General features: G+C 35.6%; 1 protein-coding gene and 2 non-coding genes across 3 annotated transcripts; 2 read left to right on the forward strand and 1 right to left on the reverse strand.

Annotated features, from left to right (window-relative positions):
* The first annotated feature begins 32,167 nt into the window (after nt 1-32,167).
* On the forward strand, nt 32,168-99,855 carry LOC138702931 (uncharacterized). The gene is made up of 5 exons (XM_069830340.1): nt 32,168-32,251; nt 52,876-53,053; nt 79,947-81,171; nt 83,827-84,062; nt 99,299-99,855. Exons 2-4 carry the CDS (start codon nt 52,892-52,894, stop codon nt 84,024-84,026), a joined length of 1,587 nt encoding a protein of 528 aa, XP_069686441.1. The 5' UTR covers nt 32,168-32,251; nt 52,876-52,891; the 3' UTR covers nt 84,027-84,062; nt 99,299-99,855.
* Nucleotides 37,233-37,306, forward strand: TRNAS-GCU (transfer RNA serine (anticodon GCU)). The gene has a single exon. It is a non-coding gene; the product is annotated as a tRNA-Ser (tRNA).
* TRNAS-GCU (transfer RNA serine (anticodon GCU)) lies at nt 79,724-79,797 on the reverse strand. Its single transcript has one exon. It is a non-coding gene; the product is annotated as a tRNA-Ser (tRNA).
* Nucleotides 99,856-144,179: the final 44,324 nt, after the last annotated feature.

The following is a 144,179-nucleotide window of genomic DNA, read 5'->3' on the forward strand; positions in this document are numbered from 1 at the left end:
ATTTGTTAACAATATTAGACAAGTGCACCATCTAGCGGATTCTTCCGCACAGGTTGATGCGAACAGCTCGTCAAGTTGGCACAGGATACAGTACGTCTTGTGTGATATATGTGCGTATTACACACAATTATACGCATCAGCTATTTCACCGGAGATATAACTGTCCGCATTGTGAAATAAAAAATATTTTCTGTGGTCAGAAAAACATTAATATAAAATTTCTGGGAAAGTATTATTTAATGCACGAAGCATTTTCGGTTTCATCTCGATATCAACAACTCCATTTTAAATAACGTCATAAACAATACAGCGTCTTTAAATATAATATTTTAAAAGTTATATCTAGAGCCCGCACATATAGATACTTAAAACGCTAAAAAATAGGCAGTTAAAAACATCAAAATAGGTACTAAAATCCGAACTGATATAAAAAATGTACACAATCAGAGCCATCGATATACAAAGCCGGAGCATTGAGTCGGCAACAGTGTAATTAACTGTCAAGCGGAGGCCTATGGTACAAAAGCACGTGTTTGTGTTAATGTCGATTTTCAATGTAAATGTTATAACAAGTTTGTGTCGATGGAATTATGTTCGCGGTCGTACCAAACGTTAATTGTTTATGTGTTATAAACTAAATGCGTATTGGCGATAAAAGCAAGACAACAAATGAAAATAAAATGGTTGCAGTCTCTGACAATTTTTACGGTTAATGATGACAAAGTATTTTATTTTCATAATTTACATTCTAAATATTAAATTCTAGCCAAATTGTTGGGTCTCGCCTGCTATAGCCTATCAATAAAGTTAGCCGTTGATTTTCAAGTTCATTGTAAACAGCTGTTTTGTGATCCATAAATGTTGCAGTTTTGTTGAAGATTCAGAATGTCTGCTATACGTCAGAACTACCTATAATTTGTAGATGCGTACACTCGCTTTGTTGGTTTTCAAGGTTTGTTTATTATTATATTTTGTAATAAATTAGTTATAAACATGTTTCTTTTCACTTCGCATTTACAGGAGTTAAAGTTCACTGAGTTTACGCTAATTGGCACATACATAATAGATAATGTGTTTTGTTACGTATTATGTTAAAGGTATGTTCCTGCAGTTTTCATAGATCTCTATACTTGGCCTAACTGTATTTACATCCTCATACTTTGTTATGATATGCCAATAGTTTCCTCTGTTTATATTTTTATTTCAATTTCATAATTTACATTCTTAGCTCGTTTTTTGTAGTTATATTTATTTAAAATTATATTTTAAAAAGCTTATAACTAATAATTTAGGGAACAGTATTGTTATGGTGACTGGCCAGGTTCAAACTAAAACTAGCTTCATAGACATATGAAATACGAGGCGTGTTCTTAAAGTAAGTTCCGTTTTCAATTATAACCGTCACATCGCTGCAGTCGTTATTTTGCGCATGCGTATTTTCTTCTTCAATCTTCAAACAAGCTGTGCATGCAGTTTCGGAGCTTCAGTCCGTGTGTGGGGTTAGTTGTGATCAGTTGAAATGTTTAAAGTGATCGAGCACCCCGCCGACTGTGAGATGCGGTCTGTTATCCATTTCTTGAATGCGAGAAACATCAAACCAGCTGACATTCATCGTCAACTTTGTGAGGTGTGTGGTGATGATGCCATTAGTGATGGAATGGTCAGGAGATGGGTTAGGAAGTTCAAAGAGGGCCGCGTCTCTGTGCATGACGAGCAGCATACCGGTCGGCCATCTTTGGTCAATGACAATTTGGTGCGTGCTGTCGATGAAAAAAATCATGAGGACAGGAACAAATTGACCATCCCCCTACAGCCCGGATTTGGTTCCGAGTGACTTTCATCTCTTCCAGCACCTCAAGTAGTTCCTCGGTGGTCAACGTTTTGATGGTGACGATACCCAAAATCTCATCTCGAAATTTGGCTCGGAACAAATTGACCATCCCCCTACAGCCCGGATTTGGTTCCGAGTGACTTTCATCTCTTCCTGCACCTCAAGAAGTTCCTCGGTGGTCAACGTTTTGATGGCGACGACACCCAAAATCTCATCTCGAAATTTGGCTGGGAACAAATTGACCATCCCCCCTACAACCCGGATTTGGCTCCGAGTGACTTTCATCTCTTCCTGCACCTCAAGAAGTTCCTCGGTGGTCAACGTTTTGATGGCGACGACACCCAAAATCTCATCTCGAAATTTGGCTGGGAACAAATTGACCATCCCCCCTACAGCCCGGATTTGGCTCCGAGTGACTTTCATCTCTTCCCGCACCTCAAGAAGTTCCTCGGTGGTCAACGTTTTGATGGCGACGACACCCAAAATCTCATCTCGAAATTTGGCTGGGAACAAATTGACCATCCCCCCTACAGCCCGGATTTGGCTCCGAGTGACTTTCATCTCTTCCTGTACCTCAAGAAGTTCCTCTGTGGTCAACGTTTTGATGGCGACGAAGTGAAAACAGCAGTGCGGGAGTGGTTCGCATTGCAGGCGGGCGAATTCTACAATGAGGGGATAGAAAGACTTGTGCCACGACTCGATAAATGCCTCAATAATGGTGGAGATTATGTTGAGAAGTAATTGAAGTGTGGGGAATACAATTCAACAAAAATAGTTTGTAAATATCTTCCCGTTTACTTACTACACCCTTTTGGAACTTACTTTAAGAACACGCCTCGTATTTATAGAAAAGCACGACAAATAATCACATGAAATTAAAATGCATATGATATCCTAGACCTTTCACGTCAGAGGTGAAACAACATAAAGCGGCAAAACACTGTCAATTTAGGCCTACTACCCACATAATGGTTAAATGATTGGAATAGGGTACTGCGAAAGTACGTCGTTATTTTATTTATTTTTGGTACAAGTAACATTTCTTTAAGTATTTATTTATTTTCCCTTGTACCATCAATAAAAAACACGCATGCTTTTAATTTTTTTAAGTTATAAGTGGCTGTATGCAAGTACTTACGCGATATTCTGAAACTCAAATAAAATACCATTTCGGATTCCGCAATAAATTACGAACGTCAATACACTAAATCTTGATCATATGCATTTACTTTTGTATTAATTAATGTCGAAAATGTACACGTGACAACGAAACCAAAACTCTAAAACGTCAAACGGCATGCTTATTTCGTCTCCCCCCGTCTCCACTCAGCGTTGCCAAACCTACCCATGCTATGGCTTGTAACTGAAGATGGCTCTGACACAATAAATATATGTTATAATTATTTTTATGCTCGACCATGCCGAAATGTAGTAATTATACACCTGGTAGCAGACCTTTAATACATGTCATTAAAGTACACCTACTCATTAAAGGTCAGGTCTTTCAGCCAATGACGACTCCGGTTACAACTGTTCAGCCAATGACAGGTCAGCTTTCTACCGTTATAAAACCGCAAGTATCGATTATTCTCGGATATGCAATCGAAAGAGAATTAGCGAAAAGTCACGGAGGCCGGAAATCCAATACTGTCGCAGAAGGTTATGTTCTGTTACTATAATAATTAGCGTTAATTGTAAATAATATTCAAATAAATTCAATTTGTCATCTCGTTTTTCAATGTCTAATTTAATTTCAGTGTTATCTCTGTAGGTTCTTATGACCTAGCAAGGTCAATGTGGACATCTGTTTCTCGGAAAAAATCAATACTTTCGCGTCTGCGCACATCTCACAACATACGGGACATTGGTCAAGGTCAGATACAAAGAAAATTAATAATATCAAGTTAGAAATATGGTCGAGCATAAAAAGTCGTATGAAACTCGCCTATAATGGTAATTAAGAAGCTCGTATGAAAATTGTGAAACGAGCGGCATAAATATCCATACTTGCTTCTTAATTACCTTCATTATAGGCTCGTTGCATAATGTACTATTACTTATTTTACTGTGCTGCAATTTTAACATGAGCAACTGTATTTTATGATGCTTTAACTGTAATTTCTTTTAACATTTTAGCTGTGAAAAATTAAGGCCAATCTATCGGTCCAAATACTAATCTGATGCTTAATAAAAATAAAAATGATTTATGAAACCGATTTCTTAAAATAAAATAATCAATAAAGAGTTATATTAAATTTTACTTAACTGAATTTTTAAGCTATACAAATATTAAACAGGTCTCAGAGGTTACATTCCGAGACATTTCACCCAATTTGCTTTTTCGACCAGAACCCAGTATGGTCCAATTTAATTTCCACCCAACTGCTAATTATGTCCTACACTATCACACCCTTAGTCATTTCGCCCAATTTTTAATTTAGTCCGAAACATTTTTATGTCCAGATTCACATTTCGGTTAATTTTTATGTTACATTGTAATGTGCAATTTTACATTTCACCCCATTTTCAATTTAGATTATAATGACCAATTTCACATTAGATAGAACTAAGTTTCCCTGTCACCGACACCCCTCTAGGCTTCATTTTCGTCTTCATGATATAATTTCAGCTTTAAACTAAAAGCTTTCAACTTTGTTAAGCCATCAGTATCGGTTTTATACTGTTCATAGTTCTGAACAATACTCTCCAGCTGGATTTATTCATCCATAGTGTTCTGCCCAAGGGCAGGTCCTTCACTGCAAACCCAGCATTCCCCAGTAGTTCGTATTTTCTGCCTTCCTCTTTAACTCCTCATACGATCTATATATCTTAATGTCGTCTATCATCTGATGTCTTCTTCTGCCTCGAGCTCTTCTCCCGTTCACCAATCCTTCCAGTGCATCCTTCAAAAGACAGTTTCTTCTCAATCAGTGACCCAGCCAATTCCTTTTCCTCTTCCTGATCTGTTTCAGCATCATTCTTTCTTCATCCATTCTTCCTAACACAGCTTCATTTCTTATTCTGTCCACTTCACACGCTCCATTCTTCCCCATATCCACATTTGAAATGCTTCTCTTCATTTCGTCATAATCTCCATGTTTCTGCTCCATACAATGCTACACTTCACACAAAGCACTTCAATAATCTCTTCCTTAGTTCTTTTTCCAGAGGTCCGCAGATGATGCTCCTTTTTCTATTAAAAGCTTCCTTGGCCATTGCTATCCTCCTTTTGACTTCCTAGCAATAGCTCATGTTACTGCTTATAGTACACCCCAAGTATGTGAAGCTGTTCACTTGCTCTACTGCCTCATTTAGAATTCGCAAGTTTACCTTCTTTACTTTTCTTCCTATGACCATGATCTTCGTCTGCATATATTGCTCACAGCTGTCATTTAGCTCCAGTAGCATATCCCTTATTATTATCTCCTCTTCTGGTAACAACGCCATATCATCAGCAAATATTATACACTTTATTTTTCTTTCTCTTACTATCACTCCTCCCATTTTCTGAAAACAGTTCTTCACCAAATCCTCCCAATTAGACCACGCTTAACTGTCTTTAAGTCTTGTGGCTTCCGTTCAGGGTACGTTCATGAAATTTCTTTGAACCGTAGGTCCTAATCGGTGTTTTCGTTTGAGAGTACCATACCACGCACTGAGGTCTTTCTTGTGCTGTTGTCATCTTTCCTTATTGTTATTTAACATCTGCAACAAAAGACTAGTCGACCTGGTTGGCAAGTTGGTATAGCGCTTGCCTTCTATGCCCAAGGTTGCGGGTTCGATCCCGGGCCAGGTCGATGGCATTTAAGTGTGCTTAAATTTGACAGGCTCATGTCAGTAGATTTACTGGCATGTAAAAGAACTCCTGCGGGACAAAATTTCGGCACATCCGGCGACGCTGATATAACCTCTGCAGTTGCGAGCGTCGTTAAATAAAACATATATAAATAAACAAAAGACTAAAGTAGAAAATACAAAACTTTTTGAGTTGCTTTACATGACACCGCAAACAGAACATCTGTAGAGCTAACAGTTTCCTTAAAATTAGAATTTTAAAACAGGGACGTTTCTGTGGACACCCTGTATATTAGAGATAATATTAATGTATGCCAATCAATCTCAACGTTACACTCCTGTATTTCATATCTACTTAATAGCTGAATGTATAGCGTGTTAACCTACTAAGAAAACGTTTCGTGTTCGATCCCCTGCCATGACTGGCTGTTTTTTATTACGATCTATTATTACATCTTTACAATTTGAACCTGTGTTACTCGTAATGATATGTCTGTTAAATACATTTTGGAAAATATATATATAGTCCTGAAAAGGGTCGTTTTTGGCTATCCATTCACTTAGGCTTACATTGGCCCATTATGCTCCCTATAGGGCAATGATTGTTCAAGTCCGATAGTTGGCCTTCGTGAATCCGATGCTGACAAATGGACCATCCCACCTCAGTCCCTGATAGAGACAGGTTCCATTTCGCAGACGAGAAGCCTGACAACTAGCCCACTCCTTTCATAAAAATGGACATAACCGTTTTCGGATCTCGTTCTTCAACTGCAGATGACCGATAGAATGGCAGGGAGTTAGAAAGTATTGGTGAGAAGAGGGAAACCGGAGTACCTCTAGAAAACACCCCTGCAACGTTTGCACTGTCCACCACAAATTGTATTATTACTAGGAAGCGAATTTTTGTGCTAAAAAATTTAAATATATTTATTTTTTATGTCTAAAAAGTACGAAAATATTTGCTAAAAATAAAAATAATATTTCTTTTAAATATGACAAAAATACTTACTTAGCTTGGGAAAAAAATGTTACTAGGTACTCACCCACCACACTTGAGTGCTAGTAGATGGCCGAGAATTGCAGTGAACAACAAAGGTCATCTCCAAATTCTCCATTACAAATGCATGCCGATTATCTCTGAACAACGACTTATACTGTGAAAACGATCTTTCCACATCACAGGACGTCAGACGTGCATATTTAAAGAGAGGAATGTCACAAACACAAACACCGTCAATTTCACCTACAGGCACATCCTCCAATACTTGAGCAATTTTACACATTTTTTTATATCCACTGTTTTTCCCAAACACATTCTGGAATTTGTCCCTTAGTACTTGTACTTCTGAACCTGGTAGCGAGTCTAGTTTAATTTTCACGGCACGCACCTCCCTGTTTCAAACAACAGGTTTTTGGATGTTTCTAGTTTTTTTTATGGTGTCTCACAAAAAGCTTAGATTTGCTAATAGGAAAGCCAAATCGTTTTTTAAACAACCATCTTTCAGTATATCTTGAAGGATATCGATTGACGCGAGAGGCGAGAGAGTTGTTTAAATTAAATAATGTTCATACCCGACCTCTTACCTGTTGTCACAAACAAAGCGCGGAATGAAATCATCTTCAGCAACAGTAAACATTCCTAATTATGTGTTGCAGGAACTCTCCTCCTTGTCCATGTTAATTTATTCTTTAATAATAACACTGACATGCTGCCTATCAGTTCTCAGAACTTGAGGCGATACTATTACAAAAATGTATCACGGATACACCACACAGCGCTTAGAAACACGAAGCAACCAAAAATTCTTAAAAAGATAACGTACTTCTAAGTGACATAATTGATTTAGTTTTAAAATTTTTAAAAGTTCTTGTAAAAATTATTTAAGTAAAAAAACTCCAATATTTAGGCCTATGTGTTTATAATAGATTTCATTAAAATATGTATTTACATTTTTTTTTGTGAAAATATGTGTTTTTATGTGAAATAAAATTCGGGTTTTAAACTTGAAACTTCATGTTCGGAATTTTTTACTTTGTTAATTATGTTCTATAACACGCAAAAATAATATTTAATTACATAGGAATCCGCTCCTTAACTATTACCTGACCGGGGGATCGAGCCCGGGCAACCTGGATGGAAGAACAGTGCTCTAGTGCTGAGCTGCAGATACGGAGACTTATTAGGTGTACAAGGACAGATTAAGGTTAGCTGCTCTCGTAGCCACATTAATTGTGTCAGAAGTTACAATTAGTCATAAAGCACCGGTGAACAAGTTCTGAGTAAGAAAGCAAACTAAATTGTCTCATAGCGTATACTCTGGGTCACGTCACACGTGTGGCATTGATAATTAATTTCTCTTCCAAGAACATACTTCAAGCGATGCTCTCTGGCTCTGCTACCATCTCGTTTATCACATCGTCTTTTGTAGAAAATAATATCTTGAAGAAACTTGCTGGTTCCTGTTCCTAATGAATCACCACTTTGTATTTTTAAGGGCCCATCCATCGTTAAGGTACTTAACTGGCTTTTAAGGAACCCGGAGGTTCATTGTCGCCCTCACATAAGCCCGCCATCGGTCCCTATCCTGTGCAAGATTAATCCAGTCTTTATCATCATATTCCACATCTGGAGTAACGGTCAGCGCGTCTGGCTGCGAAACCAGGTGGCCCGGGTTCGAATCCCGGTCGGGGCAAGTTACCTGGTTGAGGTTTTTTCCGCGGTTGTCCCTCAATCCCATACGAGCACATGCTGGGTAACTTTCGGTTCTGGACCCCGGACTCATTTCACCGGCATTATCACCTTCATATCATTCAGACGCTAAATAACCTAGATGTTGATACAGCGTCGTAAAATAACCCAACAAAATAAAAAAAATATATTCCACTTCTCTCAAATCCATTTTAATATTATCCTCCCATCTACGTCTCGACCTCCCCAAAAGTCTTTTTCCCTCAGGTCTCCCAACGAACACTCTGTATGCATTTCTGGATTCGACTATACGTGCTACATGCCCTGCCCATCTCAAACGTCTGGATTTAATGTTCATAATTATGTCAGGTGAAGAATACAATGCGTGCAGTTCTGCGTTGTGTAACTTTCTCCATTCTCCTGTAACTTCATCCCTCTTAGCCCCAAATATTTTCCTAAGAACCTTATTCTCAAACACCCTTAATCTTTGTTCCTCTCTCAAAGTGAAAATCCAATTTTCACAACCATACAGAAAACCCGGTAATATTGTAACTGTTTTATAAATTCCAACTTTCAGATTTTTTGACAGCAGACTAGATGACAAAAGCTTCTCAACCGAATAATAACAGGCATTTCCCTTTTAACCACAGAATCAGTCCCATTCCGAGGGTTATTATATGAATTCGTAACAAGCTGTTTTTTTACGGTGATGGGTTGTTAGCCCTTCGCCCAGCCCCCAAGCTGGAGGATCACCCCTTCTCGGCTGTCACGACTGCTTATTCAATATATTCGCAGCTACCGTCCATATCTGGAGGCCGTCTCCTCTATCCGCAACCTGAGGACGCGCCATGCCGTGGTGATAGGGACCCACAATACATGGAATATTATTATTATTATTATTATTATTATTATTATTATTATTATTATTATTATTATTATTATTATAGGGACTGGGTTGTGTATGTGGGTGTTTAAGTGACGTTTCTTACGTTTTAAGCAGTGTCGTCATCATCATCATCAAGTTGTCTGCACATATGAGTGCTTGTTTTACTTCTTGTTGAGGATCTCAACCCACTCCCCATTTTGCGATCTCTATAGTAATATTCTATTATCCAAGCAGAATGTTTTAACGCGAGGCATGGAGACGAATCTGGTTCGTTTAGTTTTCATTGCTTCAGGGGAACGTAATTAGCGAAATGAAGTTAGCAGTATTGGGAACAGAAAGCAAGATACAAGATTATATTTACGTAACAGTTGACGCACGTTTTGTTTCAATTTTTTAGTTCCATCATATCAATTAACATTTTTTGTTACAAACGTTTGTTTACATCGTGAGTCATTTTTTGTAGCGTTGCAAATATTTGTCCTTCCTGTGATTACATGAGACGTAACCTCAAATTGAGGAGAACAGAATTGAATATTTGTAGAATACTGCTTTTACAAATGATAACTAGTAAACAGAGAGTCATAAATCGATAAAATACATCAAACATATTGTATTCGATGTAAGACAGCAAGTCGCTTATTTATTTATTTATTTATTTATTTATTTATTTATTTATTTATTTATTTATTTATTTATGTATTTATTTATTCACTCGCTCGCTCATTTATTTATTTATTTATTTATTTATTCGTTCGCTCACTCACTCACTCATTTATTTAGTTATTTATTTATTTATTCGCTCGCTCGCTCACTCACTCGCTCATTTATTTATGTATGTATTTATTTGTTTATTTATTTATTTATGTATTTATTCACTCGCTCGCTCACTCACTCGCTCATTTATTTATTTATTTATTATTTAATTATTTATTCACTCGCTCGCTCGCTCACTCGCTCACTCATTTATTTATGTATTTATTTATTTGTTTATTTATTTATGTATTTATTGATTTATTTATTTATTATTTATTTATTTATTATTTATCAATTATTTATTTATTCATTCATTCATTTATTCATTTATTTATTTATTTATTTATTTATTCGCTCGCTCACTCACTCACTCATTTATTTATGTATTTATTTATGTATGTATTTATTTGTTTATTTATGTATTTATTTATTTATTTACTCGCTCGCTCACTCACTCGCTCATTTATTTATGTATTTATTATTTATTTATTTATTCACTCGCTCGCTCACTCGCTTACTCATTTATTTATGTATTTATTTATTTATTTGTTTATTTATTTATGTATTTATTGATTTATTTATTATTTATTTATTTATTTATTATTTATCAATTATGTATTTATTCATTCATTTATTCATTTATTTATTTATTTATTTATGTATTTATTTATTTATTCACTCGCTCGCTCACTCACTCGCTCATTTATTTATTTATTTATTATTTATTTATTTATTTATTCGCTCGCTCGCTCGCTCACTCGCTCACTCATTTATTTATGTATTTATTTATTTGTTTATTTATTTATGTATTTATTGATTTATTATTTATTTATTTATTTATTATTTATCAATTATTTATTTATTCATTCATTTATTCATTTATTTATTTATTTATTTATTTATTCGCTCGCTCGCTCACTCACTCACTCATTTATTTATGTATTTATTTATGTATGTATTTATTTGTTTATTTATTTATTTATGTATTTATTTATTTATTCACTCGCTCGCTCACTCACTCGCTCATTTATTTATTTATTTATTTATTATTTATTTATTTATTCACTCGCTCGCTCGCTCACTCGCTCACTCATTTATTTATGTATTTATTTATTTGTTTATTTATTTATGTATTTATTGATTTATTTATTATTTATTTATTTATTTATTTATTATTTATCAATTATTTATTTATTCATTCATTTATTCATTTATTTATTTATTTATTTATTTATTCGCTTCTTAGCGCACTGCGATCTAAAGGATTATTATGCTAATTGGCGGGATTAAAATATTATCTCACGAGATGAGTCCAAGGGTTTGCCATGGTATGACCTGACATCAGTCTTACAGTTAGGGAAAACCTAGGAAAAAAGTGACATGGCATTCATCGAATCCCTATAAACGCTTGTGTTGTTCGTGATTTTCATTCTGAACATGGTTGGAATTTTAAGGATGCTCCATGTTCAATCCTCAGCAGTTCAATAGTCATTAAAGCAAAAATGAGAAGTGTTCTTGAAAAGAATTATGGGTTTAATGCTGTGTGTCATATACCAAATACACTGTAATATTCAGAAAGATGTGCTTGTTCACTTGCTGATTAGATAGTGTATCATATTTCAGATTTTATCCTGTTAGGCCTACGTCTTGTGGCGTGGTAGAAATATTTTTAGGGTACCAATATATTTTTTTAGAACGTGGAAAAGTATCTCTTTTCATAACTGAAAATGCGCATTATTATTAATTTACCTAATAAGGTTAGACATAGAATATTGTACGAAATGGAAATATAAAAATTGGAGATTTATCCTTCGAAGAGGTGGAAAAATTCAAATATCTTGGAGCAACAGTAACAAATATAAATGACACTCGGGAGGAAATTAAACGCAGAATAAATATGGGAAATGCGTGTTATTATTCGGTTGAGAAGCTCTTATCATCCAGTCTGCTGTCGAAAAATCTGAAAGTTAGAATTTATAAAACAGTTATATTACCGGTTCTTCTGTATGGTTGTGAAACTTGGACTCTCACTCTGAGAGAGGAACATAGGTTCAGGGTGTTTGAGAATAAGGTGCTAAGGAAAATATTTGGGGCTAAGCGGGATGAAGTTACAGGAGAATGGAGAAAGTTACACAACACAGAACTGCACGCATTGTATTCTTCACCTGACATAATTAGGAACATTAAATCCAGGCGTTTGAGATGGGCAGGGCATGTAGCACGTATGGGCGAATCCAGAAATGCATATAGAGTGTTAGTTGGGAGACCGGAGGGAAAAAGACCTTTAGGGAGGCCGAGACGTAGATGGGAGGATAATATTAAAATGGATTTGAGGGAGGTGGGGTATGATGATAGAGACTGGATTAATCTTGCACAGGATAGGGACCGCTGGCGGGCTTATGTGAGGGCGGCAATGAACCTTCGGGTTCCTTAAAAGCCATTTGTAAGTAAGTAAGTAATAAGGTTAGACACGTGTAATTATGTATTTTGTTTGTTATTCTTATATGTTTAAGTAAATAATTTTATTTTGAAAATTATCTTCGAATATCGTCTATTCTTGAAGCTTGAACTGCAGTTCAAAAGGCAGAGGAATGCCAATAAAGTCGACCTCAAGACTAACTAGTGGTTGAGGTTTATAGTATGTGACGAGCTGGAAAACTTTAGTCTAAACTGACGCTAAAGTTTAAACCGCTTTTATAATAGCGGATCTAAAATCAACAAGTTTCCTCTCCGCCTTGAGTTTGTAATTGTTACAGAAATGTTGCGAATAATATTTTCAGTAAGTACGAAAATATGTGCAAGACTGTTAAACTGTCAGTGTTAGCAATATAGACGTTACCGAGTATTTGAATTGAGATAAACAAAAAACTATACAGGATGTCCCAAGAGTCACCATACATAGGATATGTTGGTTGAAAGTAAAAATGTTGCATGATATACTCAATATACCCAACCCGCTCCCCTGATATCACAATCCTTGATTTTTATCTCTAGGCTCAGCTTAAGTTACAGGTCTACAATAAGAAAATCTGGGACTCGCAACATATGCAAGCCCGCATTGTCGACGCCTGTCATGTGACGACTGACATGTTGCAGCATTTACGTCGGAACTAGTAGGATCGCATTGCCTGTGCCTGACTCTCGAAAATCGCCACATTGACCACATTATGTGATATTTCTAATTTGAACTGGCATTACCTATGTATGAAGATTTTTGGGACACTCTGTACATATAATGAATGATTCATTAATAACAATATCGTTCACAATTCAGATCCACATAGCGAGCTACAGACTCTGTTAGTTGCACTTGCAGTGTACTTACTACGATAATGCTCGTCAGTTCTAGTCGTGATTTTTTACCGGGTGTTTCAGAATTCAACCGAAGAAATTTAAGGGGTTGTTGAGGGGTCCTAGATAAGTATTTTTAGGTAGGGAACTAGGTGTCTGCGAGTTCAAATTTCCATGTAATGGCGTGAAATATTTTTAGGGCCAGTACTCCACTGATTGATGTATTGAGATTAAAAAAAAACTTCCACAATGGGACTCGAACGAACTACTTTTTGATCTGAGTTCTGACGCGTTAACCGTTAGGCCACAGCTTCATGCCGATAATTCGCTTCTAAAATAGCCTACAATAACGATAATGAAGGTGAAACAAAAAGCAATGCAGTGGCGTACTGTCTCATTATTTGCCGGCAAATTTACGGATTCTGTAAAAACTCAATTTTGAAAACATAGTTGATTAATTTTTTTTAACAGATGAACTTCATCCGTTCCCTAATAAGGAACGAAAATATCCCATACCATTCCATACCCTATTTAATTTACCCTCTATAGCCAGATAAATTTGTTCGGTTGAATTCTGAAACACCCTGTGTAACTCCACTGCCTCGTTTTCTCATTTTATTATCGTAGGCTAAAACTGATAAAAAATATGTCCCAATTGTACTCCATATGTGCTACAAAGAAGTTGTGATAATCTGTCACCCTGCCGTACACCAGTGTTAATATTAAAGTTCTCTGATAATTGTCTTGACATTTTGACTTGGAATGGGGAATCGTCTCTCCACAATTTTATTAATCTGATTAATTTTTCCGGTATTCCATTTTCTCGTAAAGCATTCCATATTTTTAAAATTCTAAAAATAATAAATATTACATCTGTATTATAATCCCAATATTCTGATAATAATTGTTTGAGGACAAATATTTGGTCAGTCGTTGACATTTCTTTCAGCTTGGTGGTCTGTAATACGTTCTGCAACTTAAGGTTTTAATTTGTTTAAGAGCACGATAGAAAATACTTTGTATGTGGTATTTAACAGTTTTATAGAGATCTGCAGAAGATGCTCTTTTATCTATTAAAAGCTTCCTTTGCCATTGCTATCCTCCTTTTGACTTCCTGGCAGCAGCTCATGTTACTGCTTATAGTACATACCAAGAATTTGAAGCTGTCCACTTGCTCTTCTGCCTCATTTCGAATTCGCAAGTTTACCTTCTTTATTTTTCTTCCTATAACCGTAGTCTTCGTCTTGTTTGCATTTATCGTCATCCCATACTGCTCACAGCTGTCATTTAGCTCCAGTAGTATATCCCTTAGTATCATCTTCTCTTCTGCTAACAACGCCATATCATCAGCAAATCTTATGCACTTTATTCTTCTTCCTTCTACTATCACTCCTCCCATTTTCTGAAAACAGTTCTTCACTAAATCCTCCAAGTAGATGTTGAACAGGGTAGGTGATAAAGGACATCCTTGACGTACTTCTCTCTAAAGGGTTGTTTCCGCTCTCCAATAACGAATTTGAATGACGTCATGTGCGTCGGGAATCACACCGACAGCTGAATTGCGGCGAGAGGTGACAGGCCAGTAGTGAGTGATTTCATAATCAGAGTGCACGGTGTATTACAGTAGCAATAGCCAAGAAAATCGAGCCCTTTTGGGAGGAATACATAACAACCCTTTCCGATGCCAAGTACAGATACGTGAAAATCATAGGAGCCTGCAAAACGCGTGGTTCCGTTAATTCCAAGAAAGGCATCTTGTGTGTACCTAATAAGACTGACAAAGCTCGGATGGGTTTAATTCCAGAGTGGAGAAAGCAAGTAAATCCACCCCCCGTCACAAGTCGCCGCATCCCACGAGATGATACAAATTAATTCCATTCGAGCTTTATCAATCTTATTAAGTACACAGGAGATGCCTTTCTTGGAAATAACGAAACCTCGTTTATTGCAAGCTTCTTTTATTTTCACTTAACTGTACCCTTCCCAAAAAGACTTGATTTTCTTGGGAATTTCTGCTGTGAGTCCCCGTCCACTCTGACTATGAGATCACTCACTACTGGTCTGTCACCTCGCGCCACAGTTCAGCTGTCGTGTGACTCCTGACGCACATGACGTCATTCAAATTCGTTATCAGAGATCGGAAACAATCCTGTATTTCACTTCCTTCAGACATTCCGTCTCTTATCTTGATTTTGACTCGTTGTTTCATATAAAAGTTACTGAACAGCCTCTTCTCTTTCCAATCCACACCAATTTTCTTCAGGATCCCCATCAGTTTATTCCAATCCACTCTGTCAAACGTATTTTCTAAGTCCACAAATACTACATATACTTCTTTATTCTTCTCAAGGTATCTTCCGCCGATTGCCCGTAGCAGTCCAATTGCATCTCCCGTAGCTTTTCCCTTCCTGAAACCAAATGCTCTTCTTCCAACTGTTCTTCCATCTCAGAATATAAACGCTGTATAGATCTATAAATCCCGGTACTAGGTGGAACCTCAAGAGTGTGGGGAGGCGTGGTTTGAAGCTCCAGGGGGTGACAAATAGACACCGAGAACGTCAGCAACTAGAATTAAAGGAATATGTACAAAAACTGCGTAGTGTGTTTCCATTTCATTGTAACTTATGCAGGAATGTCACAGTTCGCACCAATAAGCGGTCACGCAAGATTGAGCCTATATGGAATAATGTGTCATGATTGGTAGATTATCTTTTGGTGTCAGAAGTAAACGTGAGCTGCTGTTTTTTACAATTCCCATACTACTGTAAAACTGCATTCTCTTATGGTCAGCCTGGAGGAAAACGGAATCACTGTCTTTCGAGTTTACTTAAAACTGGAAGCTCCAAGGAGAGAAGTGAATTTACGTGGGATATTGAACACGTTAAACGTTAGTTCAGAGAACCACGGAAATTTAAATACTGCTAACAAATATACAGTTATAATCTATACTAATAATAAATCTCTAACCAAAATTTTTCTGGTAATTTTCGATTTTTCAAAAATAATTGGTGTTAACATGTATAATTAATTTGATGTCTTTGCGTTGCGTTTTTTATGAAAGAATGAAAGCCAGAGATGGAATAATTTTACAAATATACACGCGGAAGATATAAATATATTTCAATAAACCTTTTGTTGACGTACAAAATTTTGTCGAATATCCTTTTGAGAAGATTAACTCCATATGTAGATGAAATTATTTGGGATCATCAGTGTGGTTTTAAACGTAATAGATCGACTATTGATCAGATTTTTTGTATTCGACAGATATTGGAGAAAAAATGGGAATATAAGGGTACAGTACATCAGTTATTCATAGATTTCAAAAAGGCGTATGACTCGGTTAAGAGAGAAGTTTTATATAATATTCTTATTGAATTTGGTATTCCCAAGAAACTAGTTCGATTAATTAAAATGTGTCGTAGTGAAACTTACAGCAGAGTCCGTATAGGCCAGTTTCTATCTGATGCTTTTCCAATTCACTGCGGGCTAAAGCAGGGAGATGCACTATCACCTTTACTTTATAACTTCGCTCTAGAATATGCCATTAGGAAAGTTCAGGATAACAGAGAGGGTTTGGAATTGAACGGGTTACATCAGCTTCTTGTCTATGCAGATGACGTGAATATGCTAGGAGAAAATCCACAAACGAAGCAGTTGAAGCAAGTAAAGCGATAGGTTTGGAAGTAAATCCCGAAAAGATTAAGTATATGATTATGTCTCGTGACCAGAATATTGTACGAAATGGAACTATAAAAATTGGAGATTTATCTTTCGAAGAGGTGGAAAAATTCAAATATCTTGGAGCAACAGTAACAAATATAAATGACACTAGGGAGGAAATTAAACGCAGAATAAATTTGGAAAATGCCTGTTATTATTCGGTTGAGAAGCTTTTGTCATCTAGTCTGCTGTCAAAAAATCTGAAAGTTAGAATTCATAAAACAGTTATATTACCGGTTGTTCTGTATGGTTGTGAAACTTGGACTCTCACTTTGAGAGAGGAACAGAGATTAAAGGTGTTTGAGAATAAGGTTCTTAGGAAAATATTTGGGGCTAAGAGGGATGAAGTTACAGGAGAATGGAGAAAGTTACACAACGCAGAGCTGCACGCATTATATTCTTCACCTGACATAATTAGGAACATTAAATCCAGACGTTTGAGATGGGCAGGACATGTAGCACGTATGGGCGAATCCAGAAATGCATATAGAGTGTTAGTTGGGAGGCCGGAGGGAAAAAGACCTTTAGGGAGGCCGAGACGTAGGTGGGAAGATAATATTAAAATGGATTTGAGGGAGGTGGGATATGATGGTAGAGACTGGATTAATCTTGCTCAGGATAGGGACCAATGGCGGGCTTATGTGGGGCGGCAATGAACCTCCAGGTTCCTTAAAAGCCAGTAAGTAAGTAAGTAAACCTCAAGGCATTTATTCTATATTTATTGTATTATGGTACTCTTTGTATATGACAACTGGTAGTGGTTACAGGAATAAATAAATAAAAGAGGGGCTCGGGCGTAGAACTGACATTTTGGTAAAAAATGAGATTGGTTGTGTATACATAATATAACTTACATTCTGCCTCTAATGCAGTAGTTAGTTTTCCATCATCTCAACAGATGGCGGAAGTATACAGTTTTTACTTTTCTGGTAACTATACAATCTGTTGTATATAAATTTAATGTTTATGTACCTAATAACTTCAAAACATTAAAACGCCTCTTCCATGTTTTACTCCCGAACCTCTCAAATAATAAAGAGCTGTCTTAAAGAGCAAAGTGTATTCCGTATATGAAGAAGTACACGGTGTATCCAGTTAGGGCTGTAATCGAAGAATCGACATAATTGCATTTAAAACTCCCTCTCTTGAAGGTTACATGATAGACCCAGATTCGAATCGCATGAACTTCAGCCAGAAGAAGTACACGAGGAAAGATGGAATATATATATATATATATATATATATATATATATATATATATATGAACATAAAATCAATTTTTATAAGACAAATACGATCTGGACTTTATCTTCATTACGGGACTAATGATAGGAGCCCATGGGACCATGCCCCGGTTTTTAGTCGAATTCTGTAAATATTTTGGCCTGCATAAAGATATTTTAAGATTAATACATCTAACAATTGCAACACTCAAAACATCAGTAAGCTATTTTCAGGCATCATACATATGGACCATGACCTTAATTCACATCTTCTCGACGGTTCTTCATATATTGTTATGTGTTTCAATCTATTTCAATTTGTTATTTTTCATTGTAACAACATAAATACATTTCATTAAACCTCAAGGAATTTATTCTATATTTATTGTATCATGGTACTCTTTGTCGATGGCAACCGGTAGTGTTTACAGGAATAAATAAATTAATTAATTAATTAATAAGGGACTCGGACGTAAAACTGACATTTGGTCTAAAATGAGATTGCGTATACATAATATCTTACATTCAGCGTCTAATGCAGTAGTTAGTTTTCCATCATCTCAACAGATGGCGGAAGTATACAGTTTTTACTTTCCTGGTAGCTACACAAATTTAATGTTTATGTACCTAATAACTTCAAAATATTAAAACGTCACTTCCATGTTTTACTCCCGAACCCCTCAAATAATAAATATTTAAAATCGACGATCTTCTATGTTTTAAAAGGAACAATTTATATATTCAACGCATAAGAAATTCAGATATCTTGATCCCATATTTTACATAATTAATTGAATAAAGAACACATTCTTGACAGTGCTGAATTGTTGTGTGTTTATGTGTTTGCTTTTGCGTAGTGTGACAAATGGTTATTTCTTTAATTTGGCATATGATATTTCAGCTGGATTTGTGACAGTATTTCAGTATTATCCTGTAGACCGTTGAATATTTCAAAAGGATAAAAGCTGCTCACGAAGTTTGCGACTGGCGAGAGACATTCGGAATTCCGTATAGCTTAGAAATGTTTGCAAAAGCGAAAAATGAAGTAGGCCTAATTATCATTTTCGTAAGTTTTACAATTTGTAGAGTTTTCCTGTCAATTTCATTAGCAAAATTGCACTGAGCATTCAATATTGAACTTTTTGATGCACACATTGTGTGCAGGGAACTTGTTTAAGAATTAAGAGAGATTATTATTATTATTATTATTATTATTATTATTATTATTATTATTATTATTATTATTATTATTATTATTATTATTATTATTATTATTTGTTGCTTTGTGCGCTTATTGTTGATTGTTTGTTTGTTCGTTCGTTTGTTTGTTTGTTTATTTGTTTGTTCACCTGTCTCTCTCTCTGTGTGTGTGTGTATATATATATATATATATATATATATATACAGGGTGGTTCACGGGGATTTACCGTCTCTTTCGGAGCTTATTTCGAAAGACATTCTGTGCAAAAAAAAAGTAATGTAAACATTTGTAATTTGAAGTTGTTTGTAAAATACCATTATTCTTGAGTTTTAATGGGAAAGAAATATTACAGATAAAGAATGAACTAATCAGGAGTATCATTTCTTTAATTTATCTAATATTCTGAAACTAGAAATGTATTGTGAATTACATAGTTGCTTCGTACTTTTTTTTCAACTTTTAACCACAAAATTATATTTTCTTACGCATTTATCATAACAATTGTTACAAATCACGCCACTCTTTTAAATTCATTAACACTGTAAATTAGGATGCATAATTAAACTGTAAAGAATGAAGTTCCTAAAGCCGTATGATTTGTAGCAATGTTTGTGATAAGTGCGTAAGAATGATGTAATTTTTAGTTTAAAATTGAAAAACAAAATGTGTACAAAGCAATTAACAACACATTTTTAGCTTCAGAACACTAGCCAATTAAAGAAATGACACTTCTGAATAGTTCATTCTCTATTTGTAATATTTTTTACCCTTAAAACTATAGAAAAAAGGTTTTTTAGTAACAACTTCAAATTAGTGTAACGCTGAAAATACTGAGATTAGGACAAATGTTTATATGTCATTTTTTGCTCAGAATGCCTTCGGATATAAGCGCCATAAGGGATGGTAAATGCTCGTGAATCACCCTGTGTATATTTATCTATCTATTTACCCATGTATTTACTTATGTATTTATTCACTTTTATTTAGTAACTCATGTACTTATTTTTATTCCTTTATTTATTTATTTATTTACTCACTTATTTACTTACTGATGTACAGTATTTATTTACTAACGTATTTACTTATCTATTATTCATTTATTTATTTACTCATTTATTATTTATTTATTCATTTATATATTTATTTATATATTTATGTATTTCTGTGAGTGTTTATTTTTCTTTGTTTCTTCATTCGTTTGTTTGTTTGTATGTCTGTCAGTCTATTTATTTATTTATTTATTTATTTATTTATTTATTTATTTATTTATTTATTTATAACATTAAAACACATGAAAAGATATAAATACATATAAATGGGAAGGAAAATAAAAAAGAACATGAAGAATTAAATACATACGTAAACACTACACGTAAAATATATAGACCTATATTAAAATTAAAAAATAGCAAATAGAAACAAACTATCGTAAAGAGCAAAATTTATTCCGTATATGACGAAGTACACGGTATATCCAATTAGGGCAGTACTCGAAGAATCGACGTAATTGCAATTAAACCTCCCTCTCTAGATGGTTACATCATAGACTCTACTGTGAGATTCGAATCGCATCAAATTCAGCTAAGAAGTACATGAGGAAGCAAGGAACCTACAATCAATTTTTATAAGACAAATACGACCTGGAATCCATCTTCATTACGAGATTAATTGTAGGATCCCGTGGAACCATACCCCGGTTTTTAGTTGAATTCTGTAAATCTTTTGGCCTGCATAAAGATATTTTAAGAGATCTAACAATTGCAACACTCAAAGGATCAATAGCTATCATTTTCAGGCATCATACATATGGACCATGACCTTAATTCACATCTTCTCGACGGTTCTTCATATATTGTTATGTGTTTCAATCTATTTCAATTTGTTATTTTTCATTGTAACAACATAAATACATTTCATTAAACCTCAAGGAATTTATTCTATACTTATTGTATCATGGTACTCTTTGTCGATGGCAACCGGTAGTGTTTACAGGAATAAATAAATAAATAAATAAATTAATAAGGGACTCGGACGTAAAACTGACATTTGGTCTAAAATGAGATTGCGTATACATAATATCTTACATTCAGCGTCTAATGCAGTAGTTAGTTTTCCATCATCTCAACAGATGGCGGAAGTATACAGTTTTTACTTTCCTGGTAGCTACACAAATTTAATGTTTATGTACCTAATAACTTCAAAATATTAAAACGTCACTTCCATGTTTTACTCCCGAACCCCTCAAATAATAAATATTTAAAATCGACGATCTTCTATGTTTTAAAAGGAACAATTTATATATTCAACGCATAAGAAATTCAGATATCTTGATCCCATATTTTACATAATTAATTGAATAAAGAACACATTCTTGACAGTGCTGAATTGTTGTGTGTTTATGTGTTTGCTTTTGCGTAGTGTGACAAATGGTTATTTCTTTAATTTGGCATATGATATTTCAGCTGGATTTGTGACAGTATTTCAGTATTATCCTGTAGACCGTTGAATATTTCAAAAGGATAAAAGCTGCTCACGAAGTTTGCGACTGGCGAGAGACATTCGGAATTCCGTATAGCTTAGAAATGTTTGCAAAAGCGAAAAATGAAGTAGGCCTAATTATCATTTTCGTAAATTTTACAATTTGTAGAGTTTTCCTGTCAATTTCATTAGCAAAATTGCACTGAGCATTCAATATTGAACTTTTTGATGCACACATTGTGTGCAGGGAACTTGTTTAAGAATTAAGAGAGATTATTATTATTATTATTATTATTATTATTATTATTATTATTATTATTATTATTATTATTTGTTGCTTTGTGCGCTTATTGTTGATTGTTTGTTTGTTCGTTCGTTTGTTTGTTTGTTTATTTGTTTGTTCACCTGTCTCTCTCTCTCTGTGTGTGTGTGTGTATATATATATATATATATATATATACAGGGTGGTTCACGGGGATTTACCGTCTCTTTCGGAGCTTATTTCGAAAGACATTCTGTGCAAAAAAAAAGTAATGTAAACATTTGTAATTTGAAGTTGTTTGTAAAATACCATTATTCTTGAGTTTTAATGGGAAAGAAATATTACAGATAAAGAATGAACTAATCAGGAGTATCATTTCTTTAATTTATCTAATATTCTGAAACTAGAAATGTATTGTGAATTACATAGTTGCTTCGTACTTTTTTTTCAACTTTTAACCACAAAATTATATTTTCTTACGCATTTATCATAACAATTGTTACAAATCACGCCACTCTTTTAAATTCATTAACACTGTAAATTAGGATGCATAATTAAACTGTAAAGAATGAAGTTCCTAAAGCCGTATGATTTGTAGCAATGTTTGTGATAAGTGCGTAAGAATGATGTAATTTTTAGTTTAAAATTGAAAAACAAAATGTGTACAAAGCAATTAACAACACATTTTTAGCTTCAGAACACTAGCCAATTAAAGAAATGACACTTCTGAATAGTTCATTCTCTATTTGTAATATTTTTTACCCTTAAAACTATAGAAAAAAGGTTTTTTAGTAACAACTTCAAATTAGTGTAACGCTGAAAATACTGAGATTAGGACAAATGTTTATATGTCATTTTTTGCTCAGAATGCCTTCGGATATAAGCGCCATAAGGGATGGTAAATGCTCGTGAATCACCCTGTGTATATTTATCTATCTATTTACCCATGTATTTACTTATGTATTTATTCACTTTTATTTAGTAACTCATGTACTTATTTTTATTCCTTTATTTATTTATTTATTTACTCACTTATTTACTTACTGATGTACAGTATTTATTTACTAACGTATTTACTTATCTATTATTCATTTATTTATTTACTCATTTATTATTTATTTATTCATTTATATATTTATTTATATATTTATGTATTTCTGTGAGTGTTTATTTTTCTTTGTTTCTTCATTCGTTTGTTTGTTTGTATGTCTGTCAGTCTATTTATTTATTTATTTATTTATTTATTTATTTATTTATTTATTTATTTATAACATTAAAACACATGAAAAGATAAAAATACATATAAATGGGAAGGAAAATAAAAAAGAACATGAAGAATTAAATACATACGTAAACACTACACGTAAAATATATAGACCTATATTAAAATTAAAAAATAGCAAATAGAAACAAACTATCGTAAAGAGCAAAATTTATTCCGTATATGACGAAGTACACGGTATATCCAATTAGGGCAGTACTCGAAGAATCGACGTAATTGCAATTAAACCTCCCTCTCTAGATGGTTACATCATAGACTCTACTGTGAGATTCGAATCGCATCAAATTCAGCTAAGAAGTACATGAGGAAGCAAGGAACCTACAATCAATTTTTATAAGACAAATACGACCTGGAATCCATCTTCATTACGAGATTAATTGTAGGATCCCGTGGAACCATACCCCGGTTTTTAGTTGAATTCTGTAAATCTTTTGGCCTGCATAAAGATATTTTAAGAGATCTAACAATTGCAACACTCAAAGGATCAATAGCTATCATTTTCAGGCATCATACATATGGACCATGACCTTAATTCACATCTTCTCGACGGTTCTTCATATATTGTTATGTGTTTCAATCTATTTCAATTTGTTATTTTTCATTGTAACAACATAAATACATTTCATTAAACCTCAAGGAATTTATTCTATACTTATTGTATCATGGTACTCTTTGTCGATGGCAACCGGTAGTGTTTACAGGAATAAATAAATAAATTAATTAATTAATAAGGGACTCGGACGTAAAACTGACATTTGGTCTAAAATGAGATTGCGTATACATAATATCTTACATTCAGCGTCTAATGCAGTAGTTAGTTTTCCATCATCTCAACAGATGGCGGAAGTATACAGTTTTTACTTTCCTGGTAGCTACACAAATTTAATGTTTATGTACCTAATAACTTCAAAATATTAAAACGTCACTTCCATGTTTTACTCCCGAACCCCTCAAATAATAAATATTTAAAATCGACGATCTTCTATGTTTTAAAAGGAACAATTTATATATTCAACGCATAAGAAATTCAGATATCTTGATCCCATATTTTACATAATTAATTGAATAAAGAACACATTCTTAACAGTGCTGAATTGTTGTGTGTTTATGTGTTTGCTTTTGCGTAGTGTGACAAATGGTTATTTCTTTAATTTGGCATATGATATTTCAGCTGGATTTGTGACAGTATTTCAGTATTATCCTGTAGACCGTTGAATATTTCAAAAGGATAAAAGCTGCTCACGAAGTTTGCGACTGGCGAGAGACATTCGGAATTCCGTATAGCTTAGAAATGTTTGCAAAAGCGAAAAATGAAGTAGGCCTAATTATCATTTTCGTAAATTTTACAATTTGTAGAGTTTTCCTGTCAATTTCATTAGCAAAATTGCACTGAGCATTCAATATTGAACTTTTTGATGCACACATTGTGTGCAGGGAACTTGTTTAAGAATTAAGAGAGATTATTATTATTATTATTATTATTATTATTATTATTATTATTATTATTATTTGTTGCTTTGTGCGCTTATTGTTGATTGTTTGTTTGTTCGTTCGTTTGTTTGTTTGTTTATTTGTTTGTTCACCTGTCTCTCTCTCTGTGTGTGTGTGTGTGTATATATATATATATATATATATATATATATATACATATATAGTGGTTCACGGGGATTTACCGTCTCTTTCGGAGCTTATTTCGAAAGACATTCTGTGCAAAAAAAAGTAATGTAAACATTTGTAATTTGAAGTTGTTTGTAAAATACCATTATTCTTGAGTTTTAATGGGAAAGAAATATTACAGATAAAGAATGAACTAATCAGGAGTATCATTTCTTTAATTTATCTAATATTCTGAAACTAGAAATGTATTGTGAATTACATAGTTGCTTCGTACTTTTTTTTCAACTTTTAACCACAAAATTATATTTTCTTACGCATTTATCATAACAATTGTTACAAATCACGCCACTCTTTTAAATTCATTAACACTGTAAATTAGGATGCATAATTAAACTGTAAAGAATGAAGTTCCTAAAGCCGTATGATTTGTAGCAATGTTTGTGATAAGTGCGTAAGAATGATGTAATTTTTAGTTTAAAATTGAAAAACAAAATGTGTACAAAGCAATTAACAACACATTTTTAGCTTCAGAACACTAGCCAATTAAAGAAATGACACTTCTGAATAGTTCATTCTCTATTTGTAATATTTTTTACCCTTAAAACTATAGAAAAAAGGTTTTTTAGTAACAACTTCAAATTAGTGTAACGCTGAAAATACTGAGATTAGGACAAATGTTTATATGTCATTTTTTGCTCAGAATGCCTTCGGATATAAGCGCCATAAGGGATGGTAAATGCTCGTGAATCACCCTGTGTATATTTATCTATCTATTTACCCATGTATTTACTTATGTATTTATTCACTTTTATTTAGTAACTCATGTACTTATTTTTATTCCTTTATTTATTTATTTATTTACTCACTTATTTACTTACTGATGTACAGTATTTATTTACTAACGTATTTACTTATCTATTATTCATTTATTTATTTACTCATTTATTATTTATTTATTCATTTATATATTTATTTATATATTTATGTATTTCTGTGAGTGTTTATTTTTCTTTGTTTCTTCATTCGTTTGTTTGTTTGTATGTCTGTCAGTCTATTTATTTATTTATTTATTTATTTATTTATTTATTTATTTATTTATTTATTTATTTATTTATTTATTTATTTATTTATAACATTAAAACACATGAAAAGATATAAATACATATAAATGGGAAGGAAAATAAAAAAGAACATGAAGAATTAAATACATACGTAAACACTACACGTAAAATATATAGACCTATATTAAAATTAAAAAATAGCAAATAGAAACAAACTATCGTAAAGAGCAAAATTTATTCCGTATATGACGAAGTACACGGTATATCCAATTAGGGCAGTACTCGAAGAATCGACGTAATTGCAATTAAACCTCCCTCTCTATATGGTTACATCATAGACTCTACTGTGAGATTCGAATCGCATGAAATTCAGCTAAGAAGTACATGAGGAAGCAAGGAACCTACAATCAATTTTTATAAGACAAATACGACCTGGAATCCATCTTCATTACGAGATTAATTGTAGGATCCCGTGGAACCATACCCCGGTTTTTAGTTGAATTCTGTAAATCTTTTGGCCTGCATAAAGATATTTTAAGAGATCTAACAATTGCAACACTCAAAGGATCAATAGCTATCATTTTCAGGCATCATACATATGGACCATGACCTTAATTCACATCTTCTCGACGTTACTTCGTATATTGTTATGTGTTTCAATCTATTTCAATTTGTTATTTTTCACTGTAACAACATAAATATATTTCATTAAGCCTCAAGACATATACTCTATATTTATTTATCATGGTATTCTTTGTCTATGGCAAGCTGTAGTGGATACAGGAAGAAATAAGTAAATAAATAAACAAACAAATAAATGAGGGCTCAAGCGTGATACTGATATTTTGGTCAAAAATGAGATTAGTTGAGTATACATAGGCCTAATATATCTTACATTCTGCGTCTAATGCAGTACTTTTCCAACATCTCAACAGATGGCGGAAGTATACAGTTTTTACTTTCCTGGTAACTATACAATCTGTTGCATATATAAATTTAATGTTTATGTACCTAATAACTTCAAAACATTGAAACGTCTCTTCCATGTTTTACTCCCGAACGCCTCAAATAATATATATTTAAAATCGACGATCTTCTATATTTTAAAAGGAACAATTTATCTATTCAATATAAGAAATCCAGATATCTAGATCCCATATTTTACATAATTAATTGAATAAAGAACACGTTCGGTGTTTGCTTAAGTGTAGTGTATCATTTGGCTATTTCCTAAATTTGGCATATGATATTTCAGGTGAATTTGTGACAATATTTCATTATTATTCTGTAGACCGTTGAATATTTCATAAGGATAAAAGCTGCTCACGAAGTTTGCGACTGGCGAGAGACATTCGGAATTCCATATAGCTTAGAAATGTTTTCAAAAGCGAAAAAGAAGTAGGCCTAATTATCATTTTCGTAAATTTTTCAATTTGTAGAGTTCTCCTGTGAATTTCATTATCAAAATTGCACTGAGCATTCAATATTGAACTTTTTGATACACACATTGTATGCAGGGAAGTTGTTTAAGAATTAAGAGAGTTATTATTATTATTATTATTATTATTATTATTATTATTATTATTATTATTATTATTATTATCATTATTATTATTATTATTATTATTGTTATTATTATTATTATTATTATTATTATTATTATTTACTTAGTTACTAATGGCTTTTAGAGAACCCGGACGTTCATTGCCGCCCTCACATAAACCCTCAATCTGTCCGTATCATGAGCAAAACTAATCCTGTCTCTACAATCATATCCCACCTCCCTCATATCCATTTTAATATTATCCTTCCATTCACGTTTCTGCCTCCCCAAAGATCTTTTTCCCTCCTGCCTCTCAACTAACACTCTAATTTTGTGAAGGACACAATGCGTGCAGTTCTGTGTTGTGTAACTTTCTCCATTCTCCTGTAACTTCATCCCTCTCAGCCTCAAATATTTTCCTAAGTACCTTATTCTCAAACACCCTTAGTCTCTGTTCCTCTCTCAAGGTGAGAGTCCAAGTTTCACAACCATACAGAACAACCGTAATATAACTGTTTTACAAATTCTAACTTTCAGCTTTTTCGAGAGCAGAGTGGATGACAAAAGTTTCTCAGGTGAATAATAACAGGCATTTCCCATATTTATTCTGCGTTTGATTTCCTCCCGAGTGTCATTTATATTTGTTGCTGTTGCTCCAAGATATTTGAATTTTTTAGCTTTTCAAACATGAATTTATTATTATTATTATTATTATTATTATTATTATTATTATTATTATTATTATTATTATTATATATTCATATGGATTGTGTATGTACAAGAATATGAAATAAAACACTCATACACTACAGTGCTAAAGAAAGTGTGTATTACTTTAGTGTGGCCGTACACTTTTCATGCAGTGTTTGGGATTTCCTTAAATCTCCTGCCACTTTTTGTAGATTAAGCCTGTAGGACAACGGCCTGTCATTCAGGATCACTCCATTATGATATGGGTTGAGATAGGAAACTACAGTGAAAGGCAGTATGTGTACCAGTTTGTAAAAAATGATTTCGGGTGCCTCAACCGTATGTTTTATAAAGTTCCGGATCTTCTCATCTTGATATGAGGCGGTCCACTTGGTCTGGTCCTCATTTCACGGCACACTTCGTCCTGGCGTGACCATCTTGCAAACTTCCTGCGGAACTTCTGTCAGACTGTTCCACTTTCCATTCTGTGTCATTTGTGCCTGTGGAATGTACGTATAGATACACATTAAAGACTTGGGCTTCATATCCCTTTTTAAAATCAGTGCAAACGTCTGCGTTGCAGTCTTCATCCCCCCTTTTATCCATTCCTTGAACAAAGTTCATTATGTAACTCTTGGCTAATGTTATGTGCTAAGTAGACAAGATGATGATTATTACGCTGCTTTTCTAATTACGATGATGGTGAGATTATTGTACCAGTGGTAATTATGAGTTGCGATAGAGGTGGTGATGAAGGTCCATTACTATGGCTCAGTGGATAATGCGTGCGCTTCCAAACCTCTGTGGGACTGGAGTTTGTCCCTTGTATTTACCCTGTAACATCTTCGTGGTGGCCCCGCGTCTTGATTACGGTAAGATCCGGTAAGCAGGCAAAGAGGAAGACTAGTGTTGACCTAAAGAAAGACAAAAACATCTGGTTGCTGCAGCACATAAAAAAGAAGGGGCTATTGACGAACAGCACCAAAAACAAGGAGAATACAAAGGGAACAAGGGGAAGATGAGGGCAACATAGAGGTTAAAAAGAGACAAGGGGAATACAAGGAGAACAAGGGGAATATAAAGAGGAGAAGGGGAGCACAAGGAGAACAGGGAAAATACAAAGAGAACAAGGGAATGCAAAGAGGATAAGGGGATACCAGGATACCAAATGGAGTACAAGGAGAACAGAGAAAATATAAAGAGAATGAGGGAAATATAGGGAGAGCAATGGAATACAGAAAATCAAGGGAATGCAGAGAGAACAAGGGGAATAGAATGGGAAGAAGGGAATATCAGGATAACGAAGTTAATACAAGGATAAGAAGGGGAGTACAAGGAGAAGACGGGAAACACGAAGTGCACAAGGTAACATAAGGAAAAGAAGGGGAAAACGGTGAATACAAGGAGAATAAGGGGAATAGAAAGAGAGCAAGGAGAATACAGGGAGAACAAGGGAATACCAGGATAACAATGGGAATACAAAAACAACAAGCGAAGTACAAGGAAAACAAAGGAATTATAAGGAGGACGAGGGAGTGTAAAGAGAACAAGGGGATTACAAGGAGGACGAGGGGAATACAAGGAGAACAAGGGAAATACAAGAACAAGAGGAATATAAGGAGAACAAGGGATTTACAAGGAGAACGAGGGAAATACAAAGAAAACAAGGGGAATACAAGGAAAACAAGGGGAATACAAGTAGAAGAAGAGGAATATAAGGAGAACGAAGAGAATACAAGGGGAATACAAGGAAAACAAGGGGAATACAAGTAGAAGAAGAGGAATATAAGGAGAACGAAGAGAATATAAGGGGAATACAAGGAAAACAAGGGGAATACAAGTAGAAGAAGAGGAATATAAGGAGAACGAAGAGAATACAAGGGGAATACAAGGAAAACAAGGGGAATACAAGTAGAAGAAGTGGAATATAAGGAGAACGAAGAGAATACAAGGGGAATACAAGGAAAACAAGGGGAATACAAGTAGAAGAAGAGGAATATAAGGAGAACGAAGAGAATACAAGGGGAATACAAGGAAAACAAGGGGAATACAAGTAGAAGAAGAGGAATATAAGGAGAACGAAGAGAATACAAGGGGAATACAAGGAAAACAAGGGGAATACAAGTAGAAGAAGAGGAATATAAGGAGAACGAAGAGAATATAAGGGGAATACAAGGAAAACAAGGGGAATACAAGGAAAACAAGGGGAATACAAGTATAAGAAGAGGAATATAAGGAGAACGAAGAGAATACAAGGAAAACAAGGGGAATACAAGGAAAACAAGGACAATACAAGTAGAAGAAGAGGAATATAAGGAGAACGATGAGCATACAAGGGGAATAGACGGAAAGCAAGGGGAATACAAGGAAAACAAGAGGAATACAAGGAGAATAAAGGGGGCTGTATTTTTATGTGTTGGTGAATTTTCAAATAATTATACCTCTCCATACCTAGCGAGAAGAAAAGAGGTACTGTTGCGTTAAAGATAAAAGACGTTGGTAGTACTTATTGGCGAGATGAGACGGTGATGAATCTGATGATAGTAATGGTATTGATAGTAATGATGATTTCAGTTGCGATGTTGGTAGTGGTAATAAGATGGCGGTAATTTGGCATTGCTAATGTAGATGGGTAGATAGGCCTATTGATTGTGATAGTGAGAGGGTAATTGGTGATAATGATGATGGGATAGAATGTTGACAATGAGAATGAATTTGGTCAAGTGGTAATATTCTTGTTATTTATGGCGTTGTGAAGGTTAATGAAGATAGCGATGAAGATGGTGATTATAATGATAGTTCCAGTTGTGTTGGCGGTGATGGTGGTGATGATTTAATTGATTGTCTGATAACGCTGTGTCAACTACTAGGTTATTTAGCGTCTTTGGATTTGGTGATAGCGAGATGGTATTAGTGACATGAGTTTGAGGATTCGGCATGGGATCAATTGACGTTTGCCTAGAATAACAACTTAACGTACTGTACGTCGTTTTTTCGTTTCTCCTTCGTGACAATATTATTTACCTACAACAAACACAGCGCCCTCTAGAAACATTTGAGTGTTGTTATAGGTAAAGGTAAAGGTAGCCACTTCACATGCCGTGAAGACACATGTTTGATTCGCTGTATCTCAAATTCAAAATTTTATAGTTAAGTTCTTGTTCAGAGGATGTCTCAATTAGAGAACACGTAAAAAAAAAAAAAAAAAAAAAAAAAAAAAAAAAAAAAAAAAAAAAAAACCAACGAGGTAATCATCCCAAGCGGGAATCATACCCATGCAGCCACAGTCTAGTATATACAGTCACGAAGCTTGAGTTGTGAGGGTGCTAGGAACAATAGACTGTGCTGGTACTATTACGCATTGTCTGTAATGAGGCGATATTAGTGATCCTAGTCGTGAGTAACTATCTGTGGATGCATATTTACTACGTATTGAGCTTCGTGACTGTATATACTAGACTGTGGTGCAGCCTCAGACCAGTAGGTACACACGCCTACCTGCTGATCTACGCCAGTGGCCAATCCTGATGGTCGTAGTGCCGTTGACGAGGGCGATGTGTATGATTCTTGTGGCGGTGGTAGTGAAGTTCCTCACCTGAATCTGACAGTTCCTGTCGGCTCACAGACAGGTCCCTCGCTGCACCCGATAATCCGTCTGATTTCGACCAGCTCGTGTTAGTAGATGTGTATCTGCAAGCATTGAACGCGCCTCGCGTAATGGTCCATGAGATGAATTTTTCGCTCCGGTTGGCCACGACACAGTTCGCTTCGCTCCCCTCCAACCTGCCTGTCTGAGTCTCAGCCTGGTGCCTATGCGTCTCGCGGGCCATATCGCATCCAGCCCGCGAGCAGTGAGCTGCACACCAAGCTGAGGACCTGGTTCGACACCCGGCGACGTCACCGGTCCGCACACCTGTGAGCAACAGGTGAGGCAGCAAGTAACGATCCTTCAAACGCACGATGTAGTGTCGGAGTCACCACTGAGAATCAAACCCATTCTTCTTGAGAGAGACGGACGGATGAGTCTCAGTGAGTGAGTGAGTGTGTGTGAGTGAACTAGTGTTTGAGTGTATGAGTGAGTGTGTGAATGAGCGAGTGTTTGAGTGAGTGTGTGAGTGTTTGAGTGAGTATGTGAGTGAGCGAGTGTTTGAGTGGGTGAGTGTGTGTGTGAGTGTTTGAGTGAGTGTGTGAGTGAGTTAGTGTGAGTGAGTGTTTGAGCGAGTGAGTGAGTGGGTGTTTAAGTGAGTGTGTGAGTGAGTGTTTAAGTGAGTGTTTGAGCGAGTGTGTGAGTGTTTGAGTGAGTGTTTAAGTGAGTGTGTGAGTGAGTGTTTGAGCGAGTGTGTGAGTGTTTGAGTGAGTGTGTGAGTGAGTGTTTAAGTGAGTGTTTGAGCGAGTGTGTGAGTGTTTGAGTGAGTGCGTGTGAGTGAGTGAGTGAGTGAGTGGGTGTGTGAGTGAGTGTTTAAGTGAGTGTGTGAGTGAGTGTTTAAGTGAGTGTTTGAGCGAGTGTGTGAGTGTTTGAGTGAGTTAGTGTGAGTGAGTGTTTGAGTGAGTGAGTGGGTGGGTGGGTGAGTGAGTGTTTAAGTGAGTGTGTGAGTGAGTGTTTGAGCGAGTGTGTGAGTGTTTGAGTGAGTTAGTGTGAGTGAGTGTTTGAGTGAGTGGGTGGGTGTGTGAGTGAGTGTTTAAGTGAGCGTGTGAGTGAGTGTTTAAGTGAGTGTGTGAGTGAGTGAGTGAGTTAGTATGAGTGAGTGTTTGAGTGAGTGGGTGTGTGAGTGAGTGTTTAAGTGAGTGTGTGAGTGTGTGTGAGTGTGTGAGTGAGTGAGTGAGTGAGTGAGATTTTCAGCAAGCGTACTAATGCATCTAAGTGTATGTAAATAAATGTCACTGAAACATAGTAAGTGTGAGTGTAAATGAATGAATGAGTACGTATGTGAGTATAAGACAGTCCACCGCTGTGGAGTAACGGTTAGCATGTCTGACCGTGAAACGTGCGGGCCCAAGTTCAAATTCTGGTTAGGGCAAGTTACCTGGTTGATGTTTCTTAGGTTTTTCTTCACCCAATTTTATTGAATTGCTGGGTAACTTTCAGCGTTGGACCTCAGGCTCATTTTACCATCATAATTACGCTTTCTTCCTTTAATCGTCATCATCATCATCATCATCATCAACATCATCATCTCCGTTTCTTTGTCATATTTCGGGCTTGCTCAGATGTAGACTCGGCTGCCAGACGCCGCCAAACTTGGACCCCGTGATATATGGTCTTTAATTGCTGGTGGTAGTGCTAAGTACTGTGGGGTCTTCTCTGGGTCTAACGGTATTTCATGGTAGCGGTGTTGCCTTCGTGGAAATAAAGAAATGTTGTAGGCTATAGGGGAGTTTCAGGGCGGCGTGCAGGGGAATCTGTACTGCAGAGAGCCTTAGGACATGCACACCATTCCATTCCGGGTAGTGAAATGGCCCGCGCAAGCGGCCTGCGTGTGAGGACAGCCCCTATCCTGTGCCCCTCGTGGGGACTAATATATAGCTAGAGCACCTATGTGAGTATAAGCCTAGACCATATATGTAACAGATAGGTCGGCCTTATAGGCTTTGACGTTAAACACTTTTGTCAGGTTTACTATGCTGCCATCTAGTTGTTACATAAGGAGTCACGTCATAATTCCCATTTGAATTGCATTAGCGACTGTACTGCCATCTCGTGTTCGTTTACGGCGGACGGGTGGCGATCCTGGCGGTTGTTCTCTTCAAAGTGCTTCCGATTTTAACATAGCTATGAGTTGTCTGTTACATATATGATCTAGGGTATAAGCCAATCCATGCAGATGTAAGTGTAAGCGAGTGGGTGAATGTTTGTAGGTACAATCATGAATTACTGAATATGTGAGTGTACGAAAATTTGTGTAGGCTAAGTGTGAATGCAAACGAAGAGTGAACGATCGCGAGTGAAGATGCATAAGCCTAAGGAAATATAAGCCGATTTGAGTGTAAATGTAATTGAGGCGTTCCCTGGAATAATAACTTAACATACGTTACGTCGTTTTTCCGTTTCCAGTAAATATTGAATTCTTAATGACACATCTCCCTTCTGGCAAAATACCGAGTGTGTAGAAACTTACACCCGATACTGAATGCAAGAAGTATTACCGATTATTAGTTATTACTCTTCCTCTCTTTCATTTATGTATTTATTTATTTTTATTTATTTGTTTGCTTATTTTCGAATTTATTTATTTATTTATTCGTTATTTATTTATTTATTTATTTATTTATTTATTTATTTATTTATTTATTTATTTATTTATTTATCTATTTACTCCAACGCAATGGTTACCCGAAATGTACCATAACCATAACCATGACATTAATTCTAATCACACACATCAACAGCTTCAGAAAATAATAAGAATAATACTAATAATAGTAATCCTTATACAAACGGGCATACCTTTGTACACACCTGGCATTATTTATCTCCAAAAAACATAGCGCTCTCTAGAAACATTTGAATATCGTTCTCCACAATGATGTTGTACCAGATCTAAAATGTTTGATGTTCTGTATCTCAAATTCAAGATTTCGGAGTTAAGTTCTTGTTCCCGAGAACGCCTTAATTGCAATTCTGAGTCATTGAATTTGTGAATGTAGACCAGCGGTGACCAAAACTCGAGCTGCAGTGATTACATGCGACAGACAGCCTATGAAGTAAGGAGACGGAGGGAAGGTACTTGGCATGAAAACTACAACCAGTGGTGGTTCCTGCACTAACATCTTGATCAATCCCGCGGATAAAAATCTCAAGCTTTGCTGTATCTGTAATGTCAGTGCTGCCATCAAGAGCCAGTGAATAATATACGATGTTTCTTGTTTCTTTTTTTAACCTTCCTCTTGAATAAAATCAGGAATTTTCTAAATTCTTCTCTCGATACTTGGTCGAGAAATTCGTAGTTTTTGAAAATAAAAAACTTCTTATGGACAAGTTATTTAAGCTATTTTAATCATTACTATTTTGAGAAATTCTGTTCTATTAAAAGGCTTTAGAGCACGAGCTATTTCACAGCCCATTAGATAGCTGGCTTCCTTACATTTATTTAGGTCATCTTTCTCTTCCTGGCTATGATTTAAGACATGTCAATTCCTGGCGTTTAACAGTTCGTTGGCACATAATATTCAATCACTTTTTCTACAAAATTATTATTAAATGAATAACTAATAAATAGTTACCCTCATCTAAAGATTAAGAAGATTAAAACTGAGATAAAACCTAATAATTTTATCCTTCTAGGGAGAAGATCTAAAATATCAGTATTCATGCACGTACAGAAGAATTATTGAAACACATACTTAGAGGTTAGTAATAATAATAATAATAATAATAATAATAATAATAATAATAATAATAATAATACATTATACAGCGTGGCAATGTTTCTATATAGTCCTAATTGAACCGTTGAGCAAAGTAAACATATTACATTTTGTCCAATAGAATAACAAAGAAGTTCTCCTTCTCATTCTTTACGAAACCACCTCTTACTGCTTGTAGACACAGAGTTTGTAGAGCGACATGATACCGCCACTGCTTGCCTTCAGTACGTGAATGAAACACACAGCAATGTACAGGAAACTCCTCGTACCCGTTTGAATGTCTGTGATTACACGATGTAATCACGACACCCACTTTGGTCACCCCTGATGTAGTCGAAAACATACGAACGTGGGTATAAGAGCATGAGTGAATATTGCACGTAGTACGATTGCACTTTGAAAAGTTAGAGAAGTCATGTATTGAATAGTGGCCGTACTTTGTAGTTACCGCACTAGTATCAGTTTGTACACTCCTGCACTCGGAAGTGTTCCCGCTCAGGTTCACCGTTAGGGTCACGGACTGCACTCCCGATAATGGCGGTCAGGAAGTTGAAAGACACTTGATCTAGTTGACGCAGCATACTGTCGATTTCAAGATTTCCAGAATCGTGGTTTGTGACAGTTCCTCCTGAACCATTATGTGACTACAAAGACTTTGTTGTCATCTTGACTGCATGAGGTTTCCGCCACTGTCATCCTCTGAGATGTTACTACAGGCCTACTTCCGTTCGCAGCTAAAGATCACTATAAATTTATACTTGAATTTAACCTAGCGTTATTGCCTGACAGAAACTGTTGTACGCTGGACTGCAGAAGAAATGCAGATACGAAATTATATCGTTTTCCGAGGACTTCAGCAAACATGGCGAGGTGGAAAGCTATTTTCCTGAGATTAGCTTTTTAAAACATGTAAGTACGACTTTTATAACAAATTTACGTTATTATTTAATATGAATTGATTTTAAATTATTCATATACTTTTATTTTATAACATTAATAAGAATACTGTCCCGCGCCGTGGCGTCGCCGTCTAAGGCATCCTGCCTAGGACTCGCGTTACGGAATGCGCGCTGGTTCGAGTCCTCATGGGGGAAGAAATTTTCTCACGAAATTTCGGCCGGTGCCCACCCAGCAGCGTGATGCACTTGGGGAGCTACGATAGGTAGCGAAATCCGGTTGCGAATGCCAGCTATAACGGATGGGGGGGGGGGGTGCTAACCACACGATACCTCCATTCTGATTGGATGATCGTCCACCTCTGCTTCGACATGTGGGCGTGAGGCCAGCAGCCGGCTGGTCGGTCTTGGCCCTTCACGGGCTGTAGCGCCACGGATTATTATTATTAATAAGAATACTACACGAAAATAGTGAAACTGACGTTTATAAGGTATTCGACAGCCTTCCTTATTATCCACGGATGCTGCCATTATTACAATCGATAGGCTATATACGGCCAGTTACGTTTCATATTGTATTAACAAAGCCTTCTGTGTAACTCTATTTCTATTGAATAATTGTGACGGTGACGGTGTCGTGTATAGTTCCTGGGGTAGCTCAGTCGGTAGAGCGTTCGCGCGCTAAGCGAAGGGTCCCGGGATCGATACCCGGCCTCGGAACAATTTTTCCTTGGAATTATTCAAACCTCCCTTACAGGGAGCTACTACCTGAAAGCCAGATTTGTATAAGTCTATTTCCATTGTTTCCTAAGCGAAATCTTCGTATTACCACAGTCTAGCATATACAGTCACGAAGCTCAATACGTAGCAAATATGCATCCATAGATAGTTGCTAACCACTAGGATCGCTACTATCGTCTCATTACAGACAATATGAAATAGTACCAGCACAGTCTATTGTTCCTAGTACCCTCGACAACTCAAGCTTCGTGACTGTATATACTATACTGTGGTAATACGATAATATTTCAAATCGATAGCGACATTTCCAATAATAATAATAATAATAATAATAATAATAATAATAATAATAATAATAATAATAGTAATAATAATAATAATAATAATAATAATAATAATAATGAAAGAAGATAACAAAATTATGTCGTTAACAAAATACGTATTTAAGTTGCTAACTTAATACATTAATTAACTAGCCGTACCCGTGCGCTCCGCTGCACATGTTAGAAATAAATATAAAGTAATTCCATAATTAAAATAGGACGTTTGTTCCAGGGAACATTTGTGTTTGTTAGAAGGATAAATCGTTTAATATGGTACTTGATTGAAATTGTATTTAAATAATTAAAATGTGATCATTTTGGTCCAGAGAGCACTCATTTGGTGCAATGACAATTCCTTTAACATGTTTCTTATTTGTTATTACATGCAACCGTAGTTTAATGAAGATTGACGTATCATTTAGTTATAATGTGTAAACTTTATATTACTTGCTATATGTTTCCGTTGAATTATGGCAATAACTTAATTTTAACCATTGTGTTCTACGTCTTCAGTAAATGGCGCTTGGCCCACTATGGTTCTGAACCCTTCAAATAACTTAAATAGTGATACAGCATAAACAGTGATATGTAATTATATTTCGTTCTTTTGAAAATGTAAGAATTCACGATCTCCTATGTACTGTACCATTGCCATGGAACGAATAAATGTGTTTTTTCTTCCTACTCAAAAATCTTATATTATGCACATAGGAATTACTGCAGGAATAACAACGCTACAATCTGAGGCGGCGGTGAAAACGTATTGTATTGTTATTTTAAAAGTCTATCAGACCTACCAAATTTTGCATAGAATAAAACTTATCGGAAATCATTTTTAAAGAAACTTTTGTTATGTAACATTTTTCACAAAAAAAAACAATAATAAGCGAGATATTTCGATTTAATTCAGGCCCCGTTAAATGGAGTATTTTGAATTCCATATAGCCTAAAATCTAAATTACAACGAACTTAATTTATATTTCAATTTTCATCGAAATCCGTTCAGCCATTATCGCGTGAAAAGGTAACAAACTTCCAGACAGACAGACATACAAACAAAAATGTCAAAAAAAGCTATTTTCGATCTCTGGATGAATAATTATACATGTTAACACCAATTATTTTTGGAAAAGCGAAAATTACCAGAAAAATTTCGGCTACAGATTTTTATTAGTATAGATTGGCCAGCATGGCTATGGCCTCCTGTATTATGAAATTCCCGCGTAAACATTTGACAGTAGCTGTAGGAATTATGATTAGTGAAACAGCAAAAGTAAAGAAATACCTATTTGTGATTATAAAATTTGATATTAATAAATAAACTTAACAAAAAGATCAACAGTTGCTTGCGGAAAAATATTACACTTCGTTCTTCAATACACCTACGTTAGTGACTACCGGAAGAAAAATTTTAATAATTTCAGCAAAGACACGAAAGTTTAGGCAGATTGTAACGTCTATGTAGATTGTAGATACAGAGAGAATCTTGTGTCCTGGACAGAACATTCTCCAGCGACAGGCGTGAAAGTTTCATCGAGGAAAATTGCTAACTACTATATCAATCGTAGTAAATATTTATGGATCCTTGTATGAATATTTAAGTATTTGTACAGATATCCAGTCATCACAAACATTATTTACTTTTTTCCATGGTAAATATTGCTGGTATAATTTATTTATCTCCGTGTTTGCGTGAACGCTGAAATTTAATGCTTTTTGTATCATTTTGTAAATGTTTAAAGTTAATTTTCATTGTGACTGGGAACCAAATGTTGGAATAAGAAGATTATTGGTCGCGAATAATAAAATGAACGTGGCGTAGCTCAGTGTAACGAAACAGTGAATGCGTGATGGAGGCCTGCTAACGCGGATCCCTTGCAAATCCTCTCTGTAAGCCTTTTTTGTTGTCCGTGATTTTCACATCAATGCAGATGCAAGCTGCTTTGAAGATAAATAGAAACAGGAGAATATGAATGCCGGTAAATCGCTCATACCGTCTCATTAACGAAATTGCTGAGACGACATATGCGAAATGTTTGTACCTTTTAAAATTGTCTGCTCTGAAGGAAACGCTTTTGAGAATAATGCGGTCCACGCCACATGATTTCATTTTAAGAATTTTCCTGTTGGAGACGTAATTATTTGAATAAGGACTGTTGTTCTGAGTCATAAAAATTTAAATATCTGGTATTTATTTATTTATTTATTTATCCATTTATTCATTTATTTGTCTATATATTTATTTATTTACTCACTCACGTATCTATTTATTTATTTATTTATTTCCTCACTCACTCACTCACTGACGTATTTATTTATTTATTCACTCATTCACTCACATATTTATTCATTTATTTATTTATTCATTCATTCATTTATTTATTCACTCACGTATTTATTCATTTATTTATTTATTTATTCATTCATTTATTTATTCACTCACGTATTTATTTATTTATTTACTTACTCACTCACTCACTCACTCACTCACTCACTCACTCAACGTATTTATTTATTTACTTACTCACTCAACGTATTTATTTATTCACTCACGTATTTATTTATTTATTTATTTATTTACTTACTCACTCACTCACTCACTCAACGTATTTATTTATTTAATTACTCACTCACTCAACGTATTTATTTATTTACTCACGTATTTATTTATTTATTTACTTTATCTATCTATCTATCTATCTATCTATCTATCTATCTATCTATCTATCTATCTATCTATCTATCTATCTATCTATCTATCTATCTATCTATCTATCTATCTATCTATCTATCTATCTATCTATCTATCTATCTATCTATCTATCTATCTATCTATCTATCTATCTATCTATCTATCTATCTATCTATCTATCTATCTATCTATCTATCTATCTATTTAATTATTTATTCATTCATGATTCATTTATTTATTTATTTATTTATTTTGTGTGTTTATTTATTTATCTATTTATTTATTTATTTATTTATTTATTTACAGTCTACGAACACATAATGCGCAAAAGACATTGTCTTAACATTACATGACAAAAATGCATAACATTAAGATTCAACATTTGTAACATCACAATAGAATTCACTAAAATTATAGTAGGACTTACTTACCAACCATTCCAATAGGTTTTTCTTAACAAGTTTCTGTTAAAACCAAAAATAAAATGAGGAAATTTATTCGACACTTTCATTGCCATCATTAAAAAATTCTATTTTGTTTTAGACAATTTTGTCATGGGAAAATGTATCTTTTTGTGCTGCCTTATGTCATAATTTTGAATATGTTCTCTTACAATAAAATCATTAAAATTATCCTTTACAAATAATAATAATAAATATAAAATATACAAACAAGTAACTGTTAACATCCTTTCATTTGAAGAGAGTGGTCGACAATGTTCATTATTAGAAGAATTAGTGATTATTCTAATTGGCCTTTTTTTTTTTTTTTTGTAATTTAAATACTTTGTCAATATGAGGACTATCTCCCCACAAAATAATCCCATACTTTAAAAAACTATAAAAATAGGCATAGTATGCAGTTTTAATACGTTTAAGGGAACAAAATTCTTAAAGCTTTTTAGCAAATACAATATTCTGGACAATTGGATACATAAATGATCAACATGGTATTCCCAGGTTAATTTAGAATCAACAACAATACCCAACATGTTAAAATTATTGGTGTTACTAGTACTATTGCTATTAGATAAGGTAAATGAAATAGTTTCTGTTTCAGATTCATTCAAAATTAAATCGTTTGCAATGAGCCAAGTATTATCTTCAGAAAGATATGTCTTCGTTTCATTCTCTAATGCATTAATGTTCCTGTTGCAATTGAAAATAGTGGTATCATCAGCATATTGCACTATAATAGTATGGATGTGAAAACCAATGTAATTAATTGTAATTAAAAAAATATAGGACCAAGTACTGATCCCTGTGGAACACCATGTTGAATAAATCTAATAGTAGATCTTTCATTGTTAATATCAATACATTGTTTACGTAAGGTTAGATAGAAAGTAAATAATTTCAATTCATTACCAATAATACTGCAAAATTTTAGTTTATCCAATAACATATTATGTTCAGTAAAATCAAAGGCCTTAGTTAAACCACAGAAAGTGAAACTCAGAGATTTACCGTCTTCAAAAGCTGCTAACTCTTTCTTGATTAAATTGGATACTGCATTGGCTGTATTAAAACCACCCTTAAAGCCATATTGGTTATAATGAAAGATATTACTGAGTTCAAAATAATCGCATTGTTTCATTTCATACTATGTCTTCTGTAAAAAAAAGTGTCATGAAGAGACACATCCTGCGTCATTATATGTTAGTGCATTCCGAAACAATATTTAGTTTCTCATGTTATCAGATAGCCTACATTCCTCTCTACGCGACATACCTATCCACATTCCTGCATTATACGTTACATTCCAACTACGTCATCATCTCGCTCCGCAAACACATACATAATGATACACATACAAACACAAACTGGAAAATTCACATGGAACAACTATGCATAGGTTTATGAGAAAAGAAATAAAGAAGGAAAGAAGGGGGAAAGGATATAAGAAACAAAGAAATAAATACTGAAAGAAAAAGGGAATAATTAATAATTGTCACATAATTATATGCACTGTAAAGATCAAAGTACTGGGCATAGGGATTTAATATGGAAAATAAAATCACTTGTAAATACTCCCTCCCTCTTTGTTCCACAGGAAAATATTGTAAGGAAAAATGTTAAGAGACTGAAAATACATCTAAATGCACTAAAAACTATTTTGTTTTCTAATAAGTTCAGAGAATGGCCTGGGTAGCGCAGTCGATATAGCCCTGGCCTTCTGTGCTCGAGGTTGCTGGTTCGATCCTGGCCCAGGTCGATGGCATTTAAGTGAGCTTAAATGCGACAGGCTCATGTCAATAGATTTATAGGCATGTAAAAGAACTCCTGCGGGACAATATTTCGTCACATCGGCGACGCTGATACGTATAACTTCGGCAGTTGCGAGCGTCGTTAAATAAACTATAATTTAGTAATAACTAATAAGTTCAGAGGACTTAATTAAATAAAATTCTAAACATTTATAGTCAACTGGCAAATTCAAAATGTGAAATCGGTAAACTGTTGTGTACGAAACTTCAAACAATGTTGGATAAAAATGTTGATTTTACACTGTAATTAAATTGGTGGATATTTTTACAAATACCTTAATACAGTCAATTTGGCTGTCAGAATGTCAATTAGGCCTATTTCAGATATGCTCCTGTCGTTTCAGCGGATGTAGAACGTACTTTCTCTAGGTATAAGACATATCTGACGGATAATAGAAAGTATTTTACTTTTTTGTACGATCGTGTTTTTGTTGTAATTACAGCTATTGTAGTTAGGCCTTGAAAGTTAGAAATCCCACACAGAAATAATAATAATAATAATAATAATAATAATAATAATAATAATAATAATAATAATAATAATGTTTTATTTTCGCTGGCAGAGTTAAGGCCATAAGGCCTTCTCTTCCACTCAACCAGCCTTAATCAATACAATACATAAATTTAAATTACAAATATTTACACTACACTTAAAAGGTTCTCCAGCAATATTCTTCACTACACATTTATTTAAATTTAGATAAATCTATAAGGTAAAGTAGTAACTTAATTTATGAGCTAATTTAATTAAATGAATTATAATTAATTTAATATTTGTGGTTTTCTGTTAACGAACAGTGACGTGCATTATGCAAACCAAGATTTCAGGTATAACTCCCTGTAAAGTTGATTTGAATAATTTCGAGGGAAAACCACAATTTAAGTCACACGGAGTTAGTGTGCACTCGAAGTTGGTTGCTTGACGGTTGTCAGCCCACTTTGAGGTCTGTGGATATAGAGGGAAAAATTGGATCGGTGTCGGTTAGAGTTCCCGAGTAGCTCAGTGGTAGAGCGTTGGTACGTTAAACCAAAGGTCTCGGGTTCGATACCCGGCTCCGGAACAATTTTTCCCTCGAAATTATTCAAATCAACTTTACAAGGAGTTATGCCTAAATCTTGGTTTGCATAGCAAATTGTTGGCTCATGCTATTCTGAAATACAATTAACACTTTCTGAAATAATTGATAACTTCTGAAATAAAAATCACTAATCTGAAATACAAATGGCGCTTTCTGAAATACAATTCACGAATCTGAAATACTGATTATGCTTTCTGAAATATAATTGATTATCCATCTTGAATCTTACGTACACTACTTTTAACACTTAAATATAAATTACTGGTTGCTTGGCAAATTTACTCGTGTTAAATTACATAAACAACTGTGACTTACAGCTGTTTCGGTGATTCTTCACACCATCAACACGCAAATGCATCCCCACAACAGGCAGCGAAGTTCGAGATGACGCCGAGATCTAGTAGGCTCTGAGGATGGTGTGAAGAAGCACCGAAACAGCTGTAAGCCACAGTTGCTTATGTAATTTAACCCTCCAATTAATTTTTCAAATTCTTCTAAAATTGATATTAATTATTATTTCATTACAGATAATTCACATAAAACACAGGATGGTTATAGTGATCCATACAGTTGTTAACTATGCAGTTGTCATATTTTAAACGACGTGAGTACTTTTAAATATCCAATCCGATTACAATTTACATTTGATAATTCCCATCTCTATTCGTATTTTTTATATATTTCAGATACATTCACCACTCATTGGACTGAACAAGTGTTCCACATATTATGAAGTTTAATTACTACATGGTTTTTAACATTATTTAAGTTTATTACCTGTAATATTACATTTTAATAATGGAGATGTCCTATACATAATTAATTTTAAATAGTACTCACCACCAATAGCTACGTATATGACATTGAGATATTATATAACTCTGCCTGAGGATGCCTGAATAGGCGAAAACGTTCGCAATTTTGTAATTCATGTATATAAACTTAATGACTATAAACTAAGTCATTATTTTACTTTGATTTGTCATTGACTGAGTAATAAAATATTATATTGTATTCATTTATAGAAATTGACAATCTGAATATTCCATCATGCTTTCTAAGTTAACGAGTAAGTTTGCCAGTCAACCAATCATTTACAATTGATTAATCTAAAATACAAATGACGCTTTTTGAAATTAAATTGACCAGTTCTGAAATACATGTGGAAAAGGTGTTGTCGAGCGTGCGCACAAGCATTTTGTAAACACAACTCTAATTCGATCCAGCGTAGCCTATAACCAATACTTTTTTCAGCCCTTGTGATCAGTTGCTAGCGCAGATGAAGTGATAATTCCATTCATCTTACAACAGAGACTACGCTACAATTCGCAGTGAGTCTATGTTTTCAATATTATCGAGTTGTGGCACTTAGCCCTTTAGCAATTCGCTTCCTCCTCCTGTTAAACGTATAACTAGCGCTTTAACGTATGGAATTGTTATATCGAGAGCTTGGATGTGAATTACTTACCAGCAAGTTGTCGCAGTGGCATCACGCACTGCTGGAGCTTTGATGCTCCTGTTTTGGTTCGCAGAAGATTCAGTACAGTCACTTGCAAATGTGAGTAAGCACTGTCAGTATGTGTCACATTCATACATAAATTTATTGTGCTGGATATGCGATTATTAGCAAAAAGGAATCGAAAGTAATAAAAATTAGCCACCCTCCCCCACATGTTTTACCTACTGCAACGACATTATTATCGTTTTTCATTTCCATGTCAGTGAAAATAGGTCAGGCAATTATTTCGTTGAAAGCGTATATTCAAGTTAAAGAAACGATAAGAAAAATCTGTTCCTCCTTTCACTCTTTGAGTCGCTTGAGAAACTTCTTGCCCCAGCAACTAAAACTTACCCTAGTACAAACCCTAGTAATGCCGCACTTCGATTATTGTGACGTTTTGTTAAGTGATCTAAGTTCTGAACTGTCAGTCAAGTTACAGCGAGCTCAGAATATGTGCATCAGATACGTGTGCAACATCCGACGATATGATCACATATCACCGTCCTTCGCAAGTCTCTCGTGGCTCCGACTTAAAGAACGCAGAACTTTACACTCTTTGTCTTTACTCTTTCGAATTCTGCACACCTCAACACCAAATTACCTTTCGTCTCGTTTCTCTTATCTATATTCTAACCACGACGTAAATACCAGATCACTTATCTGTGGCACGCTAAATATACCTCTTCATAGAACATCTTGTTATTCCTCATCTTTTACAATATCCACCTCGCGTCAATGGAATTCCTTGTCACAAAGTATTAGGGGCTGCAAGACAATAAACACCTTTAAGAACAGCTTAAAAGATAACCTTATTAGCATTTCACTCCAATCATACTGATTTAAAATATTACAGACTACACTGTTGCTTTTTTTCTTTAGACATCATCCTGATTGTGCTGCATTTTCAAAATTGTCTCATAATAATCTCTTTCTATTATCTAATATAATTTGAAATATATTAACATTCTATGTATTTTAGTTTAATTCTGCTACACAGTTTATTTCAGTGTTTAATTAATAGTTCATAGTATTTTGTTGTTTAATTCGTAAATAACTCTTGTATACATGTAACTCTCATCTAAATCAAATTGTTGAATTCTTTGTAAGTTCATGCATATGTATATACACTTTTTGCTGGTTGTGTGGAAGAGAAGGCCTTACGGCCTTAACTCTGCCAGCTAAAATAAATCATTATTATTATTATTATTATTATTATTATTATTATTATTATTATTATTATATTAAGGTTTTCAACAAGAACGCCTCTGTTAGTCTTTTTTTTTTTTTTTTTTTTTCGTTTAAATCCAAGACACTTGATGAACCTTCTCAAGACTGAAGAAAGTACACTTGAAAAAGTTGTTTTTCTTTCAGTTGTCCTAACAATCTCTTCTTGGCTGGCACAGAACTTTCTTGAACTTGCAAGTTGTAGATTATAATGAGTGTTCCGACTAAATCAGTTTTTACAATTTTCCTAGGGAATGTTATGTTAGAATAATTTGCATTGTTTCGAATTTGTACTTATATGTGCAATCGCTACTTTACATTACAGGGTCGTGTTGCTGCGAGGTTGCGGCTAGGTCGATGTTTCCCACAAAAATGTTTGATGACTTTACCTCTAATGCACCGTACAACACGCAATAACACGAACGAGTTACGTAATACAGTATGTTCAACCAGCAGAATGTACTTCATGATTGCACACTATGGAAGATTATCAACAGTAATCTCACTAGACGTTTTGATTTATCTAGAGAAAATCAAAACTCGAGTGGGATTTAATTGACTATTACACGATTAGAAGAAAGTATATAAAGATTAGAAGTAACGAAGTACTCCAATACAATAAAATATTAATTGACTTACGAAAATACAACTGTCTTCAAATCTATTATTGTACCATCTCAACATTGCAAATATTACGCTAGATGCATGCTAGATGGCAGTAGTAAGCAATGCCTTCTCGTCGAGAAGTTCTCGATCTATTATACACGACGGCAATGTTACTAGTCAAGAAGACTTTGTTGATTCAGTTTCATTTTTATTAAAATGCAACATTCCATTTCACTTATCCGAATCCCAGTAATCAACGTCACTTGACAGATGATTTTCAATAAATCTTAATATTAAACAATCTCTGATACGTGACTATCCATAATACCATATAGCAGAAGCTATAACATAACCTAACTAATATACACAAGTGTTAGAAAAGTTTTAATTAACGACGATGACATAAAAAATAAACATGAATAATTTTAAAAGGAATAATTATTGAATGTACAATTTTCAAATTTGAATGTGGTTGGTGGTTCAATTGATGTTATATTGGACGTGTGCGTAATAGAAGTGAACTCGTTGATTTAGGCCTACATGGTGTATTCAACTTATTCAGAATTTCCGAATGAATAATTTTAAAAGGAATAATTATTGAATGTACAATTTTCAAATTTGAATGTGGTTGGTGGTTCAATTGATGTTATATTGGACGTGTGCGTAATAGAAGTGGAACTCGTTGGTTTAGGCCTACATGGTGTATTCAATTTATTCAAGATTTCCGAATGGTGCTCTTCATTTATTTGTAAATCGGATTTCAGAAGATGCATAGGTGTGATCAGTGATTTTTATTAATTCTTGTTCTTGAATGCCAATGCGAGTCATATTTGAAACTGCTGTGCATCGACTGGAGTGGTTTGTAATTTTATATATATATTTTTTTGACGTCCAGACCAGCGCAGTTTCAAATATTGGCAAACAAAGAAACAAATGCTAGGGACGCGATAAAATTAAACAAATGCTAGGGACGCGATAAAATTGTGCGATAAGCAGCCATGATTGGTTGAAATACGTCCTTTCGTACCGTTTTATTGGTCAAAAGTAGTATGACGTAGTAAGAGTGTAATAGTCAAGATAACTACATTACACACTGTGTACTCTACTGCTAAGTAATTACACAGGGACATCATTTTATTTTTACTTCAATTTTCATTGTACCTGAGTTTTTTAATGTACTTCACTCCCACCCCTTCTACTAATGAAGTTCCAACTGTCCTCCACACAGAACCAAGGTCGCATATAGTAAACAGCAGTGAGTTAGTATAGTTCTTTCCAGAAATATGTTCGCGTTTTCCAGTGATGAAAGAGTTTTCAATATTGAATCATGTTTTCGCACAGGTAGTGTCGTCCGTTTGCTTACGTCGCACGATTTCTCCCACCTGCTACTGCTCACCCCTCTGTAAAGGCTAGTGGTTGGGCTGTCTTAGCTCTTTTCTGAAAACATTAATTTCTGTTAGGAATTGGACGTCTACGTAATGTTATACAACTGTTTAAAATAACTTAAATAAAAGGTCCTCGTTAAGTAATTAACTGTCACGTGATTTCCCCCCTTTCTACGATCCTGCGACATAACCACTTGGACGGACAGTAGATAGCATGTCTGAGTAATTTTATCTGTACGGGTCGGGCAGAAGTGGAAGTAGAGTAGGTACAGAATTATTTCAACATGAGTTACTAGTACGAAGGACGAAACTGGTAATTGGAATTAGATGCAATAGTCTATAGTGCGATAATAGGCACAAAAGAACCGAAGCCTGTATCGAAACGAACGGCCACCATTTTCAAAATTGTATTTAAATATCCATATTATGATTATTTTTCAATTTAACTTCATTTTCTAAATTGTACGCTAATGTGCTGTAGACAGTATAATATACACTGCATAATGAATACTTTCGTATGATAGCTCAGTTCATGAGTAAAAACACTCATTGTTAATACTGTACTGTATTTTGATTAAACAAAAACCTAATGATAATTATCTAACTCAAAATCGCGATATTTCTTAGTTTACGTAAATGGATGAACTACTTTTCCCTCCTATACCTAGTAAAGTGATTTGTTTGTAGTTTACGCCAGTATCATCGAACTCCAGTCATGGAACGGGGTAGCAACGGCGTTTCCGGTTCTCAACCGTTAATCCAAATGTATAGCCAGGTTAATATTAATATTAAAAATGTTAGTAAAAATAAAATGATGTCCCTGTATACTCTGTTACTACTTCAACATCCTTTACTGGTTTCTATACGTAACCATGTTATTACAGTTTATAATATAGATTCGCTTATTACATCCAAATTCTACTGATGTTACATACAGTTTGTAACCTACATTTTTAATAACCGTACATGTTATATTTTATCAACATTTTAGTATGTTTTGTTAATCTTCGTTTAAATGCATGTTTAAGGGTAGAATGTTAAATTAACCAGATTTATAAAGTGTTCATTGTGTGTTATGCACTGTTACTAGAACTGATGATGCCATTTTGTGGAAAAAACGTTCGTCTCTTGTAAGTTCTATAATATATTCCATTTTTATGTCATAATTTAATGGCTTGATGGTTTATAACAAGCGATAAGTAATTTGACGAAAATAAACGTATATAGATATATTCAGTTTGCATTGACCCTGAAGATAGACGCATTCCCAAACCCACACCGGTTGACTACACTAAGATTTGCTGCATACCCAGGTTTCGAACAGACAAACCCCACTCGTCCCTAGGCCAGCCCCCTCCTTGCGTCGCCAGCCGCGTTCGGAAATTCTATGGAATGATGACGAAATGGAGAAATGTTGACCGAATGATGTAAATGCCTAATATGGGGAAACAGGAGAACATAAAAAAAACCAAACTTGGACCTTGTCCGCCACAAGTGTCACTATGGATGTTTCATGAAAAATCTCAAGCCTGACTGGGACTTGAACCAGGGCCGCCTACGCAGGGGTAAAATGTATAATTTGATAATTTTGAATATAGAATTGTTATACAATATTACTTATATTGAAAGTAATCAATATTGTACAGTCCGCGTCACCGTTTTTGGCGTGTAAAATAAGTAATGGAAACGTTAAATACGAGTGTTTTACATTTATCGCAATCAGTCTGACAACCGTGTTTGACAAATGGCTGATGTGACGTGTGTAGGAAGTATACCATTCTTAACTACACTAGCAACATGCTCACAAACTGGGCAATGTATATCTAGGACATACGCCAAAAACGCTGGCCCCAGCTATAATTCAATAATTTACACTATAGAGGCGGGGACAAAAATCCTAAATGAATAATTTACTGAAACGTTTAACATTAGTTCTACGATTTTAAAGAAATTTGAAATCGTCATGTTGCGTTTCATTCTGTAGTTCAGGAGAAATCGGTATAGGTACACAAGCTGGCTGAAGAATGACTCATCTGATATCAGGGTCCGAATTCTCGAAATACAATGCCGTAGCTGTGCATAGCTGAATGAGGCAGTAAACATCGGGCCCGACTGGTATTCAAACGACCGCGTTGTTCCGTTTTCTAGCGCTGGCTTCAATTAAAATATCGCTCTCCGCATTAAAAGCCCCGGACCGGATGGTGTACAGTATTGAATGCGTGCATGTCTGTCGGGAATGTCTTGCTTAGCTCACTGCGGTCAGCCAGGCAATGTTTACAGTACGCTCGTTCCGTGTTACACTTCGCATAACAATCTGCTACCCACAGCTCTGAAATCTCGTTCAAGTTCTCTATGGTTTTATCCATCGTAGGTAGTATTATTTTGTCGTGTGTTACTAGAGAAAAAAATCGTTTCTGTTAATCCATTGATGTAAGGAATACTAATAATTAACTGATAATCAAAATAACATACGTTTCACGTATTTATTTATTTATTTGCTTGTTTATTTATTTATTTGTTTCCTTGTGTATTTACTTATTTATTTATATACTTATTTATTTTATTCGTTTATTTGTTTGTTAATTTATTTGGTTATGTACTTAGTTATTTGTCTATTTATTTATTTGTTTAATTAATTTTTATTTATTTTATTTATTTGTTTATTTATTTAGTTATTTACTTATTTATTTGTACGTTTATTTATTTATTTAATTAATTAATTTGTTTATTTATTTAGTTATTTGTTTATTTGTTGTTTTTTCTTTATTTATTTTATTTATTTTTATTTATTTATTCTTTTACTTACTTATTTAATTATTTATTTGTTTATTTTATTTATTTATTTTTTCTTTATTTATTTAATATTATTTATTTATTTTTATTTGTTTATTCTTTTACTTACTTATTTAATTATTTATTTGCTTATTTTATTTATTTATTTTTTCTTTATTTATTTAATATTATTTATTTATTTTTATTTGTTTATTCTTTTACTTACTTATTTAATTATTTATTTGTTTATTTTATTTATTTATTTTTTCTTTATTTATTTAATATTATTTATTTATTTTTATTTGTTTATTCTTTTACTTACTTATTTAATTATTTATTTGTTTATTTTATTTATTTATTTTTTCTTTATTTATTTAATATTATTTATTTATTTTTTATTTGTTTAATTAATACTTTTGTTTGTTTCTTTATTTAGTTATACTTGTTTGTTTATTTATTTATTTTATTTATTTACTTTTTATTTCTTCATTTATTTATTTTATTTATTTATTCGTTTGTTTGTTTATTTGTTTAATTAATTATTTATTTATGTATTCATTTTATTTATTTGATTATTTACGTGTTTATTTCTTTATTTATTTTCTAATTTATTTCTCTTTTTTTTTGGTCTCTTATTTTATTTATGTCTTATCTAATTTTTTGTTTGTTTGTTTAAAAACACTCAATCATACTAGATTTAATGTAGTGAAACCTGGTGTCTCGATTTCACCAGTGATTTCTTTTGTCCACTGTTGCTAAACCACTGAACCGAAACAAATGTCAATGGTGGGGTTATGCAGCAAAAGGACTAAAGTTTGTTATGCATCACTACCTTCCCTTAGTTCTACAACTAAAGAACCCTGCCCCACACCACATCTACACAGGTAACAGTGACAGACCATGTAGGGGGAGACGTCAAGGTGGTAATCCCATTCTTGTCAAACCCTATCAAGGTTGTCTTGTGTGACGTACCTGATTGCTGTGATAGTGCACCTTCTCAATTCGGCCAACGTTGTTGGAAGTGAAGGTGTGTAAACATTGCCCTTGACAAAACTCCACAGAAAGAAATATGTGAAATCCGGTGAACGGGGTGGCCATGTGCAGAAGCTGTTGCACGACCAATCCATCGACCTCGTGGGTGTTGATTTAGGAAAATTGGCTAATGCCACAACTCACGGACGCGGAAGAACGCAGAGGTTCATTTTCTAACAAGACGGAGCCTCTTCACATTAGCATACGGAGGTCCAGAGGTATCTACAGTAAATCAACATCTATCAGGTCGACGGATTGGTCGTGCAACGTAGGCAGACAGCACTTTCTGTACATGGCCTCTCCGTTCACCGGATTTTACAGTGTGTGATTTCTTTCTATGGGGTTTGTGAAGGACAATGTTTACATGCCTTTACTTCCAGCGCGTTGGCTGAATTGAGAAGGCGCATTAACACAGCAATCAGAAACGTCACACAAAACATGCTTGATAGGGTTTGGCAAGACTGGGATCACCGCCTGGACGTCTGCTGTAGTACATCGAGTGCATCTAATGTCAGTATATAAAACTTCTAACTTCCCACTTTGAAATGATGGTAAGATCATGTATTTATGTTCAATATTGTTGAAAATATAGCCTTCTGAAATCGTCCAATAATTTGTATGATAAATTTTGCGATTCGTCCTGAACCAAGTTTTTGTATGTTCCGCAGGTTCTTCGTTCTGCAAATGGTCCAGACTTCGCATCCCGTGTGGGGCAATAGGAGCTGCCTTCGTTTCGGCATCTACAGCGACACCTTGGACGAGGACGCGACGGGCGGGGTTCGAGCGAGGGACCGGCGCCTGCGCGTCGGGATCGTGGCAGGCATGCTACTCGTCACCACACTCCTGGTGAGTTGATCTTACTTTAAACTCAAAATGGCGGGTGTTTGGTTACAACAGCTGTCGTCCGCATAGTTGTGAGATATCAGATCGTGGTAGAACAATTGAAGGACTGTCTGCAAAAAGGGAGGGGCACCACTTTTTGGTGAAATTAATGTTTTGTTTGTTTAATGAGCTATCTGCAGAGTGAACCGTAAGTATTGTCGTTAATTTCAAGGGGTTATTCTGTGAGATACTTCAAACAAAAAAAGTTTAATATTTTTCTCGTTTTTGCTTCCTTTTGAGATAAAAATTATTTCATATTAAACATAACATAGCGTATTTTGGGAAAGCCATTGATTTAATTCTTTCTCATGAAATTTCGGCCAGTGTATGAGACCGGTGCCCACCCAGCATCGTGATGCACTTGGGTAGCGAAATCCGGTTACGCAAACCAGCTATAACGGCTGGGGGGATCATCGAGCTAACCACACGATACCTCCATTCTGATTGGATGATCGTCCACCTCTGCTTCGGCATGTGGCCGTGAGGCCAGCGGCCGGCTGGTCGGTCTTGGCCCTTTGTGGGTTGTAGCGCCACGGATTATTATTATTATTAAAATTTTTATTATTATTATTGTTATTATTATTATTATTATTAGTATTATTATTATTATTGTGAATTTCTTTCAAATCAACAATAGGATTTTATTCTTCCAACAATAATTCCTTTCTACAATTCACCTTAAATTCTCTCGTCAACAATTGGATTTTCACTCAACACAATATTCGTTATAGCACTCCACCGATGACAATGACAATTTACTTGGACTATTACGAACAACAATGAACTGTTAATCTTAACTAATATTTACAAAGCACTATTTACAAATCAGAACTATCAGTTCTCAGTTCACAGGTCTTCTAGCTCAGTCACTCGAGTTCACAGTATCTCGAACCACAGACCTTCAGAGACAGTTCACTGTACTCGAACTCAGGTCCCTCCAACTGCGGTCCACTGCACTCGAACTCAGGTCCCTCCAACTGCGGTCCACTGCACTCGAACTCAGGCCCTCGGATGCTGACACAGTCGCGGACGCACACTCGAGTCGAACTCCGGTACACAAGACGGGCTTGCTCTGTTCACTGGCTTACTGACTGAACTAATCATGAATGACTGCTCTCGTTCCCTCGCGTCCTTAATTTATAACCACAGCGACGTAGCCTCGAAAGTTCCACGCGTCTCTAGAGATGGCACTCCAGAAAAATCCAGAGCCCTCTCCTCTCTACCAGTACCAGATGCGCGCGCACTCTCTCTCCACTCTCTCGCCGCGTAGGCCCTTTCCCCTTACTTCTCTCCGCCGCGCGCCGTCCCCGCGCGATCTGCTTTCTTGCGGGACGCTGGTCGTGAGTTCGAATCTCACGTCGCTGTCACATTATTATTATTATTATTATTATTATTATTATTATTATTATTATTATTATTATTATTATTATTATTGATTTAATTCTATACCTAAGTCATCTGGACGATTCCCTGTCTCATATAACTCTACATATTTCGTCCATCTGTTCAGTATCCCTGGTTTGTCTGTTATTTAATTTCCGATTTCGTCCTCTATCAACCACATGGATTTGCTTTACATTTCTGTTTCATTCAGTCTTCCTTCGCCTTCTCAGTTTCTCTTCTTAGTTCGTTATAGAATGGAAATGTAACTGAGAGTTATGGTTACTATAATATTCATAGCGATTAATAAAAGAAAACACATTCAATTTGGTTTTCAACAATGCATTCCTGTTTATACAAGCAGTTAAATATAAGCAGTTTCATATTATTAATAACGTGATACCGGTATTACAATATATACAGCTGCACACTTTCCTTTTACTCTCACCGCGACCGCGACAGTGCGACTTCCGACTTCCACAAGGTGTTCAAGAATAAACTTCAGAAAAAATTTACGAACAAGTGTTTTAAAAACAAATTTCATTGTAAAATGAAAATGGAAAAAAAGGAAGAGTGAGAGAAAGCAAAAATGCCGGCCCCTGGAAATTTCCGCCCTAGGCAACTGCCTAGGCTGCCTAGGCCTAAATCTGGCACTGATAGTTAGGTCCCGGGTGGGTAGATGGGCTACACTAGTTGGTCCTAGACTATGCAGGCTTAGGGCTGCCGAAAGGTATGCTTAAAATTTTGTCTCAATTCTGTCAAAAATGTATGCAAGAGAATGCACAGGCACATTACTAAATTACAATTTTCTGTTTACTATTATTAGGCACTTTGGGGGGGGGCATGCTTTCTTGACCTCGGTACGAGAATGAGTTGATGTGGTCGGCACCACGCTCCCACCGACTTTAACCACCGGGAAAGACCCGTTATTGGATTTGATAGGAGGCCGAGTGAACCTCTGGACCGTTCTGGAAGATTGGCAACGAGAAAATCCCGTCACTACTCGATATCGAACCCAGAACCTTCCATTCCGTAGTCAGTTCCGCGAGCTATGCCGCCATTTTTAGGAGTAATGCAGCCAATATTTTAACGTCAACGAGGAAGTCAATAAACAAAACAGGAGTCATTGGTCATCAGAAAACATTACTGGATTCAGGAGTCGAATGATATGCCAACTGTGTTATGATCTGATGCGACATATAGAATTACGAATCATTGATTTATTCACGAAACATACCTGATAATGTCACAAGAGGTACCTTTTTCCTTTACCTTGGATCCTGAAGGTTATTTCCTTGATGGTTTCAACACGACGATGCCCACCGTGTTATAATTGATAGGTCCCCAGGTGGCAGCACTTGTAATTTCCTGGATATTGGATAGGCTGTCGATGACCAGTTGAGTGATCACTTGAAGACTAAACCGATTACAGAGAAAATTCGAAGCCTGGCTCATTGGAAGGGACATATGAGATGATTCAAGATATTACACAGTCTAGTGTATACAGTCACGAAGCTCAATACTTAATAAATATGCATCCATAGATAGTTGCTAACCACTAGGATCGCTAATATCGCCTCATTACAGACAATGCGAAATAGTACCTCCACAGTCTATTGTTCCCAGCACCCTTACAACTCAAGTTTCGTGACTGTATATACTAGACTGTGGTATTACTATTTGTCGTGACATATAGCTCTACTTAAAAATCTCTTCCTTATTATTGACTTCTATTATCTTTCTTTAATTCACAAATTTATTTTATTTATTATCTCTTCTCTCTATTCGTCTTTGAGTGTTTACATATCCGTATTTCTCTCATATCGTATTTCAAACGTTTATGCGCTTGATATTCGAGAAAATGGTCACAATTTTTGTTAATACGGTGACGTTATTTATTACAATAGGCCTTAAATGACTGAAATTATAGTGCGTTGAAAACAAAATACTTTCAAATCCAGACAGCTGTGACAAAAAATAAATGAGAAATGAATAAATGTGATGTCCAGTGTTGCCAATTCAGCGGTTTTACCGGTAGATCTAGCTAGCGGGTAAAATTTATTAAATTTGTATTGCTCAAATAGGGATTTAGCGATTTTTAACACTCACAGCGGTAAAATAATTTTATTTTTATATTGCCAATATAACAATTTAGCGGTTTCTGCACTGTATCTTAGCGGATTTTTAAGAATCGAGTTGGCAACACTGTGTATATAATGAATTCGTTATTGTTCGTACCAATTCCAAGTGATTAGTAAATATGGAGAGTATAAAAACGGGAATAGTTCATTTAACACATTTTAATTCTAAAAAATACTTAACTATGGTATTAATTTCCAAATGAATCCAATTCTCGTAATGGCATATTATTATTCATTACAATTTCAAACGACTCTTTGGCGTCATATAGATGTGTGAATCGTTTCGACTATCATTTGCATTGTTGTCTCGAGACTAGGCCTCATGGCATGAGGAAGCTGTTATGAAATAGATAACGAAAAGACTCCTCCTTGTTAAATTTAAATGCGGGGAATACAAAGACAGAAATAGTTAATGTAGCACAGTCTAATTCTAAAGTGCCGGTACTTAACTGTGGTATTAATTTCCAAATGAATCCAGTTCTCTGAAATGACATATTATTTCAAACAACTCATTGGCGTCATACTGATGTGTGAATCGTTTCGACTATCGATTGCATTGTTGTCTGGAGACTAGGCCTCATGGAATGAGGAAGCGATTATGAAGTAGTTAACGAGAAGGCTTCGTCTTATTAAATTTAAATACGGAGAATATGAAAACGAATGATAAGAAATACCAACATTTTATTTCAAACCCAAATATCCTTACAATCCCAAACATGCTCACAATAATAATCACGAACGAACAACATTAACGTTTCACGCAATTATGGAGATTCGATAAATTCCCTGTCACTTTTTTTATTTCATCTTGTAAATTAGTAGACCTATAATATGTTTTTTGCACGATAGTGTGTTTTCTCATCGTTACAGCAAACGGCCGCCACGATTGATTTTACTGAATTCGGAGTTGCCATCCTAGATAAATATGTCGAAATATTACAAATAGCTGCTCTAGTGTTGTAATGAAAACCACTGCCTTCTATGTATGCTACAATGCATGTAAAATTCATACGCAAAAGGCAGTGTTAATTAATATACATTATACGAAACAAATCACTGCGTTTGAAATGTACTGAACTTTATTTAAACAAGCCAAACTTCACTTAACAAAATAAATAAAAATTATTCCAATTGAGCACGAAATATTACAAGTACATGAATCTTTTTACTCCTTAATATTGAAGTTGATGGTGAAGTTTGTACATTGGCCAGACTGTTAACATCAGTCAGCTGTTCATAATGCAACGTACGTACTGTATATTAAGATTTTTAAAAATATTATTTCGAAAATATACTATCGTGCAAAAAATACTCTACAATACACGTTTGTGAAGTGCATTACAAAATCTCAGAAACTGAAAAAATTGCTCTGCTCGTTTTTAAAACTTTTCCTCGATTTTATAAAAAGCACTTTCCAACCTTGGATCGCTATATGCTATTTCTAGTCCTGCAATAAAATTTAATCCATATACTTCCAACAGTTTTGTTAAATTTATATGGCCTCTACAATTTTATTTTTCTTATACAGTCTGAACGGCGAATCGTCGAAGAACTGACATCAGATTATTTTTGTAAGAGTAGAAAATGTTACATAGAAAAATGTAGATGCAGTAACACAAGCCACTGGAATTTATGTATGGGAAAATATTTTAGTAATGTTTTACGAACTACTTTTTATAAACAAACACGTCCACTTGCAGTGGCGTACATCCGAACACAGATTTTATTCTATCTGTCGTTATTTTATCTTAGTAGAGAATATAACATTCAAAACTATTTGCTTTTACTGCCTATATTTTTCATATTAACGAAGAATTTTTGTCATTCTGTTATGGCAAGTCACGACTTAAAAATACGCATTTTTGTGTCACGCCTTCCATTCAGTCAATGAAATACAGACATACATACATACAAACATTACAAATTATACTCCTGCCAGTGTTACGAGTAAAACATTCGTTACTAAACGTGACCTTACGGCATTGTAAGGCCACAGACTTGTTCTGTAATCTTTATTATTTTAAATCTATATATATATATATATATATATATATATATATATATATAATTTGAACTGGTAATGGAAATTACGGGAAAACGGCTGAACGGATTTCAATAAATGACCCCTCATTTTGAAGCTTGGAACTCAAAGTTTTTCAGAAAAATAGTAGTTTTCAGTGAAATGTCAATTTTTCAACATAATTTTCCTATTTTCCAAAATCCATCTGTCATCAGTTTTGAGAACTAGCTAATTACATTTCAGAATAAAACAAAACACACACTACAATAAACAATATTACACGAAGGCCATGATCTGCAAGAATGCTGACATATTTAGAGCTCAAATTAAATTGGTTATTAAAAACTTAACTTACTAAAAATAATTTGCAGGTTCGATTCTGTGGTGTGTAATTTTCTGGGTACAGCTGTGTATTGGATATTAAAAGCTACAAAACTTGAGGTGGTTTGATGACATTATTACCATTAAGAATGAAATATTATTGTAGTTAATGCCATGATGTGACTATTTTTCATTAATTATACATATTAATGTTATATTGATGATATGAAAGTGAAACGTTTTGGGGTTATATAAGTGGATGTAGAGAATAACTTAAATTAGGTTTTGATTTCTATATTTTACTGAGTGGCGGCTATATAGTAGGCCTATATATAGTATATGTTACTGAAAGCTATAAAACTTACGTAAGATAATATTATTAAAAATAAAAAAATTAATAAAAGAAGAGGAAGAAGATCTCTAAGCCAAAGAGTTTTGAAATTAATATTCTCACAAAAAGTAAAGATTTGTGATTTCTATACTCATAAATATCAAGCAACATGAATACAATACGTAACTGCAAATATTTTTATAGTTATTACTCAAGTGGGATTGGGTCTTTTTCATATATTTAATGGCGGTGTGGTGTAGATATTTATATGCGTGATTCTGTTCAGTATTGGCTCGAGAGAGTGTATCTTTCATTATTATGGAAGCAAATAACTTTCAGAATGTCTGGTATTCTTCATTGAAAATAAATCTGAAAAATGTTTATTTGAACGTCTAATGAACTTAGTTTGCAGCATTTGCAGCACAAGCCACTAGTCTATATATAAAACGACAATTTTGCATCACTTTAATTTAGAACAACACTTTCTACTTATTCAGAAAGCTGACGTGAGATGAAGTCAGAAGTGTTCTACTGTAGCTTAGATTTTGCGAAGTGATACCCAAAAATTACGAGCAAATTAATTAAATTTTCTAACAAGAATGCTGAATATTATGATTTGATCGGGTTTGTTTAGTTGATACTGACTTCCATATAATGCGGCATTTTCCAAGTGGGCTCGGTGTATAAACTCATCTCATTCCTAAACGTATTACTTGATTCTGCATAGCAAACCCTCTGCATACAACACGAATCGCTTTTATCGTATGACTTCATAAACCCTGGATATAAACTAATTCGCTTGCAATTTCCAGCGTTTAAAGCAGCGAAACAACATTAGCCTTCATCTGTTTCAGAGCATCTAGAAGGTTTACACAATACCCGTTACCATAGCAACTCTGGATGGTCTCTGAAAAGCATGAGCGTCCGTAATATTGAAAAGGACTTAAAAGGCTCGGAATAAATCATGGCCCCCGCAAAGTTTCGCAAGTTTGTGTCTACTGGTGATTCTATGCGCGCCACAAGGAAGCGGAGCGCTCCCGTGGCGCTGAATGAAACTAATTAAAACTTGTTTCGCAGTTGTGAATGTCACCAAGGCTTCCTTCAGAGTTCATCTTGCATACTGCAATCTCCGACACGGCTTGTGTCATTAATGCTGTCTACATACGGAATGGCTCCTAGGCCACCAAATCCAGCACTGCTGGTCATCGCACTGTTCAGGGGTAATGAATACAGCTTGCAGAGGCTTCCATTCAGAAATAGAATTCTTTACACGACCGAACTAATGAAAGTCATGCATAATAGAACCACAGTGCTTGGTCCACACGTCATCAATAGTAGTCGAATTATAAAACCTGGTTCACAGTGTTGCATATTATCCAGGGGCCATACACTTCGAGGATCACCGCTTTGTTTCTTCTGTCTCGGATGAAGGTTAATGACGTAACACGAAAGCTGCAGAGCTAAAAGCGAGATTATGCTCTTCGATCTAATTCCGGGAAGAAAATTCGGTAGAGTAGAGCTTAACACTGGACGGCTAAGGGAAGATCTCGTATTGAAAACGCATCTCGTAGGCGATATTGTTTCTTCTCTTGACGTCACAAGAATCGATAATTCGCTAACGTGTTACGTGAGTCAGTTATCCAAAGAGTTGTGAACTTGCGTGATATTTTATTAAGATTCTTTGATGAATAATGATAATAAATAAATAAATAACAAAAAGGGCCCACATCTGTGGAGTAACGGTTAGCGCGTCTGGCCGCGAAACCAGGTGGCCCGGGTTCGATTCTCGGTCGGGGCAAGTTACCTGATTGAGGTTTTTTCCGGGGTTTTCCCTCAACCTAGTATGAGCAAATGCTGGATAACTTTCGGTGCTGGACCCCGGACTCATTTCACCGGCATTATCACCTTCATCTCATTCAGACGCTAAATAACCTGAGATGTTGATAAAGCGTCGTAAAATAACCTACTAAAAAAAAAACAAAAATAAGATAACATTTATACAGAGTGGACAGCTCGAAAGTACCTAATTTCAATTGTATGTGACTGGTGAACGGTTGAAGATAGAACCTTACGGTAACGTTTATATGAAAGGGAAACTCAACACGTTTCGAATCCTGTCAGTAGATGGCACGCAGACACGGTTTCCTTTCGTAGATTGTGTCGATTGTCAAAATGGCGACACCGCAGATGAAAGCGCACTCTGTACTGAGGTATGCGGAGTTTAAATAATTGTTACAGTTCAAAGGGAGTATCGGCGAGTGTGTAACCATGATGCTCCAACTGCTAAAAGCATTAAGAAGTAGCACCATACATTTTTAGCTACAGGATCGGTGTTGAAGAAGCATGGTGGTGGTCGTAGAACATCCGACGAAATGGTTGCAAATGTTCAAGCCGCGTATGAGCGAAGCCCGCGGAAGTCATTAAGAAGAGCTTCACGGGAACTTCAAGTACCAGAGTCAACATTGCAACGAATTGTCCACAAACGTCTCAAACTGTACGCAGTTTTTTTCCACAAATTGAACACCTGCAGCCTAACATCCTTTTCCAACAAGATGGCGCTTCTCATACTGGTTCAATGACGTTCGTACGACTTTAGACAACGAGTTCCCTGGCCGTTGGATTGGTAGGGGAGGACCGATCGCTTGACCCCCCGAGATCTCCGGATTTAACACCGCTCGATTTCGTTCTCTGGGACTACGTCAAAAATAAAGTGTACGCCACCCCAGTCAGAGACCTTCGTGATCTTGGAAGCGCATCATAGAGGCTATTGAGAGCATTCCAGAAGACATGCTCCAACGTGCTTGGCAAGAAATCGTTCATCGCCTCGACAAATAACAGACAGTCGATGAGCTCTTAAACCTACGGACCAACCCCTCAAGGGAAAAATTTCACTTTTGGTATATTACGCAATCTGACGTAAAGAAAGCCCTGAAACGAATCACAACTAAAGCAGAAGGACCAGACCACGTCAATATTTCGTCATTAAATAAAATCATAGACGTAATACTACCGACTGTGACCCACATTTTCAATGCCTCAATTATGACTTCGACTTACCTACAGCAATGGAAACTCGCTTTTGTCCACCCAATTCCCAAGACCAAAACACCGACATCTTATAACGACTACAGACAGCATCCTACCTGCCCTATCCAAAGCATTGGAACGCATTGTACACAAGCAACTGACAGAATACTTAAACAAATACAAACTTCTCGACTCTTATCAATCAGGTTTCAGGGCCGGACATAACACAAGTACAGCATTACTTAAAATCACGGAAGATCTAGGCGAGGCCCGGGACGAACGTAAATTGACAATAATGACTTTACTTGACTTCAGCAAAGCCTTCGATTCTGTAGACATTGACTTGTTAATATGTCAACTCAGAAGACTACACCTACAAGAGCACGTTGTCCTGTGGTTTGCCTCTTACCTTAATGGCCGCCAACAAAGTGTGATAGCTGGAAATCGTTCTTCCCCTTGGCAGGCCGTGAGGTCAGGGATCCCACAGGGATCAGTTCTTGGCCCTTTACTATTTACAATTTATATCAACGACATATCAGAATCTCTAAAGTACTGCCGACACCATCTCTATGCAGACGACCTTCAAATATACATAAAATTCCACACTGACGAAATAAATGATGCAATAACTAAAATTAATGACGATCTGGACTCAATCTGGACATGGACACGGAAATTCCGACTTAAACTAAATCCAGAAAAATTACAGTCAATCATTGTGGGTCATTCACGTTTGTTAAGCACTATTACCATACCAAATTTGTCCCCGATTAAAATACATGGCACCGAAATTCCGTTCAGTGAATCAGTAAAGAATCTAGGTATTTATATGGCTAAAAGTTTAAATTGGAACATTCAAGTTGCAGAAACCTGCAAAATAGTAATATACGTTACAAGAGCGGTATGTTGACGTTTTCATGGTCGAGGAAAAGATTGAAAAAGCGAAACGTAGTTGAGCTTTTTTAATTTCCGATAACATGAAAACAAACATACCGCTCGTGTATCGTACATTATTTTTTGCGAAGATCGTTTATTGCATACCTGAAAGACGAATTTCTAATTAGTTGCAATGAAATCTCCATGTTGGTTTCTGTTTAATGACACCAACTTCGGAACACCAAAATATCTTTCTTCAACATTGTTGCTGTAAAATGTTTTCTGTGTTTACTATACTCCAGCAGGCCGTGATATACGTCTGTCTTTTTTTCCCCCAGTCTATAAATGCGAACTTAAAACAAACGGTAAAGTTATGTAATGATTTATTTTTCATTTTAATATTTTAACAATATTATTTATATAACATATTGCAGTAATAACATCGGCACCTGGAATCTCGTTGATTTTTTCACGGCTTCCTTAATGTTACTTGTATCAGGAATGCAATAAGTTTCGTGGAGTAGTAGACTTTACTTAATTTTTGCAAATATTTAAAAACAATAATTAACAGTGCAATTTAGGTGAAATTGCAGTGGTAAGTTTCCAATTTATAATTATTACTATGTTAAACATCTCTAAAAATAATATATTAAAAGCCTAAAGCAGTAAAATGAATGTCGCGCTTAAGCGGTAAGAAGAGGGAAATTGTTATGTGTGTTACGTTGGGAATACTGAATGTGGTATTTCACACTTACCGCGTATTCGTTCTGTGCGGAAAACAAGCAAATACGCACGATCTCGCACAAAAGTATTCTCATTAATCCACTCGTTTAGACGATTGAAGAATGTTCTACCCTTTTCCATGAAAAAAATATTAGTGCAAACACTCGTGACGCCCCACTTCGATTACTGTGATATTCTGTTTACTGACCTAAGCGTTACTTCGACGCAAAGACTACAACGTGTTCATAATATGTGCGTCCGTTTCGTCTGCAATATTCGCCGGGCTGATCACGTAACACCATCCCTCGAAATGTTGTCCTGGCTCCGTCTAGAAGATCGTAGGAAAATCCACTGTCTTTCCCTTCTCTTTCACATATTGCATTTCTCCACTCCTGTCTATCTTGCGTCTCGTTTCCAAAATTTATCCACCCATCATAACCTACTGTAGACACACGATCACAACACTCCTCAATATTATCCATTCCCTCCCTACGAACATCCTCGTATTCATCTTCTTTCACTGTGGCTGTTCCTCGACTTTGGAATTCCCTACCGAGTAATGTCAGGGACTGTCAGACATCAAACCAATTTAAGAATAGGCTAACTAGATATTTTTCTAACAATTCTTGTTAACAGTAATAGCTGTTTCAAGTTTCTCAATGTTTAATTGCTATATATATCACAGATAAATATCTAAATTATCTCATGATTATTATTATTATTATTATTATTATTATTATTATTATTATTATTATTACTATTATTTTTACTATTATTATTATTATTATAACAACTATTTCTTATCCATGTTTATTATTGTCACACTAACATTAGTTATCCAATTTTCATTATTTACTTTCATGTTGTTTTATGATCTAGATATTAATGTAATAACTATGTAAGCAAATGTATTTAATTAGAATTAGAGTCTGGCTGGGCGGAAGAGAAGGCCTACTGGCCTTAGCTCTGCCAGATTAAATAAATAAATTATTATTATTATTATTATTATTATTATTATTATTATTATTATTATATCGTCACAGTGACAGCTGGAGCTCACGTAGAGAGATGGTGATGTGCATATCGAACCTTTGTTGAGTTTTCCTTTCATATAAACGTTACTGTAGGGTTCTATCTTCAACCAATCACATACAATTGAAATTAGGTACATTCGAGCGGTCCACCCTGTATTATATACAACTGCTACGATCATTATTCGGAAAAGTATTGAAGAAATTAGGAGGTAGAAGCAAGAAAAAAATTGGTAAAATCCTACAAATCTGGTCCCTAGTTATTAGTGTAGGATTGACTTTTATTCATAGCTTATTTCATTCCGTTCACTAAACACACTTAAATCTTCCAGCAAATTGTATTTATTTATCCTAATTCCATTGCCCTACTTCTTGGATAGACGTTAACTAGCAATCATAGAGATTTCCTCAAATCTCCAGTCAATTTTTTTCATGGTCCTCATCGTTCCTTGATGGAATTCGAAACCTACACCTATAGGCCTCTGTAGGGATATCTTACGCGAAGTTTTACCGTTAGATGGCAGGAGCGTTCCGAACGGCACAACTTGTAGGGCAATATTATGTCATATGCTACAGTTGATTATGTTCTCCCGCTTGTTGATTTTCTGTGCGTGTCAAAATTATAATTATAATTATTTTGTATAACCTAGTATAATTTAATATAATTCAGTATTTTCTTACCTCATAATTTAATTTAATTTACAATAAATGATAGCGTAAACTTGTAGAATACTGAGCGATTCCCCATAAGAGATGGATGAGGAAATCTGCAGTATGCAGAATATAGATATGAGTAGATTGAATGTTCGTGAACCTAAACGAGAACTTGGGAACGAATAAAAAATTAGGAACTTCGTCGAAGGTGAATATTGCCTCTTTAATCATTAGTACTGTAAGTACCGTACGAGAAAACAGGATATGCAGCCACCAATGTGTTTTTTTTTATAGGGAAGGGACTATAGGGCTTGAATATCTCGTATTTTTTTCTTTAGCTGCAGAAAGATCAAATGCAGTTTTTAATAGGACGATATAATGTGATCGCAGTAGTATCACGATTATTCCTGTGTTTTGTACGTTAAGGACATGCAGTTTTGAATACTATGTAGGATGATTTTGAAAATCGGAAGTGAAAACCTGGTTTTAATAATTAGTCTACAGCAGGCGTCGTCAACCGATCGCACAGTCGTGCTGGCTGGAGCTGCACAGAGCACAAGTCTACACATGAATCAGTCGCTGTGCGGGAGAGGGGAGGGGATGATAGTTGAAACCGGGTCAGTGGCGGTCTACCAGTACAGTCATTCAAGCGTTGTCCGGCATCTCTTATACTCTTACAGCCTATTGGTTATGCATTATTCCATGTGTTTCTATTTGAAATATATGTAATAAAATTTATCCTATAACTTAAAGAATTTGATACATGCAATCATTAATTTCTTCTGGCAAATTAGTAAACAAACAGAGCACATTAAATATGCTGAAATCAGCCAAATAATACACTGAGTTTAACGACCCATTTTGTTCCTAAAGCTAGAAACAATTTCTTCAATTTTATGTTTAACATAAATTATTCCTTTTTTCAACAACCGTAAACTAAATTATTACATGAAAATAAAGACCACAAATATGTACAACTATTAAAAATTAATAAACTATATTCAATACTTATTCTCCATCAAACTACAGCGTATATAAGAGAATTGTTTTCCTGTACAGTATATCTAACAAACATTTTTCGCTTCTATTAACATAGTAAATGCCAAATGAGCTTATTAAACTTACTTTAAGATAACGAATTGCAAAAATTAGTTTATGTTCGACCATGCCGAAATGTAGTAATTATATACCTGGTAGCAGCCCTTTAATGGACCTCATTAAAGTACACCTATTCATTAAAGTTCAGGTGTTCCACCAATCAGAAAACACCATTGTAGCAATATGAAAGCGCAAGTATCGATTATTCTCGGATATGCAATCGAAAGACAACTAGCGAAACGTCACGGAGGCTGGAAATGCAATACTGTCGCGGAAGGTTATGTTCTGTTACTATAATAATTAGCGTTAATTGTAAATAATATTCAAATAAATTCAATTTGTCATCTCGTTTTTCAATGTCTAAATCAATTTCAAGGTTATATCAAGATTAATGTTTATTTTACTCTCTAGATTATATAAAGGTCAATGACATTTGTTTCTCGAAAAAAAAAATCAATACTTTCGCGTCTGCGCACATCTCACAATTTACGAGATATTGCACAAGGTCAATTCCGCTCCCCAGTCAGATAAGAATAACATGAATACTTATGAATAATTTCAAGTTAGAAATATGGTCGAGCATAAAAAGTCGTATGAAACTTGCCTATAATGTTAATTAAGACGCTCGTATGAAAATTATGAAACTCGCTTGCGCTCGTTTCATAAACATACTCGTGTCTTAATTACTACCTTTATAGGCTCGTTGCATAATGTACTGTACTTTTGTACTGATGGAGTTAGAAAAAGAATGTGTAATGTTTGTTATTATTATTACTATTACTAGTATTATTATTATTACTATTACTAGTATTATTATTATTATTATTATTATTATTATTATTATTATTATTATTATTATACACATTAGTAATTAGCAGAGAGAGCATTTCGTGTACGTAAACCGTTAAGTTAACTGCTACATGCACTATATCGCGATGTATTAGAGAGCAAGGAAGGGAGGGGGTGAATGTCATCGTGTCGCTACAATAACAACGACTGGAGTACAGTTCCTGCAGCAAATTATCTTTACTATTCAGTAATTTCACTTTGTAATATTAAATAACCTATTGTTTATATTATGCATTTAATTACAACATACATAGTTCTGTGTTACATGATATTAATGTAGCTACATAAGAACAATATATTGTATATAAATACAACATAGAAAACATAGTATTCTGTTTTGTACTACTTTGCTCTTCATGACTACATTTGTTACAGTGCACGTCAATATACTTCATTAAGCTTTTCTGCTTTCATTTCGTCAGACCACAATATTCGCATTGATTTTTCAAACAGAGCTGCAATGGTAACACGATTTACTTTCTCTACCTCTTCGAATGTCAATAGAAACTTTTTGCCCATACCTTCACTTTGAAGTGCCCCAACAATAACATTAGCAACAGATCTGTTTGCAATATTTGTCGTTTCGTCTGTAGATATCCACAATTTTTCATCTTCTAAGGTTTCTCTAATTTCACGTAAGACATCTTCATAACATTTTGCTAAATAACCCGTAAGCAGAGTAAATTGTTGGGGTAGTGTTCTACCTGTATATTTGAGCAAAAATGATCTGACACATGGGTGTTCCAGTTTTTTAAATGGAATATTTGCCCTAACGAACATGTGGCACAAGTATTGGTAAAAATCACATTCCACATTTGAACTCGTGGGAATAGCTTCGACTTTTTTCGAATTCAATAACTTAAAATATTCCTTGTGTCTTTTAGAGTTGTAGTGTTTTTGTACATGGTGTCTCTTGTTCCCCAGTAGATCGACTTTACACACCATGCATGTAAGTTTTTCACCATCTGTAGGAAAGTGCTGCGATCCGAACTCCTCAACAAATCGCTGCAATTGTACATGCCGAGGCTTCTTTTCTTTCGGCATATCGTAAACTATGTTGTAATGTAAAAGCAAACAAATGCTTTACGGTAAACACAAATAGAACTAATTAGGACTGCGATAGGAAAAAAGTGAATACAGGAAATACTGGGTGTTCAGTTCAAAGTGTGTCATGGCTCGCTGTATGCCGTCATGTGGCTAGCCGATGAGCCTAGAGAATTCAATATTCGTACACTTCCGCAAAGGTGTATTACCTAGGAGGCAGAGAAGTTGCCTAGCAAGTACGGCGTTCATTCTGAAGAGTACGTACCGATGCGTACGATAACGCTGGTAGTGGCAGGAATGTGAACTGTTTGGAAATACGTACTGTCGGGATATGGGGAGAGGGTTAAGACGATTACTTACGTATTTGTTGACATTAACTTCGACGGTCAACATGGACACGGAGCATTTGATTTGTGTTGTGGAATGTTACCGTACGCAACCGATGATAACAAATACCCTGCGTACGACTTGCCGGCGCAAAACACAGTTCGAAAGAGGTTATGGTAGCACACAGACAGTACAGACCGCCATCTGTTGCTACGACGCGACGTTCAAGTTATACCGTACACGTTCTCAAGTTCAGATTGAAGAACGCCTTGAATAATAGGCAACTTCTCTGACATATAAGCTGAAACTCGCTTCAAATCGGTGACTCAACAGTGACGTCATGACACACTTTGAAATGAACACCCAGTAGTGTAGAAGGACCAATAAAGTAGACTATGCAGAAGACAGGAAATTCAAATACCCCAGGAAATGCACAGGTATTGAAAACTATCTAAGATAGCACGTGTAACATCAGAGAGCTCTGCGCATACAAGGACTGTACCTTGTAGGTAAGACCCCTTCCCCCACCTCGTGACGTAATCAAAGCTCTCGGTATAGTAAACTTGTGTCCACTGATAACGTACCCCATCTGCTGTCTTTGGTAATTAGTAATTTTTGGATGGGAGTGGTTCGTTCTTCTCCCCTATATTTTTCATAATCATTTGAGTGATAGGACGAATAATATCGTTGTAGGTTGAAATTTCTTCTGTTATTTATAACTTTAATTCAGAACTTTACCACAAACCAAACACGTGGACACTCCCGACTTTTCAGCAAATAGAAATGACTCTTCCCATAATAACAAATTCAATGGCGTGGATAGCCTATCGGACATCCCTTCTTCTGACATTTCTGGTCCGTCTCTGTGCACTACAGAGAACGGTGTCCTTGCGCCTGCACAGACATCGCTACACAGCAGGCGAGACGCTGTACGTAACTAGCGCTACAGTCAGTTGAGGACGCCTGGTCTACATTAAAGGCATTATTAACGAAATGAATTTTTGGAGTCAAGGTTCCCCTGCTTTCTCATTTTATACATAGACTATATTAGACTATTCATAGGCCTATACATTTTTTTTTTCACTACGGATCGTCCTAGGTAATAAACATCCTTACCTCCTTACTTGAAGGAGAGGTGCAATTTAATTAATAATAATCCGTGGCGCTACAGCCCATGAAGGGCCAAGACCGACCAGCCGGCTGCTGGCCTCACGGCCACATGCCGCAGCAGAGGTGCACGATCATCCAACCAGAATGGAGGTATCGTGTGGTTAGCACGATGAGCTCTCCAGCTGTTATAGCTGGTTTGCGTAACCGGATTTCGCTACCTATCGTAGCTCCCAAAGTGCAACACGATGCTGGTGGGCACCGGTCCCATACACTGGCCGAAATTTAATGAGCAAATTTCTTCCCTCATGAGGACTCGAACCAGCGCGCATTCCGTAACGCGAGTCCTAGGCAGGATGCCTTAGATCACGACGCCACGGAGCGTGATACAATTTAATTAGTTACATTTTTTAGGTTGAAAGAATATATGCAGATTCTTTCGATACCTGATTGGAGACAAAAAGCTTTCTCTGGTTTTTAAATATAGAAACACAACAAGAATTTGGCATTTTGAGTTGTTTTTAAGAGTATTTAATATACCAATACTGTACAATGCGTAAATCCTCAGTGTTTAAATACTGGAAAACAAACGCACATGCAAAGCACACGCGCGCTATCTGTTGGTGCTAGTTCAGGATATCCCTGGAATCTGTTGTTTCAATTTTGAATCAGCTAATAACAAAAGAGTAACTGTTATGCGTTCATGACACAAGATTAAACTCCATTCACAGTTCCATACGGTAAACGTGAATCATAAAGATTAGCTATGGTGCATATGAGACTCACCCCCAGATTATGTTCGCTTCCCCTACAGGTTTAGCGGAAGGCTGATTTATGTATTATAAAAATATACACTTTGACTGTAGCTCTATAAATGGAAGGACATCGGTCTACAAATCTTAAGAGATTCTTTAGCTATAGTACACAATCATTTATAATCTTAAAAATTAAAATGTAATAACTTTTTGAAAGTGATAGCTGCTGATTCAAAATGACATAAACAAAACAAAAACAGTTATTGTACTATTGCATTAAAATTATTAACACACATAAATTAAAATATTATCTTGTTTGCATTGATGAATAGGTTATATTTTCGTGGTAATTCTTAGAAAGGGCAGCTATAACTTTCTTTATTTCTCTCTCTAAACTCTGTATTTATGTTCCTCAGTTTTACCCCTGATCACATATATAACAGATTGGCCATAACCATATTAAAAACGGTAACATGTAGAAGAGAACAACCACCAGGCTCGCCACTGTGGATTAGTAACGACCGCTAGATGAAAGTACAGTTGCTCCATGCAATTGAAATGGGAGTGATAACGTGATTTCTTCTACCGTCGCTAGATGGCAGCATAGTGAAATTGATAAAAGTTATTGCCTTCAAAGCCGATAAGAGTGATCAACCTGTTATATGTGATCTTGGGTTTTACTTATGATGTACTAAGCCTTGTCTTTTAACTATTATTTTATCGGTGACTTGGATTGATTCACTGTTAAGGTCCGTACAGATAGTGGCAAATCATTAAATAATTTTAAGCATAGACCTATATAACTAAAATTCATTTATGTTCTGTTTAATATAACATAAGAAAGTACAAGACTAGTATTATTTCTAATAGGCAACTTATTATATATAGCAAGTAAGTTAAAGTATATAAACTTGGTAAAATCAAAACTTTTAATTCCTGAAAACAAAACATACAAGAATCTATATCTTCCAACTTCTTCTATATAGCTAATTTTATTGTTTTCTCTTGCCACTTAAACATAGTCTAACTTTGGCACCATTAGAGTTTTATATGGCAATATATACTTACTTACAAATGGCTTTTAAGGAACCCGCAGGCTCATTGCCGCCCTCACATAAGCCCGCCATCGGTCCATATCCTGTGCAAGATTAATCCAGTCTCTACCATCATATCCCATCTCCCTCAAATCCATTTTAATATTATCCTCCCATCTATGTCTCGGCCTCCCGAAAGGTCTTTTTCCCTCCGGCCTCCCAACTAACACTCTATATGCATTTCTGCATTCACCCATACGTGCTACATGCCCTGCCTATCTAAAACGTCTGGATTTAATATTTTTAATAATGACAGGTGAAGAGTATAATGCATGCAGTTCTGCGTTGTGTAACTTTCTCCATTTTCCTGTAACTTCATCCCTCTTAGCCCCATATATTTTCCTAAGAACCTTATTCTCAAACACCCTTAATCTCTGTTTCTCTCTCATAGTGGGAGTCCAAGTTTCACAACCATACAGAACAACCGGTAATATAACTGTTTTATAAATTCTAACTTTCAGATTTTTTGACAGCAGACTAGATGACAAAAGACTCTCAACCGAATAATAACAGGCATTTCCCATATTTATTCTGTGTTTAATTTCTTCCCGAGTGTCATTTATATTTGTTACTGTTGCTCCAAGATATTTGAATTTTTCCACCTCTTCGAAAGATAAATCTCCATTGTATTTCCGTTTCGTACATAATTCTGGTCATGAGACATAATCATATAGGCCCTACTTCGTCGTTTCGGGGTTTACTTAGCTATACTTGCGAATTTCCGTGTTTTCCCTAATCGTTTGTGAATTTTCTTCATCATCATCATCTTCTTCTTCTTCTTCTTCTTCTTCTTCTTCTTCAATTCAAGGGATAGGCACATGCCTGTTTCGGCTTCATAGTGTATCCGTCCAACGCTTCCTAGGTCTTCCCGGATGTCTTCTCCCTCTAGGTCTATAATAAATTCATCATTCTTCTTGGGGTTCTTTCTCGTGTCATTCTATTGCCATGTTCTGCCCACTGACCTCTATAATTCTTAATTTTTTCTTCTAGGGAAAAGATCATCAATTCTTCTCTTATTTTCTTATTTTATCATTTCTAATTTTATCCGATACAGTAACCCCTTGACTGACCTTAGAAACTTCATTTCAGAGGCCTGTAATTTTTTACTGTCAGCTGCAGTCATCGTCAGGTTTCTGATCCAATTTGCAAAGATGGTACTGCCATTACTTTATAAAATTTTCTCCTAACATATTCACGTCATGAGCATAGACAAGAAACTAATGTAACCCGTTCAATTCCAAACCCTTTGTGCTATCCTGAACTTTCCATAGCAATATATATATATATATATATATATATATATATATATATATATATATTACATAATTATTAATTTAGAACCATAAACAGTTCATCATTTGATACAAGTAATGAATATGTAGAAATTTTGTTAACTCTAAACTTTTTTCTTATGGTTCTTCAAAGCTTCAAGACCGTAATACATGAATAGTGACTTGGTTTTTTATAATAGCTGAGATTAACAAAGGGTATATACCGTATATATTATTAGAGGACCTCGGTGCCCTCTATTCAATTCAATATTGTGTAGTCAATTACTTTGTATAGTTATCACGTAGATACTTATTAACGGAAAAAAATTCGTTCCGGCACCTGGAGTCGAACCCAGGACCCTCAGCTTGACGATACAAAGGAATAGACTTCGGCCAGCGCTGTGATTCGGGTCTCGGCATAGCTCAGATGATAAGAGCACTCAGCGTGCTAAGCTGAAGGTCCTGGGTTCGATACTCGGTGCTGGAACGAATTTTGCTCCATTAATAAGTACGTAACAAAGGGTAGCTAATACCAGAGACCTGCAAGAGAGCGAGCGCGGGATATCGTTATCAGTCCAGGAAGGCGCTGACGGAATGAATGACGATCATATACGAATATTTCCGATAAATCACGAAGTAAAGCAACACAACGAGCGATCGGGTCTGACGACGAGCGCTCGGTGTTCATGAGTGCTCTTCCGGTAGCAGTAAGCAGTAGGTGAATTGTAGGCTTGTCTAATCAGTACGTTTCATCAAAACGAATGTTGAAGATGATTCAATAGTATCGACGTCGATCTCAAGCAGAGGCTCGGACACCGTCTCTGTTGATGGTAAAAGATTACAAGACACGATGTCAAAAGTATATGCCGAAAATAAAATTAAATCAGCAGAGTCAGAGTAGTGGAAAAAAAGGGAGAGCAGTTACTAACTCTGCTTGGACTAAATTCGGAGAAGTAAGGGATAAGAATACCTTAAAGTACATAGGATTGTCCACATCTGTGGAGTAACGGTCAGCGCGAAACCAGGTGGCCCGGGTTCGAATCCCGGTCGGGGCAAGTTACCTGGTTAACGTTTTTTCCGGGGTTTTCCCTCAACCCAATACGAGCAAATGCTGGGTAACCTTCGGTGCTGGACCCCAGACTCATTTCACCGGCATTATCACCTTCATTTCATTCAGACGCTAAATAACCTAAGCTGTTGATAAAGCGTCGTAAAATTACCTACTACAATAAAAAATAAAAATATTCCCAAGCTAATATGAGTAAAGTTGATATTACGTTCGAGATGAAACAAAATATATCGCTACTAATTTATTATTTGCATTTCATACTTCTACAGACAGTTTTAGTTATCACATATTAAATGTAATTTCTCGGTTTTATATACATTTTATAGTAATATAACCAAACATTTCATTTGCATTTACAATATAATTACGATTAAATTTGTGTCTCAGTTTGTTTTTGAAGTTAAATGTTAAACTGAGTAGGAATGAAATATATTTATACAGAAAATCATTTCAGGCTCTTTCAATCTAAACAAAGAAAAATGTGTAATTAATTAAATTTCCACTAAAATATATAATTGTTGAAAGCAATCGAATGATTATTCCATTGTAGGATTAAATCATTCGAATGCATGAATGAATTGTTCAATAACATTGCAGTATGTTGATTACTCATTCTATACGTAGGTCTATAGCCTGAGAGCAGCGCTCTTTTTTCTTATCGCCATGTAGGTCAGGTGTTTAATTTAATGAAGATCAGGGTCAGATACTGGGGCTGTTAGAAGAGTCAGTACGCTACAACCACACAGAACATTCGAGGCTTATCATTCTATTTTTGCGTCATATGATTCTGAACTCGAAGCTCTTACCATTATCTTAAAATGGAACATACACGTATTCTGTTATGCGAGTACATATTTTGTGTAACTTCATACGGTGGTATGGTAAGCAAAATCAATGAATAATCGAGTGATATTGTGAATATTTCTATTATTTCGAATGGTTTTGATAATCAAATGAATTCATTCGATTTTTACCAATGCTGTACTACGTAGTATTGTAGCATACTGCTTCGCGTACTGTGGTTGAAGCGAGCGCTCGTTCTGACAGGGGAGCGATCCCCCGGGCGAGCTCGAGCGAGCGGAGGCCAAACCCGAGCTCGAGCGATTAGACACGAAGAGCATTCGGTAAAACCGATCTCAGATATCGTTAAGCATCGCTCTCTTGCAGGTCTCTGGCTAATACGTTTTTACACAATATTTCAAATAATTTAGCTCTATTTGAAATATTTTAAAAATAGAAAATTACCTTAAGAATGCTCATGTGAAGTTTTTATTCGTGCCCCCCAAGTAAAGCAACATAAGTTCCGGTACAGCTTCATGTAATGAGTTAATACATAATGCGAAAAATTTCAGTAACTGATGCAGGAAAGAGAAATATTCGCACAGATTCTCTCTCCACACTTTCCCTTACTTCTGAGCCTTTCAGTTCACACATTATGGGTACGTATAGAGAAATGCAAAAGTTTCGTTAGATTGTGTCGAACCTGTGTTAAAAACGGCAATGAAACAGATGAGAGTCGGGATAAAAACGTTAATGAATGCTTGGCAACGTAAACAAATGAGCGCAGCATCGCGGCCTCCTGACACAATGCACTAATTAGCGACTGCAACGCCTGCGCGCTCTGCCAGTCAAGTGTTGATTTGAGAGCGCCGTGACCACGTGACTCGACGCTTTGTACAATGACAAATTAGCTTCATTTGCCACTGCTGCAGCTAGCCCGTCTTCCGAAAAGAAAACAAGCGTTATGACATCATCATTAGATTGCTTGCTTGCGTCTTCCTTAAACGAGATCTGATTTGGACCAGACTTAATAACATTTAATGCCAGTCAAAAACATATCGCATTGAAAAGAAACATTTATGACTAAGATGGGAGTCTTAACTCCCAAGAACTCCTCTCATTGTTTGGGGCGAGTGAGAAAATACAGAATGAGTCATAAATAATGTCATTAATTCTGAGGGATGTTTCCCTTAGTAAAGGGCAACAAAAACCATGTATTGTAGGTCCCTATCACCACGGCATGGCGCGTCCTCAGGTTGCAGATCGAGGAGACGGCCTCCAGATATGGAGGGTAGCTGTGAATATATTGAATAAGCAGTCGCTGACAGCCGATGAGGGGTGGTCCTCCAGCTTGGGGGTTGGGCGAAGGGCTAACAACCCAGAGCTTGTTACGAATCCTTCAAATAAGCCTCGGAATGGGACTGATTCTCTGGCACGACCACAGCAAAGGTGTTACTTGGGAGGCCGGAGAGAAAAAGACCTTTGGGGAGGCCGAGACGTAGATGGGAAGATAATATTAAAATGGATTTAAGGGATTTGGGATATGATAGATGATAGAGAATGGATTAATTTTGCTCAGGATAGGAACCGATGGTGGGCTTATGTGAGGGCGGCAATGAACCTCCGGATTCCTTAAACGCCAGTAAGTAAGTAAGTAAGTAGAGGGCAATAAAAAAGTCAAATACCATTTTGCTATGTTTTGAATAGTTTTCCAGAAAAACGTGCATTTTAAAATACGAGAATTATGAGACCGTGCAATGCTGTAATAAGTAGAGAATGGACATCAGGTTGTGTTGCTCTAAACAATCCCTTCACCTGGCTTATTCTGAATAGAAGGTCATTGTCATGTACATAGTTTTTGAAGTCGTAAGAAAAAATATGAATGATAATGCGTTTATTTTATTTATTTATCTAAGCGATAACAGCTCCCTGTATTACAGGCTGCCACAAAGACAGAGCATATTGTGTAATAGGCAGTTGGAAGTATAAATAATATACATATGTTTAAGTTGAAGGGAGTCTTACAACAACGACAAGAAATGACTGAATAAATAAGTAGCTACTAATTAATTAGTTGAAGATCATTGTTGACCGTAGAGATGGTTGCGGAGTATAAATATTGATCCTCTCAGAGCTGCAAGAACGATGTCATCAATTGCCTTCCTCTGTAGGCCGAAACGTTGCCAGGTCTGGAAGAAGAAACCGGGAATAGTTCAACCATAAGGCCTATTACTTCAATTTGTTGTAGACCGTATTTGTCCATGAAATATGGAACGGTACGTACATAGATGTCGTTTTTTTTTTCAGGTTGGCTCTTTTGTTTTTCAAATCTAACGGTGGGATCGATGATGTAGCCATTGTTGTTATTTGGCGGGATGGCAATCATGTCTATTCTTCTTGTACTGCCATTGTCTGCCAGTCCGTGAACTTCTTCGAATACTTGAAAATTTAATGATCTAACCAGATTCGTCGTGAGATAACTATTGTTTAACCCCTAAAATGGCAAAGCTTCATTTCTCACACGAGTTTATTAAACCGTGTCGGACCGTAAAGAAAACAACTATCGCAATGTCCATATTTTATATGTACAATATTATAATATTGTGAAATTTTAATTTTCCTACCAATTTTTTTCTATTGTTCTATTAAAATTATAGCATAATAGCCTATTAACCTGTTGTATCCTATAGGATACTTTGTGAATTTAAGGGTTAAACTGTGTTAGAGAGCGAAGAATGAACACTGCTCATTTCACGTTAAATAATATCTTGAAGAATTTAAAATAAACTCTACATCTTAATTTTAATGAATTGTTCAGAAAACGCAGACAATAAGACACGCTTATTTCAAACTGAATTGAAAAGATTAAGACAATTACCTACTCTCCCATTTCATTTGAATATTCTAGAGAACGTGAACAATAATGGTGCTTATGTCATGTTAAAAAAATTAAAACATTTCAAACTCTACAGGGAAAAATAGAAATACAATGACCTTATTTTACATTAAATTAGCTAAATTAGAAATACTATTTTTAAACTCTTCGACATAATCTTAATTAAATATTCGGTGAACAAACTGGACTACCACACCTTATTGGCTGTCCACGACTGCTTATTCAATATATTCGCAGCTACCCTCCATATCTGGAGGCCGTCTCTTCTATCCGCAACCTGAGGACGCGCCATGCCGTGGTGATAGGGACCCAAAATACATGGATGAAATTTTCATACTTCTTCCGTTCCAAAAAAATGGTATAGGAACAAAAAAAAAAAAAAGTTTGATTATTGCACATGCGCGCACGAAATGTTTCACTGTGTGGTATTTTGTTCAGTAGTGAAAGGACTATCAGACAGTGCAGTTGTGAATGTTTCTAGTCTTCTGTAGTGCATCAAACTGTAATATTTAAACAGTTCATTATGAACAGAAATCAAATGGGCACCTGCTGTGGTGTTCCTATTGCATAAAATGTGACACCTACCCGGTCAATTTTGAATAGAATATTTAAGGCTAAACAGTAGTATAAAAACGGGTTGTAATGTATTGCAATTTTTATGTTAATTAGTCTCTCTCAAAACAATATATATTTTTCTTTTATTAATTTGACATCACTTATAATGAAATGTACTTTATTTATTAATTTTGTTCTATGTTAATTTATCATACGCATTGTATTCTTCACCTGACATAATTAGGAACATTAAATCCAGACGTTCGAGATGGGCAGGGCATGTAGCACGTATGGGCGAATCCAGAAATGCATATAGAGTGTTAGTTGGGAGACCGGAGGGAAAAAGACCTTTAGGGAGGCCGAGACGTAGATGGGAGGATAATATTAAAATGGATTTGAGGGAGGTGGGGTATGATGATAGAGAGTGGATTAATCTTGCACAGGATAGGGACCGCTGGCGGGCTTATGTGAGGGCGGCAGTGAACCTTCGGGTTCCTTAAAAGCCATTTGTAAGTAAGTAAGTTAATTCATCATACAAATAAGTATCTAGAAGATGCATTAAAGTTACATTATATTACTCAGAACTTTAACAAATGTATACCATATTTTGGAACGGAATAAATTACATCTTTCTATACCATATTTTGGAACAGGGGAAATATAAAACAATTTTTATCTCGAAAACAAACAAAAACGAGGGAAATTATATTAAACTTTTTGTTTGAAATCTCTCAAACAGTAATCACTTGAAATTAATGACCTGCATACATACATACATACATACATACATACATACATACATACATACATACATACACAGTCGGCCTCGGTAGCGTAGTTGGTATAGCGCTGACCTTCTTTGCTTGAGGTTGCGGGTTCGATCCCGGCCAAGGTCGATGACATTTAAGAGTGTTTAAATGGGACAGGCTCATGTCAGTAGATTTACTGGCATGTAAAAAAACTCCTGCGGGACAAATTTCAGGCACGCCGGCGACGCTGATAATAATTAACCTCTGCAGTTGCGAGCGTCGTTAAATAAACCATAAAATAATATATACATACATACACATATACGAGTATACATACTGTACACTCGGGCGCGGGTTCGATTCTCGCTTGGGCTGATTGCCTGGTTGAGTTTTTTGCGAGGTTTCCTCAACTATAAGGCAAATATCAGGTAATCTATGGCGAATCCTCGGCCTCATCTTGCCAAATATCATCTCGCTATCTTCAATTCCATCGACGCTAAATAACCTCGTAGTTGAATAATTTCAAGGAAAAATTGTTCCGGGGCCGGGTATCGATCCCGGGACCCTTCGCTTAGCGCGCGAACGCTCTACCGACTGAGCTACCCCAGGAACTATACACGACACCGTCACAATTTTTCCTTTTTACCTGCTTCACAGGGAGCTACTACCTGAAAGGCAGATTTGTATAACCTCGTACAGCGTCGCTAAATAACCAAGTAAAATAAAAAAATATATACTGTACATTTTACTTTGTTTCAGGTGACGCTCTTAGTGGTGGACGTGGTGGGTGGCTATGGACCGCCCCGTAGGGAGAAGGATGCAGTTCAACATCTGCTAATGCTCAGAGCAACCACAGAGCCCTCCGTGGTACAGGTATCCACGGTGGCAACGACACACGCCACGAGTACGACCCACACGAGCACAGAACCCACGACCACCGCTTCCTTCCAGAACCTATCGGAAGCTCTGCCCTACTCAGCACCGGAAGTGAGGTTCAGCAACCGGAAGTACGGGCGCGTGCTAGAGAAGGAGCCGTACCCGGTGTACTGGACGCCCGAGCCGACCATCCAGAGCCGCATCATGAACAGGGCGCGGGTTCAGGAGCCCCGGCCGTTTAGGGCGCGCAACACCACAGCCACCCTGAAGAAGGACTCGTTTCCATACTACAGCCTAAGCAAGTACCCACAGCTGACCAGCTACCGCTACCCCAACGAGGCTAAGAACATCCAGGACATCATCAAATACCTCACGGACGAGACGTCGCCTAGCAACAAGCAACAGGAGACGATCGCCGGGCGTAAGATCAAGTTCGCCGGGGTCTACAAGACGGGCGCAGAGCAAGAGGACAGCTATTCGCGTCCCGACGAGTCCGTGGAGGAAGTCCTGCTGGCAGGCAACCAGAACAAGATGTCGGATCCGTCTCTGAATGGCCACGCCTACATAGCCGACCCCTTCCACGCGTACAAGCCCGCAGATCCGTCTGAAGTTAATCTTCTGGCAAACAGCGACTTCCGGTTCTCGCCCATCCGGTTCGCCTCCCGCCCGCATGGGACGCGCTGGGGGCTCCTCGATGTCAACCCCAACGACAAGTACTTCCCGAGGCCGCCCATCAACTTCGGGAAGCCTATTCCGACACAGACGGAGCACCACGAGCCCGTGGTGCAGATGTACCCGGGCACCTACACGTCCGCCATCTACAGGCCGTTCGGCAAGGAGCCGGCGAAGAAGCCGAAGCCCTTGAGCGTGATGCTGGACATCTACCCCATGGCGGAGGACGGCGGCCACCAGCAGGCCACTCAGCTGCGACCTACCAGGCACCGGAGCAGGCCCCCGCACGCCGGACCATCGGGCGAGGCCAAGCACCAGATGATCGTACACCTCAACCTGTACCCCAAGAAGAAGACCCCGGGCTTCGCCAGTAGGAGCTTCCATGTGGACGTGCAGAGCAACGCGCAGTGCTGCGAGGACGAGGTGCTGCGGAGAGGTGAGTACCTGGACATTACCGAACACGGTAACATCTTTCAGTACTTAGTACTCACAAGTGGGTATCTGGATACAATACTCGTAATGTTTCACTAAACTCCTATCACGACTACATGACTCTTCCAGTAGTTCGCACAGCAGGATTCATAACTATTTACTGCGTGGATACTTTGATAGTCTACTTATGAACATAAATGATTCCTCAGCACTTACTGTGAGTGCTTTGGTCCTTCACTGTTTACTGGCCGTAGAGGGTCCCTGTGTACGTAATACATATTAACAAGATCCATGAGAACCTCTGCGAAAAAAGTGAATATATCGGTACCATAATTGGGTCCCTCAATACTTACTGTGAGTGTTTTGGTCCTTCACTACTTACTGGCCGTAGAGGGTCCCTGTGTACGTAATACATATTAACAAGATCCATGAGAACCTCTGCGAAAAAAGTGAATATATCGGTACCATAATTGGGTCCCTCAATACTTACTGTGAGTACTTTGGTCCTTCGCTGCTTACTGACCGTAGAGGGTCCCTGTGTACGTAATACATATTAACAAGATCCATGAGAACCTCTGCGAAAAAAGTGAATATATCGGTACCATAATTGGGTCCCTCAATACTTACTGTGAGTACTTTGGTCCTTCGCTGCTTACTGACCGTAGAGGGTCCCTGTGTACGTAATACATATTAACAAGATCCATGAGAACCTCTGCGAAAAAAGTGAATATATCGGTACCATAATTGGGTCCCTCAATACTTACTGTGAGTACTTTGGTCCTTCGCTGCTTACTGACCGTAGAGGGTCCCTGTGTACGTAATACATATTAACAAGATCCATGAGAACCTCTGCGAAAAAAGTGAATATATCGGTACCATAATTGGGTCCCTCAATACTTACTGTGAGTGTTTTGGTCCTTCACTGCTTACTGGCCGTAGAGGGTCCCTGTGTACGTAATACATATTAACAAGATCCATGAGAACCTCTGCGAAAAAAGTGAATATATCGGTACCATAATTGGGTCCCTCAATACTTACTGTGAGTACTTTGGTCCTTCGCTGCTTACTGGCCGTAGAGGGTCCCTGAGTACTTAATACATATAACAGGATCTGTAAGTACTTCTGTGAAAAAGTGAATATATCGGTACCATAATTGGGTCCCTCAGCACTCACTGCTAGTACTTTGGTCCTTCACTGCTTACTGGCCGTAGAGGGTCCCTGAGTACTTAATACATATAACAGGATCCGTAAGTACTTCTGCGAAAAAGTGAATATATCGGTACCAAAATTGAGTCTCTCAGTACGTACAGTGAGTACTTTGGTCCTTCGCTACTTACTGGCCATGGAGGGTTGCTGTGTACTTAATAGGCATAACAAGATCCATGAGTACTTCTGGGAAAAAGTGAATATATCGGTACCAAAATTGGATCCCTCAGCACTTACTGTGAGTACTTTAGTTCTTCATTGCTTACTGGCCGTAGAGGGTCCCTGAGTACTTAATACATATAACGGGATCTATAAGTACTTCTGCGAAAAAGTAAATATATCGGTATCATAATTGGGTCCCTCAGCACTCACTGCTAGTACTTTGGTCCTTCACTCCATACTGGCCATAGAGGGTTGCTATGTACTTAATAGGTATAACAAGATCCATGAGTACTTCTGCGAAAAAGTTAATATATCGGTACCATAATTGGGTCCCTCAATACTTACTGTAAGTACTTGGTCCTTCACTGCTTACTGGCCGTAGAGGGTCCCTGAGTACTTAATACATATAACAGGATCCATGAGTACTTCTGCGAAAAAATGAATATATTGGTACCATAATTGGGTCCCTCAGCACTTACTGCGAGTACTTTGGTCCTTCACTGCTTACTGGCCACAGGGGATCCCTGAGTACTTAATACATATACCAGGATCCATGAGTACTTCTGCGAAAAAGTGAATATATTTGTACCATAATTGGGTCCCTCAGCACTTACTGTGAATACTTTTATCCTTCACTGCTCACTGGCCGTAGAGTGTGACTTAATAGATATAACAGAAACCATGAATACAAAAGTGAATATATCGGTACCATAATTGGGTCCCTGAGTACTTACTGCGAGTACTTTGGTCCTTCACTGCTTACTGGCCATAGAGGGTCCCTGAGTACTTAATAGGTATAACAGGATCCATGAGTACTTCTGCACAGAAATAGGTACCACAGTACCATAATTGGCACTCACTGCGAGTTGCTACTTCGCATAACTTACTGCGTAGAATTGGGTGCCTCGATATTTACTGAGCACAAATGGGGCCTTCAAAACTTAGCCAGCCACCGGCGTAGCTCAGTCGGCTGAGGCGCTTGCCTGCCGATCCGGAGTTGCGCCCAGGCGTGGGGTCGATATTCACTTGGGCTGATTACCTGGTTGGGATTTTTCCGAGATTTTCCCAAACCGTAAGGCGAATGTCAGGTAATCTGTGGCGAATCCTCGGCCTTAGTTCGCAAAATATTGTCTCGCTATCACCAATCGACGCTAAATAACCTCATAGTTGATACAGCGTCGTTTAATAACCGACTAAAACTGTATTGAAATTTTGAGTTTTAGGATTAATCCTGCCCCTGGATATAGAGAATATTTGCACCGTATTGTATCGAATTTTTGTTATTCTGTAGTCTACGAAGACGCTGTTGATGACAGCAGAGAAGATCCTGCACCATGGAGACAAAAACAAGAGAGCTTCGACTTCATACAACCAAGGGGCAGACTCACTTCCGGTCCGAGCGCTGAGCAGGAAGTGACGGCAGGAGAGGAAGAATCCCTGTCCGCCCCCCTGGATGTGAGCCTGGTGCCTTCCAACAGCAGCGACACGTGACGGCACGCTACCACACAGCCGAGTGCGCTGCTTCCAGTTCAGTATTAAAACCTCATTCGTCCATTTCTCCATATCCAATTCTCCTGTCACATTTTCTTCTTTTCATCCTGTCTTCGTTTTAATTATAACTTTCCATTGCTTTTTACTCTTCTTTCTTTTTCTTCCTATCTCATTCATTCGAAATATGTATTATACAGGGACATCATTTTATTTTTACTTCAATTTTTATTGTACCTGAGTTTTTTAATGTACTTCACTCCCACCCCTTCTACTAATGAAGTTCAACAGTCCTCCACACAGATCCAAACCGCATATACAGTGATAGTAGCCTTACGGTCATAGTAAACAGTACGTTCCAAAAATATGTTCGCGTTATCCAGTGACGAAAGAGCTTTCAATATTGAATCATTTTCGCACAGATACTGTCGTCCATTTGCCTACGTCGCATCCCGGTTTCCCCCACCAGCTTTTATTCGCCAGCTAGTGGCTGGGCTGTCTTAGCTCTTTTCTGAGAACATTAATTTCTGTTAGGAATTGGACGGCTACGTAATATTATACAACTGTTTAAAATAACTTAAATAAAAGGGCCTCGTTAAGTAATTAAATGCCACGTGATTTCCTCCGTTTCTACGACCCTACGACATAACCACTTGGAAGGACAGTAGACAGCATGTCTGAGCAATTTTATCTTTTCGGATCGGGCAGAAGTGAAGATTGAATTTACAGTACGTAAGGTACTCTTTTATAGGTACAGAATTATTTAAACATGAGTTACTAGTACGAAGGACGAAACTGGCAATTGGGATTAGGTACAATAGGCTAAAGTGCGATAATGTGCACAAAAGAACTGAACCCTGTATCGAAATGAACGGCCACCATTTTAAAAATGTGTTTAATTTTCAATTTAACTTTATTCTCTATATTGTACGCTAATGTGCTCTAGACAATATAATATACACTGCATAATGAATACGTCCACATGGACAGCTCAGTTCGTGAGTAAAAACACTCATTGTTAATACTGTACTGTATTTTGATTAAACAAAAACCTAATGAAAATTATCAAACTCAAAATCGCGATATTTCCTAGTTTACGTAAATGGATGAACTACTTTTCTTCCTTCCTATACCTAGTAAAGTGATTTGTTTGTATTTTACGCCAGTATCATCGAACTCCAGTCGTGGAAGGGCTAGCAAACGGCGTTGATCCAGAGGTATAGCCAAGTTAATATTAAAAATGTTAGTAAAAATAAAATGATGTCCCTGTATATCTTTCTCGTGTTAATCAGGTACGGTAATATTTAACACGAGATATATATATATATATATACAATATATATTCCGAAGTGATATAGTGTTCAAAGTTGTGTAATCAAGATGTATGCTTATTCATTCATTCATAATGTTCTGCCTAAGAGGAGGTATTTCACTGCAAACCTAGCATTCTCCAGTATATCCTATTTTATGCCTTCCTCTTTGTCTCCGCATGTGATTCATATATCTTAATGTCGTCTATCATCTGATATCTTCTTCTGCCCCGAACTCTTCTCCCGTTCACCATTCTTTCCAGTGCATCCTTCAGTAGGCAGTTTCTTCTCAACCAGTGACCCAACCAATTTCTTTTCCTCTTCCTGATCAGTTTCAGCATCATTCTTTCTTCACCCACTCTTTCCAACACAGCTTCGTTTTTTATGCTGTCTGTCCATTTCACACGCTTCATCCTTCTCCATATCCACATTTCAAATGCTTCTATTCGCCTCTCTTCATTTCGTCGTATTGTCCATGTTCCTGCCCCTTACAATATCACACTCCATACAAAGCACTTCACTAGTATCTTATTTTTTTCTCCAGAAGTCCGCAGAAAATGCTCCTTTTTGTATTAAAAACTTCCTTTGCCATTGCTATTTTCCTTTTGACTTCTTGGCAGCAGTTCATGTTACTGCTCTGTCTATAATATCCATCATATTGTTATCCACAACTTTATCCTCCAATTCATTTTTTGTCTTTTTGTTTTAACCTCTATTTTCATTGCTTTCTTCTTGTCCTATTACTACTTTATACATCTGCTTTATTACAATTCATCTTCCTTCGCTCTTCTCTTTCATATCTTTTCCTCTTTCTACCTTATAATTCGTCACCTTCCTGCCCATATATTCATCCCCTTCCTTTTATTTTGCTCACATCTTCTTTTGTCTCTTCCATTTAATTTTTTCTTGCCCTTTCTGCTTGACCATAGTTTGTTATCTCTCTCTCTCTCTCTCTCTCTCTCTTTATCATTCTTCTTCTTCACTTTGTTTTTGTTTGTTTTTTTTTTTTCATGGACTCCTTAAAATATTAATTGCCTTCCTCTTATCTATATTTTGCTTCTTTCTTCTTCTGTCACAACACAATGCTTCTTACTCATATTTTCCTTTCTTTCTTTCATATCTGCTTCATCATAATCCTTAAGCTTTTCTTGCTTTTTTCTCCTCTTCAACTGTTTGTGTTCACCTTCCTTTTTTCCTCTAGGTTGCCTAGCAACGTGTAGTTCTTTAATGTTAGCATGTCCGTTTGTGTAAAGGATAACGATTATTTGGTTAATAAAGTTTTATTATAATACTGGTGACCCAGACGTGATCAAACCAAGTACCATCAAGTATTTGAAACAGAGAGAAACATCCGATGCATATAGGAGAATTGAAGACATTGTGCCTCATATTACAATCATGTGAAATGAGGATATAAACTAGGCCTATATCAATGCATAATAGTAATTGAAGGGTTTAGGGCCATAGTGGGCCAAGCGCCATTTATAAAAAATGTAGGTAGCAAACAAGGGTTAAAATTAAATGATTACCATAATTTAACGAAACATATAGCATGTACTATATGCACATTGAAACTAAATGATATGTCAATCTTCATTAAACTATGGTATTTACTTAACTTTAACCTTGCTTTCTCCGGTTTTAATAAATGGCGCTTGGCCCACTATGCCTCTGAACCCTTCAATTATATCTGGGTTCTGCGATCTTGCTGGTGCTTTATAAATGTGTCTTGCACGTTTAATTATATTTTATAAATGTTTGGCTTAGATACATTTACATTTATAGAAGCCATTATTTTTAATAACTGGGCCATCTTAATTAATTAAAAGTTTTTCCATTCTCAAGGGATCTGTGTTTGACTTTCGCTTAAAGTCTCTCAAGTTCAAAATTATTTCTTGTAAATTAATCATTTCGACGGTAAATAAGGAAATCTCGGCTATCATACACTCAGCTGTGTTACAGCATGTTCTTAATGTTTTTTTTTATTTGGTTATTTTACGTTGATTTTTCAACAGCTATGGTTATCTAGCGTCTGAATGAGATGGTGATAATGCCAGCGAAATGAGTCCAGGTTCCAGCGCTGAAAGTTACCCAGCATTTGTGCTTAATGGGTAGAGGGAAAATCTCGGAAAAAACCTCAACCAGATAGCTTGTACTAACCAGGATTTGAACCCGGGCCATCTCGTTGCACGGTCAGGAATGCTAACCGGTACTTCCCACAGCGGTGAACTTTCTTAAAGGGGTTGACGGGTGAAATTTTGGTCATTTTCAGTAAAAAAAATCGCATATTCGTTTTCTTGTAAAAAAAAATGAATCTCCAATCTCTTATTTATATGCCGGGCAAGTTTCTGCGTTCGAAAGCATACAAATTACGCCATATATAAATAACTGCATTCTTGAACTTCAATACCACGTAAATTTTACAAGCTGTTTTCTAACACTTATTTTCAGCACATTTCGCCGGGTTCGAAGTGTAATAGTACATTATGCAACTAGCCTATAATGGTAGTAATTAAGACGCGAGTATGTTTATGAAACGAGCGCAAGCGAGTTTCATAATTTCCATACGAGCATCTTAATTACCATTATAGTCAAGTTTCATACCACTTTTTATGCTCGACCATATTTCTAACTTGAAATTATTCATGTTATTCTTATCTGACTGAGGAGCGGAACTGACCTTGTGCAATACCTCGTAAATTGTGAGATGTGCGCAAACGCGAAAGTATTGATTTTTTCAGAGAAACAAATGTCGACATTGACTTTGGTATAATCTAGAGAGTAAAATGAACATTAATCTTGATATAGCCTTGAAATTGAAATAGACATTGAAAAACGAGATGACAAATTGAATTTATTTGAATATTATTTACAATTAACGCTAAATATTATAGTAACAGAACTGACTTTATTTCAAATATAGGTGATTTATTGTGCAATTGGCGAAATGAATTTGCGGGAATGTGCTTTGTGAAAGGCTGGAAGATGACGGTGAATTGATGTTAATTTGTGTGTTGTTTTTTTAGACTGAGTTTAATACTGTATTTGAGATTTCAATTTTATTTTGGATCGATTCTTCAACATAACTTTCTGCGACAGTATTGGATTTCCAGCCTCCGTGACGTTTCAATGTTGTGATGTCGCCGCCAGCGTCTACTAAAATTGTCGCAGAACTCCTGCGAAAACAGTTGTCTTTCGATTGCATTTCCGAGAATAATCGATACTTGCGTTTTCATATTGCTACAATGGTATTTTCTTATTGGTGGAACATCTGAACTTTAATGAACAGGTGTACTTTAATGAGGTCCATTAAAGGGCTGCTACCAGGTGTATAATTACTACATTTCGGCATGGTCGAGCATAAAGACTCTTGTAATTTCGATGATAGGAACATGAAATTTTTACTGCTTGTTCTATATACTGTAGTTAACAAAACAGCTTATGGCTTTTATGGCTGTATGAATACTTTTTGAAATAAAAAAAGTAAATATTTATAGTGGCAATGGAAAATTTCTATTTTTAGGGATGCAGTGTTATAAAATAATATTTTTTTTTTTCTCTTTTCTCTTGCTTTAAAGGATGCTATTCATAATTAGGAATATGCTGTCTCATGTATTTTTAAACTGCGTCATGTCGGACAGTGTGTCTAACGTTCGTGAAGGCCACTTCGATCTAGTGGTAACCTGCCCCTAGATTGAAATGTCGCGACTGACTTTTATATTAAAAATTCTGAAGTGCGGCTTTCATCGGATGAAGAGGCAAAACCGCTGCATTCTTTGTTAGATCTCTTCCATGTAAAAGATCCCTTTTTCATGAATATAGGTACAGGATTTTGCGCCTAGATTTCCCAGAAATAATTATTTTACATGTTAAATGTTGATACCACTATGTTCCAAGAGGCTGCATTCACTTTGATGACTATAAATAAGGACGAAATTAAATATTTTCTGTCAGAAATCAGAAAGACGTATTAAACTTGGAATTCATGTGACAAATATCCAATACTTCTGCTTTAAGAAACAATATCTAGATATTAAAAACTGTTATTACCATTACTGCTATTACTTTTACCACTATTGCTGCTACTACTGCTGCTACTACTGCTACTACTACTGCTGCAACTACGTACTGCTATTGCTATTACTGCTGCTTCTACCTACTGCTATTGCTACTACTACTGCTGCTGCTACTACTGCTACTAGTATCTACTGCTGTTGCTACTAGTACCATTACTGCTACTATTACTACTGCTGATGCTACTGCTGCTACTACTACTGATACTACTACCACTACTGATACTTTAATACTGCTGCTACTGCTACTACTACTGCTGCTATTACTGCTACTAGTATCTACTGCTATTGCTACTAGTACCATTACTGCTACTATTACTACTGCTGATGCTACTGCTGCCACTACTACTACTGATACTACTACCACTATTGATACTATTAATACTGCTGCTACTGCTACTGCTACTATTACTACTACTGCTACTACTACCTACTGCTATTGCTACTACCATTACTACTGCTGCTATTATTACTACTGCTGCTACTACTACATACTGCTGTTTCTACTACTATTGCTACTACTACCACTGCTGCTATTATTACTACTGCTACTACTACTGCTATTACTACTGCTACTTCCACCACTACTGATAATATTAATACTGCTGGTACTACTACTGCTACTACTACCACTACTGATAGTATTAATACTGCTGCTACTGCTACTACTGCTGCTACTACTACTGCTACTACTACCTAATGCTGTTGCTACATACTACCACTGCTGCTGTTATTACTACTGCTGCTACTACTACATACTGCTGTTTCTACTACTATTGCTACTACTACCACTGCTGCTATTATTACTACTGCTACTACTACTGCTATTACTACTGCTACTTCTACCACTACTGATAGTATTAATACTGCTGCTACTGCTACTACTGCTGCTACTACTACTGCTACTACTACCTAATGCTATTGCTACATACTACCACTGCTGCTGTTATTACTACTGCTACTACTACCACTACTGATACTATTAATACTGCTGCTACTGCCACTACTGCTGCTACTACTACTGCTACTACTACCTAATGCTATTGCTACATACTACCACTGCTGCTGTTATTACTACTGCTACTACTACCACTACTGATACTATTAATACTGCTGCTACTGCCACTACTGCTGCTACTACTACTGCTACTACTACCTAATGGTATTGCTACATACTACCACTGCTGCTATTATTACTACTGCTACTACTACCAGTACTGATAGTATTAATACTGCTGCTACTGCTACTACTAATTACCGATACTGATTATATTACCCACCATTAACTGCTTTTATTACTACTACCAGTACCTACTACTACTATGACTACTACCACCACCGGTATTACTGCTACCACCACTATTACTGCTACTATTAACACTACCATCACCAGTACTACTGCTGCTACCACTGCTGCTATCACTATTACTGCTACTATAACAAACGCCACCAATAGTACTGCTACGGCTACTAGTGCATATCAAAACTCATAGTAACAGAATCAGTGCGATGTGATCTCACAGGAGAATGTAAAAATATTTCGATTAAAAATCTCAGTTACGAGTATTATTCTTAGTATTTTGTGTAATGATACGTACGTATATGAGTTGCACAATGAATATTTATTTTAATTGCACTGAAACCAATGGAAAAAATCCAGTGACTTGGTTGTCAAAAGGCAGGCGACATGTGCTAAATCCATCACTACATTGAAATTGACGCTTTAGTGCTTACTGTATGAAACCGAATCGCTGGAAATACTGGCTCCACAGTATGCTTCAGGTATGGAACACCTCGTTTTATCCGAGCCATTATGCAGGGCTGGAGCACTGTATCATAGCGTTGTTGTCAGCCGAAACGATAGGGGGCGCAGGTGATTTTGGATAAGAGGATTTCCTGATAATTCGTGAATTCCCCCTTGGGTTTAAAGGCTTTTTAAGAAACAGTATTTATGATATGAACGCGCTTTATTGCTACTAACATCTGGTGTAAAATTTACGAACTATAAATTACACCGTTCAAGGTGTATTTCTCTGGAATCAATTCGGCTTGGACTAATTTTGAAAACGCAGTTTTGCTGCAGACTTAACTTTCTGCTAAGAATGTGATGTTCAATTGTTTTGTAAACAGCAAATGGTGATAAAGATCGGATATGCGAGATTCTATGTAATGTATACAGGGTGATTCATTATTACGTGTAAATACTCCGTGTGTGTAATGTAGAGGTGAAACTAAGACTAAAACGTTCTATACAACTTTTTCTCAAAACCTTTAATTCCAGAGTTAACGCCATTTTCCGTGGGACTTGCATTCTCAAATAAAGAAAGGATAACACAGCAAATGTAAACTAATTATCACTTTCATACAGTGCATTTCGACTTCAGTACAAAAACAACCAAAGTCACTAAACCCAAATCCTCGGTAATCCACTTACGCACGTTTTGTGAGTTAAAACCAAACACAGTAAAAAATGTAACACAGCCCGTTCGACTCATTACGAACAATTCCACACACATGTTCAATTCGCTGTTGTAGTACTTCTACGTTAGGTACAGCAGAGGCATATACTAACGACTTCAGGCGGCCCCGAAGGTAGAAGTCCAGAGGGTTCATGTCCGGTGACCTGGCTGGCCAAAGAGTTGGCCCTGCACGGCCTATCCATTGACCTGGATACGCAGCATTGAGATACGCCCTTACGTTGCGGCAGTAATGCGCAGGAGCACCATCGTGCATAAACCATAAGTTCACTCGCGTTGCAAGAGGGATATCATGTAGCAGACCATGCAATTCGCGTTCCAAGAGTGCGCAGTAGATTTTCCCATTCATTCGCGGATGTAGAACTCGAGGTCCGAATAACTGATTCCACACAATACCACACCAAATGGGAGAACAGTAATGCCTATGCAGTTACTATGACGTAGGTGGCATCTACTGGAACTCTGGATTTAAAGGTTTTGAGAAAAAGTTATACAGAATGTTTTAGTCTTAGTTTCATCTCTACAATGCACACACGAAGTAATTACACGTAATAATAAATCATCCTGTATATTCTAAAGCAGTGTTCCTACTTGATGGTCCGCGGATTCTGCAGGTAACACATAATCGCAAGGGATCCGTGGCGATATTCACAAGAAAAAAAATCCATTTTTCATTTTCATAGTGTTCTGCTCAAGGGCAGGTCTTTCACTGCAAACCCAGCATTCTCCAATCTTTTCTATTTTCCGTTCTTCTTAGTCTCCACATGTGATCCATGTATCTTAATATATTTATTCCTTTAACTTAAACGTAATATTGGTCGTCTATCTCTATATCCTGTGGCCAACTTATCCCTATACTTTGGGAGAGATGACCAATGGCTTATTATATTTTAAACTTGTTGCTTTATTATACACAGTGACGACTCTTGATATTTTTTGTATGTAGGATATGAGATTGATGACTGATGACCAAGACAGAAACTGATAATAATAATAATAATAATAATAATAATAATAATAATAATAATAATAAAGCATACGCAATTAATTTCTTGCTACAGTCAAATTCTTCTAAATGAACAATTACAATTTCAGATATTCTTTTAGCAATCCTGTCATCTGAAAGTCCCGTTAATTCTTGTGTTTTATTATAGCTTATTTTATTTATTTTTATGTAATTTTGATTTTTATCATTTTATTTTTTTATATTATATCATTTTAAATTATTTATTATTTCGTTTATTCTATTCTTTCAAAATGACCAATTAACTGCAGTTAAGGAGGCTACAAGGGTACTTGAAAATTCGTATTGTAGTCTCTGATAAGGTCTCCACCACCCAGAAAGAAGGGTTGTAGTATTAGGATACGCGGTCACATCCTCAAATGCTGTTAAAGTTAAGCCATACCCTTCCCTCAGCACTCTCCCCTGCCCTTAACTTCACTGCTAGAAAAAAACCGTTTACTATAAAATATTTGGATGGTTCCTCGGAAAGTATTTCTAAGGTCTGAGATGTGCAGTGGCAACAAGTCACGACAGAAAGTGGAAGTTTGAAGAAAATTATTACGTCGGGACGCATTAAAAATCAAAATCTGTAATTAAAATGTTTTCTATCCTCAGAGACACGAAATTAAACTGTAAGATCATCCTCATATCCTTCATGAAGGAATCGCCACTGATTGTACGTATTAGTAAATTCTGTACGCCCTGGGTCATTATAATGATGAAATTTATCATTGCAAGAACGCATTTGACTTTTTCCGTATTTCTTTACCGAACGGTTATCTTGTTATGTGATTTAGAAAAATATGGCCATCTAACAGAAAATTACCATACAACATCCCATAATTTTTAATAGAACACATTTAACTATTTAATAATAGTAATTATTATATAATTACTGACATTATATTATTATTTACGAATATGTTACGCAAAAATATTTATTTTTTCCACAGTAATATCACTATAGATTTTGATCTATATAGAGAAAATCAAAACCCAAGTTGGATTTAATTGACTATTACACGATTAGAAGAAAGTATATAAAGATTAGAAGAAATATACTCTAATACAATAAAATATTAATTGACTTACTAAAATACCAAACTGTCTTGAAATTGTATTATTGCAGGGGCGTATTTTGCGGACTACCGGGGCTACCGGCGGTAGCCCAAGGAAATTACAAAAGAAAAAGTTTATAATATAACATAATGTAATAATTTTGTATTATTAGTTTTACCATAGTAATTAAAATTAAAGTAATTGTTAGATATATATGCGCTCTCTGCTCTCGAAAAGAAACAAGTTGTCAAGGCAGCATCGCTGGAGAAACCAGCTGAGGTAGCCTGTGACCGTTTCGCTCACGCTGTCCTTCGCACAACTGCCCGTCCCCCCCGCTCCCTTCTGTTACCATCGTGCACTGTAGGCCGGGCGAGTTGCCGCTCTCGTGATCGGTTTCTTCGCAGGCGCGAAGCAGCAATACGCTTAGTACGCTAGCAATTGAATGTGATTGTGTTCTTGCAGTGCATTATTTTAAATCTGTGATTTGTTCGAGTGTCTAAGAGTTATATTAATTGTGAATTATTAAGTTTTTAATTTCCCAATTAAGTGATATTGTGAAAAATATGCCAGAACAAGTTTCTGGAGAGGTTTGTGTTGAAAATGACTGTAATAGAAGGTTTATTAAAAGTGCCTTTTAACAGTCGTACATAACAACGAGAAAGTTGAAATTGTGAAAATGGAAAACCAACTCATGAGTTAAATTTGTCCATGGACGTAAAAGAAAAACAGCGAGGGTACACACGCCATTTCACTTCAACATCATATGGTAAGTGGAATTGGTTGTGTGGTACTTCTAAACTGTCTAAACTATTTTGCTGGCAATGTTTGTTATTTAGCCGCGAAACTAATGTGTGGTCAAAAGAGGGGTTTTCTAATGTGAACTCCCTTCGAACGGCAGTCCTAGAATACGACAAATCAAAAGCTCATATTTGTAGTAGCATGAACTTTGCAAACTTTGGGAAGACAAGAATTGATTTACAGCTAGATAAGCGAAAAGCTCTACACATCAACCAACACAATGCTCTTGTGAAAAAAAAAAATCGGGAGATTTTACTGCATCTTATTAACGCAGTCTGCTTTCTAGGAAAACAAGAATTGGCTTTTCGGGGTCATAACGAGAGTGTGGAATCAGACAATATAGGAAATTATATTGAATATTTAAGTTCCTTAAGTGAATTTGGCCATTTACTGGCCAATCATCTTGAGAGTTCAACAGTATTTCGTGGTACTTCTCTCGCAATTCAGAATGACTTAATATTTGCTATAAGTGGGGTTATGATAAAGAACATAAAACCTTTTATGGCCATTGTTGTTGATGAAACAAGTTACTGCTCTAATCAGAGTCAATTGCCCACTGTTTTAAGATTCGTCGACAGTACTGCCAATGTTCAAGAACGGTTTATAGGATTCACAAATGTCAGTTCGGACAAAACTGCTGCTGCTTCGTTTCAGCATGTGGAAGGTGTTATAGCAGAATACAATGTCGGCAATAAGTTAATTGCACAGACATACGATGGTGCTTCAGTTATGGCGGGAAATATTAATGGCTTAAAAACAAAAGTTCAAGAAAAGTATCTTCAAGCACTATTTGTCCATTGTTACAGCCATGTTCTCAATTTAGTTTTGCAACAAACTACTTCATCCATTCCAGAATGCCGCATTTTTTTCAAAACACTGTCGGGTTTAGCTGCATTTTTCTCATCATCTCCTAAAAGATCAGAAAACTCAAAGAATTTATGAACAAGAAACTCCCAAAAGTAGCACCAACTAGATTGAATTTTACATCTCGGCTTGTAAATACAGTAAAGGAATACAGAGAAAAACGGACTGCTTTCTTTAAAAATATCATTTGTAATGACTCTGAAGAAAACTGGGATGATGCTGTAAATGTGCAGGCTCAAGGATATTTGTATTTTTTTCACACAGTTTCAGAATATATTTCTTCTTGAAGTCTATGCTAGAGTGTTCGCACATACAGATGTGCTCTACAATATTCTTCAGACAAAAAGTCTAGACATAGCATACTACTTGCAAGAGGTATCAAAGTTAAAAAAAAAAAATACTATATCCGAGTTCAGACGTAGTGGGTTTCCGTCCATATGGAGTAATATGGAAAATGAAAATTATTCAGCCAATACAATGGAACCACCATTAAAGCGAAGAAAAGGAGATGATGAATTGAAATACAGGCAGCTGTACTACAGCATACTAGATCGTATGCACATGGAAATTACTGACAGATTTTTTGATTATGGAAAGCTTCAGTTCACACATCTTCTAGATTCTCAAAAATGTTCTGCTTATAGAGAAAACTTTCCAAATGAGGCACGTTTGAAAAATGAATTAAGTGTAATATATTCAGCAGAAGTCTTTGATTTTTCGAACAAACCTATCCATGAAATATTATCTGCCATATATGAAAACCAGCTGAACCAAGTTATTCCTGAAGTCCTTAAATTGGCAACATTAATTGTGACAATACCAGCTACGTCAGCATCGGTAGAAAGGACATTTTCTGCGTTGAAGAGAATGAAATCCTACTGTAGATCAACTCATACACAAGAACGTTTATCCGGCTTGGCACTAATATCCATTGAAAAGTCATTTCTACAGAAACTTTGCAAGTGGCCCAACTGTAATTTCAAGGACGAAGTCATCAACGTATTTTCGTCCCAATCAAGACGTGTGGAATTCACATAAATATGTAAGGAATTTTATTATAGGGATTTTAAAATATATTTTGTGTAATAATAGGGTCAGTGGTAGCCCAGACCCTTTAACCAGTATACGCCACTGTATTATTGTACCATCAAATATTCCGCTAGATAGCAGTAGTGTGCTATGATGAGCTGTTCTCTTGTTACCAGCTGTGCCTACTATACAATCTTCATTGGACTCTATGGACGATTACCAGTCAAGAAGGCTTTGTTGATTCATTTCCATTTGTATTAAAACAGTTGCATTCCACTTCAATCATCAGTATGTATTAAACAATCTCTGATATGTGAATATCCATAATCTCATACAGCAGAAGCTATAACATAACCTAAATAATACGTACGATACAAAAGTTTTAATAAAATTAAGGATCATGAAATAAACATGAATAATTTTGAAAGGTACAATTATTGTAAGTACAATGTTGGCAAACAAAGAAACAAATGCTAGGGAAGTGATAAAAACAAACAAATGCTAAGGAAGTGATAAAAACAAATGTTAGGGAGATGATAAAAATTGTAGGATTGGTTGAAACACGTCGTTACGTACCGTTTTATTGGTCAAAAGTAGTATGACGTAGTAAATGTCTATTAGTCAAGGTATATTAATTCCTACTTCATTTCTAAGATTAGATTTCAATACAACAAAATGAATATTTTTTACGTTTAAAATAAGATTGAGGCAATGAGTAAAAAATTGGCGGTAGCCTGCGTCGAAAAACCAGGCGTATGGTTGAACATGAAATACGTCTTGGGGTTAGGGGTTAAAGTGGTTAATAGGAGTGATTTTCTTAATATTACAAAGTCAACATGATTTTGTTGAGTGCTGGCCTATGGCATGAAAAGAATGACACAAATGGCATATAAACTATATTGAGATATTTCTTATGTTAGATTTACACAAGAGTTGCCTAGAGTAGGCATTTCCTTCAACGCAGCTCAGTTTGCAATGTTGGCTGAGCTATTCATCGATATCTTTGTTGTTTTCAATAATTTATTATCATAATACAATACCGTAGAAGAGGGTAAAGTTGATCAAAATTTTGCAATTTTTTAATTATATTGAGGTTATGCAATGGAGCGAAGTTCCTCAGAAAATAGCATTTTGTCGTCACATCCTTCACTTATGAAGACACGTTACAAGAATTGAATTACAATGTATAAAATAACTTTTTTTTATTTGACTTGTGATCGAAGTTACCTGCTTAAATAGGGTAAAGGCGATCGATCGATTTTAAAATATTGCGGAGTAAAGTCGATCACTGTTTATGTTTTTAAAAAACAAATTAAGTGTATTACATATATTTTATTTGTTATAAGGGGTGTAAAAACAATAATAATCTTCAATATATGCCTATAGCATTATATAGTGTATCTTTTGTTACTGTGATCATGCTATTCGATACAATTGGGCCTATAGGTCTCCACTGTACAACCGTGACTATGATTGCCAACTTATAAAACATAAAAACACATTTTAATACTTCACATACCAACAAACAAAGATTTAAGAATTCAAAATTTACATTGAAATACCACCCTTCAATTATAATCTAAAATGCAATTCAACATTGCTTAGGTTTATATCAGATGTTATTTGAAATCTTCCCCTCCTCATGTCACTTTAGAAACTACGTTGTTCCCATAGTCAGGTACAGAGGGGTGTACAAAATATGTTCCTTTAGCAGTGCTTCTCTTACGCAAGAAATTCACCATAATTTCGTCTTCCCCTTTCCTCACTATCCCATCAATGTAAGCTATACTATGATACTTTTCTGTTTATAAGTGTTAGTTGCAGGTATTTCGGTGAACAATTTATTCTTCCTGCTCGTCCTATCTGTTTCGAGTAGGTCGATGGCATGATCGACTTAACCCTACAAAGGCACAAGTTTTCTTAAAATAATAAGTTTCAATACTAACATTTACGAACTGCAGAACTATTATTTCAGGATACAATCTCAACGAAAAGTACTTACGTATACTTCCTGTCTCCTTTCACTGCTGACTATAATTTAGAGTTTGTAAGACTATGTTTTCATTTAAGAGAAAAAGTAGAAAATAACAATTTTCACTTCAACGGTAATTACACAGTGTTCCCATTGTTGGCATTCGCAGGCTATTTGTTGTCCCTCTCGCTTACATTTGCAATGTAAGGCAATGAAGTCAGCATAACAAAATTTTAACAAGTAACTGAGAAAATATATAATTTTCAATAAAAATCGCAAATGATCGATTTTACACCCACTGATTGACTTTACCCACTTTTGCGGTACTCTCTTAAATTGACTGTACATATTGGAAATTAAACCAATGGCTCTTCAAAAACGCGCTATTAAATGTTTTATATGAAACAATTTCTATCTCGGAATGGACTCAAAAAGAAGCAAAATTGTATTAAACTTAAAAAATCCTCAGACCTTAGTTAATTGGGAACCACTGGTTTCAAGTATAACTTATATATATATATATATATATATATATATATATATATATATATATATATATATATATATATAGAGAGAGAGAGAGAGAGAGAGATAGGAAAAATCTCTTAACACAGTTACCATCTAATGATCCCTTCTTTTCTCTATCCCACTTCCTTTAATGCAAAAATTGTAAACATTTCTTTCCAACAGCAAAGAAATTTGAGAACTGCTCTTCTTCAAGATCGACCGATGTGTTCTAGGATGTTTGTGCGTCACCGATGTTCTTCCTCAGTCTTCAGATACTGAATTCAAGTTTGGTGGATCGGTCAAATAACAGAAGATCTTCTTCGAGTCAAGAAGTTTTAATAATCGTCAATAAAAATATACGAAGTGAAGAAGATGTGGTACCATTAAAACTAATTTCTGGTGTCTTCAGTTTTATTTACAATATAATGTTGAGGTTATGCGTAAAAAAAAATTATGATTCAATGTCTGAAATGTCAATTTTGGCGTAATCAATAACATGTTCTATATCCCTGTTCCTTGCCACTTGCAAGCGGTCATAAACTGAAGTTGGTATCCTCATCATCCAAAACAGAAAAAAAGTGCATTGGAAATTGTGCATATTTTTTGTGTATAGCCTAGATTCACACAATGTTCATTGCTGAAATTAAATTTTGCAGCATATCGTCTAATTTATTTTTATTTTGTATCCAAATGTTCCTTGTTGTTTGTAATGTTATATTATGAATAAAATAAAATCTCGATACAAACTAAAGAACATGACTTGATATATTTCTTACATTTTTTGTTTTCCCTGTGGTACGGAGGAGGGACCCGAAGGCTACACTGCTGCCTGAAGGTTATTGTGCTTACCATGTGAATTATTGGATAGTCTAACTACCGCGCTCTTGTACAAGTATAGCACGCTGCACCGTGAAATGAACCCGGGCTATGGTGTGCACGATATGATATGTGAATTCGTGATGGCGAAATGGGTCCGAGGTCCAACGCCGAAAATTACTCACAAATTCTGTTTCAGTTGGTTGAGGGAAAACCCCAGAAAAACCTCAAACCAGGTAACCACTTCGAACCAGGATTCGAACCCGCGTTGACCGTTACTCCACAGTAGTGGATTTTCTTACACTTAGTAGTAGCATATGTAAAAATGTGTGCCGATCTCATAAATTTTTAAGAAATAATATTTTATAGGAACTGGCGTTTCAAGAAAAGTTACAAAAATTTAGCCATTTAGAAATAACTAATATTGTGTGTCCAGTCATCGTTGTTGTCTGATTTGACGTGGAGGATATGAATAAAATAAAACATCTGTGAAAATATTACACTAGAAGAGTAACACAGAAGTGACTAGGATTTGAGAAAATCCTATGATTGCCTTTAACGTCTATACAGGAATTAGGATAAATAAATATAATTTACTGTAAGATTTAAGTGTATACAGTGAAACCTCTCCTTACGGACACCCCCAAGATACGGACAGTCCTCATATAAGGACAGATTTTTATATCCTAACTGAAATAATATAGAAATAATGATAAATTTAACTCTCGTTTACGGACACTCTCAGACACGGACACGGACAGCTGTTTCACAGTCCTAAAGCTTGCTTTACCTCCTGACTGCGGACAGAACTTCGATTTCAAGACCTAATGTGTTACAAAAATGGACAATTTAGTTTTTAGAACTGTACAGACATTCCTTAATATGAAAGAAAACAATAAGAGTCCCGTAGGCTACCTCTAGCCCAGCCGGCTACCCCTTGTTAACTGGAAGAGGGGGATAAATAAAGTCATAAAATTTAACCTGTGTGATGGGTCCAAGATTTCCGCGATCGTGAAATTGTATTCGATAATTGATAGGATTAGTAGGATTATTCTCTTCACTTCAATCCTTGTTCTGTTTCGAGAGACATGGAACCTGAACGTAAAGGTTATGTTGAAAACTATAAATTACAGTACAGCATATCTGTAGATCTAGAATAAAATTGCATGACACAGTACTGTGTTTTTCTTCTTCGGTCTTATCGACTGTAGTTCAAAGTTGCAAAAAATGTACTGTAGTACAGTAGACTGTATTTAGAATTAAACTACAGTAATACATTTCATTTAAAGCGTGAAGGGATACATAATGCATGTTATAAATTTACTGTTAGATTGGGAAGCCTCCCTCCCAATAAAGGACACCTCCCAGATGCGGACAGATTGTTACGTCCCTTCGATGTCCGTAAATGAGATGTTTCACTGTATAAGGAAAGGAGTGGAATAAGCTATGAATAACAGTCAATCAGCCAATAATAATAATAATAATAATAATAATAATAATAATAATAATAATAATAATAATAATAATAATAAAATTATTACGGTTTATTTAACGACGCTCGCAACTGCCGAGGTTATATCAGCGTCGCCTGTGTGCCGGAATTCTACTTGCCCATAGACCTGGCACAGCTGACTATCAATTTCAATCGGCGCTATGCCCTGTGCATTCAAAAACTTTATCACTGACCGCACTTCACGCGGCGGGAGCTGGAATAGGAACGTCCTTCTTCAGCCAATGCAACGAAGCTACTGAGAGCACTCGGGAAGTTCCGCTAGCTCATGCGCCATGCCAGGACATTACTCTATCACGTACACGCAGTCGCTTCGCGCAACATATGGTTTGCTAGCGGTGGGACGAGTGGGAAAGTTACTTTATGGACGCGCCTCGTACTTTTACGAAAAACAAGTGGAAAGTTCTCTTTTAAGTAAGGGTGTGTGCCTCAGAAATTGCTTAGAAACTTCTAAATTAGGTGTTACTGGACTTGAGTTCCTTATCTGGAATTATTCCTTGTAACATTCTTTACCAGTCCTAGAAATTTGGCACAAAGTTATGGAAACACCCTGTATTTTCAGTATGCCTTGAACGGTGTACCGGCTGTCTGCAGTTTGTAACTAACAATGTTATGTGTCTCACAGTATATCGAGTGATTGTAAAATGGAATGAATTCTGCCATGAAAAACCAACATTTAATTTTGTTTTGGAATTTAATTTCGACATTAATTGTTTCCATAATTACACGCTGTACATGATACAGTCATTATACCAATTTCAATTCCTATTGATCCGTTAAATGTGGTCAGAAGCTTACACCAATATCTGCGCAAACAGAGGTATTCAATACAAGGACCATCAATTGGCCAAATATCTAATAGAAAATCCAGTACAGGGTTCGTAATATGCTGTATTTCAGATAACAATGTTCATACCAGGATTACCGTAAACAATTTTATAGGGAACTGCTGAACCGAGGAAAACCTGTAAATTGCGTAGCAATGACAGTTTTTTTTATTGTTGTGGGCATATGCTTAATTAGTATACCTATAAATTCGCTGTAAAATATTACGGAAATTAATTTCCACCTCGCGGACAAAAACTGATGCAATTATATCGAGGATTGTTCTGTACTGTAGGCCTATTTACTCTTGCATTAACCTCAGAGTAGGTTTGCTGAAGTTGTATTGTTAAACAGCAGTTAACTTATAAATACACGTCTTAAAAAAAGCGATTTTGACTCATCATTCTTTTAAGCGTGATCCGTTTATTTATTTACTTATTTATTTACTTACTTAATTATTTATTTATTTACTTATTTACTTCTTTATTTATTTACTTACTTTATTAATTGTTTATTTATTTGTTTACTTATTAATTTACTTACTTAGTACTTATTTACTTACTTAATTACTTATTTATTTACTTGTTTATTTATTTACTTACTTTTTTAATTTGTTTATTTATTTGTTTACTTATTAATTTACTTACTTAGTACTTAATTACTTATTTACTTATTTATTTACTTACTTTTTAATTGTTTATTTATTTGTTTATTTATTAATTTACTGACAGTACTTAATTACTTATCTACTTACTTATTTATTTAATTATTTATTTACTTATTTATTTGTTTATTTATTAATTTACTGACTTAGTACTTAATTACTTATTTTCTTACTTATTTATTTACTTAATTATTTAACACAGATTTTATTCACTTCCGCTCTTGCTGACGTGAGCAGATTTTTTGGAAACTACTAAAAGAGTTGCGAGATCTATAGCTTTGAATTTGCGAGTGAATACACCATCCGATTTCCTTTGTTAAAAGAGGAGTTTTTTCCTGTGTTTTGTGGTCCAATTTTTTTTTTCAGTGGTAAGTACTGACATTGTATAGCCTACTTCCTGATGAAAAATATGAACTTATCAATACACTGATTATGTAACACAGCCTTATCTTGGAAGGTTGTTTTCTTAACGTTTTTTCTCATTCCACTAGGCCATTTTCATTCTCTTTAAATTTTTTTCTATGATATAAACACATTCTCTGGTGGAATAAATATCAAATGTTATAGTCATTTATACTACAGTATATAATCAGAATTACATTTGGTCTTGGTATAAATTCGTGATAAATTTAAATAAAAATATTACGAAATTAGCCGAGTTTGTTCTACTGTATTTCTAAAGAAGGTGTTCAAATGACGATTTCTAGCTTGGATGCAGGAGTTGTAACGCCTCTACAGGGTGGAAGTGAAATAATCCTGCAGATTGAAAGGGACGATAGGGTACACTTAAGGGGAGAGGATGGTATTTTTTTGTGAGTAAATTTTCAAAAAAATATATTTAAAATACCCTGTGATATGTGTGGAATGCATAGCATAACATTTTGTGGGTATTTGTACCCTTATCGGATGTTGAGTAGCCATTTTTAAACTTTCTGCGTTATGGATTTTTAAATCACTCGCCCCCTTTTTATTGTTGTTTCCAGTAAATTAAATTTTCAAAAAATTTGTTTCTTTAAAATACCCTTTGATATGTGTAGAATGCATTGCATAACATTTTGTGAGTATTTGTGCCCTTATCGGATGTTGAGTCGCCATTTTTAAACTTCCTGCGTTATGGATTTTTAAATCACTCGCCCCCTTTTTATTGTTTTGTCCGGTAAATTAAATTTTATTTTTTTTTTCTTTAAAATATCCTTTAATATGTGTGGAATGCATAGCATAACATTTTTTGGGTATTTGTGCCCTTATCGGATGTTGAGACGTCATTTTTAAACTTCCTGCGCTATGGATTTTTAAATCACACGCCCGCTTTTATCGGTTTCCAGTAACTTCATTTTTTTTGCTACATTGCCAGACATAAATGGATATAATTTCTGAACTATTAAAGATACATGCATGAAATTTAGAACACATATTCTTTAGACTATTAGGAAACTTTTCTCTGTAACAGAATTTTGTTAATTGATTCCATTTAAAAAATACGTCCGTTTGTTTGCAAGAAAGGTAATCAGAAAATTGTTATTAAATTTTAATTGTTTATTTTACAAACGTAGGGACTAATATCAAAATTCTGTTACAGACAGTTTGTAGAACATGCTTTTGCAAATAAATTGCAAAAAAACTGTTTGAATCTATCTTTAAAAACGGTTTAGATATATCGGTTTTAGTACAATCCTGCATTGGGAATAATTTTTTCTAATTTAGGGCCTCAAATATTTTTTTTTTTTCAAAATATATTTTTATTTGGTTGAGTTGCCACAGCTATGAGCTCTCTACATACAAAAAATTAATATTTTACAGCAAAAAGGAAAAAAGTTTTAAAAAATATCATCCTCTCTCCTTAAATAAATAGAAAACCTATATTACTGTGGAGGTAAGCAAATACCGGTACACATTACAGCTTCAAATTACAGACAGCCAGTGCACTGCGAAACGCATTTTGATAGTAAATACACATTCCGATAAACTGCAGGACGTGAATAAATTTAATAATAATAATAATAATAATAATAATAATAATAATAATAATCATAATAATAATAATTTATTTAACCTGGCAGAGTTAAGGCCACACGGCCTTCTCTAAGACTCAACCAGGAGTAAAACTGCGTTACAAAAAACACAACAAATTTACAAAGTACACTACAATTCTACACACAAAACTGAATAAGATAATATTAATAAAATGTAAACAACAAGTAAGTAGAAATCAGACATAATATTATAACATACAGAAAGAAAGGAGAAAGCATAATAAAATGTGAATAGCAGGTCAAAATAAATGAGACATACAAAGTATAAAAAATAAGACAATTAATAATAATAATAATAATAATAATAATAAATAAGAATAGTAATAATAATACTAATAGTAGCAATAAAATAGTGCAGTACAAAGCATACAATGAATATAATATTTTTAAGTACACACAGTAAGGAAAATTATGATTATATATAGCTCAACGTATCAGATTATAGATATACCATTATCGGAAAATATGAAAACAAAAATATAAAATAAGTTAAATATCACTAGAACTGAAAAAAAAAATGTGAATACGTGGTAACATGCAATACAACACTTATCATAATAGTAAGTTAGTTTGCCAACTCATCATAAGATAATTTTCTAACTTGGATTTGAAAGATTTCAATATTCGGCAGCCCTTGACTTCAGGCGGCAGAGAGTTCCAGTGACGAGAGGTAGCAACAGTGAAAGATGAGGAATACAGAGATGTTGTGTGAAGTGGAATTTCTAGTGTGTTATCGCGTTGTGATCGAGTATTAATATTATGATACCGAGAGTATGAAAACGAGCGAATAAATAATAGGGGGATGAAGTGTGCATAATTCGATATAAGAGAGAAAGTGAGTGCAGATTTCTCCTCTCATGTAACCTAAGCCATGATAACTTCTCGAAAGAAGGTGAGATATGATCATAGTATCGAACATTACAAATGAAGCGGACGCACGCGTTATGAACACGCTGTAGTTTCTGAGCGGAATCAATCCTGAGATCACTGAACAAAACGTCGCAATAATCGAAGTGAAGTAGAATGAGTGTCTGTACCAGCGTCTGTTTTAATTTAGATGGATAGTTATAGGCCTACATCATAGGTAAATATGAAATACAATGAGGAGATATACTACAAAATACATAGTGTGGATGACCTTCTCGGACACCCGGTATACTTTGAGAAGTGTTGCGGTCACTACGCACACAGAATCACAACCGTGCGGGCGGCAGAGTGGCTCTCCTAGCACAAGTGAGGCAGAAAAACAAATCAATCGCTGCATAACTCTTCTGCCAGAGCGTTTGCAGGATTGACCAAAGCAAATTTCCGGACTTGAATGCATGCAGAATGTAATATTATTGCTCCTTGTAGAGAAAGACTATTCCTTTCTTCTGAACCCGAGCAAAGGAAAGTATACAGATGTAGTTTAAACCCGAGTCACACGGGGATAGTTTACAGGAGTCAAGTGCTTGAAGCCTCTAAACTTGATGCTATATTTGTGATGATCTTGCCCCCTAATAAAAGATGTAGGTCATCCCATATTATTTGCAGATGACACAAGTACAGTAATTAAAGCCAATAACTCCAACACATTCCAATCTTCAACAGAGGAAATTCTCTTCAAAATATGTGACTGGTTCTCAGTCAATAAATTAGTATTAAATTGTAACAAAACTAACATAATTCAATTTAAATCCTGTCCAAATTCAGCGTCGCAAATTTCTAGCACAATAATTAATAATAGATCTCTATTAGAAACAACAACAACCAAATTTCTTGGCTTAAAAATAGATCATGTGTTAAATTGGAAAAATCAATTTTTAATAGCCTCCCTATCGATGTAAAAAATGAAACTCAAAACATAAAATTATTTAGGGCCAAATTAAAGAAGTACCTAATTTCTCACGCCTTCTATTCTGTAGGTGAATTCATGACATTCAATAACACTTCATGAAATTGATACTAAAACTTTGTGTTGTACTAGTAGACTATATTGTAAATCTCGTCTGTATATATTTCATCTAGACTGTGACTATAAATTAAAATTTTATAATAGTATTAAGTTTTGGACTTGTTCCATATTCTAGCTGTAAGCATGTATGAATACCATGGAATGTTAATAAATACAATACAATCACACGGAGACATTAAACTTGAAACCATGCTTGAAAAAAAGCGCGCGCTGAATGTTGTATTCGTAATGGTGTTTGAATTCTTTTATTCTGTTATAGTTAATAAAAATCAATAGTGAACTGGCATTTTTACTTTGGTGAAACTGAAGATGCCACCAGCATATATTCAAGCATGTGTACAGCTAATTGGCCCCTTGTTATTGTATGAATTACAAAATATTCTTGAAAAAAAGGAAAAGAGAACATGGGTTAAGAAATGAATTCGTACAAGAATTTTGAATTGAATTGAAAGAGGTGAATTTGGAGGACAAATTTAAAGGGTACGCAAACGCGTCCTTGCAAGGGGTCCGGGGCTGCAAGAAACTAAATATGTGAGCTCCAAGCCTGTTGGCCACTAGTCTCACTCCGGATTACGCTGCTCCACTGAAGGAGCTCTTAGGTACCACATACGCGAGGGGACGGAGATGTGATCAAAATGATCACGGGACGGGACGAGGAGGAGATGGCTGGTGTAAATCTGCACATTGAAATGAACTGTGTCATTTCGCAGTGCAGGAGGAGTCGAGAAGACTCTGTCGTCTGTTGTTCGATGACAAGGCAGGTGAAGACCGCCAGGAGAGACGCTGTGAATTCTGAATCTGCAAATTGAAAGGTTCCCTGTCCTTTCGCATTGCGACTACATGATTGACGTTGCACATGTATTTCATAATTTTATAGACTCTAAACTAGGACATTAAGTTGTTTGTTAGAAAAAAGGGGAACTTATGGGGAAGGGTATATAGGTCCGTGGCCCATTTCTCTTAGGGCTCATCCCGACATTTGTCTTAACGCCTTAGGAAAACCACGGAAATACCTTAGGCAGGATGAGTTGTCTCAATATAAGAGACTAGCCAATTTGGCTTTTAGGTAATAGGTCGATTGATTTATGAATTTATGATAGATCTAATTATTAATTTAGAGTAAGTAAAGGGATCATGGGGATATGAATGCAGGTCCGTGGCCCATTTCTTTTATAATAATAATAATAATAATAATAATAATAATAATAATAATAATGATTTATTTTAGCTCGCAGAGTTAAGGCCGTAAGGCCTTCTCTTCCACTCAACCAGCAAAAAGTGTATATACATATGCATGAACTTACAAAGAATTCAACAATTTGATTTAGATGAGAGTTACATGTATACAAGAGTTATTTACGAATTAAACAACAAAATACTATGAACTATTAATTAAACACTGAAATAAACTGTGTAGCAGAATTAAACTAAAATACATAGAATGTTAATATATTTCAAATGATATTAGATAATAGAAAGAGGTTATTATGAGACAATTTTGAAAATACAGCGCAATCAGGATGATGTCTAAAGAAAAAAGTAACAGTGTAGTCAGTGATAGTTAAAATCAGTATGATTGGAGTGAAATGCTAATAAGGTTATCTTTTAAGCTGTTCTTAAAGGTGTTTATTGTCTTGCAGCCCCTAATACTTTGTGACAAGGAATTCCATTGACGCGAGGTGGATACTGTAAAAGATGATGAATAACAAGATGTTCTATGAAGAGGTATATTTAGCGTGCCACCGATAAGCGATCTGGTATTTACGTCGTGGTTAGAGTATAGATAAGAGAAACGAAACGAAAGGTAATTTGGTGTTGAAGTGTGCAGAATTCGAAAGAGCAAAGACAAAGAGTGTAAAGTTCTGCGTTCTTTAAGTCGGAGCCACGAGAGACTTGCGAAGGACGGTGATATATGATCATATCGTCGGATGTTGCACACGTATCTGATCTGACGCACATATTCTGAGCTCGCTGTAACTAGACTGACAGTTCAGAACTTAGGTCACTTAACAAAACGTCACAATAATCGAAGTGCGGCATTACTAGGGTTTGTACTAGGGTGAGTTTTAGTTGCTGGGGCAAGAAGTTTCTCAAGCGACTCAAAGAGTGAATGGAGGAACAGATTTTTTTTTATCGTTTCTTTAACTTGAAAATTCCAACTTAGATTATTATCAAAAAAGAAGCCAAGATTTTTTACGACAGATGAATAAGGGAATAGGGATCATCCCGACATTTGTCTTAGCGCCTTAAGAAAACCACGGAAAAACCTTAGGCAGGATTCGTACAAGAATTATGCACGGTACATCTAATACCTTGTTGAAAGAATTAGCTGAAGAAGGTCCTGCAGAATACAGGAAACACCTCAGAATGAGTCCTGTTTTAAGGGTTTTTAACTTTTTTCCAACCACTTCTACGTCTACGTTTTCGAAACCTTGTTCCATGAGTTCGCTTACTAATTTCTGGAATAATAATTCCCGCTTGTTTTTATTGAGGCATTCTTTGTCACGTATATTCCATACAAGTTCATACTTCTCGGAATTCCGCTTAGGGGCGCTCATTATTAATATTATTAATTTACTTCGACAACAGGCCTAAAACTACAAACTTTCTACTTGCCAAGTTGCTACAAGTTCGCATTCACACGCAGGAAGTGGTGGAGTCAAGTTGGTCACGTGACGGGAAAGTGGACACAAAAGTTAACGGGTCGTCAACTCAAATTCTGCTTGACCGCCAAGTCACAACTTGACTGTCTCGGCCATATCACACGGAGAAAGTTGAAGGAAAGTCGACTTGCTCCAAGCACTTGACTCCTGTAAACTATCCCATGTGAATTAGCCTTTACATTTAGGAACATATCATTGTACTGTACCAGCTTATTCAACCACTATTAACATTCCACTATCATTTATCTATACTAGTAATAAATCTGTAGCCGAAATTTTTCTGGTAATTTTCGATTTTCCAAAAATAATTGGTTCTAACATATAATTAACCACCCTGAAACCGAAAATCGCTTTTTTGACAATTTTGTTTGTATGTTTGTCTGTCTGTATGTTTGTTACCTTTTCACGCGATAATGGCTGAACCGATTTCGATGAAAATTGGAATATAAATTAAGTTCGTTGTAACTTAGATTTTAGGCTATATGGCATTCAGAATACATTATTTAAAAGGGGGTTATAAGGGGGCCTGAATTAAATAAATCGAAATATCTCGCTTATTATTGATTTTTGTGAAAAATGTTACATAACAAAAGTTTCTTTAAAAATAATTTGCGATAAGTTTTATTCCTTGAAAAATTTTGATAGGACTGATATTTAATGAGATAAATGAGTTTTAAAATTAAAATAACTGCCATCTAAGGCCGTATAATGAAATAAAAAACAAATGACTTCGTCTATAAGGGGCCTTGGACAGCAACAATTGAAAGCTATGAAAGATAGCCTACAGAGAATGTTTCTGTGTTTGTATGAAGTAATATCGGAAGCTAAATTAACCGATTTGTATAATTAATTATTATTTCAACATTGGAAAGTGTAGTTTCTCTAGATGGACATAATGCTATAATGTTAGTACAGTAACTTCTGATATAATATAATATAAAATAAAATAAAATAATATAATATAATATATGTAATGAAATATTATATAATATAATTTAAGTTATTTGAAGGGTTCAGAACCATAGTGGGACAAACGCCATTTACCGAATACGTAGAAAACAAGGGTTAAAATTAAGTTATTACCATAATTCAATGGAAACCTATAACAAGTAAAATAAAATATACACATTAAATCTAAATGATGTCAATCTTCATTAAACTATGTTTGCATGTAATAAAAATTAAGAAACATGTTAAAGGAATTGTCATTGCACCAAATGAGTGTCTCTGGACCAAAATGATCGCATTTTAATTATTTGGATGCAATTTAAATTAAGTAACATATTAAACGATTTATCCTTCTATCAAACACGAATGTTCCCTGGATCAAACGTCCTATTTTAATTATGTAATTACTTTATATTTATTTCTAACGGGTGCAGCAGAGCGCACGGGTACGGCTAGTTTATAAATATACCGGGACATCATTTTGTTTTTACTAATATTTCTAATATTAACCTGGCTATACTTTCGGATTAACGATTGAGACCGGAAACATTGTTTGTTACTCCCCGTCCACTACCGAAGTTTAACGATACTAGTGTAAAATACAAACAAATCACTTTGCTAGGTATAGAAGGGAAGAAAAGTTGTGCATCCATTTACATAAACTAGAAAATATTACGGTTTTTTTTTACTTTGACCATTTTCGTTATGTTTTTAATTAATTAAAATGCAGTACAGCATTAACAGTGTTTTTAACTCTCTAATTCAACTATCCAGGCGGACGTATTCATTATGCAACGTGCAGTACACTGTCTACAGCATATTAGCATGCGATATGGCGAGTGCATTCAAATTAAAAAGTAATCAAAATCTGAATTTTTAAACAAACTGTTGAAAATGGTGCCCGTTCATTTCGTTACAGGCTTCAGTTCTTTTGTGCATATTATTGAAAACGTTTTGAACCATATCTTCTGAAATTGAATGTATTGTTTCTTGAATGAAATTCTTCTATTGTTGTGGGATGTTTAGTAAACACAACTGTTTTACAGTAACTCCCAAAAAAATAATGTAAAGCACTCAAATCAGGCGACATATGGGGTCATAATCCTGCGCCTGTTGAAATGATTCTGTACCTACTCTGTAACAGCGTACCTTACGTTCTGTAAATTCAATCTTCACTTCTGCCTGATCCGCGCACACACACATACACACAAGCACATAGACACATATACAAAGTAAGTTTAGTTTGCTTCACTTTACTCTACCTAACTTTAGTTTACTTTAGTTCAGTTTAGTTTACTTTAGTTTATTTCAGTTCAGTTTAATTTACTTAAGTTCAGTTTACTTTAGTTTGCTTTACTTTAATTTACTTTACTTTAGTTTAATTTAGTTTACTTTAATTTACTTTATTTTAGTTTAGTTTAATTTACTTTAGTTTAGTTTTTAATTGACTTTAGTTTAGTTTAGTTTACTTTAGTTTAGTTTGCTTTACTTTAGTTTAGTTTAGTTTACTTTAGTCCAATTCAGCTTACTTTATTATACTTTAGTTTAGTTTAATTTACTTTATAGTTTAATTTGCTTTACTTTAGTTTAGTTTACTTTACTTTAGTTTAGTTTGCTTTACTTTAGTTTAGTTTACTTTACTTTAGATTAGTTTGCTATACTTTAGTTTAGTTTACTTTAGTCCAATTTAGCTTACTTTATTATACTTTAGTTTAATTTAATTTACTTTATAGTTTAATTTGCTTTACTTTAGTCCAATTTAGCTTACTTTATTTTACTTTAGTTTAGTTTAATTTACTTTATAGTTTAATTTGCTTTACTTTAGTTTAGTTTACTTTACTTTAGTTTAGTTTAGTTTGCTTTACTTTAGTTTAGTTTAGTTTGCTTTACTTTAGTTTAGTTTACTTTACTTTAGTTTAGTTTAGTTTGCTTTACTTTAGTTTAGTTTAGTTTACTTTAGTCCAGTTTAGCTTACTTTATTATACTTTAGTTTAGTTTAATTTACTTTATAGTTTAATTTGCTTTACTTTAGTTTACTTTACTTTACTTTAGTTTAGTTTAGTGTGCTTTACTTTAGTTTAGTTTAGTTTACTTTAGTCCAATTTAGCTTACTTTATTTTACTTTAGTTTAGTTTAATTTACTTTAGTTTTTTAGTTTTAGTTTAGTTTAGTCGTTTTACTTTAGTTTACTTTACTTTAGTTCAGTTTAGTTTACTTTACTTTACTTTACTTTAGTTACTTTAGCTTAATTTATTTTAAATTACTTTAGTTTAGTCTATTTAGCTTAGTTTAGTTTAGTTTACTTTTGTTTACTTAGTTTACTTTACTTTACCTTACTTTACATTAGTTTACTTTACTTTATTTTAGTTTAGTTTAGTCCACTTTTGTTTAGTTTAGTTTAGTCTACTTTTGTTTAGTTTAGTTTAGTCTACTTAAAATTCATTAAATAATATAAAATTGCAATAGTCTTCGCCAAAGTTAAAACTATTTACACACAACTTAGTTAAAATTACATTCAATATATTCCTGTGCTGTGTAAAAGTTTTTGCTAAAAAGCGTATTTTTAAATTTGGTTTTAGAAACCGTACAATTATCAATATATCTAATGTTAAAATAAATTTTATTAAGATGTTTCACACCCACAACAAAATGACTATTACAAACTTTAATTACTCTACATACATTCTTGCATACACACAGGTACAGTTGCAGTGGGTGCCAGGCATCTGCTCCAAAGTAGATTCTGCCAGTTTGAGACTCTCCCGTCCTCTAAGTGTTTTCCGATTCGTCCCGCTAATTTCATTGCTGCCAGTAATGCATCAACGGGATGGATTGGAAAACCAATACGGAGGTGCTTGTTCATAATTATGCCATAATTTTAGCACGAGGGAAGGAAAGATTCTGCTTCCATCTGGAAACAGTAAGAAACATTCCTTAGTAACGATCTCCAGGCTGCCTGGATGGGTTTGTTTTTATCATATTTAGCGTTGAAGCCGAGGGTCACGGGTTCGATGACAGTAGTATTTTTAAGTCAACAAATGTTCTTACTAGACGAAACTTCAACGTGCTCATAATTTGTGCGTACGTTTTGTAAGCAATGTTCGTAAATATGATCATATTACCCCATCCCTGGAAGCAATAGGTTGGCTTAAACTAGATAAGAAAATAAATTTACATTCACTTCTCTTTCTCTTCGAAATCCTGAACTCTTCTATTCCTTCGTACCTGTCGTCCCGCTTCACTTACCTTTCTTCCCACCATAATCTGAACACACGCTCTCGCCATGAAACAATAAACAATAACCATCCCATCGCACCTTCTCATACTCATCCTCTTTCACAATAGCCCTGCCAAGACTCTGGAATTCCTTGCCTGCTAGCATCAGGGACTGTCGAAATAAAATTGAATTCAAACGAAAACTTACTAGGCACTTGGTCAGTAATTGATTTCTTGTAAATAGTTTCCATAATTTATCACAAAATATTTCAATATCCAGTAACTTCATCACTATAGAATTTTGTTATTCTAGGTTTAATTTGTAATTCAGTAAATACAAAAATATTCTTTGTTCTTAACTTCTACGATAAAATATCTAGCTTTCATTAATCAGGTAATCTTGTACTTTAATTTTTATTGTAATTGTAAATTTAATATTAATTGTAATTTTATTCTTCATATTATAGTTGTAATCCCCTGTTAGACGGGCAGAGAAGGCCTGACGGCCTTATCTCTACCAGGTTAAATAAATAAATACTACTATTACTACTACTACTACTACTACTACTACTACTACTACTACTACTACTACTACTACATCCTTGATATGCATTTTATGTCGTACATTGAAAAATGCATATCCCTGAAGAAGAGGATTGGAGGCAAGATTCATCGGCCATATATTTGTCTTATATACAGATCCACATATGGATTGAAGCGCACCGTTAGGAGAACGGGTAGAATGTCGGCTTTCTATGCTGGTCAGCTGGGTTCGAATCGCGTTGACTCCAAGTCGAAAATGAGATGGCCAAAATTGGTGCTTTGTGGCAGGTTATCGAGAGGTACACCTGTTCCATTATTGATTCAATAATCATTTCATGTGATGTTATATAGTTTCCCTCCCATCGTACACTAAGGGCAACGTTAAAGCAGTGATCGGCAAAGATTACGTCATATTAAATGCAGCCCGCAATACAAAACAAAGGGGAAGATAGGCAGAGGAGGATGCCCAAACTGCTTAACATTGAATGATGGCTCAGGGGTGAGAGATCATGCCTTACCCCTCCGCCCTGCTTGGGTATTAAAGGGTTGTATTGTATTGTATTTATTTACATTTCATGGTACTCGTACATCGCCTCACAGCTAGAATATGAAACATGTCAAAAAATCTTAATAGTACTACAAAGTCTTACTTATAGTCATGTTTAGTTTAAGTGTACAGGGTGGAAGTAAAAAAGCCTTGCAGAATTTCAAAACGATTAGCTTATGTTGTATGTAACAAAAAAACTATAGGCTAATATTATATTGGTGGAAGGTTTATGGATTTTCCAGAAAAAGAAAGTTTTTTTTTTCTCAAATGTTTAACAACCTCTTATTCGGTAACTATTGCGAGTATGATCGAGATTTTTATCCATATCTTTAGGAAAACTAGTAAAGAATAATTTATTTCTGTGGATTATTTCATTATCGTGGACGGTTTTCGTGTAAATTTAATTTTGCAAACCTCTAAATCCAAGCCATTGCACGCTACGAGTTGGCTGCAACACAGCGTCACAGAACAGCTCCTCTAGCGAGACACACCGAGTTACCGAGTTCGTTGACCTCTTGCATATGTATCTTGAGATGTTCGCGGCGATTTTGTCGGAGTGCTGAAACTTCAAACTTAATTTTCTAATTAACCGTGCATTTAATCACAAAACGTAATATAGGTTTTCTATTCATTTAAGTGTACCCTATCGTCCCTTTTAATCTGCAAGGCTATTTCACTTCCATCCTGTATACAGAAGTGTTTTACAATACACTAATACAACACAAGAGGTTAGTATCGATACTTAATAATAAAAAAAGCAATATTCATGTAGCGTTCTTGGATGTCATGAATTCACCTACCGAATAGAAGGCGTGAGATATTAGGTACTTTTTTAATTTGGCTCCAAATAATCTTATGTTCTGAGTTTGATTTTTTATATCCATAGGGGGGCTAATAAAAATTTTTACTGTCATACAACGCATTCCTTTTTCATAGCACGATAGACTTGCCGATGGAGTATGAAAGTCATTCTTTGACGAGTATTTATACTATGAACTGTTGAATTTGTTAGAAAGTTTTCACGATTACATACGAGGAAGATTATTAATGAAAAGAGTAGTTCTACTGACAAGGAATGGGCATCATTTGTAGTTTTTTGCCACACGATTCCCTAGATTTAGCACCAACTATTATTTTAATTACCCTTTTTTTGTAGTAGAAATATAATGTTACTATCTGTAGAATTTCCCCAGAATATTATTCCAAAACTCTTTACCGAGTGGAAGTATGCAATAGTAATATGCGTTACAAGAGCGGTATGTTGAAGTTTTCATGTTCGAGGAAAAGTTTGAAAAAGCGAAACGTAGTTGAGCTTTTTTAATTTCCGAGAATTGAAAGAAAACATACCGCTCGTGTATCGTACATTGTTTTGTGCGAAGATCGTTTATTACATACCTGAAAGAGGAATTTCTAATTAGTTGCAATGAAATCTCCATCTTGATTTCTGTTCAATGACGGCAACTTTGGAAAACAAATATATCTATCTTCAACATTGTTCCTATAAAATGTTTTCTGTGTTTACTATACTCCAGCAGGCCGTGATATACATGTGTCTTTTTTTTTTCCTCCAGTCTATAAATGCGAACTTAAAACAAACGGTAAGGTTTTTAATGATTTAGAGTTTACTTAATTTTTGCAAATATTTAAAAACAATAATTAACAGTGCAATTTAGGTGAAATTGCAGTGGTAAGTTTCCAATTTATAATTATTACTATATTGAACGTCTCTAAAAATAATATGGTAAAAGCCTAAAGCAGTAAAGTTAATATGTCACTTAAACGGTAAGAAGAGGGAAATTGTTATGTGTGTTAGGTTGGGAATACTGAATGTGGAATTTTAGACTTTCCGCGGATTGGTTTTGTGCGGAAACCAAGCAAATACGCACGATCTCGCACAAAGTATATTGTTTCTAAGCTATTGATATTCACTATCTCTTGCATAGATCTAATAGCAAAACATGCTGAATTTAGTTTCGGGTAATTTCTTTAATATGATTATTCCAATTTGACACATAATCGATTTGCAAACCAAGACATTTGGTTGTTGTTGTTTCTATGAAGAATCTATTATTAATTGTTATTGCGCTTCAAATTTGCGAGGTTGAATTTGGACAGGATTTAAATTGGGATCGCGAGTCAACAAATGTCAACCACTGCACTACCCTAAAGAATATATAACCGAGAGAATTGGTTCAAACGGTAAAGTTTGAGATTCGCATTCAGGAGGTCCCGGGTTCAAACCCTGTAGCAGGCCAGTCTGACTGGAGTTTTTCATGGTATCCCTCTGTCACAAAGGTAAATGCTGAATTGGGCGTTTACATACCATGATTCATCACCGCCTCAATCACCAATATCATAAACATTAATCAAAATCTGTAATCAGTTACATGAACACAAGCCATCTACAACACACTATAGAAACAGGAGCACAACTATAGTAACAACGGCTACACACGGGATATGACAACGCAACTTTTTCCACTGAGATTGTTCCGAGTATCATTCATCTGAAATACACTCCATTTACTTCGTATGAAGTTGAGAGATCGTTTTTCATTTATAAGAACATTCTAACAGACAGAAGGCAATCGTTGACCGCAGAAAATATGGAAAAATACTTAATTATTAATTGCGCCTCCAAACAACAATTAAATGACGTTGGATTACATCTGCACCTGTAATTTTTCAGTTTTGTTTTCTTATCAGTGTGCAAATAGTACATTATGCAACGAACCTATAATCAAGGTAATTAAGAAGCGAGTATAATTTTCATACGAGCTTCTTAATTACCACTATAGGCGAGTTTCATGCGAATTTTTATGCTCGACCATATTTCTAACTTGATATTATTAATTTTCTTTGTATCTGACCTTGAACAATGTCCCGTATGTTGTGAGATGTGCGCAGACGCGAAAGTATTGATATTTTCCGAGGAACAGATGTCCACATTGACCTTGCTAGGCCATAAGAACCTGCAGAGATAACATTCACATTAAATTAGACATTGAAAAACGAGATGATAAATTGAATTTATTTTAATATTATTTACAATTAACGCTAATTATTATAGTAACAGAACATAACCTTCTGCGACAGTATTGGATTTCCAGCCTCCGTGACTTTTCGCTAATTCTCTTTCGATTGCATATCCGAGAATAATCGATACTTGCGGTTTTATAACGGTAGAAAGCTGACCTGTCATTGGCTGAACAGTTGTAACCTGAGTCGTCATTGGCTGAAAGACCTGACCTTTAATGAGTAGGTGTACTTTAATGACATGCATTAAAGATCTGCTACCAGGTGTATAATTACTACATTTCGGCATGGTCGAGCATAAAATATATTTAATAAAGCTTAGATTTTAAGTTACACATATTTTATTTATTACATATTTATCTACATATTTTGTCATTTTTAGCTACATATTTATGCACATATTTCTCATTTTCAAATTACATAAAATCCGGGCTCTAGTTATAAATTAATTTCTCTTAGATTACGTTTTGTATTCGTCTTCTGTTTTTCTGTTGTCATGGACACGAATCCTCTTTTTAAGTCGTTGTATCCATAAAATCTAATTTTACTCTCGTATACTACTAATTACTATCTCTTAAGTTTCATTTTGTATTCGTCTTCTGTTTTTCCGTTGTCATGGACACGAAACCTATTTCTTAAGTCGTTGTATGCATACTATAGTCTCTTTTATAACTTTTTGTGTCAGTGTCCCATTTGTCACAGGTACGGAGAATACTGCAGTACTGTGTTTCATCAATACACGAAACTCTTAACGACTCTCTCTAATTCCCCTGTTAGCGTCCTCAATTCATAAAATTTTATTATTTCAGAGATAATATCGTAATGTTCTTGTGGCTGCAACAAGCGTTAAATTCGAAACGTTATTAAAACTGGATGTGTAAACATTATCAGTTTTAAATGGTATTGCTCCATTTCGCTCACGGATTGTGCTAACGTCAGAAACTCAAACTGCATTGCTTTACATCTCATGACCTGTTCCTTTGTGGAATAAATAGCTTTGAAGGGAAATACAATAATTACTTCTTCTCTTGTTAGAGCGCAATGTTGTCGCGAGTGTTTTCTTTTATTATCTTATCCATAAGTACCTGAAGACTAAGGTATCGGAGCCAACCTCAGGGCTGCCCGTGGTTACTTGTTTCACACGTCATTATTATTTATTTTACTGTAGTTAAAGCCATCAGACCTTATTTTCACACCACCAGAAATAACTTTACAGTAATAGAAAGAATAAAACTGTAAATATAAAGTAAAACCACAAGAGAATATAATACAGAACTAGGTCAATAAATAAGTACAGGGACATCATTTTATTTTTTTACTAACATTTTTAATATCAACCTGGCTATACATTTGGATTAACGGTTGAGAACCGGAAACACCGTTTGCTACCCCGTTCCACGACTGGAATTCGAGGATACTGCGTAAAGTACAGGGACATCATTTTATTTTTACTTCAATTTTTATTGTACCTGAGTTTTTGAATGTACTTCACTCCCACCCCTTCTACTAACGAAGTTCAACCGTCCTCCACACAGATCCAAGACCGCATATACAGTCATAGTAGCCTTACGGTCATAGTAAACAGTACGTTCCAAAAATATGCTTGCATTTTCCAGTGACGAAAGAGCTTTCAATATTGGATCATTTTCGCACAGATACTGTCGTCCATTTGCCTACGACGTATCCCGGTTTCCCCCACCTGCTTCTATTCGCCAGCTAGTGGCTGGGCTGTGTTAGTTCTTTTCTGAGAACATTAATTTCTGTTACGAATTGGACGTCTACGTAATATTATACAACTGTTTAAAATAACTTAAATAAAAGGGCCTCGTTCAGTAATTAACTGTCACGTGATTTCCTCCCTTTCTACGACCCTACGACATAAACACTTGGACGGACAGTAGATAGTATGTCTGAGTAATTTTGTCTTTTCGGATCGGACAGAAGTGAAGATTGAATTTAGAGTACGTAAGGTACTCTTTTATAGAGTAGGTACAGAATTATTTCAACATGAGTTACTAGTACGAAAGACGAAACTGGTAATTGGGATTAGGTACAGTAGTCTATAGTGCGATAATAGGCACAAAAGAACTGAAGCCTGTATCGAAATGAAAGGCCACCATTCTGAAAAATGTGTTTAAATATCCGTATTATGATTATTTTTCAATTTAACTTCATTGTCTATATTGCACGCTTATGTGCTGTAGACAGTATAGGCTAATACACACTGCATAATGAATACGTCCACATGGACAGCTCAGTTCGTGAGTAAACACACTCATTGTTAATACTGTAGGCTACTATATTTTGATTAAACAAAAACCTAATGAAAATGATCAAATTCAAAAGCGCGATATTTCCTAGTTTGCGTAAATGGATGAACTACTTTTCTTCCCTCCTATACCTAGTAAAGTGATTTGTATTTTACACCAGTATGATCGAACTCCAGTCGTGGAAGGGGGTAGCAAATGGCGTTGATCCAGAGGTACATACAAGTTAATATTAAAAATGTTAGTAAAAATAAAATTATGTTCCTGTACAAACAAATCACTTTACTAGGTATAGGAGGGAAAAAAATTACTTCATTTACGTAAAATAGGCAAAATCGCGATTTTGAGTTTGATAATTTTCATTAGGTTTTTGTTTAATCAAAATACAGTACAGTATTAACAATAAGTGTTTTTACTCACGAACTGAGCTATCCATGCGAACGTATTCATTATGCAGTGTGTATTAGCCTATACTTTCTACAGCACATAAGCGTGCAATATAGACAATGAAGTTAAATTGAAAAATAATCATAATATGGATATTTAAACACATTTTTTTTTAGAATGGTGGCCTTTCATTTCGATATAGGCTTCAGTTCTTTTGTGCCTATTATCGCACTATAGACTATTGTACCTAATTCCAATTACCAGTTTCGTCCTTCGTACTAGTAACTCATGTTGAAATAATTCTGTACCTACTCTATAAAAGAGTACCTTACGTTCTGTAAATTCAATCTTCACTTCTGCCCGACCCGCACAGATAAAATTACTCAGACATGCCAGCTACTGCCTGTCCAAGTGGTTATATTGCAGGGTCGTAGAAAGGGGGGAAATCACGTGACAGTTAATTACTTAACGAGGCTCTTTTATTCAAGTTATTTTAAACAGTTGTATAATATTACGTAGACGTTCATTTAATTCCTAACAGAAATTAATGTTTTCAGAAAAGAGCTAAGACAGCCCAACCACTAGACTTTACAGAGGGACGAGCAGAAGCAGATGGGGAAAATGAGATGCGACGTAGACAAACGGACGACAGTACCTGTGCGAAAATATGATTCAATATTGAATGTTCTTTCGTCACTGGAAAACGCGAACATATTTCTGGAACGTACTATACTCACTAACTCAGTACTGTTTACTATATGCGGCCTTGGTTCTGTGTGGAGGACAGTTGGAACTTCATTAGTAGAAGGGGTGGGAGTGAAGTACATTCATAAACTCAGGTACAATAAAAATTGAAGTAAAAATAAAACGATGTCCCTGTACATAGATAAATCAACACAAATGAATAAACAAACAAATGCCTAAATTAATAAATGAAAATAAAAGGACGAGCAGACGAAGGAAAGGACCGAACAAGTGAATAAACGAACGAACAAATAAATCAATATACAAACAAATAAGTAAATTCCAAGTCCTAGAGGTGGTGTAGATGACATTCGTGAATTCGATACTGACACGTATGCCATCCTGCTTCAGGCCAGACAGAGCTAGATCTCATCCTCAGACCTGATAAGCCCCAGAGGTCCGGAATCCCAGGCCTTTTCTATATTGGCATCTGAAACCCGAACTATCCCAATTACTTCACCCTAGTCTATTTTTAATTATTGCAGATGATAGATGATATGATGGAAAGAGTGTTGGTGGAATGATAGGCCTACATAGGCTAGAGAAAAACCCTCAGCAATTTCAGCTTTGTCCACCACAAATTTCATGACGACCTTGTCGGAGATCGAACCCGGGCCGCCTGGATGCAAGTCCAACGCGATCTGCCTCAGGACAGACTTAGTTTAAGTGTACTGTAGAGCTGTTCGTTCGAATCAACGCTACGAGTATTCCATTCATAGTAGTTAATCACAGTCAACTTCTGCAGAGTTCTATACAGTAGACATCCGAAATGTGGGGTAACAAACTTGTGGGTGAGTTACTGTGTAGATTAACTTAACCAGAATAGGCCATTACACAATCTCGAATATAATCATTGCATAATTGCCAAATTGTGTTTACAGAACCATAAAATATGATTTTCTGTTGCAATTCAAGAAGAAAATGTCATGTTTACGTCATTTTATATTACGCAGAGAACATGTAGTTACAGGCTTCAAAGTTTGTAATGTAGAAACAATATGACAAATGAACATCAGTGTCCGCTTTGAGGCTCTGTTTTTGCTTTGTTCAGGAGGCCGAGGAATGGACACAACTGCTGAATTTATTGCGTTTGTGTTCGATATAATGTATAAAAAGTGTTGGATGTGAATATTTCTGTGATGTGTAGTTCAGGTTTCGAGGTTAATTGGATACCTAATATTACAATCAGATTCAAGTGCGGTGAATAGGTTTCTAGTATTTTCTTGTGCGCGGTTGTGTTTCTGCCATTTCTACTAACAACTGCAACAATGAAGAAGTTTCTTCCCTTGAAAATGGAGGCGGTGCTGTCGGTAAGATACGTCACAGTATTATATATGTGTTTTAAATGTTTTATACTAAAAAAAAAGTCGCGACGCTGTTATTCCCGGCGTGACTCCTCCTCTTTGCTTACGTCTTGGGAAGTGAAGGCTCTATAAAGTCTAAGTAGGTAGTATCGTTCGCCATTTTTGTTCTTTCGTTGCCGAGCTACCATACGAGGAATCTATTTGCCACACCGTTAAACATTATCATGTCGTAGCTCCTATGATAATAAATCAAACGCACTGTAATTCAGCAAATAATTGAGCGGCAAATAACGTCTTCGTGTGCTTTCTGCGAACGCCAACGAAAGAGCCAAAATGGCGGGCGATTATATTAAGTATTTATCGAGCCTTAAGAATTGAATAACGTCTTCACCAGCGAATCACAAGACGCACACGTTTAAATGTAGCCGACCTGCAACGTGATTTGCTGCCGGAAATTAGAACGACAGGACTATAAATATGTAAATTCACACACATCCTTAGTTCTTAATACTGTTATATCTTAAATCGAAACTGTTTCGTCAGCAAAGTTAGTTATAGATATACGGTATATAACAGTGTTATTTGCACAGTTTTATTTTCTAAATTATCATCATCATCATCATCATCATCCCTCCAAGTATTGGGCCATGTGGCCCGTTACAGTCTCAAAGAAAAATTGTCCCTCTAGCGTTTCTTGGGACGTCCCAGTGATCTCTTTCCTTGAGGCAGATAACGAAGCACAGCTCTTGGGATTCTGTGCGATGACATCCGTTGTAGATGGTCCATCCAGTTGGCATGGTAATTTTATATATAGTGGAGAATCTATTTTCCAAATAAAAGGCTAATTTACTGTATCGTGTGAAAATGTATACTTTAATTTCTTTTTAAATGAGAGAAGTATTACACATGGACTCTGGAATATATTAAAGTCAAAAATAAAATATAAATTTCTGAATACATTAAACAAAAATAAAATAAACAAAACATGTCCAATTTCTATGTAACAGTCTTGTTTGTACACTTTGATTATTTACATTTTTGAAAAACAATATCTTGCAGTGACTTTATTACTGCTTGGCATCTCTTTCTCATTCATTTTACCAACTTTTTACACTGGTCTGGTTTTATTTTAGCCCATTTTTCTCTCACTACACCTGTGAAATCCTCTATTGTTGTACACTTCTGCTTTCTCTACTTCTCAAAATTTCCAACATGTGTTCGATGGGATTTAAGTCTGGTGATTGAGGAGATGTTCGCTGTTGTTGGGATATGTTCCATATGAGCCAATCCTTATTGATTTGGGCAATACGTTTACTGTCATTGTCTTGTTGGAACATATACACAAGTGGCATTCCCATTTTTTGTGTACTCTACTTAAATGTTATTATACACATACTTATCCATAATCCCATCTTTGAACTCGATATTTCCCACATCATTTACAGATATACATCCCGCAATAGTATGCATGCACCTCCGTGTTTCACTGTAAGTAATGTGTTGTTTCTGTCGTTATCTGTGTTGGGCTTTCTCCATATCTTTCTCCTTTTATTCTCCTTGTTCTCCTTGTATTCCTTTTTTCGCGTTGTATTTCTCTTGTTCTCCTTGTATTCCTCTTTTTCGCTTTGCATTCCCCTTGTTCTCCTTGTATTCTCCTTGTTCTCCTTGTATTCCTCTTTTTCGCTTTGCATTTTCCTTGTTCTCCTTGTATTCTCCTTGTTATCCTTGTATTTCTTTTTTCGCTTTGTATTTCTCTTGTTCTCCTTGTATTCCTCTTTTTCGCTTTGCATTCCCCTTGTTCTCCTTGTATTCTCCTTGTTCTCCTTGTATTCCTCTTTTTCGCTTTGCATTTCCCTTGTTCTCCTTGTATTCTCCTTGTATTCCTCTTTTTCGCTTTCCATTTCCTGTGTTCTCCTTGTTATCCTTGTATTCCTCTTTTTCGCTTTGCATTTCCCGTGTTCTCCTTGTATTCACCTTGTATTCTTCTTGTTTTCCTTGTATTCCTCTTTTTCGCTTTGCATTTCCCGTGTTCTCCTTGTATTCTCCTTGTTATCCTTGTATTCCTCTTTTTCGCTTTGCATTTCCCGTGTTCTCCTTGTATTCACCTTGTATTCTTCTTGTTCTCCTTGTACTCCTCTTTTTCGCTTTGCATTTCCCGTGTTCTCCTTGTATTCTCCTTGTTATCCTTGTATTCCTCTTTTTCGCTTTGCATTTCCCGTGTTCTCCTTGTATTCACCTTGTATTCTTTTTGTTCTCCTTGTACTCCTCTTTTTCGCTTTGCATTTCCCGTGTTCTCCTTGTATTCTCCTTGTTATCCTTGTATTCCTCTTTTTCGCTTTGCATTTCCCGTGTTCTCCTTGTATTCACCTTGTATTCTTTTTGTTCTCCTTGTATTCCTCTTTTTCGCTTTGCATTTCCCGTGTTCTCCTTGTATTCTTCTTGTTCTCCTTGTATTCCTCTTTTTCGCTTTGCATTTCCTTTGTTCTCCTTGTATTCACCTTGTATTCTTCTTGTTCTCCTTCTATTCCTCTTTTTCGCTTTGCATTTCCTTTGTTCTCCTTGTATTCACCTTGTATTCTTCTTGTTCTCCTTGTATTCCTCTTTTTCGCTTTGCATTACCTTGTTCTCCTTGTATTTACCTTGTATTCTTCTTGTTCTCCTTGCATTCCTCTTTTTCGCTTTGCATTTCCCTTGTTCTCCTTGTATTCACCTTGTATTCTTCTTGTTCTCTTTGTATTCCTCTTTTTCGCTTTGCATTTCCCTTGTTCTCCTTGTATTCTCCTTGTTATCCTTGTATTCCTCTTTTTCGCTTTGTATTTCCCTTGTTCTCTTTGTATTCTCCTTGTATTCCTCTTTTTAGCTTTAGATTTCCCTTGTTCTCCTTGTATTCTCCTTGTTCTCCTTCAATTCTCCTTATTGTCCTGTTATTCTTCTTGTGTCATCTCGCCCACACATAACTACATGTAAGAAAACGCATTATACTAAAGCTATGCTTCCGTAGATTTTTTCTTTCTTAAAAAGTGGCAAGTCGGAAATATGAATTCATCTAGGCTACGTGGGTGTAACCGCAAACTATTCGAAGCTACTGCAGAATTCTTATTTATCTGCCTGCGAAAGTTTCAAAATCAATAAGACGTGCCTTGCAGTTCTCTATGTCTTTGCACGTGTTATGTAAATCTTGTATTGGCGACTTGGTAAACAAGCTCTACCTTACCCCCTAGCAGAGGCTGTGTTATCCTTATGAATACTGATCAGAACTGAATTGTACTCAACAGGGTCAAATGATGGCGATTGTATTTATGAAATGAAAAATATATTGAGCACATCCTATCATTCTTTGGCAAGCTTGAATGAAACTCAGGGCATCCGTTGGAGTTGGAACAATTCTCTCATATATAGGCCGCAAGGGGATAAAATATGTTCGTTGTAGGTGCAATCCGTCTCGAGTCCGGTCGGAAAACAAAGCCAAATTCTCATTTATTTGCAACATGATGAAGAGCACAGTGTTTTGTTTATTAGCAATTTAATAGAGTGCATTTTTCTGAAAACAGAGTCAGCTGTCTGTTTCTATGGCGACCAAATGCCAGCAAGCAGAGCTATGCCGCACAGATATTTCAAGCGACTTTGTTAAATCTTTGGATGGACCATTGGTTAAGTTTTAAGTTATATTATTATATGGGATATATGGATAAATAATTCGTGTATGCTACATTAAGCTGAGGTGAGGTTTCAGTTTGGCTTTTTGAGTTCGATGCCAGATGGCTATTTTAAAGTACGTTGTAAACTATAGGCCTATACAGAACAAACAACATGAATGGAATGTTTCTAATAACTTCTTAAATTTTAATTTTACAAAAAAAAAAGTTTTATACAAAAGCTGTTGGAGATTAGCCATATAATATGATACCAGTATTCGGAAAAAAGTTAGTTATTCAGGATACAGAGTGTCACAGTAAACTTTGTTTTTTTAATGGCACTCTGTATTAAAATGTACATATTCCGAATCTTCATAATGTATGAATTTGTAAAAATGTTACCCATTCACCCGCATTTCATTTCTTTGAACTATTTGAGCCGTTCAGAGCAACAGTGGTGTAAGTCAAAATTGGGTAATGAGGTTTAAAGTAAAAATTCTGTAAAATACAGCGCAAAGTGGCAATTAATATATCCTTCGTGCTATCCACTGACTACTAACAGTTTAAATAAGTTGAATATTAATTGCTACTTTGCGTTGTATTTTACAGAATGTTTATTTTAACCCTCATTACCCATTTTTGACTTACACCACTTCTGCTCTCAACGGATCATTTATTAAACTTGTTTCGTGGATTTCAAATTTGAGACAAATAAGTATGTAAAATCATGTAGAGTAGGCCATAAAACTAAACAAAACACCATCATTAACCAAACTTGACAACATATGCTTAAAATGATAACCATTCACAGTCAAACAATGTCCCAATCTATTACGAAATCAAGCCATTATTGTACTGTAGAGATGGAACAGATAAGTCATGTAACTGTGAGAAAGACAATGGACTGAGTGGAAATTCTAACTTCCAAGCCCTAACAAAAATAGCTGTAAATTCAACACAAAAAAAACCCGATCATGCAAAAACGTTTATTAATTTTCGTGATTAAATACACGGTTATTTAGAAAATTAAGTTGGAAGTTTCAGCAGTCTGGCAACATCGCCGCTATCATACTGCTCTCATACAACTGATGTAAGAGGTCAACGAACTCAGACCTGTCTACCTTAGCGAACTACTTCCCATCTCCCTTTCTGGCTACAATATTGCAAATTGGTCGCATAGGTCAGTGACTTCAAATTAATGGTTTCTGAATTAAATTTACACGAAAACCGTCCACGCTACTGAAATACGCCAGAGGGATAAGTGATTCTTAATTAGATTTGCTATCGATATGGACAAAAGTCACGATTTTACTCGCAATATGCCGAATAAGAGGATGTTAAACTTTGATGGGAAACATTTTTTTTTTTAGATACCGATTTTACTCGCAATATGCCGAATAAGAGGATGTTAAACTTTGATGGGAAACATTTTTTTTTTTAGATAACGATTTTACTCGCAATATGCCGAATAAGAGGATGTTAAACTTTGATGGGAAACATTTTTTTTTTAGATAACGATTTTACTCGCAATATGCCGAATAAGAGGATGTTAAACTTTGATGGGAAACATTTTTTTTTTAGATAACGATTTTACTCGCAATAATCCGAATAAGAGGATGTTAAACTTTGATGGGAAACATTTTTTTTTTTTTTAGATAACGATTTTACTCGCAATATGCCGAATAAGAGGATGTTAAACTTTGATGGGAAACATTTTTTTTTAGATAACGATTTTACTCGCAATATGCCGAATAAGAGGATGTTAAACTTTGATGGGAAACATTTTTTTTTTTTTTTTTTAGATAACGATTTTACTCGCAATATGCCGAATAAGAGGATGTTAAACTTTGATGGGAAACATTTTTTTTTTATAGAAAACTATGAACTTTCCACCAATATATTATTACACTTTTTTGTTACATAGCGCTCTGAAAATCTGCAAGGTTATTTCACTTTCAATCTTTATACAGGGTTATTCACTAGGAGTAACCGCCACTTAACGGAGCATATTCTCATAGACATTTCGAGCAAAAAATGTCATATAAACTTGAGTCCTATTCTCAATATTTTCAGAGTTACACTAATTTGAAGTGCTTAAAAAATTTACCTTTTTTCTTCGATTTTAAGGGTAAAACAATATTACAGATAAAGAATGAACTATTCAGGAGTATCATTTCTTTAATTAGCTAGTATTCTGAAGCTAAAAATGTGTTGTGAATTACATAGTTGCTTCGTACGGATATTTTCTTCAATTTTTAACTTCAAAATTACATTTTTCTTACGCATTTAACACAATAATTGTTATAAATCATATCATTCTTGTAAATCAGTAAGACATTAGAACAGTGGTTCCCAACCTTTTTTGACTGACGACACACTTTACGTAACGCCCACGATATCGCGACATAACTTATTTGATTTTATTAATAATAATAGTAGTAATAATAATAATAATAATAATAATAATAATAATAATAATAATAATAATAATAATAATAACCAGTACGTTTCTTCTGGAGAATAAGGCGATTTTTTTAGAGCGGACGGGGAGATGGTTTCTGTTCACTGCACGAGAATTTTGTCGTTTTTAACATTGTTTTCGTCCAATTAAGACTTTCAAGATCTAAGCTGAATTCAAAGAAAAATTACATTAAAAACATATTTATTCACACATATTTCGGTTCCATGATGAAAAATGCAACAAAAAAGTGTTGGAACGCCGTTCCAGCGCGTTCCGCCAGAAAGAAAGCTCTGATAACTTCTATGTAGTATCGGACATCCAATGTTGTAGATAGGTTGATGTTTAACATACAGTCCAAAATTCTAAATAACATGCAGCAACTTGAGTAGCATTAGAAAAAAAAAACAAAAGTATGTGTCAAAAATCCCAACCTATCTATGCTGGATGTCCGATAAAAATTTTTATTATAGTTCTTGAAAACTCTCCTATATAAATTAATGTGAAGTCTGCGCTTGGTGGGTTGCACAGGGTTTCTCTAAACGTGGCCTTATGATGGAAAAACTGAACTGAGCATTGTTGCAGGTGTTCACGTTTCATTGGTACAGTCTGTCTCAAAATAAAATGTACCATATCAAGGACTTCGTTACAAATAAAAAATGCGTTATAAAGAGACTTTCTGGATGGCATACAATTTATTCCAAAATTTCACGACACACCAGTTGGGAATCCCTGCATTAGAGTATAAAATTTAACTGTAAAGTATAAAGTGCTAGAAATCGTGTGATCTGTAATAATTGTGATAAATGTGTGAGAATAATGTGATGTTTAGTTTAAAACTGAAGAGAAAAAATGTGTACAAAGCAACTAAGGAATTAAGAACACTTTTTATCTCCAGAATACAAGCCAATTAAAGAAAGTATACTTCTGAATAGTTTATTCTCTATTTGTAACATTGTTTTACCCTTAAAACTAAAAGAAAAAAATGTATCTTTTTAACAACTTCAAATTAGTGTAACTCTGAAAATATTGACAATAGGACACATGTTTATATTACAGTTTTTGCTCAGAATGTCTCCAGAAATAAGCTCCATAAGTGGCGGTAACTCGTGAATCACCCTGTATATCTCTATGGATTTTTCAATTAAAAATCCCAGCCTTAACAAACATTCGCACTCTGGTATTAAATGTATATCATTATTTTGTAACTTAAATTCATGGCCGTCATTGCCTTTGCATTCTGGGTGAATTCTGTCAAAACCAGATAATCGTTTTCAATTACAGTTCATGCACATTTTTAATTCTCCCATTACGTCCGGTCAGTGATTTTGCAATTATAAAAAAAAAAAAATTGCATTTTGATTTAAGTGAGAAAAAGTGTGAAGTATTTTAGTGTTTTACAACACGACACTTCTCGCTTAGTCGTAGGTGGGCTGCATTCCCCATTCGTTCTCCATATGATCGCTTCATTAGCAAGATATAGGCTACAATTTAATTAATAATGGATACCATCAATCTGATCCCGCGTCGTAGCGTCGTGGACTGAAACATCATGTCTAGACTCGCATTACCTAACGCGCACTGGTTCGAGTCCTGAAGGGGAAGGACTTTCCTCATGTATTTTCGGTCAATGTATGGGACCGGTGCCCACCCTGTATCGTTTTTTAATTGGTTATTTTACGACGCTTTCTCAACTGCTATGGTTATATAGCGTCTGAATGAGATGAAGGTGATAATGCCGGCGAAATGAGTCCAGGGTCCAGCACCGAAAGTTACCCAGCATTTTATCTTAATGCGATGAGGAAAAACCCCGGGAAAAACCTGAACCAGGTAACTTATCCCTGCCAGGATTTGAACCCGGGCCCTCTCGTTTCACGGTCAGGTAATAATAATAATAGTAATAATAATAATAATAATAATAATAATAATAATGTTCTATTTTCGCTGGCAGAGTTAAGGCCATGAGGCCTTCTCTTCCGCTCAACCAGCCTCAATCAATACAATACATATTTAAATTAAGAATATTTACACTACACTTAAAAGTTTCTCCAGCAATATTCTTCAGTTAAGTTTTAACGACTAGTAGACTACATATTTATTTAAATTTAGATAAACCTATAAGGTAAAGTAGTAACTTAATTTATGAGCTAATTTAATTCAATCAATTATAATTAATTTGAGATTTGAGATAGCTAGTAAAATGATGAAAATTAATTTAATATGAGCTTACTAGAACTATGTTACAGGAATATATATATATATATATATATATATATATATAATATTGTAACTTTTTAAACTAGACAACAATGTAATTTTATTATTTCAACAATTACTACAATTACTCTTCACTCTCTACAATTTAACTTCACTCCCGTCAACAATGGGATTTGCTCTCCACACAATAACACAGTATTCGTTATATCACTCCACTGACGGCAATGGCAATTTACTTGGACTATTATGAACAACAATGAACTGTTAATCTTAACTAATATTTACAAAGCACTATTTACAAATGAGAACTATCAGTTCTCAGTTCACAGTTCTTCTAGCTCAGTCACTCGAGTTCACAGTATCTCCAACCACAGACCTTCAGAGACAGTCCACTGTACTCGAACTCAGGTCCCTCCAACTGCGGTCCACTGCACTCGAACTCAGGTCCCTCCAACTGCGGTCCACTGCACTCGAACTCAGGCCTTCGGATGCTGACACAGTTGCGGACGCACACTCGAGTCGAACTCCGGTACACAAGACTGGCTTGCTTGTTCTGGCTTACTCACTGAATGGCTGAATAAACTGAAAAAGTGCCCAAGTTCTCTCGCGTTTCTTCTTTTATAGCAAAATCATAGTTACGAGAAATTTCTACGGGTGTCCTCTCGAATTATCTGGATATCTCCACTTCGGACGGACTTCTCTGGAAGATTCGGGAGGGTCCGTTCCACCCTTCACACCGGAAGTAGCAGCTGCGCTCGCACCCTCCCCTCGCCGCGTTGACGTAATACACCCCCTCTGCCCTTCAGCATGCAGATGCTCCCCGTACCAGCGTTTCGTCTGCCGCGCGCCCTGTCGGACGCGCAGCTGTCACAATATTGTGACAGCAACGTGAGATTCGAACTCACGACCAGCGTCCCGCAAGAGAGAAGATCGCGCGGAGCACTTTGGGATGGCGCGCGGCGGAGAGGGGAAAGGGCCAACGCGGCGAGAGAGTGGAGAGAGAGTGCGCGCGCATCTGGTGCTGGTAGAGAGGAGAGGGCTGTGGATTTTTCTGGAGTGCCATCTCTAGAGACGCGTGGAACTTTCGAGGCTACGTCGCTGTGGTTATAAATTAAGGACGCGAAGGAACGACAGCAGTTTTTCAGTTGATTAGTCAGCCAGTCAGTGAGAAAGCCAGAGCAAGCAAGCCAGTCTTGTGTACCGGAGTTCGACTCGAGTGTGCGTCCGCATCTGCGTCAGCATCCGAAGGCCTGAGTTCGAGTGCAGTGGACCGCAGTTGGAGGGACCTGAGTTCGAGTGCAGTGGACCGCAGTTGGAGGGACCTGAGTTCGAGTACAGTGAACTGTCTCTGGAGGTCTGTGGTTCGAGATACTGTGAACTCGAGTGACTGAGCTAGAAGAACTGTGAACTGAGAACTGATAGTTCTGAATTGTAAATAGTGCTTTGTAAATATTAGTTAAGATTAAAAGTTCATTGTTGTGCGTAATAGTCCAAGTAAATTGTCATTGTCGTCGGTGGAGTGCTATAACGAATACTGTGTTAAGTGAAAACCCAATTGTTGACGAGAGCGTTTAAGGCGAATTGTAGAAAGGAATTGTTGTGGGGAATAAATTACATTGCTGTTACTAATAAAATTCACAATATATTTCTATAATGAGAATATTTATGTAATTGCTATTAGAGGTTTTGTAAATCTATTTAGAGAAATTAATGATAATAATAAGAATGGACAGAGGTTAGTTTCATTATATGTAATAAATATTAATCAGCAGTTAATCTGTTAAGTAAGAATTTATGTAATTTTGACCTAAATGAAGTTATTGCCCAACAACCCCTTACATCACTCGGTAGCGAGTTCCAATTTCTAGGAACTGAAACTGTATAAGATGAAGAATATAAAGATGTCTTGTGGTAGGGTGTAATGAATAAATTGTTATGATGAGATCTTGTACTTAGCTAATACTGGTATGCTAACCATTACTCTATAGTGGTAGACCCTAATATCGTGATGAATCTAGAGAGCTGCATTAGGTAGCGAAAAGCAACTATTAACGACTGGGAGATCACCGTGCTTAGCACACGATGTTCCTTTCTAGCTAGATGATCGTTCACCTCTTCTGAGGCATTTGCACGTGAGCCCAGCAGTAGGCTAGTCGGCTTTTGGCCCTTCATAGGTTGTCACGCCACGCTTATGGACCTGAAAAATTGGACATGTGCAACAAAAAAATTTAGTGTCGTTTAACCTCCTATGCGAGCGGTGACCAAAACTCGAGCTGCAGTGATTACACGCGACAGACAGCCTATGAAGTAAGGAGACGGAGGAAAGGTACTTGGCATGAAAACTACAGCCAGTGGTGGTTCCTGCACTAACATCTTGATCAATCCCGCGGATAAAAATCTCAAGCTTTGCTGTATCAGTAATGTCACTGCTGTCATCAAGAGCCAGTGAATAATACACGACTTTTCTTGCTTCTTTTTTTAACCTTCCTCTTGAATATAATCAGGAATTTTCTAATTTCTTCTGTCGATACTTGGTTGATAAATTCGTAGTTTTTCAAAATTAAAGACTTCTTATGGACACGTTATTTCAGATATTTTAATCATTACTCTTTTGAGAAATTCTGTTCTATTAAATGGCTTTAGAGCACGAGATATTTCAAACCCCATTAGGTAGCTGACTTCCTTACATTTATTTATGTCATCGTTCTCTTCCTGGCTATGATTTAAGACATGTCAATTCCTGGCGTTTAGCAGTTCGTTGGCACATAATATTGAATCAGTTTTTCTACAATATTATTGTTAAATGAATAACTAATAAATAGTTACCCTCATCTAAAGATTAAGAAGATTAAAATTGAGATAAAACCTAATAATTTTATCCTTCAGTGGAGAAGATCTAAAAATATTAATATTCATGCACGTACAGAAGAATTATAGAAACACATACTTAGTGGTCAGTAATAATAATAATACTAATACTAATAATAATAATAATAATAATAATAATAATAATAATAATAATAATAATAATAATAATAAATATGTTTTCTCATAGTAGCACCAATAACATACAGTATTTTCAAGTTCATTAATCTTGGTATAGTATTGCTCTTTGATAGTGATTTATGAGGTCTCTTTTTAATTTTTCAAATTGATTCTCTGAAAGAAATGTTTGTGTTTTACTAATATAATCAGTTTTATCCAATATTACAGTAGAATTTCCTTTATCAGTTTTTGTTATGATCAAATTATTATCTGAAATTTTGTTACGAATATTCTTTATTAATTTCATATTTTGAGGAAATTATTTCTTGTCATTTGTTATTCATTTGTAATCTATTTATTTTCTTCCCTATTTCATGTCTAACTATGCTTTTTTTTAGGTTCTTCAAGTTTTTGTAATGCAATTTCGGAATCTATAACAATATGTTGAATTGATTTTGTTTTGTTTTTTCCTTCTAAATTATATTTTGTCTTTTCTTTAACAGTTCTATTTCTTTCTGATTAAACACAGTGTTTGATAAATTTATAATTCTATCATAGAACACTTGTTTAGTTTTGAATAATACATTATTCAGCGTGGCAATTAGTGTTTCTATATACTCCTAATTGAACCGTTGAGCAAAGTAAACATATTACATTTTGTCCGACAGAACAACAAGAAAGTTCTCCTTCTCATTCTCTACGAAACCACCTCTTACTGCTTGTAGAGACAGCGTTTGTAGAGCGACATGATACCGCCACTGCTTGCCTTCAGTAGCCTACGTTTATGAAACACACAGCAATGTACAGGAAACTCCTCGTATGTCCGTGATTACACGATGTAATCATGACACCCGCTTCGGTCACCTCTGCTGTATGCAGATCCAAATCATATGGGAAGCATGGTACAAGACCAACCAAGTAGGCCTATAATCAGACAGCAATATTATTGTACATGCAATAAGTGTGGCAACATCGCAGAAAATATGTTATGCACACAAGTGTAACATCAGTAATGGGGCTTTCGGGTTATTTCATACTCTCGTCAAGATTATAACCTAAAACGAGACATTCAGAAGCATCTGGACTCCCTGGTAATGTGGTCGTCATGGTCAAGCGCAGGATTCCCAATGAAAGGAAGGTCGAACCCAGACCTACTGGATGTTTAAATATAAACGCAACTCTCGTACCACAGCAGAGATAGAAGATTAATCAGAACGCAACGAAATACTAATTCTTTACACAATAAAATCACAAACAGCGTTTGTTTTGTACACCCCTACAACACACACGAGGTTAGAAACCGGCCCGGACAACAGGAGGGCGATCGCTGAGAGGTCTGCTTAACTTTTCTATTAGTTTTCACTAGTGTAGACTGCATGCCAAATTTCGGTATTCCCCCTGGCGCCAAAATCGATTTATACAGACGTAGAGGAATTACATAGACAACTTCTTAATGGACTTCTTCCGACTAATATAATTACATCGTCAGTCTAAAATGGGGAAGCAATTGTGTGTTTTCTTCCTTTCCTTTAAGACTTACAGTTCACACATGGCCCTCTGAAACTCGTTAAAGCCATATTTGGCTCCTTCATGTCTCACTGGTTAAACCAAAACTTATTAAAATTTATTCATAAGGAACAAGAAACTTACATTTTGAAATCGCTGCAACTTTTTCTAATCTAAGTTCACTCAAAATAAACACACATTTGTATTCGTAAAGCAATGTAGACCTAGTTTCCTTGCCGTTCAGTTTTTTAGTTCTCGTTACCATGGTAATTAGTTTATTGACAAATATTCAAGAGTTAGTTTCTGAATTATTATGGATTTATAAGCTCTCATCATTTTCCATACTGTTTTGAAATAGTTCTGACATCTTCATGGAAGATGATTATTCTTTTCCAATTTATACATCAGTGAAACAACTATGAATTAATACGTCTGGAAGTCATATCAAAATAGTAATATGCGTTACAAGAGCGGTATGTTGACGTTTTCATGGTCGAGGAAAAGATTGAAAAAGCGAAACGTAGTTGAGCTTTTTTAATTTCCGAGGACGTGAAAACAAACATACCGCTCATGTATCGTACATTATTTTGTGCGAAGATCGTTTATTACATACCTGAAAGACGAATTTCTAATTAGTTGCAATGAAATCTCCATGTTGATATCTGTTTAATGACGGCAACTTCGGAACACCAAAATATCTTTCTTCAACATTGTTGCTATAAAATGTTTTCTGTGTTTGCTATACTCCAGCAGGCCGTGATATACGTCTGTCTTTTTTTTCCCCCAGTCTATAAATGCGAACTTAAAACAAACGGTAAGGTTATGTAATGATTTATTTTTCATTTTAATATTTTAACAATATTATTTATATAACATATTGCAGTAATAACATCCGCATCTGGAATCTTGTTGATTTTTTCACGGCTTCCTTAATGTTACTTGTATCAGGAATGCAATAAGTTTCGTGGAGTAGTAGACTTTACTTAATTTTTGCAAATATTTAAAAACAATAATTAACATTGCAATTTAGGTGAAATTGCAGTGGTAAGTTTCCAATTTATAATTATTACTATGTTAAACGTCTCTAAAAATAATATGTTAAAAGCCTAAAGCAGTAAAATGAATGTCGCGCTTGAGCGGTAAGAAGAGGGAAATTGTTATGTGTGTTACGTTGGGAATACTGAATGTGGTATTTCACACTTACCGCGTATTGGTTCTGTGCGGAAAACAAGCAAATACGCACATCTCGCACAAATACGTTTTTCAATTTTCAATTCGGCAGATTTTAATTATCTATACCTAATAACGAGTTGAAGGATTCATATTCACGATTATTTCGTTCTTGTACCAATGCACCAATGGAGTGTAAGAATCTTTTGAGCTTTAACCAATCAAACCCAACTATCAACAATTCTGTAGCACATGATGCTCATTTGATGTTCAGATGTTAAATATTTTCATTGTTTTCTTTGCAATAAAGTGGGCCATGATATTACGCGCTGGCCATGCTAACAAATGTAAGTATAATATAGTTTAATTTATAATATAATATGACGTATATATGTTTTATAAATTATTTATTAACATATTCGCGAAATAGTCTAATGCCCACGTGCATCAACGTCGGTTAGTGTAACCAACGGTTAAAATTGTCACCTAATCCCTGATTAAGCATTTTTACGGTGGATCGACCTCGGTTACGACTTAAATAGGAAGTTAACCACAGTAATCTCTAACCGGCCAAATATGAGCGTTTAAAGGAGATAACCAGTGATTAGTAGAGAAAGTAAAGCAAAATGGCGGCCAGAAATACAGGTGATTATTTCGAAGACGATTATTATTGTGCAGTACTTGAATTACTTGGATAGAGCGTGAGCGTGAAGGTTCTTTAGTGGAAAGAGAGAATTCTTACGAGGAATTAGGTGACAGAAAATTTCAGGAGGGATTTCGTTTATCAATATCTACAAATGGATCACTTGAAATAACACAAGAACAATCATATTTCTCTTACGGATCGGCTGCTTATATTACGATTCTATGTAACTGTTATTTTCTGTATTTTAAGAGGGAATATTCGAATACCGGTATGTCTTTCTCTATGTCACTGGCTGAACAAAGAGAGGTTATGGATGGATCTTGGATAATGCACAATTCCCTGATGTAAATGGAGTCCAAGATCGTACACACATTCCTACTAATCTTCTGCATCCTTTTCCTTTATGGATATTCCATCTTTTTTATATAATACATTTAAATCTAGTAATTAAGTCTATCGATACTTCAACCTAACATGGGGATATATTCATTTTTGGATTCAATTTTCCGTTTTGTACGATTTTAACCTAACAGTACTGAAAAATAAAGAAATGGAACTCACAAATATAACAACGCCCAAAGGCAAACAAATGCAACGCGAAAATGTAGGATACGTTCATTTCGATGTAGAACATAGTGAGCGCAGTCGTTTTTAGACGTTGACTATTATCTTTGCAGCGGTATGGATGCTTTCCTTTAGTCATTTTGTAGAAACAATGTACCATCATAGACTTTACTCTGGTTAAATGAGGTGTCAGCTAGCCATGTTTTAGTAATCGGTGATTATGAATGGTGCACATAAATTACATTTTAACCACGGCTTCTGTTTAACGTCGTTTCGTAATCTATGATTACTGCGTTTTTAATCAATGTTCATGCACTTCGCCATTATTCAAGTATGAAAAGAGTTCTCACTTTGTCGATAAATTCACTAAAGGAAAGCACCTAGTTCAAAATAAAGTTTTATAATCTCAAACATTTGTTTAATTTTGCTGTTTCACTAATCATAATTTCTACAGCTATTTCATATTTTCATGAATTTCATATTTTAGGAGGCCAAGATCATGCCGGCTAATGTATGTATGTATGTATGTATGTATTTATGTATGTATGTATGTATGTATGTATGTATGTATGTATGTATGTATGTACGTATGTATGTATGTATGTATGTATGTATGTATTTACACTGCAAGTGGGCATGCACCCGGTGGCAGTGGTATACACAATATAAACAATACACAATAAAATGATAAGCAATACACAATAGGCCTACAATTTTATACACAATACAATAAGAATACACAATATAATTTAACACAATAATAATAAAACATAAATAAAATACCTAATTTTACATTACAACCTACATTTTTATGTATAGGCCCTTCATAAGTTTCAATAGTCTTTCACTTTACTCTCATCTCACTCCCTGTAGTGGCACTGTAGTGTAATGAAATATACAAATAGCAACTTAAATATATTATTGAATAATGAAACAATTATGTTATAATTATATTATTTTTATTAATTAGGCTATGTATTATTATTATTATTATTATTATTATTATTATTATTATTAGCTGAATTGACAGAGGGTTTGGAATTGAACGGGTTGCATCAGCTTCTTGTCTATGCGGATGACGTGAATATGTTAGGAGAAAATACACAAACGATTAGGGGAAACGCGGAAGATTCTACTTGAAGCAAGCAAAGCGATTGGGTTGGAAGTAAATCCCGAAAAGACAAAGTATATGATTATGTCTCGTGACCAGAATATAGTACGAAATGGAACTATAAAAATTGGATATTTATCCTTGGAAGAGGTGGAAAAATTCAAATATCTTGGAGCAACAGTAACAAACATAAATGACTCTCGGGAGGAAATTAAACGTAGAATAAATGTGGGAAATGCCTGTTATTATTCGGTTGAGAAGCTTTTGTCATCTAGTCTTCTGTCAAAAAATCTGAAAGTTAGAATTTATAAAACAGTTATATTACCGGTTGTTCTGTATGGTTGTGAAACTTGGACTCTCACTTTGAGAGAGGAACAGAGATTAAGGGTGTTTGAGAATAAGGTTCTTAGGAAAATATTTGGGGCTAAGAGGGATGAAGTTACAGGAGAATGGAGAAAGTCACACAACACAGAACTGCACGCATTGTATTCTTCACCTGACATAATTAGGAACATTAAATCCAGACGTTTGAGATGGGCAGGGCATGTAGCACGTATGGGCGAACCATAAATGCATATAGAGTGTTAGTTGGAAGGCCGGAGGGCAAAAGACCTTTGGGGAGGCCGAGACGTAGATGGGAAGATAATATTAAAATGGATTTGAAGGAGGTGGGATATGATGGTAGAGACTGGATTAATCTTGCTCAGGATAGGGACCGATGGCGGGCTTATGTGAGGGCGGCAATGAACCTGCGGGTTCCTTAAAAGCCAGTAAGTAAGTAAGTAAGTAAGTAAGTAAGTATTAGCTGAATAGTCTTATATCAAATATCACGCGAGTTCTCATCTCGTAATGAGCGAGAATTCTTGTGAGATTACCTATGATAAGCTACACATATTTCATCAGATTTACTGAAAAACTCCAAATACAATGTTGAAGAAAGATTGTTGTAAGTTTGATAAAGTGGCGCATGTACACTGACGTTCAAAGATATCTGATTTTACTAATCGATAATTTGTTGATGTAAGTGTGCCTTCTCTGGTTATTACCGTAAAATGAGGTGACTTCGAACATGTGGGGTGACATCATTGTAACATGATATTAAACTGAAATGTGGCGCAACGGATCAAACTTATGAAAAACTCTGTCATGTACATGACACTGATTATTTTCCTTGTTATTAATGATAAATACTAAAAACTATTTTCTGCTCTGCAAGAAACGTGTGCAGGTTGCTTGTGAATTATAAGCTATGTGTCTGTGGTCACTTTTTAACTGGAATTGTAGCTGTTTCTGGGAATTGTTACCGTATACGCCAGTGAATGTCCTTTCGAACCTTCTCCGTGCTCAGGAACGGACGTAAATTGAGTCAGAAGCAGTCGAAACGCATTTGTTTACAGTAGTCCGCTCCGTGGTAGGGATGCACAACATTTATTGGACAGGGTTGTAGTGCTGCTAGGAGCAGCTTCAACTGGTTTGCACAATATAAAAGAGTTTTTTCTGAGTGAAACTGACTACATACAATACAGCAATAAATTTAAAACGCCATCTCCAGTCCTAATAAACAGAAAAAAATAACAGGTTGTTTAAAGAAGTCCCAACGATTGTGTGAAACGTTTGTACTCAAATTGAAGCAATGAAATACAGTAATATGAAACCTGCTTTCTATGTAGTGTATTTTATTTTATATTCAAGTATATATAGGGTGAACCGTAAGTAATGTTATTAATTTTAGGGGGTTATTATTTCAGATATTTTAAACAAAAAACTTTAATACAGTATTGCTCGTTTTTGCTTCCTTTTCGAGATAAAAATAGTTTTATATGAAGTATTTCATAGCGTGTTTTAATAATAATAATAATTATTATTATTATTATTATTATTATTATTATTATTATTATTATTATTATTATTATTATTATTATTATTATTATTGTATTTAACCTGACAGAGCTAAGGCCAGTAGGCCTTCTCTTCCGCCCAGGCAGACTCTAATTCTAATTGAATACAATTGGTTACATAGTTATTACATTAATATCTAAACCATAAAACAACATGAAAGTAAATAATGAAAGTTGGATAAGTAATGTTAGTGTGACAATAATAAACATTGGTAAGAAATAGTGATGATGATAATAATAAAAGGTAAAAAAAGGTAAAGGTATCCCCGTAACATGCCATGAAGGCACTTGGGGGGCATGGAGGTAGAGCCCCATGCTTTCCATGACCTCGGCACTAGAATGAGGTGGTGTGGTCGGCACCACGCTCTGACCGCCTTTTACCCCCGGGAAAGACCCGGTACTCAATTTTATAGGAGGCTGAGTGAACCTCGGGGCCGTTCTGAAAGTTTGGCAACTAGAAAAAATCCTGTCACCACCTGGGATCCAACCCCGGACCTTCCAGTCCGTAGCCAGCTGCTCTACCAACTGAGCTAACCGGCCGCCCAATGATGATAATAATAATAATAATAATAATAATAATAATAATAATAATAATAATAATAATAATAATGGTAGTAGTAGTAGTAGTAGTAGTAGTAGTAGTAGTAATAATAATGAGATAATTTAAATATTTATTCTGTGATATAGATATATATATATATATATATATATATATATATATATAACCATTAAACATTGAGAAACCTGAAACAGCTATTATTGTTAACAAGAATTGTTAGAATAATTATTTCGTTAGCCTATTCTTAAATTGGTTTGATGTCTGACAGTCCCTGACATTACTCGGTAGGGAATTCCAAAGCCGAGGAACAGCCACAGTGAAAGAAGATGAATATGAGGATGTTCGTAGGGAGGGAATGGATAATATTGAGGAGTGTTGTGATCGTGTGTCTAGGTTATGATGGGTGGATAAATTTTGAAAACGAGACGCAAAATAGACAGGAGTGGAGAAATGCAATATGTGAAAGAGAAGGGAAAGACAGTGGATTTTCCTCCGATCTTCTAGACGGAGCCAGGACAACATTTCGAGGGATGGTGTTACGTGATCAGCCCGGCGAATATTGCAGACGAAACGGACGCACATGTTATGAACACGTTGTAGTCTCTGCGCCGAAGTAACGCTTAGGTCAGTAAACAGAATATCACAGTAATCGAAGTGGGGCATCACGACTGTTTGCACTAGCATCTTTTTCATGGAAAAGGGTAGAAAATTCTTCAATCGCCTAAACGAATGGATTAATGAGAATACTTTTTTGCAGGTTTCTGCAACTTGAATGTTCCAATTTAAACGTTTATCCATATAAATACCTAGATTCTTTACTGATTCACTGAACGGAATTTCGGTGCCGTATATTTTGGGAAAACCATTGATTTATTTCACAATATGCCCAGTCAATTTAAGAGAGCAGTGTATTACGATAACAAATGATTGAAATAATTTTAGTTTTATTCTTTAAATGTGCAGAAATTTGATCCGAATAAATGTCACTTTCCGTTCTGCAAAGGAATTTTAAAATGTTACATTTGTTCAGATCAAATTTCTGGACATTTAAAGGACAAAACTAAAATTCTTTCAATCATTTATTGTCACAATACTCTGCTCTCTTAAATTAACCGAGCATATTGGGAATTAAATCAATGGCTTTCCCAAAACACGCTATGAAATATTTTGTATAAAACAATTTTTATCTCGAATAGGATGCAAAAACTAGCAAAATTGTATTGAATTTTTTGTTTGAAATATTTCAAAGAATAACCCCCTGAAATTAATGACATTATTTACGGTATAGTCAACAAATAAATAAGAGAAAATCATCATTAATAATACAACACATCACTCTCAATCATATTCACAATCCTTATAAATAAAAACCAATTCCTTTAAAATATAAATACCACAATAACAGCCAACCGAAAACATAAACTTTTCATGAAATTACAGGGATCTTGTCATAATTCTCTTACTTTCTATAATTTTCTTTCTTGATTATTAATCTTCAATCCAGAAAGCGAAATTTCAACTACTAATTCGGGTCTTTATTAAATGATTTTATTTGGGCATATATTTTTTTAAATAATCCGATGTGTTGCGTGACAACCCAGGAAGGGCCAAAGCTAACCACCCGACAGTTGACCTCACGTTCATATGCCTCAGCAGAGGTGAAAGATCTTCCATCTAATACCGGAGTAACGTGTAGTTACCACGGCGACACTCCAACTTTGAAATAATAGTTAAAAAAATAAACTACTGGGTGTCCCATATAAAACCGTACACTCACTATCTCACTGCGACAGGCTACTGCGCTCCGTTCATAAATAGATGTTGGCCTCACTGCCTCATCGCGTGAATGTAAAGAAGAAGAATAAGCGTCCGACAATGAAGACCAAGGCGCTAGTCGACAGAATTCGTATGGACATAACGAGAAGCCCCAAAAAATCGACAAGGAGATAATCTCAGCAAATTGACGTATCCTGCACGACATGCCTTCTTGTGCTATAAGAGCATTTTGGTTGAGCGCAGTGCATGAATTGAAAGAGCCAGACAAAGATAAACGAGTTACTTATTGCAACTGACTCTTATCTTTGATCGTTAACAGAAAATGAAAAGGAAAAAGAATATGGCCACACATCCAACCAAAGTACGGCCCGTATCAGCGAAGTGTTTCTGAAACCTGGCTTGTGAGAAAAAAACCTATGGCCTCCACGATCGCCGGACTTAACAGCCTATGATTTTTATTTATAGGGAGCTCTGAAAGGCAACGTGTATGCTAACAACTGTCGGATGGTAAGCCAACTGAAAGAGAACATTACAAATGAGATAAATAACATCTCACTTCTATAATTACACCGTGTTTATCAGAATATTGTCGTACGAGCGCAGCGATGCCTGGATGCCGGTTGAGGGCACTTTCAGCGCTTGTTATAAACTTGTAAGTCTGGCCTATGTCATATTATGCCATAAGAAGTTGGTTGTGGAAGTAATCTATACTAATAATAAACCTGTAGCCGAAATTTTTCTGGTAATTTTCGATTTTCCAAAAATAATTGGCTCTAACATATACAATTAACCACCCTGAAACCGAAAATCGCTTTTTTGAAATTTTTGTTTGTATGTCTGTCTGTCTGTATGTTTGTTACCTTATCACGCGATAATGGCTGAACCGATTTCGATGAAAATTGGAATATAAATTAAGTTCGTTGTAACTTACATTTTAGGCTACATGGCATTCAAAATACATTATTTAAAAGGGGGGGTTATAAGGGGCCTGAATTAAATAAATCGAAATATCTCTCTTATTATTGATTTTTGTGAAAAATGTTACGTAACAAAAGTTTCTTTAAAAATAATTTCCGATAAGT

The sequence above is a fragment of the Periplaneta americana genome, chromosome 7, assembly GCF_040183065.1.
Source record: "Periplaneta americana isolate PAMFEO1 chromosome 7, P.americana_PAMFEO1_priV1, whole genome shotgun sequence".
NCBI classification, from domain to species: domain Eukaryota; kingdom Metazoa; phylum Arthropoda; class Insecta; order Blattodea; family Blattidae; genus Periplaneta; species Periplaneta americana.

What these genes read in the sequence shown, in the direction of transcription:
- LOC138702931 (XM_069830340.1), top strand. Translation starts at nt 52,892, where the DNA reads ATGGTCCAGACTTCGCATCCCGTGTGGGGCAATAGGAGCTGCCTTCGT. An exon ending in TACTCGTCACCACACTCCTG is followed by an intron (nt 53,054 to 79,946) that starts GTGAGTTGATCT and finishes ACTTTGTTTCAG; the next exon opens with GTGACGCTCTTAGTGGTGGA. An exon ending in GGACGAGGTGCTGCGGAGAG is followed by an intron (nt 81,172 to 83,826) that starts GTGAGTACCTGG and finishes GTTATTCTGTAG; the next exon opens with TCTACGAAGACGCTGTTGAT.